The sequence below is a fragment of the Podarcis pityusensis genome (genome assembly GCF_964106645.2).
Source record: "Podarcis pityusensis genome assembly, chromosome: 1".
Lineage (NCBI taxonomy): Eukaryota > Metazoa > Chordata > Lepidosauria > Squamata > Lacertidae > Podarcis > Podarcis pityusensis.
Window position 1 is genome coordinate 21,437,221 of NC_138028.1, and position 128,785 is coordinate 21,566,005.

The following is a 128,785-nucleotide window of genomic DNA, read 5'->3' on the forward strand; positions in this document are numbered from 1 at the left end:
TATCTCCCTTATACCAATGTTAAATTCTCTTTCAAACTGACCTGTCAGTTCAGTTTGCATAACCTTATTTGAACTCGTGGTTCAGTTCATAAACCAAAGTGCACCAGGTGTTCTTGCCAACAACTGTTGCTGCTCTGTGTGTTTTGAGTCAAACATTCCGTTTTTCTTCAGTAACGTCACCAGTTGTTTGTACCCGTCTCTTTTTCGTAGGAATCTAATAGGAATCTCTTTACATATGATAATTGGTCTTCCATCAATTAATAACCTGTTATTATAACTCATTCTCAGAATTGCATTTCACATCTCTAGTGAATTAAAGATCATCAAACAATCTCCAGGTAGTTTTTTAGTTTTAGCTTTTACAGATCTCACCTTAATTCTAAACACATTCTCAATTGTGTACTCAATTTCTTCTTCCTTCATATCCATCCATCTTGCCAGTTCTTTAATCATTTTTGTTTTAATATCTTCATTTGGCTCTTCTACTACCCCTCTGAATTTTAGGTTTTTCTGTTTCTGCCTCATCTCCATCAGAGCCATATTGTCCCAGATCTGCTCTTGTATTTTGCTGACCTCAACCAAGTCCTCTTTTGTCTGACTCTTTTCTATTTTCCTTAACTTCCTTCTGAGTTCGTTTCGCTAGCTCTTCTGTTGTTTTAGATCTAACTGTTAAGGCCTTTATTTTACTTGACAATTCCCCCCACCACTCCCTCTATTTTTTTATCCAGGGTTTCTTGCACTTCCACCATTTTTTTCTCCATGTATTGTTCATTTTGTTTGAATTCTTCCTTTATTTTCAACCAAAGAATATCTAAATTTTTAATTTCATCCTGTTTTGACTGTCTTCGGTCACCTGGAGTTCCTCCAATCCCCCCCCCCCCATTTTTTCATGACATTTTTATACAAATAAATCAATATTAACTGCTTTCACCACTGGGGGGGTAGTTACACCAGAGAGCTGGAAATCGTGTTTGTCAGAAATTGTGATTTAGATAATGGCCTCTAGGGGTCTTTCTTTCCCTTTTCCTCACATTAACTTAAAATTCTTATCTTAACCAAACACTTTGAAATTCACCCCTTTGCACCTATATCAACTGTATGACAGCTATATATCAAATATTATTCTGAAGAGAGTGGGAGAGAGATAGGGAATAGTACACGTCAAAGATATATAAACATTGTATCACAGTTTAAAGGTTTAGTTCATCATAAAAAGCCCATCTAACAATAACTCAAATACTGTTCAGTTTGAGGGTCCTCTTCTGTCCTCTTCTGTCCTCTTCTTTTCTTCCACCTCTTATAAACTCAGTCCAACTTAAAAGTCCAAATAAAAGTCCAAGCAAGTCCATATAAGTCCATAAATCCAAATATAACTGTAATCAGCTCAGGGAGTTGGAACATAAACTTCTAGGCACTTGGAGGCTTAATCCTCAAAAAATATAGATATAAATATAGGATATTCCCCCAGTTAGTCTTCTTTCCTCCTTTCGTACTCCAGGGGGGATGAGGATATTCACAGTTTAATTTCAAGCCTGTTCTATATCCATTAAATCCAGGGGAAATAAGGAAAATAAGGAACAAAGATACTTCTAACTGCTCCACTTTCCCTTGTCAGTCCCTTACGCTGTTGCAGACCTCCCCCCTTAGCTTTATACAGGGGTCTATACAAAGTAACCAAGTCTCTGGTTTGAGGTTTGAACATGTTACTGTTTCTCCGACCCAGTCATCAAGTCTTCTCAGAGAAGAAGGAGATACAAAGTTCTTTTTAAGCTCTGTCCCTCTTCCAACGTTATAAAATGATACTTGCCTCAGCGCGTTACTTCTGAGGTCTTTCAGCTTACACTTACTCAGCAGGAAACTTTCACTTCCGTCTTGTTCTCATGTCTTTGTTCTCTGCTCCATCTTTGACACTGCAGCCGGGACGGACTCCCTTTTTACGTCCCTTAGCTAACCAAATTCCTTGAATTCCTTACAGTAGTCAGTTTTTAAACGTGTCGTATTTCTAGGAATTCAGTTTTCTCATGGAAGTTTAGCACTTTCCATCAGAAGCTTGAGACTGCACAGCACGGGGTCTGAGGTGCTTCCCCTTTCGCGCCCGTAGCTCTATCCTGTCCTCGGATTTTTATTTAAAACCCGAGAAACAGGAGAGCACACCTGGGCGCCGCTGTGTGCTCTGTCCCCCAAGGTATCCCCCTTGAGGTTTTGAGGCCCGTAGAGTCTTTACGGACCCCTAAAAAACCCCCACACTGCTCGGAATTACCGGAGCGGTCGTTCCTCTCTTCTCTTTGATGTCTGTGCTAGACCGGAAGTCCCTGTGTTTTGAGTCAATCTCCTGTCACTGCAGGTCACAGAAGTTCAGCCCATTCTAGCCACAGCTGGGACACTTTATGGCTGCTCTGCAGAGAGAGGCCAACTCAGTTCACCAGAGTTCAGACTGCATAAACAGTTTCTTTGCCAGAGCAACTGGTGAGGCGGTAAAGCCTCTGCCTTACAAGCACATGGTCCCAGGTTCAAGACCCGTTATCTCTCGGTAGGGGCCTGAAGAGCCATGTGACTCAGGATAAGCCAGCTTCATACATTCCTGTAAGGCACCATGATCTGATTATCATAAAGGCAGTACAGTGGTACCTCGGGTTAAGAACTTAATTCGTTCTGGAGGTCCGTTCTTAACCTGAAATTGTTCTTAACCTGAAGCACCACTTTAGCTAATGGGGCCTCCCACTGCTGTCGGAGCATGATTTCTGTTCTCATCCTGAAGCAAAGTGTGATGGCCTGGGATTCCGATTCGGAGGATGAAACAGAGGAATCCCGGCCTGCACAGGAGTCCCCGCCTCCAGGGCCGGCTGAACTGGGGCAAGGCCTAGATGCTGAAGAGCCTGCACCTGTGGCAGTGCATCAGGAGCTGGCCCCAGGTGAAGCCCTTCTGGCCCCAGAGGGGCTTGATGACTCAGTGGCCACAGGTGAGCCTCCTCCAGGGCCCAGTAACCCTTCGGCCTCTCCTGATCTGCAGAGGCTTAGGGCAGAGAGGCGAAGGGAACTGGTTGCCCCCAGGAGGAGTGCTCGCCTTAAGGCCAGAGGAGGCGGGGCTCCTGGGGACCGGGACCGCCCCTGGCCTTAGAAGAGGATAAAAGCCCAGTCAGCCCGGCCCCAGGTTGCGGGAGCAACGTCGTTGTTGGCTTCGGACCTTCCTGTGTTCCTGATCCCTGCTCGGCTTCCTGTTCCTGACTATCCGGTACTCCTGTTCCCTGCTCGGCTTCCTGTTCCTGACTATCCGGTACTCCTGTTCCCTGCACAGCCTCCTGTTCCAGCGTTCCTGTTCCCCGCCCGGCTCTCTGCCTCGGACCTTGCCCCTCTTCGTGTGGACTCTGCTACACCCAAGGTACCTTACCCCCGGGACCAGCACACAAAGTTCTTAACATGAGATACTATTTCTGGGTTACTGGAGTAACCTGGGTAACCTGAAGCGTATGTAACCTGAAGTGTATGTAACCCGAGGTACCACTGTATAACTACACCATGATGAGCCCACAGAGGAAGGAGACAGGACTCTCGTCCACAGAATGACTAGGAGGCTGCATTCTTGCTGATGCACTTGTGGGTAACCAGTGCTTAGTGTCCAAATGTGAGGTGCATGGGGATCCTCAGGGAGAAAGCATGCATTCTCCTTTATTACTATACAGTGGCACCTCAGGTTACAGATGCTTCAGGTTACAGACTCTGCTAATCCAGAAGTAGTACCTCAAGTTAAGAACTTTGCTTCAGGATGAGAACAGAAATTGCATGGCCGTGGCGAGACGCCCCATTAGCTAAAGTGGTACCTCAGGTTAAGATCAGTTTCAGGTTATGAACAGACCTCCAGAATGAATTAAGTTTTTAACCCAAGGTACCACTGTATATTGAATTCTTCCCTGCTTTGCACCATAATGTCCCATGGCAGGTTACAGCAATCTAAAATATCAATATTAAGTAGTATAGTGTAGGTGTACTCTCATTTTGACTCAAGAAAATCACCATTTTATAGTTCAAATCGGGAAAAATAAATGCAGTAAATGGACCAAAGGCTGCCATCAGGGGTAGCAACGGAACTGCCGCTTCACTACGCTGAGAAGAAATTAAATATTTTATTTTTTTTAGTTTCTTCTCCCGTTAGATTCACAAAATGTTTAGGGGTATGCGTACCCCTGCGTCCCTGCAGAAAAAAGCACTGTACAGTGGTACCTTGGGTTACAGACTCTTCAGGTTACAGACTCCGCTAACCCAGAAATATTTGTTGTTGTTTAGTAGTTTAGTCGTGTCCGACTCTTCGTGACCCCATGGACCATTGCACGCCAGGCACTCCTGTCTTCCACTGCCTCCCGCAGTTTGGTCAGACTCATGTTTGTAGCTTCGAGAACACTGTCCAACCATCTCGTCCTCTGTCGTCCCCTTCTTCATGTGCCCTCAATCTTTCCCAACATCAGGGTCTTTTCCAGGGAGTCTTCTCTTCTCATGAGGTGGCCAAAGTATTGGAGCCTCAGCTTCAGGATCTGTCCTTCCAGTAAGCACTCAAGGCTGATTTCCTTAAGAATGGGTACGTTTGATCTTCTTGCAGTCCATGGGACTCTCAAGAGTCTCCTCCAGCACCATAATTCAAAAGCATCAATTCTTCGGCGCCAGAAATATTACCTTGGGTTAAGAAGTTTGCTTCAGGATGAGAACAGAAATCGTGCTCCGGCGGCGCGGCAGCAACAGGAGACCCCATTAGCTAAAGTGATGCTTCAGGTTAAGAACAGTTTCAGGTTAAGAACGGACCTACAGAACGAATTAAGTATTTAACCTAAGGTACCACTGTACATTATTAATAATACTAATACTATGTTGTTGTTGCCACCCATTCTGCATCTGAGGAAGTATGCCATAGCAAATCTTACTCCCTTTACAAATAAATACAGTTAAGTCTTTAAATTGCCACAGACCTTCTCCTATTTCTATATACAACTTAGATAAAAAAGAAGCAATGGCAAACTGCTTAAAAGTGTGGGCATGGGAGAGGGTTTTCGTCAGCTAATATAAGCTTGTTCAGAGGGGCAGTTTGAGACAAAATACTACACTTTAATCCTGTGCAGACATGGTCTATAAATGTCTGTAAATTCTGGATTGCTTGCATTGTTACATCATAAGCAGCAGGTCACCCTTAGATTAGATGTGTCAGGGGAATCGGTAGTGAAAGTACAGGTTTGCCACTGATCATACAAACAAATATAAATGCTGTGGGATGGGGGGGGGATTAAGGGCAATTGGGGCTAGGGAGGAATACAGAGGTTTGGGGGCATGTGAGGAAGGGGGAGGATGCGTAGGGGAGGTGGGGAGACAGGGGGTTGTTTGATTTTGTTGTAAAAATTCAAAAATAAATAACTAAAAGTTGTTTGCATTGCTAATTAAAAGTAAAAGGTTGCGTTTCTGCTGTCTGGATGTTATTTGCTAAAACCAAACGTGTTTTAAAAATTGAACCTATACAGCAGAAATACGCACCACTGTGTACAATGGTGCTTACTCCCAGCCATGGACAGAACTGCAGTCATGTGCCATAAATTTAATCATGAGATTTTATTAGTAATTTGTTTTAAATGTCTGTGTTTTAAAGTTGGAGGGATTTTTTAAAGCAATGTGTTAGAAAAGCAAGATATTTAAATCCCGGTGGCCTGACTCTGGATTTTATTATGGAGCTGTCATTGATGCACTACACAGTTAGGAATAGCCCTCAAGTGTTGCTGGGAACTGCAAATGGGGAGGAGAGCACTGTAGCGCTCAGTTGCTCCTTGAGGGCTTCTCATAGGCATCTGGTTGGCCACAGGGAGAGCAGGATGCTGGACTAGATAGGCCTCTGACCTGCTCCAGCAGAGTTCTCTTTTGTTCTCTCTCCCAGGGCCAGGTGAGACTGCCAGAATCTTCTGAGAGCAGCCATTCAAACCACCCTAAAAAGCAACCTACTGCGCATGCTCCTGCAGCTATCTCTTGGAAGAGAAGGGGGAACAATAACTGCCACACCTTACTCTAGTAAATGAAGGTGTGCTGGATTGCTACTAATACAATGAATGGCAGTAGCTTGGGTTACATTAGAAACAAAGGCTAAGCTCCGAAGTGCATAAGCAATGCCTGGTAGAAACGAGAAGGAGCTTAGGATTTCAGGGGGTGAAGGTATCAGTGGCCTGCAAAGCAACTCTTTCCTCCTGAAGCCTTGCAGAGTCAGAATAAATTATGCAAAGCAAATGTAGTTTACTGCATTAGGAATCCTTTTTATTTTATTGTACACAGCTTCGGTAATGTTTGGTTGTGAAGCAGTTTATAAATCTGCAAATAAAATTGCTATACTTGCATAATCTTTACTAGTTACAGCATTCACTTTGTCATAGTATTATTTATTTAGCTCTGGGAGGGTGAAGGACATCTATAAAGCCATTCCATTTCACAAACAGGTAAAAAAATACATACATCTGGATGTGCTCTTATTCTCCAGAAGAAGTGGAGCAGTGGTTTTCTATGCTAGTGAAACCAGCACACTTCTCCAAACTTTGGTTTGGAGAAGACCTTCAGGAGTTTCAATGGGGACAGAGGACAAGCATTTCAAGCCCCGAATTCTTCTCCAGCTTGAATTAAAATCAGAGACAAGTTCCTTCCTCTTGCCCCTTCTATTCAGTGCAATGGAGAAACATTAGTTCACTACTTTGAATAGGAGCATAATTGAGAGGGTGCAGAAACCAAAAAGAAAAATTCTGAATACAGAAGAGGAAGACCATTCTTCCTTGGCTAACTTCATAGGTGGACTTTGTTAGGATATTTCCGTTCCACCTTAAAAGGGAGCAGGCTTTGTGAGTCAGAGTCTGCGTATTTCCTGTTCACAGGATGTTTATGTTTTCTGTTGCTTTCGTTCTCTCTCGGTGTCATAGACACTAAAGCAGGCAGTCATGTTTTTCTGTGTTCTGATCAACGCTGAATAAACTTGTAAATAATGCTCTCCTGAGTGCAACTTTTTGGCTGTGCATTATCTGCTGATAGAGCGTGCATGAGCTCTGGAATGTGGCAAGATATTTTCTAGAAACTCATGTCGCTGCGTGCCTACGGGAGGTCGATGGATCGTCCGGCAGCCGGCTTGGGGGCCATGATGGACTTTATCTCCCTGGCAGTATCCCAACAACTGGTTTCGGGCCCAGATTCACAGCACTTACAGGAGAGTAAGACTGCGACAGACTGCTGAAAGGTATGTGGAGGAAAAGCGAAAGTAAGGCTTTTCTGTTTGCCGTGGCAAGAGCTTTTGATGTCTGGCAGGGCTAATGGATCTGGGAGCCGCGCCAAAGGCCTCAAGATTTATGAGCTGCCGAGATAAGACGTCTCTGAAGTGAATAAGATTCACGGCTCAAGTAAAAAGCTGGAATGGAGTTTTTCCAAGCTTCTGAGGTTGCTGAGTGCCCAAAGTTAAATCGGCACAACTACCAGACCTGGGCAAAATGGTGTGAGAGTTTGCTGCGTCAGTTTGGAGTGTGGCATACTGTGTGTGAGGCCCCTCCAGTTCCTCTGACAGATAGATGGAAGGCCGAAAATTCGAAGGCGATAGACATAATAGTCTTGTCCGTCTCTCTAGAGGAAATTAAAACGCTTGCTGGCAACACCACTGCACGTAAGATGTGGCATGCTTTGAAGATAGCCCATCTGCCAGTCATCCCAGCCCAGAGTTTGACTGCATTGGAGGTCCTGGCTGTTTCCCAGAATGCGAGTGAATGCAGGGATGCCGAGGGCACCGGTTGCAAGCTGCAGGGGGAGCTGACTGTCACGTCATCCCAGGCAGCATTCCAGCCTCCAGGGGGAGCCAAGGAGTCGGCAGCTGAGAGCTCTGTTTCTCATGGGAACCAAGGTCATCGCCTTTGCAGAGGCCGGAAGGGCAAAGGTAAACAGAGGCAGACGCCTGCAGATGGTCAGTGTTAGGTAGATTTATTGCTTTATTCTTGGCGTCCGGCACGCTTCCCCTGCACTCCTCTGCAGGTCGTAAAGCAATTAGCAGAATTGCACAGCGTCCGTGTTGAAAGGGCAGTAAAACAAGTCCCACACGTTTCTTCTTTCCTAGTAGCACTTTATTTGCTCAAAAGTAGCATATTTACAAGCAAGAAATTCCATCTGATTCCAGCTGCATTTTTTTTTCTGCATCCTTCTCTCTCAGCAGCTGCGTAGCAAAGCTGCTTTCACTTTACACTCAGCTCACAGCATTCCAAGCTGCTTTCGTCAAGTCCTGGCTTACTTCCCTTGTAAGCGCCTCCTCTCAGCCTCGAGACACAGAAGGTTAACCCTTCAGTACACCCAACACCCCCTCTTGTCTCGCGCCTGAGGGGAGAATCGACCTTTGGTCGTCCCAAACCCAGACCTTCACAAAACTCCCCATGTCTTTGGAAGGTGAGTGGCTTCGTGAACCCATCAGCTAGGTTCTTGGCAGAGGGACAATACTTCAGCGCAACTAATCCCTCCTGAACACTCTGGCACACATTCCGAAAGCGAATGTCTAGGTGTTTAGTTCTGGCCTTGAACTGACCTGACTCTGCCAAACGCAGGCATGGTTGATTGTCCTCGAAAACACGTATCGGCAGACAATCCACTTCGCAGAGTTCCTGCACCAAGCAAGCATAGAACTCTACTTCTCTGCACGTCTCTGAAAGAGCACTAAACTCAGCCTCAGTGGATGAGAGCGCTATCAGACTTTGCTTCTTGGACCTCCATCCAACTACTGAGTTCCCAAACTTCACCACTAGGCCAGACACAGACTTGCGATCCTCAAGATTCGCCCAATCCGAGTCCACAAAACAAGTCAGTTTGACTTCTCCTTGTGCTGGCAACCTAAGACAAAAGTCTTTGGTCTCCTGCAAATATCTCAGAACTCTCTTGATGCCATTCCAGGCTTGCACACTAGGGTTTGATGCTTCCCGGCTGAGCAGATTGACAGCAAACACTATATCAGGTCTGCTCCATTGGGACAAGTACAACAAACTCCCTAGAGCTGACTGAAACACTTCAGTATTTTCGAACGCAGCGCGTTCTACTTGCTGGCTGTCCTTCACAAAACTAGTCTCCATAGGACTTCTCACTCCTGCACAATCACTCATCCTCATTTTCTGAAGCAATTGCTCAATTTTACCTCTCTGGCTAAGCAAAAAACTTCCATCCTGTGCACGCTCAACATTGACACCTAGATCTTTCATGGACTTCATCTCTTTGTCCATTGCTCTGTGCCACTTGCCTGCTTCTTCCTCAGGTAAACTCTGAATATCCTCGAAGGATTCAGGTTCACATCTTGCAGAACCTACCCAGACGCCTGAAGCGCCGTACCGATCAGGAGGCCTCCTTGTCCTCGCTGATCTCCTCAGTGTGACTCCTGGTGACCCTGCTGCTTCACTGGGTCCAGCTAAATCATCCTCAGTTTCTTCCCCCTCTGACCTGCTGCGCCTCTTGGGCCTTGCAGCTGGTCCAGCAGGTGAAGAAGGCTCACTCTTTGGCTCAAACTTGACACTTGCCTGAGGAGGTGTTCTAGGTTCCCCCCTCTGAAGGATCCTGAGCTGTCCCTGCCTTGGACTCTGTCGCTCTGGACCGTGGTCCCCAGCAACAAGTTCCTCTTCCTCCTCAACATCTGAGTCATAGAACTGCTGTGGAAGCACGTCTGGATTGGCGTGCAGACGCTTCCAACCAGCTTGCTCACAGAACTCAGCGCTATTGCTGATAACCAACCTAGACTGGTCTCCACTTGGATATGCAAACCGCCAGGCCTTTGAGCCAGGCTCATACCCTACAAAGATCATCCTTCTAGATCTTGGCTCACCTTTCTTGCGTAGAGCCTTTGGAATAAGCACCCAAGCCTCACAACCAAACACACGAAGGTAGTGCACCTTAGGCTTCTCTCCATGAAGTAAGAAATACGGTGTATTTCCTACACTAGAGTTGTACACTCTGTTCTCGGTATGGACCACATATCGCCAAGCCTCCGACCAATATTTCTGGGGTAGCCCTGCGTCCCACAGGATCGCAGACACAGCTTCCTGCACCGTCCTGTTCTTTCTCTCTGCGACCCCATTCTGTTGCGGAGAGTAAGGAGCAGTCAGTCTGTGGCTAATCCCCTTCTCCCTAAAGAAATCCTGTAAAGCAGAACCAGTGAATTCAGCACCTCTGTCACTTTGAAAACCACGAACTTTGGTGGAAAAGGTTACCTCAACTGCGGTGATCCAATCCCTGATCATTTTAGCCGCCTCCCCTTTCGTTTTCAGAGAGAAGGTCCAAGCAGACCTCGAAAAATCATCAATCAAAAGCAAAGAATACTTCGAACCTCCCAGTGACTCAACAGACATGGGTCCACACAAATCTGCATGAATTAATTCAAAGGGTTGCGTGGTCTGCCTCTCTGACTTTGGATATGAGCATGTCACAACTTTCGCCTGTTTACATGCATTGCAATCTAGAAATTTGTCACAAACATTAAATTTGCACCCTTGTGTCAGCTCTGGTGCTTTCTGGAGATATTTCCAATTCAAATGGGCGAAGCGTCTGTGCCAAATATGTGAACAACCATTGTGGGGTGCTACATTCACACATTGGCCCTTCGCATCTTCGGTGTCATCCTCTCCTGTGGAAAAAGGCACATTTACAGCAAACAAATTATCTTTAGACTGCACTGTGTACACGTGTTTCCCATCCTTGGAAAATTCACATTTGTCACCTGAAAAAGAAATTTGAAAACCATCGATCAATAGATCATGCACACTTAACAAACAGTTAGTTAAACCGGGCACTGCATAAGCTTTGACTTCATGCTTAAGAAAAGGACAGAAGAACAGTCCTGTTTCTGTTAATTTTTTCCTGCTTCCACCTGCAAACGTAACAAACGTCTCAGTTTTTACTGTCCTGCAATTCCTCAAAAGACCAGGAGATGGCACCAACGAATTTGAGGCACCAGAGTCTATTATTACAGTGAGAAAGTCTTGTTGTTGACATTCCTGGGTCGCCAGGGCAACAATCTCCTCACTACCCCCCTCCTTGGGGCTTCTGCAGATGTCCTCTCTGGTTGTCACGGCAACAGACTCCCCCCGGCAGGAAGACTTGCCGACGACCTTCACAGCTTCCGTAGATGCAACTCTCTCAGTTGCCATGGAGACTGGACTTGTCTCGGCGTTCCCACACAACTCTGAAGCTCTTATCTCTACTTGATGCAGGTGGCTGACCTTGAAGCCTCTAGCTCTTTTCAGCTTCCCAGGCTCCGACTCACAACGTAAACAACTCTTGGCAGCTTTTGGAGAAAGAGGCGTCTCTGAGCTTTCACTGCTCACTGCCTCCCCACTGCTCAAGGGGTCTTGAGGACGTTTTTCTGCACCCCATCTGATGGATAAAGGGCTCTCAACACTTGGCCTCTCTTCAGGCTCCTCACACAGACACGTTGCAGCATCCACACAGCTTCCAGGCTCAGCAAAAGCACAAGCAGCATTGCTAGCAACAACAACAGCAACAGCAACAGCAACAGTCCCTTCGCCCCCCTGTGGGGGCTTACAGCTCCTCCCAGCTGTGTATCGGCACTCAAGAATGTGGCCGGCGCCATCTTGCCTCTCCCTTTCGGATGCAGCCCCTTCTCGGCCCTTGCTTCCCACTCCAGCTCCACAAGCTTCTTGGAGTGCTAGCCAAGCGGCCTCTGGCCTTCTTGCACCCAGGACAACAGGCACCAGATGAGCATCCACACTTTCTGCCAAAAAAGCAAGCACACGCTTCTCAACTTCACTTTGCTCTGCAGCCCTATTAGCCTCTGCTTTCCCAGCTGCATTCTGTGTGGGGTGAATTACATTCCACAGCTGCTCCCCAACTAGCAAAAGCTCCACTTGAAAGCTGCACTGCAGCCAATTTTGGCTAGTCAGTCTCTGACATGGCAGTTTAAGCTCAAAGCCATGCTCACAGGGCTGAGCCATTGCCCCCCTTCTGTTGGCTTTTCCCAAGGGTACTCACTCAGCCAAACTGGGAACTCCGGACGTCATGGCTCTCAGCTCCCAGCCTCCTCCGATCTGCCCTTTGAAGTCTCCGGCAGTCGATCAAACTGACGATCAGCAAATAAAGCTTCAAAGCCCTTTCTCACACGCTTCACGTTGACCCATAACCATGTTAGGTAGATTTATTGCTTTATTCTTGGCGTCCGGCACGCTTCCCCTGCACTCCTCTGCAGGTCGTAAAGCAATTAGCAGAATTGCACAGCGTCCGTGTTGAAAGGGCAGTAAAACAAGTCCCACACGTTTCTTCTTTCCTAGTAGCACTTTATTTGCTCAAAAGTAGCATATTTACAAGCAAGAAATTCCATCTGATTCCAGCTGCATTTTTTTTTCTGCGTCCTTCTCTCTCAGCAGCTGCGTAGCAAAGCTGCTTTCACTTTACACTCAGCTCACAGCATTCCAAGCTGCTTTCGTCACGTCCTGGCTTACTTCCCTTGTAAGCGCCTCCTCTCAGCCTCGAGACACAGAAGGTTAACCCTTCACTACACCCAACAGTCAGAAGCAGAGGGAGGGTGAAGAGCCCACGCCAGAGGAAAACAAGGTTTTGTTTGCTGGCACAGCTTCACCAAAGGCTAAAGGCAAGTCTGATGGCCAGGAGCAGGGGGCCAAGCTGCAAAAGCCCACGCCAGTGGAAAACAAGGTTTTGTTTGCTGGCACAGTTTCACCAAAGGCTAAAGGCAAGTCTGATGGCCAGGAGCAGGGGGGCAAGCTGCAAAAGCCCACGCCGGTGGAAAACAAGGTTTTTCTTGCTGCAAAGGCTGCTCCAAAGGCCAAAGCCAGGTTTGTTGTTGATTCAGGCTGTACCCGCCATGTCTCAAAGGACCGCCACCTATTTATCTCCTTCAAACCTCAAGAAGGTGAGATCCACCTGGCTGATGGAAAGACGTTGCGGATCGCAGGAGAAGGGACTGTGAAACTGGCAAGTCTGCACACTACCATCAAAGATGTACTGTATGTTCCAGGCGCTGCAGACAATTTGCTCAGTGTCCCACAGTTGACTGGGCGTGGTTTTGAGATTTCCTTCAAGAGGAGCGTCTGTGTCATCAGAAAAGGCAAAGAGGACATTTTGCATGCAAAGTTTATGGATGGCTTGTTCTGTATAACTTATGATGACATTGGTGCTGTTGTGTCTAATGTTGATTCTTGTTGTGTTGCACAAACTAACAAAGTTCTTCATGCAGGATGCATTCACGATGCACACAGGAGGTTTTGTCACCTCTCTTGGAAGGCACTGGCCAAGATGCCAAAGATGGTTGAGGGTTTGAACATCAAACCCTGTAAGTTTCACATGAAATGTGTATCTTGTGCAGAGAACAAGGTGAAGGTTGCTCCAAAAGGCAAGGAGTCTAGCAGGCAGGCTTCCAAACCCTACCAGCTAGTGCACGCAGACCTGGTTGGTCCACTTGCGCCCTCTTTGGGTGGAGCAAGGTACTTCATGGTTTTAATTGACTCTTTTTCCAGGTACATTCATGTGTTTATGCTTGAGGAGAAATCGCAAGCGTTTCCTAAGTTCAAGGCATTCTGTGCTTGGTTGGAGAATGTTCACAGTAAACGCATTGGTTGGTTGTTTACTGATCGGGGCGGGGAGTTCACTTCTCAGTAGTTTGAAGCTTTTCTGACTGAGAAGGGAATCCAGCATGACTTGTCAACGCCTAGATCGCCATGGATGAATGGGCTTGCGGAGCGAGCAAATAAACGTTGCTGCAAGGAATGAAAACATTGTTGCATGATGCCAATCTCCATGATAAGTTTTGGGGGGAGGCTCTGTCGAATTTTGTTTACACTTTTAATCGCAGATTGTCATCAACTATTGGTTGTACTCCCTATGAGAAGATGTTTGGTAAGAAACCCAACATCAAACACATGAGAATCTTTGGTTCTGACATGTGGGTACACACCCCACAGAGCAACAAGCTTGGGAAGCGTGGGGCACATGGTTTGTTCATGGGGTACGAAAAAGGTGCATACAGGGTATGGATGACCAACTCTAAGTCCATTAAGTTCACAAAGAGTGTTGAGTACAATCCTAAGTGGGGGGGAAATGTGGGAATTTTCCAGAGTTACCCAGAGGAAGATGAAGGTGATGTCAAAGAAGCAGCTAAAGCTGAGGAAGCTGCTGAGGATGATGATGACGATGATGATCAGAGTTCGGATTCCAGTTCAGTGTGCGGCGCTGCTGCTGATGTCGGTGACAGTGATGACACAGCAGACTACAAGAGCGCAAAGGCCTCAGTCAGACCATCTGATGCGTCTGACAATGAACTGGAAGAACCACTGTTCACCATTGGTCACTTTTCTCCTAAGAAAGAGGAGATGAGTCCAGAAGACTTGCGTCTAGTACGCAGATCTGAGAGAGCCACAAAGGGCAGACCTCCAAAGAGATTTGCTGATGAGTTTGCTAAGATGGCAACTGCTGTTCTTAGTAGCTCAGAGAAGGTGTGGGAACCTTCAAGCTTCAAAGAGGTTCAGGAGTTAACCTCTAAAGATGCTGAGCCTTGGCTTAATGCCATGAAGGCTGAAGTTGATTCCTTGAATAGGAACCAAACTTGGGAACTGGTACCGGTAGTCCCAGGGATGAGACTGGTTGGCAGCAAATTGGTCTTCAAGGCCAAGACAGACCAGAATGGCAAGGTTGTCAGACACAAAGCCAGATTGGTTGCCAGAGGTTTTTCACAGGTACCAGGACAGGATTACCACGAGACCTACTCACTCACCGTCAAATATGAGAGCATTCGGCTGATGCTCAAGATAGCTACAGAGGAGAAACTGCATGTTTCCCATCATGACATTAATACAGCTTTTTTGTACGGGGTTTTGGGGGAGGAGCTGTTTATGCTTCCACCTGATGGGATGCAGATACAGAAGGGAATGGTCTGTAAACTGCGGAAATCCTTATATGGTCTCAAGCAGAGTGCCAGGTGTTGGAACACAAAACTCACTGAGACGTTGCTTTCTCTAGGTTTTCACCAGGGCAAAGCTGATCCATGTGTGTTTGTCAAGGAGGAGGGGCAAAACAAACTGTATTGTTTATGTTTTGTTGATGATCTTCTGATGTTTTGGAAGAATCAGGCTTTCTACCAAAGCACCCTAGCTCAGCTGAAGGAGCACTTTGACATGAAGGATCTTGGTGAGGTATCCAACTATCTTTCTCTGCAAGTGGAGAGGGACCAAGCAGGTAATTTTCTGGTACACCAAACACAGAAAATTGCTGATGTATTAACCAGGTTGAATTTGGTTGATGCAAACCCAGCAGACACACCGATGGTGACAGGTTACCAGGTAGACAGTACTGCTGAAGCGTTTTCTGACACTACGCTGTACAGATCCATTCTAGGCAAGTTGAATTTCATTGCTAGATGCTCAAGACCTGACATAGCTGTAAGCACTAACCTGCTTAGCAGACATGCTAACAATCCTACTGTTCAGGATTGGAAAGCTCTGAAGCGCATAGCCCGCTATTTGAAAGGGACTTTGCACTACAGGCTGAGGTTCACCAGTCAGAAGACTGGAGGTCTTGAAATCTTTGCAGATGCAAGTTTTGGAAGTGACACCACGGATGGTACAAGCACTTCTGGAGTATGCTACATGTACAACCACTGCCTGTTTGACTGGTTGTGCAAAAAGCAGACGACAGTGAGCCTAAGTTCCTGTGAAGCAGAACTCAATGCTCTGTCATTTTCACTCATGGATTGTGAATGGTTGATGCAACTGTTTAAGGACATCGGAGTTTCTGTGAAATGTCCTGTACAAGTGTATCAAGACAATAGATCCTGTTTGGCTTTGCTGAACTCAGAGAGTTGCAAGCAAAGAACCAAGTACTTGCAGATTAAGTTACATCGTGCAAGAGAGTGTATTCAGAAAGGACTCATTCGGGTGTCCTACATGCCAGGAAATGAAATTCCTGCTGATCTGTTGTCTAAGGTTGTTAACAGAGAACAACTTAAGGTTTACGTACAAAGGTTGCAATTGGGTTGAACCACAGGTACTACAGGTTACACGGAAAGGGGGAGGATGTTAGGATATTTCCGTTCCACCTTAAAAGGGAGCAGGCTTTGTGAGTCAGAGTCTGCATATTTCCTGTTCACAGGATGTTTATGTTTTCTGTTGCTTTCGTTCTCTCTCGGTGTCGTAGACACTAAAGCAGGCAGTCATGTTTTTCTGTGTTCTGATCAACGCTGAATAAACTTGTAAATAATGCTCTCCTGAGTGCAACTTTTTGGCTGTGCATTATCTGCTGATAGAGCGTGCATGAGCTCTGGAATGTGGCAAGATATTTTCTAGAAACTCATGTTGCTGCGTGCCTACGGGAGGTCGATGGATCGTCCAGCAGCCGGCTTGGGGGCCATGATGGACTTTATCTCCCTGGCAGTATCCCAACAGACTTCCCATCACCAATTTTGCCCATGCTGCCTCTGAATTTGTACTAGGGAAACATTTTTCTGTTACACTGAATGGGAGCAGGGTTGAAGGAAGGCTGAGAGGAAAGAACGCCCTACAGCTGAGGGGGAGGGAGCGGAGAGGCTCCAAGCATTGGAGAGGTTCGCCCCGCCCCCATGGGTGGCTCGACACACCCCTGGCTGCAGGACACGCCCCTGCCCCCTGCACTAGCTAGCTAGGGCAGCTAGCTACGTCACTGCACACATATGCATATGAATCCCCAAAGTAACAGTTCAACAAATAGTCAGGTAAGAAGATAGGGCTCCACACGTGAGGAGATATTGTGTTATGGGTTTTTTGAACAAAGATTTGCCAGGCTGCGACTTGTCCACATCTGCAGCCCTCCTGAGGCAGGCTTTTCAGCGAGGGACAATGCAAAGCTGATAGGGCCGAGGGCAGTTGCCTATGCTGCTCATCACTGGTGTGAGATCGATGTCCTTGGGGTCAATGATGGACTTCAGAGTGAAGTTCTGTAATATGGTGGTCAAGAACAAGAAGATCTCCATACGGGCCAGACCTTCCCCCACACATATCCGCTTCCCTGCAAAGGAAACTCAAAGTGTAAGATGCATAACAACCACTTTGGCTGTTACGGAGAAAATAACAATCATGCCAAAGGAGCAAAGGTGCTGCTCCAGAACAGCTCCTGGGAGAGTCACTCTTTCCACCATTTCTTTTGCTTCAGCTGGTCACAGGAAAGATACAAGGAGTTCTGATGGACCCAGAAGCCTCTGCCCCTCCCTCACAAACTGGCAGCCCTTGCAGTTTAGGCTGCAGGAGGAAGGAAGTTCCCCCTCGTTGCCCCGACACCAGCCGATTATGGAGACAGGAAAGACCTGAGCCAATTAGGGAGACGGGAAAGACCTACTGAGGAAGCAGATATCTTACCTGCTGAGAAAGGCATGAAATAGTCGCTCTTCCTGAAGGTGCCATCTTTGTGCAAGAAATGTTCTGGGTCAAATTCTTTGGGGTTTGGAAATTCTTTGCTGTCATGTAGCACAGACATCAGACTTGGATATATGGTAGTGCCCTGCAGAGAGTGCAAAGAAATGGTCTGGATGGCCATGACACCCAAAGGAATGGTGTGGGAAGGCACTAACAAAAAGGAAGGTACTTTGTTGATCCAGAAAAAGACTGGAGCAGCTTCAGAAGGCAATAGGGTGTTTAAAATGAAGTCCAGGCCTGAAGATGCCCAGCTACACTTTAGGAGTTGGGCTAAACTACTTCTCTTACTTGTACATAAGAAGAGAAGAAAAGCTCTGCTGGATCAGTCCAGTGGCCCCATTTGGTCCAGCATCCTGTTTTCATGGTGTCCAACCAAATGCCCATGGGAAGCCCTTCAACATAATCTAAGCAAGACAGCTCTCTCTATTCCTGTGGTTTCCACCCACTGGTATTCAGAAGCATGCTGCCTCTTGCCATGGAGGTAGAATATAGCCATCATGGCTACCAGCCTACTATTACTACATAGAGCCTTGAAATGAGCTGACCTTTGGAATGACATATTGTCTGAACGGTGTATCTTTGAGTACTGCATGAGGGACGCTCAGTGGGACAAGAGTGATGAACCTCTGGATCTCATGGATGACAGCATCTGTGTAAGGCATTTCCCCACGATCTGCTATGCAAGGACTTCGTGATCGGCCAATAACTCGGTCAATTTCTTCATGCACTTTCTCTGCAATGGGAAAAATGAGGTTTAATACCTGTGCAGGAAATATCATAGAAGCAATTGTAATTCCATGGGAGTGCCTGCCAGCCCCTGCACATTTTTGGAGCTTTCAATGTTTTCTGATGCCAACTTTCTGTTGACTCATCACATTAACTCAGACAAATTACTGTAGCTCACCTTCAGTAATCCATCTGTAAACAGGAAAACATAGTATAACTGCAATTATTTATATATTAATTCAATTTCTATCCAAAAGGAGCCCAGCGGGACAAAAGCTTTAGGGAAGTTTTAGGAGCAAGTGATGGTCCAGCTTAGAGGGATTCCTATTGGAGGCACTGTCCTGCAGTGATTCTGATCCTACCTGAGGGCCCTTTGGCCCCTGGCCCTTGTGGTTGTGCCTTTGTCTAAAGCAGTGGTGTCCAAACTTTTTTGAAAGAGGGCCACATTGAATGAAGTAAAGGCTCGTGAGGGCCAACCAAAGGGCCAACCAAAGTTGTTAACCTTTCTTTTAGGATTTTACCTCAGGAAATAAAATGCCGCTGGGGCAGCAGGCCTGATTAGGTCCCCAAAATGGACTTTGGACATGCCTGTTCTAAAGGATCTGCAGTGGCTGCCAGTACACTACTGAGCCAAATTCAAGTTGTTACTGTTTGCATATAAATCCTAGGGTTTGCAATATGGTCAGCTATAAGAGCTCATCCACACTTCTGTTTTTGCTAGGATTTCTAGGCATGGGTCAGAGCATTTTGTCCACCCCCCCACCCTTTGTTGTCTCCAGGAAAGCCTTCTGTCTACTGCTGATGTCAGTCAGCGATGATTAACATTCAGCGATGAACAGTGGGTTTTCCTGGGGAAAGTGGCAGAACAACAACCTCTTGGACCTGTGACACATAAATCTAGGAGAGAACTAGAATAATAAATACTAACATCACTTCCGTTTTACCTTGTATCTCTGGGTATTTGAGGAGGATCATGAACCCGTATCGCAGTGTGGTGCTGGTGCTCTCTGTTCCAGCCGAAAACAAGTCAATTGTGCTTATGGCCAGGTTTTCAATGGTGAAATGGGATACACTATTACCTTTTTCCTGCAGAAACACACAACACAGTCAGTGGAGTCAACTCAATTGTTCTGAGTACAACATAACAAGAATTTAATTGCGCCACTGGGACCAGCTCCCTTCCCAAGACACATCTTATCTCAAGTCTTTTTATAGCTCGTTCCTCTGGACATTCCTTATCCAGAGGGCTAATCATTAGAAAGAACTTCCCACTTACTGCAGGAACAAGTCAGCAATGGGAAATGAATCTACTCCAATGGGGTGTGGGCAGGAATCTCTTTCCTTGGCATTCCCCACAAGAAGCTGGATGGAAGTCTGCTGGTTGGGAAGCTTCAGGAGTGGCAGGAGAACCCACATGGAGAGTTCTGTGAGTTTTCATGATTACCTGATCCATTTTCATAAGGAAGCAGTCGATAAAATCCCGAGGTGAGCTGGGGTCCAGAGTGGCCTTGTGCTCTTCAACCTCCTCCAAAACAAACTCTCTGATTGCCAAGTTGTTTTTCAGCAGTTTACAGTGGGGCCCAGGGATGCATTTCATCAAAGAAGGAAAGAGGTTGTAGAGCTAGAAGAAACACCACAAGAGACCCATTGGCACCAACCTCAGTCAGGGTTTGTCCGCACTCGGGCTTCAGTATAACGTTGGCCACTGTTGCCTTGTGTGCATTTCAACTCTGTGGTCCACACACCAGCATTTTCACTGCCAATGCCTCGAATATCTCTGTAGATGTTCCCCATCTGCATTACTGGGTGGTGCTTCATTGATTGTACTGCATTGTATTATCTTCCCTTCCCCTCAATTAGTGCTTTCCCATCCTCTACCTAATGGTTGTAGAGGTCATATGCAGATTTTTTAAAAAAATTTCACCTATGTGTACCTTTACAAAAAACTGAGAATTCATGCAACAATCCTCCACCCCTACTGCCAAAACTGCTTAAGCTTTACTTCCTTTTCCACTGGGCTGCTGTTAAGTCAAACCTTGGTTACTAGACCCAGGTATTGGCATTGAATGCACCGACCTTGACTGGAACTCCAAATTAAAAACATAAGAACGTAAGAAGAGACTATTGAATCAGGCCAGTGGCCCATCCTGCTGTCACAGTGGCTAACCAGTTACCCATGGCAAACCTGCAACTAGGACATTAACAGAAATATTAAGAGGCAGAGGCAGTATGGGTCATGAGAAGCCTGGAAGAAAGAATTTAAACAGCAGGAAAATTTAGACTTTGTGGAAAAGGGCCTTTAAAAAGATGGCACCTACCTGTCCCCAAGAAGAGCTAAAAACCTGAAAGTTTTCATTTATTAAGCTCATCATGGATAGGAACTTCTTGTCATTATAATCGTATCGTTTCCCAAAGACAATTGCACAAATGACATTGGAGAGAGCGCAACTGAGCGAGTAGGTTGGATCCAAGGGCTTCTCTGGAAGAACAAGAAAAAAATAATTATACACATTACAGGTTTTAGGCAATAATCTAGTCTGGAATTTCTGAGCTGCCATTTCCTGGCTCCTGGCCTCAGTGGTCAGACAGGGAGCTGCCTTTCTCACAACAATTCTGGAGGCATGGGCATCTTCAGTGGCTATGAGTGGTTTCTTCCAAGGACTTTCCAAGGTGCTTTCCTCCAGCTTCAGCCAATATATCCTTAGATAGGAAAGAGTGACCTCAGTGGAGCAGGCCTTGGTGAAGTCTAGACTAAAACTAGGGAATCTAAAGCACTTCAGATGCTGCTAGACTCTAACTTCTGGACCACTGATGACTGTTGGGGCTAAAAGCAGCTGGAATTCAACAATATCTGCAGAGCACTCTTGCAGTTGATAGAGAAGCAGCAGCCAGGCTTTAGTTGGAACTGGTGTGTGTCAGCATATTACACCCCTGCTGAAAGTTATGCATTGCTTGCCAGTACATTGACAAGGTAAGTTCAGTGCATTAGTGGTGTGTATGAAGCCCTCAGTGACCTAGGACCAGGTGACTTAAGGACCACCTTATCCCATACACACTGGTCAGATCACTATGAGCATCAGGAGAAGCCTTCCAAATTGCCACACACTCATCACATGTTTGTTTCATATCAATGCAGATATCTGTTATATCTATTAAAACTTTGAGCACAATGGCACCTGTGCTTTGGAATGTGGTTCCTATTGAAACCAGCTACAATTTTGGCATTTCATCACCTGCGGGAAATGTTTGTATTTCACAAGTGTTTTTAGGCAATTTATTTGATTCAGTGTTGGTCACTATTTCAGTTTTTTACGATTTAAATTTTTTTAATAATTTGCTTGTACCCACCATGATATTTCTTTATGAGTTGGTGGTTAATAATCCGTTGTAATGTACCCCAGATTCTGTTGTGATGTTTAAGGGGGTCTGCTTGATAAGCCTATGTGGATGAGGGGCAGTGGCTACCCACCCTGAGTGTCCTGGAACTTTTGTAGCAGGAACTGTGCTTCCTCCTGGATCCTCTCCTCAATACTTTTCTTTCCCATGCCAAAGTTGCGCAGAGTGGTAAGGGCAAAACGTCGGAGCTGCTTCCACACCTCCCCATTGCTGAATACAATTCCTGGAAAGCAGAAGAGGAAATGGGCATGAAGGAGATGGATGGACTGAAAGAGAGAGCAGAAGAAGCAGGTTGGAAGAGCAGGAGGCTCTTATTCTTGGCTCCAGACCACCTGGAGACTTGGTACTTTGGTGCCTCTTTATTCCATAATCAGTAGCTGGCCAGTCTTCTGATACATGCCCTTACTGTAAAATATATGTGTTTAATGTGCATAAAATGCTATGTTTGTGTGTGTTGTGTATGAAACGTAGTGGAGGTTTGCATTTGCAGAATGTCCATTTTTGCAGCTAAAGCTTAAAAAGAGGTTTCAATGTTTTGATATTTATGTTAACTGATAATTTATCTTTTGGAGCCTGGGTCTCTCTCTGAAGCTGCCAGTATAATGAAGAAGCAATAGTTCTTGGATTATATTAACCAGAAAGAACTTAAAGAAAACTGGACTACATTGCTAGTTGTATAAGTGCAAAGTGTTGATTTGTATTTATTTATTTTTTTGGTAACAAATTTAACGATAGCTTGCAGTAACTTTGAAACTCTTTCTTGGTGTGGATAGTTTATTGATTCACAAAATCCAGGCCAGGGAATTTTGCTCACATAACTCTCACACTTACTGCCCACACCAGAATTACCCCAGACCATTATTTTTAAAGGCTAGAGACTCATTCAGTCCTGCTTTAATTTTTGATGCTTGCTCTAGACCAGAGGCGGAGCTAGCTGTAACCACCTTTCTCCGCTACTGCCCTAGATATTGCTTAAGTACTTTTATGAGATGGCTCATTTCTCTCTTAAATGGCAATGCCCAATATATAGCTCTGCCATTAAAAGGCTGCTAATTATCTACTGCTACTGTCCAGTGGGAACATTTATTACTACACCCAGGGGTAGTAAGAATGAAGGCCCTTGCCAGGAGTTATGTGTGGTGGCCAGGGATCGACAGAGAGATAGAGGCCTGGGTCAAACACTGCCAGGCCTGCCACGAATCCCACCCAGATCCCCCAAGGGCCCCAGTCCAGTCCTGGGAGTCCGCCCGAGCACCATGGTCACGCCTGCATGTGGACTTTGCTGGCCTCTTTCAGAGGAAAACATTCTTCATAGTGGTGGACTCCTACACCAAATGGCTGGAAGTCGCACTGGTACCATCCACTTCTACGTCCGCAGCCATCCGGGTACTACGCAGGCTGTTTGCAACCCACGGGCTCCCTGACACTCTCGTCTCAGACTGCATTTACGTCAGAAGAATTCCAAACCTTCGCAGCGCAGAACGCCATCTGCCACATCCGTTCAGCGCCATTCCACCCTGCCACCAATGGCCAAGCAGAACGCATGGTGCGGACCACCAAGGACACCCTTCGCCGCATGACACAAGGGGATTGGGAGTACCGCCTTGTCACATTCCTTCTAGCACAGCACAGCACCCCCAGCTCAACGACTGGCCGGAGCCCCGCTGAACTACTAATGGGTCGGCGCCTTGCAATCAGATTGGACCTCCTTCACCCCAATAGAGCTCAGGCTGAGGTAGTGGTGGGGGAAGGCAGAAACCCCCAGACCTTCGAGGCCCAGGACCCAGTGTACGCAAAGAATTTTGGGGCAGGCCCAGCATGGGTACCTGCCACAGTCACCAGGGTCACTGGCCCCATGTCGTACGAGGTGCTAACAGATGGGGGGCAATGCTGGCGCCGCCACTGCGACCAGATACGGTGACGATTCCCGGGATAAAACCAGGAGGAGGACAGGTCAGAGGAGTCCCAAGGGAACAGTGGGGCAGTGAGGCCCATAGAGCAGGAGGGGTCAGCAGGAGAGGCAGAATCAGTAAATACAGAGAGGACCCGCGAGGCCGAAAGGACACCGGAACCAGAACCACGACTGAGCGAGCCAGTTGCGCCAGACCAAACAGCCCCATCACAGCCAGCATCCTTGGAACACAAGCCAGAGCCTGAACCCCGGACCAGGGAACACCCCAGGCCGCAACGCACACGTAGGCCGCCGGCATACCTTGAGGACTATGAATGCGACCTCCGGGGCAGGACTGGAACTTAGAGGGGAGGGGTGTTATGTACTGAGTTGAATAGGATCCAAACTGCAGCAGTCTGATTGGTCCTAGAACAATGCAGCAGTATGATTGGTTGACAGGAACCACCCAATCATGCTCCAGATAGAAGTGAATCCACAACATGATTGGCTTACAGTAGAATTCCGGAATTAGCTAATCATGTGCAGCCCATTGTATAAATAATGTATATAAAGCAAATACTTTGAGGGGACATTCATTCATTCCTCCTCACCACTATGAGCTGAATAAAGAGCATGAAATCACTTTGCGACTCTGAGTATATTTCAGGAATGTATATCTCAAGATGCAATGACTTGTCTTTGCAACCTTTTTTTGCTTTATTTTCATGAATAGAGGGATTTTCCTGTGTCCCCCCCCCCCTCCACTGGTCAACCAGCATAGAATACCTAATCCCTTGTAGACATCATCAGCTATTGGCAGGCGTCCCCTGGCAGCAAATTCATCTCCACGGTCGATCAGTGCTTCTTTCACTGCATCATAGCCATGCAGCACCACAACACGTTCTGCTCCAAAATACATTGTGAACACAGAGCCATACTTCTCACTAAACTGGAAAAAAGATAGAGAAGGACACACATCTAGGTGGGTTTGCGGGTTAGGAGAGGTTCATATAGCTGATGTAGAGCCCCGCTGCCCCCAGACTCACTATGGGCATCTGAACCACATGACTCTTAATAATATACAGAAGTGTTCTGCAGCTAGATCAGGCCAAAGGCCAACTAGTCCATGACTGTTATTACAGTGGCCCACACAGTTCTTCTGGGAAGCTCAAAAACAAGACCCGAGTGCAATAGCATGCTCCCCTCCTGCAGGTCCCTGGAACTGGTGGAGGTTCAGCATCATGGCTAGCAGCTATGGGTAGCTTTATCGTCAATGAATTTTGTCTTAACAAAATTCCACAGTGAATTCCACAGTTTCAATATGCACTGTATGAAGAACTACTATCTTGAGTGTGTTGTAAATCTTCCAACATTCAGCTTTAACTGAAGGCTCCACGTTTTAGCTTTACAGACCCTTCATGTGTCCCTATTTTCCAGGGACATCTCTGATTTAGAGAAGCCATCCCAGTTTGATCACAGAATGTCCCCCCTTTTCCTTAGGATGTGCCTATTTTTACTGGAGAAATGTTGGAGGGTATAGAGTTATACAACCCCCTCTGAACGCAATCCTGAATAGGGAAGTGTTTTTTTGTTTAATTTATAATGTTTTATTATGTTTTTATATATGTTGGAAGCTGCCCAAAGTGGCTGGGGTAACCCAGTAAGTTGTGTGGGCTATAAATAGTAAAATTATCATTATGGAATGGGATGTCCCTATTTTCATTGGAGAAATGTTGGAGGGTATGGCATTATGAGAGGGGGGTAAAAGTGTTTTCCCATCCACTTTCTCTATATCGTGAATATAGTTATGTCCCCCTCACACTCATTTTTCTAAGGGAATTCTTAAAGTACCTTCCCACCGAGCACATTCTGGGGAAAATAAAGGAGCAGCTTTTCAAAATATAAGAAGACTATGAACTCCCCACTGTCCAGCAGAGGCTAAAAATGTTCAGAGGGCAAAAATGCGCAAACCATCCATGTGTGGAGGGAGAACTGGACCCGCCCCTGCCCCCTGTCTCTAAAATAGTATGAAAATTGCACTATTGCTTTTTAAAGTTCTTTACTCAGAAAGGGGCTTTATGGCTTTTATTTTAAGGATAAAATAATAAAATGACAATAAAACAACCCCCTTTGTGGAGTTGTGGGACCTGATCAAAGTCCACCTCTTTTCTGTGGAGCCTTTGCGACAAGTCCCTGCTCCCCATCCCTGCTGATGTAGCCAAGCGCAAGTCCGTGCCACTGAAATCACAGCGATTCTGCTATTCTTTTCCTCTGGTCTGGATGCCTCCCCTCCCTCTCTTGCCTCTCCTCTGTCAAAGTGCAGAGTCTGTTGCCTTAGACTCTTCAAATGTGCCCTGCAGCCAGATGGTACCATCTATAAATAAACAAACTGACAATGGATTGTCCCCTTCCAAAAGTGTCAGATGGAAAGAGGCTTGCAAACAGGTAACGGTCATAAACAGACAGCTGTTGAGGAAGGTGCTCATCTTTGGCTTACCTCCTGGAGAACCTGGGCCAGGTTGTTGGTCTTCACCTGCAGAGCGTTCCCTACGATGGGCAGTGGAGGTGGGCCAGGTGGCAGCTGCTTTGCATTCTCTGGCGTCCTGCTCCTGACTGCAAGGAAAATAAGGCAAGAGATACATATGATCATCAAAATGGTCACTGTCCCTAGAGGCTCCATGGCACCAGCTAACAGTGACTGAAAAGACTCTAGACAAATTAATTTGCTTTCCAATTTTATATACTCTGAGGAGGTCACATAGACATGGATTTTCACCAATAGGAATTCTAGGTTTCTCTGAGTAAATGAGATTAGCCATTAAGTAGATAAGGTTGTATAATCAAGAAATGAACTTCTCTGAACTTCTTTTTCTTCATTGATTATTAAGGCAATGATAACAGCATTACTGCGCACAAGGTCTGTGATGTAAGACAACCAGGGGTCAGGTTTTTTTCCTGCCAAACATTGTAATGTACCCTTGAGGCAAATGGTTCTGCTTCTAAGGTGCTTTCAGGACCAGGTGAGCTTCTTGGAGGTTTCTTCCACCTCAGATGCCCACAAATGTGAAATAAAATTGAAATAAACTTGAAGGCAGGTCCATAATGGAGCTCAGCCTCAGCAAAATACATCGCTTTTAGCAGACCTTGAAGCTTGGGTGAAGTAAACTGAGAAGTTTATGTACAGTTTCTGGATTTCTACAGCTTTATTCATGTAGGAACAGAATTACATATACTATACTGAACAGAAATCGCACGGCGGTGGCGAGAGGCCCCATTAGGTAAAGTGGTACCTCAGGTTAAGAACAGTTTCAGGTTAAGAACGGACCTCCAGAACGAATTAAGTTCTTAACCCGAGGTACCACTGTATATTGAATTCTTCCCTGCTTTGCACCATAAGGTCCCATGGCAGGTTACAGCAATCTAAAATATCAATATTAAGCAGTATAGTGTAGGTGTACTCTCATTTTGACTCAAGAAAATCACCATTTTATAGTTCAAATCGGGAAAAATAAATGCAGTAAATGGACCAAAGGCTGCCATCAGGGGTAGCAACGGAACTGCCGCTTCACTACGCTGTGAAGAAATTAAATATTTTAATTTTTTTAGTTTCTTCTCCCGTTAGATTCACAAAATGTTTAGGGGTATGTGTACCCCTGCGTCCCTCCAGAAAAAAGCACTGTACAGTGGTACTGTTAAGTTGTGGGCGAACATGTCAGACGACATAGCGATTTTTTAAACAGCTCTTCTTTATTCAGATGCCAGAACAGAACTAGGCTGAGGAGCTCAGTCAGCCTGCTTATATAGAGCTCCAGAACAATGCAACTGTTGCCATTTTCTAAAACTATCCAATCACTGAACGTCACTTTTCGATCCTTCATTTGCATACAAAACTATCCAATCACTGAACGTCACTTTTCGATCCTTCATTTGCATAACTATCTACAGTATCCCCCTGCTGGCCCAGGGTGAGAACTTCAGTACATAACACCCCTCCCCACCGAGATAAGGCAGTAGTTACAATCGTAATGGTTTCCTTATATACAGCACTACATGTAATGGTTCAATTAGGCACAAAAGCATATCGGTTACATTTCACATACTTAGACCAACAGTGATACATGTCCAACAACATAATCCTTTAAATAAGTTGGAAACTCTGTCAGACCGCTGGGGACTGGTAGCCAAATCCGGGGGGCCACACAATTCTTGCTGAGGCTGTGGTGCGACCCTAGGTGGCGTTGAAACCAAATCCCCTGGATCTGCTGCTGTGGGTGGAGCCTCCGCAAGTGGAGTGGTCTGAGCCTGTGGTAAGTCTGGCAGACCCTCTGAAGTGGCTTGGTTCGGCTCCACGCTGGCAGTTTGTGAGGGAGGTGTAGGTGGAGCCTCACCATCTGTAAGTGTCTCTTTGGGAGCCACGAGCGCAGTTGGGGGCACCACGGTAGTGTCCAAGTCCCCAACCCTGCGCCTAGGCTGGTCTATGTGCCGGCGCCACAAGCGTCCGTCTTCGAGTGCCACCTGGTACGAGCAAGGTCCAGTGACTCCCACTACTGTGGCTGGCACCCAAGGAATGTCCCCCACATAGTTCCGGGCAAAGACCTGGTTTCCTGGAACAAATGACCGTGGCTTGTTGGCACAGCCTGGGGGTTCGGCCACAGCACAGTCTGGGTGCAGCCGGTCGAGCGGTGACCTGAGGCGGCGGCCCATAAGCAGTTCAGCAGGACTCCGCCCTGTGGCCGCATGAGGGGTGATGTGTTGCACAAACAAGTATTCGGTGACCCGCTCGTGCCAGTCTCCCCGGTCCAGTGCCTCTTTTGCCGAGTGCACCATTCTCTCCGCTTGCCCGTTGCTGGATGGATGAAATGGTGCCGTTAGGGCATGGCGGATGTCCATCCCAAAAGATACTGCTCAAAAGCGTCTGACGTGAACTGCAGTCCGTTGTCAGAGACAAGGACATCAGGACACCCATGCGTCACAAAGAGGCCTCGCAGCACCCGGATGACGGCCTCTGTAGTGGTGGAGGGCATCAGGGCCACCTCCAGCCATTTGGAATAGGCGTCCACCACTACCATAAAGGTCCGGCTGTGAAAGGGGCTGGCCAGATCGATGTGCACCCTTGACCAGGGTGTCTTTGGCGTCTCCCAAAGTCCTGCCATAGAGGTATTCATAGAACCTCTTCACTCCAGCCACAAGTGCCAGTGCCTCCTTGTCGAGCTGGCTGTAATTCCGTTCAGTCAGAGATAGCGTCCTGGAAAAGTAGGCAAGCGGTGCTTCTCTTCCGTCTGGAAAACGGTGACTAAGGACAGCACCAATGCCAAAAGGTGAGGCGTCGCAGGCAAGGACCAGAGGCCTGGCTTCACTGTACTGTACCAGCACACTGTCCGATGAAAGGAGAGCCTTGACCGTGTTGAAGGCCGCCGTCTCCTGATGACCCCAGGACCAAGGCGTCTTTGTGCTGAGGAGTCAGTGAAGAGGCTCAGCCACCGTGGCTTTGTGGGGCAGGAACATGTTATAAAAGTTCAGCAGCCCCAGGAACGCCTGCAACTCTGTCTTGTTCTTTGGGATAGGGGTCTGCTGGATAGCGCGGATCTTGGATGTGGTCGGGTGAAGGCCGGAGGCGTCGATAAGATAGCCCAGGAACTCCACCTGTGGAACAGCGATCTGGCACTTCTCCCTCTTTACCTTGAGCCCGTCCTCTTGGAACCTGGCCAGCACGGCACGGAGGCGCTCGAACAGCTGCTGGTGTGAGTCTGCGGACACCAAGACGTCATCAAAATATGGTACCACACCCGGAAGCCCTTGCAGGAGACGCTCCATAAGGCTTTGGAAGATGCCAGGAGCCACACTCACCCCGAACTGCAACCGGCGGCAACGGAATGCCCCTCGGTGGGTGACGATCGTCTGGGCTTCAGCAGTGGCATCATCGATGGGCAGTTGTTGATAGGCTTGGGCAAGGTCCAGCTTAGCGAAGACCTTACCCTCACCCAGGGAATGCAGCAGGTGTTGGATAACAGGAACCGGATAAGCGTGCTGCTGAAGTGCCTGGTTGATCGTGCACTTGTAGTCAGCGCAGATTCTCACCGACCCATCTGGCTTGACAGGCGTGACAATGGGGGTTTCCCACTTGGCGTGGTCAACTGGCTCCAAAACTCCTTGGGCGATCAGCTTGTCCAGTTGTTCTTCCACCTTAGCCTTGAGAGCAAAGGGAATCCGGCGTGGCTTTAGCTTGATGGGGGCGACTTGTGGATCAAGGCTAAAGGAGATGGGCGTACCTGTATATTGCCCCAAAGTGCCGTCAAAAACCTCTGCAAAGTCTTCGACCAGACCCTCAGTCTCTGTGTTAGAGATGCAGTTGATGCCGGTGACTTCCAGGCTGAGGGCATCAAACCAGTCTAGGTCTAGGAGGCTTGGCCGCTGACCTTCGACCACCACTAGTCGGAGCAGGCCCGAAAAATTCTTGAAGGCGATCCGGAACCGGCCAACGCCTACCATGGGAATGTCGTTTCCCTGGTAGTCTCTCAGGTGTATGAGGTGAGAGTCGAGTTGCCTTTTGGACACTCTGGGTACCAGTCTTTTGATGGTGCTCCAAGACACGATGGACAGGGCAGACCTGGTATCGATCTCCATGTCACATGGAGCTCCTTCAATGAGCACTGTGACGTTCAGCTTGCGTCGCGTAGGTGAGTCGGTTTGGCCAATCGTGGTTCCAGACGGGCAGCGGCAGTTGGTGAGAGCGAAACAGCTTTCCTTGGCAGACTGGAGTGAAGACTTGGACTTGTGAGTCGGTGAAGGGGGGGGTGTCAGATGGAGCCGATCGGCAGACCTTAGCGATGTGGCCCCTTCTGGAACACGTCCGACAGATGGTGTCTCTGAATCGACACTCGGCACGGGAATGGTTGCCTCCACAGCCAGCGCATTCCGGTTGGCCCTTGGACTTCTGTTGGAACTTCCTGCGCTCCCGCCTTGTCTGGTGCACATCATCGTCTTCACTGGAGGATGCCTCATCACTGCTGGCCTCTTTGTGATGCACTGGAACTGGCTCCCTAACAAGACGCAGGCTGCTGGCCTTGAGGATCTCCTCAAGCAGCTTTTGAGGCCACAGCCTCCTCAATGGCTTACTGCAGCGTGAGGTCTGGCTTGGCGAGGAGACGCCGTTGCAGATGGATGTCCTGTACCCCGCAGACGATTTGATCCATCAGGGCATCATCTAAGTCTCGGAACTCGCAGTGCATTGCAGCCTGTCGCAGGGCGGTTGTGTAGTTGTTGATTGACTCCCCCTCTGCCTGGTTCCGGTGGTAAAACGCATGGCGGGCAGCAATCTTGGACTGCTTTGGTGCGTAGTGGTTGCAGAGCTTCTCTTGGATCGTGTCCCACGGTGTTGCCTGGACTGCTTCAGGCGCAACCAATGCTCGGGCCGTCTCAAACACCTCAGGCCCACAGAGGCTGAGGAATAGGCCCCGCTTCCGCTCCTTTGATACTTCTGTCAGCTCGTTGGCTTGGAGGTAGCAGTCCAACCGAGCGAGGTAGGAGTCCCATGATTCAGAGGCTGGCGCAAACGGCGGTAGAGGCACAAGTGAAGCCATGATTCCGATGCCGGCGAGAAGGGCGATGGATGGAACACCGTGCTCTAGCCAGAACAGTCAGCTCTGAATTGGTTCTGTTCAGTGATTTCGCTCAGTGATTCAGCTCAGTGATTCAGCTCTGCTCAGAGGGTGGCTGCATCTGGCTGTGCTCTGATGTCCATCGATCCCACCTTCGTCGCCAGTGTTAAGTTGTGGGCGAACATGTCAGACGACACAGCGATTCTTTAAACAGCTCTTCTTTATTCAGATGCCAGAACAGAACTAGGCTGAGGAGCTCAGTCAGCCTGCTTATATAGAGCTCCAGAACAATGCAACTGTTGCCATTTTCTAAAACTACCCAATCACTGAACGTCACTTTTAGATCCTTCATTTGCATACAAAACTATCCCATCACTGAACGTCACTTTTCGATCCTTCATTTGCATAACTATCTACAGTATCCCCCTGCGGGCCCAGGGTGAGAACTTCAGTACATAACAGGTACCTTGGGTTACAGACGCTTCAGGTTACAGACTCCGCTAACCCAGAAATATTACCTCGGGTTAAGAAGTTTGCTTCAGGATGAGAACAGAAATCGTGCTCCAGTGGTGCGGCAGCAACAGGAGGCCTCATTAGCTAAAGTGGTGCTTCAGGTTAAGAACAGTTTCAGGTTAAGAACAGACCTCCAGAACGAATTAAGTACTTAACATGAGGTACCACTGTACATTATTAATAATACTAATATTATGATGTTGTTGTTGCCACCCATTCTGCATCTGAGGAAGTATGCCCTAGCAAATCTTACTCCCTTTACAAATAAACACAGTTAAGTCTTTAAATTGCCACAGACCTTCTCCTATTTTTATATGCAACTTAGATAAAAAGAAGCAATGGCAAACTGCTTAAAAGTGTGGGCATGGGAGAGGGTTTTCATCAGCTAATATAAGCTTGTTCAGAGGGGCAGATTGAGACAAAATACTACACTTTAATCCTGTGTGGACGTGGTCTATAAATGTCTGTAAATTCTGGAGTGCTTGCATTGTTACATCATAAGCAGCAGGTCACCCTTAGATTAGATGTGTCATGGGAATCGGTAGTGAAAGTACAGGTTTGCCACTGATCATACAAACAAATACAAATGCTGTGGGATGGGGGGGGATTAAGGGCAATTGGGGCTAGGGAGGAATACAGAGGTTTGGGGGCATGTGAGGAAGGGGGAGGATGCATAGGGGAGGTGGGGAGACAGGGGGCTGTTTGATTTTGTTGTAAAATTCCAAAAATAAATAACAAAAAGTTGTTTGCATTGCTAATTAAAAGTAAAAGTTGTGTTTCTGCTGTCTGGATGTCATTTGCTAAAACCAAACGTGTTTTAAAAATTGAACCTATACAGCAGAAATACGCACCACTGTGTTCAATGGCTCTTACTCACAGCCATGCACAGAACTGCAGTCATGTGCCATAAATTTAATCATGAGATTTTATTAGTAATTTGTTTTAAATGTCTGTGTTTTTAAGGTGGAGGGATTTTTTAAAGCAATGTGTTAGAAAAGCAAGATATTTAAATCCTGGTGGCCTGACTCTGGATTTTATTATGGAGCTGTCATTGATGCACTACACAGTTAGGAATCGCCCTCAAATGTTGCTGGGAACTGCAAATGGGGAGGAGAGCACTGTAGCGCTCAGTTGCTCCTTGAGGGCTTCTCATAGGCATCTGGTTGGCCACTGGGAGAGCAGGATAATGGACTAGATAGGCCTTTGACCTGCTCCAGCAGAGTTCTCTTTTGTTCTCTCTCCTTCTGAGAGCAGCCATTCAAACCACCCTAAAAAGCAACCTACTGCGCATGCTCCTGCAGCTATCTCTTGGAAGAGAAGGGGGAACAATAACTGCCACACCTTACTCTAGTAAATGAAGGTGTGCTGGATTGCTCCTTATACAATGAATGGCAGTAGCTTGGGTTACATTAGAAACAAAGGCTAAGCTCCAAAGTACATAAGCAATGCCTGGTAGAAACGAGAAGGAGCTTAGGATTTCAGGGGGTGAAGGTATCAGTGGCCTGCAAAGCAACTCTTTCCTCCTGAAGCCTTGCAGAGTCAGAATAAAACCCCAACTTCTCTCACCACCAAAGGAACACAAGTGAACAACACAAGCAACTCTGACACCAAACTCTACATATATTAAACATAATAGAAACACCGCCACCCGACCCCGACCCCATCCATCTTCCCTCTCTCCACCCCCCCTTCTTTCTTTCTTTTTTTCTTCTCCCCCAATGCCTCAACAAATGAAACGGATTTCTAAAAATGTTACATGGGAAAAAAAAATATGAGGCATTACACTTCTGTAAAACAAGAAAATCCTTAATAAAATATTTTTAAAAAAGAATAAATTATGCAAACAAATGTAGTTTACTGCAGTAGGAATCCTCATTATTTTACTGTACACAGCTTCAGTAATGTTTGGCTGTGAAGCAGTTTATAAATCTGCAAATAAAATAATATTGCTATACTTGCATAATCTTTACAAGTGACAGCATTCAGTTTGTCAAAGTATTATTTATTTAGCTCTGGGAGGGTGAAGGACATTTATAAAGCTATTCCATTTCACAAACAGGTAAAAAAAATACATACATCTGGATTTGCTCTTATTCTCCAGAAGAAGTGGAGCAGTGGTTTTCTATGCTAGTGAAACCATCACACTTTGGAGAAGACCTTCAGGAGTTTCAATGGGGACAGAGGACAAGCCCCGAATTCTTCTCCAGCTTGAATTAAAATCAGAGACAAGTTCCTTCCTCTTGCCCCTTCCATTCAGTGCAATGGAGAAACATTACTTCACTACTTTGAATAGGAGCTAATTGAGAGGGTGCAGGAACCAAAAAGAAAAATTCTGAAGACAGAAGAGGAAGACCATTCTCCCTTGGTTAACTTCATAGGTGGACTTCCCCTCACCAATTTTGCCCAGGCTGCCTCTGAATTTGTACTAGGGAAACATTTTTCTGTTACACTGAATGGGAGCAGGGCTGAAGGAAGACTGAGAGAAAAGAAATTCTGACAATTCTTTGAAAGTTTTCCCTCTCCAAGTCCTCCTGGAGGTTTTCAGTCCTCCCTTGGGGAATATTCAGTGAAACGATCTTCCTTATTTTACCACCCACAAAGTAAGTGGAGAATTTGGGGGAGGGCCATTTTCACTCTGTTCTAGATTTTTAAAGACAATGAGAGCCTCGGTTGGGCTCAGGGGGATAAAAAAGAAGTTTTCTCATCCAAGTTCATCCAAGGTGGGCTTGGGAGATCTTGCCCATCTGTGCCTTTCTTGAAGAAATGCTTCCTAGGACTAGCAGATCACTGGATCCAACTTAGTTCATTTCCCATACTTACTGAGAAGTTCAGTTGCATCCAGCATTGCTATCTGTTCTTTAGAACATGATTACCCTTAAAGGGATTTTGGCAAACATTTGTAAATGTCAAGTCTCAAGGATGTTCTACTAGGTGAAAGGGGCAAAGATTTCAAAAGCTATTGATTTCTGCAGCACCCTCCAAAGACACAAAGAGTAACAGGACTTCTTCTCAGTGGCTAAAAAGCTTCCATCTTGGCAGATTTTGCCCATCACACTCATACACTGGTGGAAGAAGGGGGTGTAGGGATGCAGTCTGCCCCGGATGTCATCACTGGGTTGTGTGTGACAAAATCAGTTTTTAAAAAATTGGCCTCACGAATATTTTTTGGAGTGACATGGTGGTTTAGGCACCTGCAAGTTTCGCACTGCAGCGTGGGATTTCTGTCTGCCTCTCCCTCAGACGCCCTACAGCTGAGGGGGAGGTGGCGAAGAGGCTCCAAGCATAGGAGAGGCTTGCCCCACCCCCATGGGTCGCTCAACACAACCCTGGCTGCAGGACATGCCCCCGCACCAGTCACTCCAGCGGCTAGCTACGCCGCTGCACACATATGCATATGAAGGGGCAAGAAAGATAAGAATGGGATTTTTGTGTGTGTGACTAATTTCTAAATGCTGCTATTTGTCCATTGCAATAATGTCTTCAACGTGAAATAGTCTCTAGCATGATCCCCAAAGTAACAGTTCAACAAGTAGTCAGGTAAGAAGATAGGGCTCCACACGTGAGGAGATATTGTGTTATGGGTTTTTTGAACAAAGATTTGCCAGGCTGCGACTTGTCCACATCTGCAGCCCTCCTGAGGCAGGCTTTTCAGCGAGGGACAATGCAGAGCTGATAGGGCTGAGGGCAGTTGCCTATGCTGCTCAACACAGGTGTGGGATCGATGTCCTTGGGGTCAATGATGGACTTCAGAGTGAAGTTCTGTAATATGGTGGTCAAGAACAAGAAGATCTCCATACGGGCCAGACCTTCCCCCGCACATATCCGCTTCCCTGCAAAGGAAACCAAAAGTGTAAGACGCATAACAACCACTTTGGCTGTTACGGAGAAAATAACAATCATGCCAAAGGAGCAAAGGTGCTGCTCCAGAACAGCTCCTGGGAGAGTCACTCTTTCCACCATTTCTTTTGCTTCAGCTGGCCACAGGAAAGGTACAAGGAGTTCTGATGGACCAGAAGCCTCTGCCCCTCCCTCACAAACTGGCAGCCCTTGCAGTTTAGGCTGCAGGAGGAAGGAGGTTCCCCTCATTGCCCCGACATCAGCCGATTAGGGAGACGGGAAAGACCTGAGCTGGCCAAGACTGCAGCCAACTGAGGAAGCAGAGATCTTACCTGCTGAGAAAGGCATGAAATAGTCGCTCTTCCTGAAGGTGCCATCTTTGTGCAAGAAATGTTCTGGGTCAAATTCTTTGGGGTTTGGAAATTCTTTGCTGTCATGTAGCACAGACGTCAGAATAGGATATATGGTAGTGCCCTGCAGAGAGTGCAAAGAAATGGGCTGGATGGCCATGACACCCAACGAAAGCATAAAATTGACACTCACAAAGGAATGGTGTGGGAAGGCACTAACAGGAAGGAAGGTACTTTGTTGATACAGAGAAGAATGGAGCAGCTTCAGAAGGCAATAGGGTGTTTAAAACGAAGTCCAGGCTTCAAGATGCCCAGCTACACTTTAGGAGTTAGGCTAAACTACTTCCCTTGCTTGTACATAAGAAGAGAAGAAAAGCTCTGCTGGATCAGTCCAGTGGCCCCATCTGGTCCAGCATCCTGTTTTCATGGTGTCCACCCAAATGCCCATGGGAAGCCCATCAACATAATCTAAACAAGACAGCACTCTCAGTTCCTGTGGTTTCCACCCACTGGTATTCAGAAGCATGCTGCCTCTCGCCATGGAGGTAGAATATAGCCATCATGGCTAGCAGCCTACTATTACTACTTAGAGCCTTGAAAAGAGCTGACCTTTGGAATGACATATTGTCTGAACGGTGTGTCTTTGAGTACTGCATGAGGGACGCTCAGTGGGATGAGAGAGATGAACCTCTGGATCTCATGGATGACAGCATCTGTGTAAGGCATTGCCCCACGATCTGCCATGCAAGGACTTCGTGATCGGCCAATAACTCGGTCAATTTCTTCATGCACTTTCTCTGTAATGGCAAGAATGAGGTTTAACACCAGTGCAGGAAATATCATAGAAGAAATTGAAACTTCATGGGAGTGCCTGCCAGCCCCTGCACATTTTTGGAGCTTTCAATGTTTTCTGATGCCAACTTTCTATTGACTCATCATATTAACTCAGACAAATTATTGTAGCTCACCTTCAGTAATCCATCTGTAAACAGGGAAACATTGTATAACTGCAATTATTTATATATTAATTCAATTTCTATCCAAAAGGAGCCCAGAGGGACAAAAGCCTCCTCTTTAGGGAAGTTTTAGGAGCAAGTGATGGTCCAGCTTAGAGGGATTCCTATTGGAGGCACTGTCCTGCAGTGATTCTGATCCTACCTGAGGGCCCTTTGGCCCCTGGCCCTTGTGGTTGTTCCTTTGTGGGCTACCCTTCAGGCTGGCACAGAAAGTGCAGCTGGTGCAGGATGTGATGCCTTTGTCTAAAGGATCTGCACTGGCTGCCACTATACTACTGAGCCAAATTCAAGTTGTTACTGCTTGTATATAAAATCCTGGGGTTTGCAATATGGTCAGCTATAAGAGTTCATCCACACGTCTGTTTTTGCTGGGATTTCTAGGCATGGGTCTGAGCATTTTGTCCACACACACATCCCCACTGTGGTCTCCAGGAAAGCCTTCTGTTTACTGCTTATGTCAGTCAGCGATGGTTAACATTCAGCAATGAACAGTGTGTTTTCCTGGGGAAAGTGGCAGAACAACCACCTCTTGGACCTGTGACACATAAATCTGGGAAAGAACTAGAATAATAAGTACTAATAACGCATCTGTTTTACCTTGTATCTCTGGGTATTTGAGGAGGATCATGAACCCGTATCGCAATGTGGTGCTGGTGGTCTCTGTTCCAGCCGCAAACAAGTCAACTGTGCTTATGGCCAGGTTTTCAATGGTGAAATGGGATGCACTATTACCTTTTTCCTGCAGAAACACACAACACGGTCAGTGAAGTCAACTCAATTGTTCTGAGTACAGCATAACAAGAATTTAGCAGTGCCACTGGGACCAGCTCCCTTCCCAAGACACATCTTATCTCAAGTCTTTTTATAACTCATTCCTCTGGACATTCCTTGCCCAGAGGGCTAATCATTAGAAAGAACTTCCCACTTACTGCAGGAACAGGTCAGCAATGGGAAATGAATCTACTCCAATGGGGTGTGGGCAGGAATCTCTTTCCTTGGCATTCCCCACAAGAAGCTGGATGGAAGTCTGCTGGTTGGGAAGCTTCAGGAGTGGCAGGAGAACCCACATGGAGAGTTCTGTGAGTTTTCATGATTACCTGATCCATTTTCATAAGGAAGCAGTCGATAAAATCCCGAGGTGAGCTGGGGTCCAGAGTGGGCTTGTGCTCTTCAACCTCGTCCAAAACAAACTCTCTGAGTGCCAAGTTGTTTTTCAGCACTTTATGGTGGGGCCCAGGGATGCATTTCATCAAAGAAGGAAAGATGTTGTAGAGCTAGAAGAAACACCACAAGAGACCCATTGGCACCAACCTCAGTCAGGGTTTGTCCACACTTGGGCTTCAGTATAACGTTGGCCACTGTTGCCTTGTGTGCATTTCAACTCTGTGGTCCACACACCAGCATTTTCACTGCCAATGCCTCGAATATCTCTGTAGATGTTCCCCATCTGCATTACTGTGTGGTGCTTCATTGATTGAACTGCATTGAATTATCTTCCCTTCTCCTCAGTTAGTGCTTTCCCACCCTCTGCCTAATGGTTGTAGAGGTCATATGCAGATTTTTTGATGTTTTTATTTCTCCTATGTGTACCTTTACAAAAAACTGAGAAATCATGCAACAATCTCCCACCCCCACTGCCAAAACTGCTTAAGCTTTACTTCCTTTTCCACTGGGCTGCTGTTAAGTTAAACCTTGGTTACTAGACCCAGGTATTGGCATTGAATGCACCGACCTTGACTGGAACTCCAAATTAAAAACATAAGAACGTAAGAAGAGACTATTGAATCAGGCCAGTGGCCCATCCTGCTGTCACAGTGGCTAACCAGTTACCCATGGCAAACCTGCAACTAGGACATTAACAGAAATATCAAGAGGCAGAGGGAGTATGGGCCATGAGAAGCCTGGAAGAAAGAATTTAAACAGCAGGAAAATTTAGACTTTGTGGAAAAGGGCCTTTAAAAAGATGGCACCTACCTGTCCCCAAGAAGAGCTAAAAACCTGAAAGTTTTCATTCATTAAGCTCATCATGGATAGGAACTTCTTGTCATTATAATCGTATCGTTTCCCAAAGACAATTGCACAAATGACATTGGAGAGAGCGCAACTGAGCGAGTAGGTTGGATCCAAGGGCTTCTCTGGAAGGACAACAAACAAATAATTACACAACCCCTCTACAGGTTTTAGGCAATAATCTAGTCTGGAATTTCTGAGCTGCCATTTCCTGGCTCCTGGCCTCAGTGGTCAGACAGGGAGCTGCCTTTCTCACAACAATTCTGGAGGCATGGGCATCTTCAGTGGATATGAGTGGTTTCTTCCAAGGACTTTCCAAGGCGCTTTCCTCCAGCTTCAGCCAATATATCCTTAGATAGGAAAGAGTGACCACAGTGGTGCAGGCCTTGGTGAACTCTAGACTAAAACTAGGGAATCTAAAGCACTTCAGATGCTGCTAGACTCTAACTTCTGGACCACTGATGACTGTTGGGGATGAAAGCAGCTGGAACTCAACAATATCTGTGGAGCACTCTTGCAGTTGATAGAGAAGCAGCAGCCGGGCTTTAGTTGGAACTGGTCTGTGTCAGCATATTACACCCCTGCTGAAAGCTATGCATTGCTTGCCATTACATTGACAAGGTAAGTTCAGTGCATTACTGGTGTGTATGAAGCTCTGAGTGACCTAGGACCAGGTGACTTAAGAACCACCTTGTCCCATACACACTGCGCAGATCACTATGACCATCAGGAGAAGCCTTCCAAATTGCCACACACTCATCACATGTTTGTTTCATATCAATGCAGATATCTATTATATCTATTAAAACTTTGAGCACAATGGCACCTGTGCTTTGGAATGTGGTTCCTATTGAAACCAGCTAGAATTTTGGCATTTCATCACCTGATGAAAATGTTTGTATTTCACGTGTTTTTAGGCAATTTATTTGATTCAGTGTTGGTCACTAGTTCTGTGTTTTACGATTTTAATTTTTTTAATAATTTCCTTGTACCCACCATGATATTTCTTTATGAGTTGATGGTTAATAATCTGTTGTAATGTACCCCAGAATCTGTTGTGATGTTCAAGGGGGTCTGCTTGATAAGCCTATGTGGATGAGGGGCAGTGGCTACCCACCCTGCGTGTCCTGGAACTTTTCTAGCAGGAACTGTGCTTCCTCCTGGATCCTCTCCTCAATACTTTTCTTTCCCATGCCAAAGTTGCGCAGGGTGGTAAGGGCAAAACGTCGGAGCTGCTTCCACACCTCCCCATTGCTGAATACAATTCCTGGAAAGCAGAAGAGGAAATGGGCATGAAGGAGATGGATGGACTGAAAGAGAGAGCAGAAGAAGCAGGTTGGAAGAGCAGGAGGCTCTTATTCTTGGCTCCAGACCACCTGAAGACTTGGTACTTTGGTGCCTCCTTATTCCATAAGCAGTAGCTGGCCAGTCTTCTGATACATGCCCTTACTGTAAAATATCTGTGTTTAATGTGCATAAAATGCTATGTTTGTGTGTGTGTTGTGTATGAAATGTAGTGGAGGTTTGCATTTGCAGAATGTCCATTTTTGCAGCTAAAGCTTAAAAAGAGGTTTCAATGTTTTGATATTTATGTTAACTGATAATTTATCTCTTGGAGCCTGGGTCTCTCTCTGAAGCTGCCAGTATAATGAAGAAGCAATAGTTCTTGGACTATATTAACCAGAAAGAACTTAAAGAAAACTGGACTACATTGCTAGTTGTATAAGTGCAATGTGTTGATTTGTATTTATTTATTTATTTTTGGTAACAAATTTAACGATAGCTTGCAGTAACTTTGAAACTCTTTCTTGGTGTGGACTTCCGGGTTAGCACCTCTGGCAATGGCGGATTTCCTCTGATCGGGAGGAATCCGCTTCGTGAGAATTAGGGTTTGGACTGCCGCGGCGAGGCGAAGACCCATTAAAAACCACAGGCAGGAGAAGCCTGTGGATGTGGGATTCGGCTGGCACCTTTTGCGCCTCCCCTATTCACGGGGAAACCCGGTTTCGGGGATCCGGAGCGACGTGGGGTGAATGGCGCGGTGCTTCGAATCGACTGCTATTTTCATGGAGTGAAGCCACATTGCTGTTGCCGGAGAGCGCTGACTTTTTCCTGTGGACAATTGGATTTTAAACAACTGCTTGTGAGTAGAACGGAAAATTGGACTATGAAATTTCTTAATTTGGCACCGAAGCGGGAAGGTCTAAACAGGAAGTCTGCCTTCCGCTTTTGTAAATAGATTGAAGCAAAGACATTGCAAGCTAGAGTCTGGAAAGTCGTCTGTAAAGGATTAAATTTCCATCATTTAAAATTACTAAACCCCCTTGGAAGCAGGAGAAGAGGGGGGAATCTTTTTAGACTGTTTAAACCTGCAGAAGAGAGAGTAAAGAAAGATAAATTTCCACCGTCTTGAACCTAGGAGCGGGGTGTCAGGACGGACGCTTTGGGGAAGTTCATTGACTGTGGACAAACGTTTTTGACAGATAGTTAAAAAAGAGAAACATATTGATTCCAATGTTCCCTCTTGCATTTAAAAGAAACAAAATATCTGAAAAAGGAAAGGAACTTTGTTGCTAGATCTGCTTTTAAAAAGACGGATACAAATAGAAATTGTTTCCCCTAGAGGGAGCTTGTGAAACTGTTATTAGAGTCGATCTGGGGAGCTTTGCAGCTGTAGAGATTAAAGATCGTGGGACCAGACTTTGACCTTGAACAAGAATGTGCCTAGAACAAGCATTAGTGCTTGCTCTTTGCAAGACAAGTGCTTTACTGGAACAGCTACATGAGAAGATGGATTTGATGACTGTTGCAGTCGGAAATTTTGGACAAACAGCGAGTACCTATATAGAACCCACTCAGGAATTAATCCAGGAATGTGCTTTGACAGATCAAGTGGTGAAGAAGATAAAGGAGGAGGTTGTTCCTGAACCTCAAGTAGCAGAAATGGAGAGAGCTGTGGCCCTGCAGGAACATAAGTTGTTGGATCTGACGAATGAATCTGGAGAAAGCCAGATTTGGAGAGATGGAGTTCTGTTTGGCTTGGAGATGGGAAGCTGGATAGATCCCCCTATGCAGGGATGTTTTGACCTTTCGAATTTGGCTTTGGGCCCGGGGGAGTTGTGAGTTGTGGGGGCCCTTAACTTTGGAGGGACTTTGAAACATGCCTCTAAATATCATATGGATTTCAGTGTCGACTATGGAGAATGGGCTGACTTGTCGAGTAGGGACAAGGATATTGTCAAGTTGGAGTCTCCCCGAGAGAAAGGAAGGAAATTAAGAATAAGATCAGCAGAAGACAAAGTAAAGTACAGGTACAAACATGAAGAAGACCTGCGGAAGGGACATGGAAAAGACTTAAGAGCCTCGGATAGAATGTCACCAGGTTGATGGACTAGATGGATGGGATAGAAAGGACTGACAAAACCCAAGACCAGGAAGAAGAGACGATGGATGAAGATTGGAAGAAAGTTTTAAAAATTTATTTAGGAAATTATCGTAAAATTAATGAGTACTAGAAAAATGTTGGAATGAAATTATTTGGCTTTAGTAGAAATGTTAAAAAGAATTATGTAAGAATATTTTATGTTTAAAAGAATTAGGTATAAATAAGATTTAAGTTTTAAGTTTTAGGGTTTTTTATGGTAAGATAAGGTTAAAATAGATTAAGGTAATTTAATGACAGAATATTGTGAAAGATGGAAAGGATTTGCTGAGACAACTAGAATACAAAAAAGGGAGGTGTGAGGAGGTTGATGACATAAGTTAATGGAAAATAAGGATTTGGGAATATTGGATTTGTTTTTAATTTTTTTGTTTATTTTTGTTTTTTGATTTTGATGTATTGTGTGTTTTGTTTTGGTTTTTTTTCTTTGACTTTGGTTTTTTATTGACTTGTATTGTTCAATTGTTATTTTTGTCTACCGTCTTCTTTCTTTTTCTTTTTCTCTTGTTTTCTTTCTTTCTTTGTAATTTTAAATTCTCAATAAATATCATTAAAAAAAAAAAGAAACTCTTTCTTGGTGTGGAGAGCTTATTGATTCACAAGATCCAGGCCAGGGAATTCTGCTCACATAACTCTCACACTTACTGCCCACACCAGAATTACCTCAGACCATTATTTTTAAAGGCTAGAGACTCATTCAATCCTGCTTTAATTTTTGGTGCTTTCTCTAGACCAGAGGCGGAGCTAGCTGCTTCGGCACCTAGAGCGGCCTGCGTGGTCAGGGGTAAGCACCCGTGGGTGTAAGGCGGCGCGTGGCGGAGGGGAGCTTCCGGGGGGTGCTGGCGGCAACGCACATCCCAGGGGGGTGCCACCTGTGGCGATCTGAGGGGCGAACCCCTCAGGGATTTCACCCAGGGCGGCCAGCACCCACCACACCCACCACACCCACCTTTGTCCGCTACAGCCCTAGATATTGCTTAAGTACTGCTATGAGATGGCTCATTTCTCTCTTAAATGGCAATGCCCAATATATAGCTCTGCCATTAAAAGGCTGCTAATTATCTATTGCTACAGTCCAGTGGGAACATTAATTAGGAAAGTTTATCTCAAGATGCAATGACCTGTCTTTGCAACCTTTTTTTGCTTTATTTTCATGAATAGAGGGATTTTCCTGCGTCCCCCCCCCACTGGTCAAACCAGCATAAAATACCTAATCCCTTGTTGACATCATCAGCTAATGGCAGGCGTCCCCTGGCAGCAAATTCATCTCCACGGTCGATCAGTGCTTCTTTCACTGCATCATAGCCATGCAGCACCACAACCCGTTCTGCTCCAAAATACATTGTGAACACAGAGCCATACTTCTCACTAAACTGGAAAAAAAGATAGAGAAGGACACACATCTTGGTGGGTTTGCAGGTTAGGAGAGAGTCACATAGCTGATGTAGAGCCCCGCTGCCCCCAGACTCACTATGGGCATCTGAACCACATGACTCTTAATAACATACAGAAGTGTTCTGCAGCTAGATCAGGCCAAAGGCCAACTAGTCCACGACTGTTATCACAGTGGCCAACACAGTTCTTCTGGGAAGCTCAAAAAAAAAGACCTGAGTGCAATAGCACGCTCCCCTCCTGCAGGTCCCTGGAACTGGTGGAGGTTCAGCATCATCACTAGCAGCTATGGGTAGCATTATCTTCAATGAACTTTATCTGAACATTTCGTTTAAATCATCCAAGTTGGAGGCTATCATCACTACTTCTTTGGGAGTGAATTCCACAGTTTCAATATGCACTGTATGAAGAACTACTATCTTGCGTGTGTTGTAAATCTTCCAACATTCAGCTTTAACTGAAGGCTCCACGTTTTAGCTTTACAGACCCTTCATGTGTCCCTATTTTCCAGGGACATCTCTGATTTAGAGAAGCCATCCCAGTTTGATCACAGAATGTCCTTAGGGTGTCCCTATTTTCATTGGAGAAATGTTGGAGGGTATAGAGTTGTCCGACCCCCTCTGAAGGCAATCCTGAATAGGGAAGTGTTTTTTTGTTTAATTTTTAATGTTTTATTATGGTTTTATATATGTCGGAAGCTGCTCAAAGTGGCTGGGGCAACCCAGTAAGTTGTGTGGGCTATAAATAGTAAAATTATCATTATGGAATGGGATGTCCCTATTTTCATTGGAGAAATGTTGGAGGGTATGGCATTATGAGAGGGGGGTAAAAGTGCTTTCCCATCCACTTTCTCTATATTGTGAATATAGTTATGTCCCCCCCCACACTCATTTTTCTAAGGGAATTCTTACAGTACCTTCCCACCGAGCACATTCTGGGGAAAATAAAGGAGCAGCTTTTCAAAATATAAGAAGACTATGAACTCCACACTGTCCAGCAGTGGCTAAAAATGTTCAGAGGGCAAAAATGCCCAAATGATCTAAAATAGTATGAAAATTGCACTATTGCTTTTTAAAGTTCTTTACTCAGAAAGGGGCTTTATGGCTTTTATTTTAAGCATAAGAGAATAAAATGACAATAAAACAACCCCCTTTCTGGAGTTGTGGGACCTGCTCAAAGTCCACCTCTTTTCTGTGGAGCCTTTGCGACAAGTCCCTGCTCCCCATGCCTGCTGATGTAGCCAAGCGCAAGTCCGTGCCACTGACATCACAGCGATTCTGCTATTCTTTTCCTCTGGTCTGGATGCCTCCCCTCCCTCTCTTGCCTCTCCTCTGTCAAAGTGCAGAGTCTGTTGCCTTAGACTCTGCAAATGTGCCCTGCACCCAGATGGTACCATCTATAAATAAACAAACTGACAATGGACTGTCCCCTTCCAAAAGAGTCAAATGGAAAGAGGCTTGCAAACAGGTAACGGTCATAAACAGACAGCTGTTGAGGAAGGTGCTCATCTTTGGCTTACCTCCTGGAGAACCTGGGCCAAGTTGTTGGTCTTCAGCTGCAGAGCGTTCCCTACGATGGGCAGTGGAGGTGGGCCAGGTGGCAGCTGCTTTGCATTCTCTGGCGTCCTGCTCCTGACTGCAAGGAAAACAAGGCAAGAGATACATATGATCATCAAAATGGTCACTGTCCCTAGAGGCTCCATGGCACCAGCTAACAGTGACTGAAAAGACTCTAGACGAATTAATTTGCTTTCCAATTTTATATACTCTGAGGAGGTCACATAGACATGGACTTTCACCAATAGGAATTCTACGTTTCTCTGAGTAAATGAGATTAGCCATTAAGTAGATAAGGTTGTATAATCAAGAAATGAACTTCTCTGAACTTCAGTCTGTATTCTTTTTCTTCATTGATTAGTAAGGCAAAGATAACGGCATTACTGCGCACAAGGTCTGTGATGTAAGACAACCAGGGGTTCAGGGTTTTTTCTGCCATACATTGTAATGTAGCCTTGAGGCAAATGGTTCTGCTTCTAAGGTGCTTTCAGGACCAGGTTCCTGCATGAGAGCCTCTTGTATACTATGAGTGCTTGGTTGGAGGTTTCTTGCACCTCAGATGCCCACAAATGTGAAATAAAATTGAAATAAAATTGAAGGCACATCCATAATGGAACTCAGCCTTAGCACAAATACATCCCTGTCTTGGCAGGATGAGTAGCCTTGTGGCAAATGGTTCTGTTTTTAAGGTTCCTGCAGGAGAGCTTCTTCTACACTCTGAGTGCTTGGTTGGAAGCTTCTTGCACCTTAGATGCCCACAAATGTGACAAATTGTGTCAGAAGTATAGAGAAAACTTGCATAATTTTTTTTAAAGAAATCAAAGGTATGTATGCCAGACAGGTAAACAAAAAAACAAAAAACAAAAACAAAAAAAGACAATAGATTGCATGGCTTGGAGCAACACACATTTAAAATAAATTACTGCAATTTTGGGCAAGTCCGGACTATTGGAACACACATTTTTGAAATAAACTTGAAGGCAGGTCCATAATGGAGCTCAGCCTCAGCAAAATACATCCCTGTTAGCAGACCTTGCAGCTTGGGTGAAGTAAACTGAGAGGTTTATGTACAGTTTCTGGATTTCTACAGCTTTATTCATGCAGGAACAGAATTATCTTGGCAAGAACGATTTACAGGATGAGTAGAGATAAAAAGAGAGAGCAATAGCAGGCATCTTATCAGGAGAGAACAACAAAATGCTTTTACAGGTGGAGTTAACTTAGAAAAAGACTACGAGCAAATGCTGACTTGCTTGCTACACAAACAGTGCTCTTGTGTGGTTTAAAGTAATACATGCATTAGCTAGAGGTTCAGGAGAAGGAAGTTTATTTGTTTCCCCCAACAATCCCATCTAGCACTACCCACTAATGTGGACAGGACACACCAAGATAGATTTTGGAGACATAAACCTGGAAGTGCTTTTGTATTGATAAGACACACTAATGTGCTCATCAAAACAGTGACTCACATGTGCCCTAGTGGGGACAAAACCATGGTCACTAGTGGACATGGTGACACAGAGAATTAACTTCTTGTTTTCATTTATTCCAATTCTTCCATCCACCTCTGGAAATCATATTTAGTACAAGAGGGGAGCATGTAGATGATGGAAGCCTGCCAAGTTATTTATTTAAAATATTGAGAGGTCCCCTTTTAAGGGGTAGCTCCTAAAACAGGAGTGATCCTCAAGCATTTCAAAAAACGATGTCAAAAAGAAGAGAGTAAATATCCCGTTGTGTATATTAGCTGGCCTTTTTTACACTGATTCACAGCTTAAACATATCCTGGAACAGGTTATAGACATCCATAAAATTACTGTAATTAGCTGGGATAATATCTCCCTTATACCAATGTTAAATTCTCTTTCAAACTGACTTGTCAGTTCAGTTTGCATAAACATATTTGAACTCATGGTTCGGTTCATAAACCAAAGTGCACCAGGTGTTCTTGCCAACAACTGTTGTTGCTCTGTGTGTTTCGAGTCAATCTCCTGTCAGTGCAGATCGCAGAAGTTCAGCCCATTCTAGCCACAGCTGGGACACTTTATGGCTCCTCTGCAGAGAGAGGCCAACTCAGTTCACCAGAGTTCAGATTGCATAAACTGAGTTTCTTTGCCAGAGCAACTGGTGAGTTGGTAAAGCCTCTGCCTTACAAGCACATGGTCCCAGGTTCAAGACCCGTTATCTCTTGATAGGGGCCTGAAGAGCCCTGTGACTCAAGATAAGCCAGCTTCTTACATTCCTGTGTCAGTGCAAGGCACCATAATCTGACTATTATAAAGGCAGTATAACTACACCATGATGAGCCCACAGAGGAAGGAGACAGGGCTCTCGTCCACAGAATGAATAGGAGGCTGCATTCTTGCTGCTGCGCTTGTGGGTAACCAGTGCTTAGTGTCCAAATGTGAGGTGCATGGGGATCCTCAGGGAGAAAGCATGCATTCTCCTTTATTACTATACAGTGGCACCTCGGGTTTAAGGCACTTCAGGTTACAGACTCTGCTAATCCAGAAGAAGTACCTCAAGTTAAGAACTTTGCTTCAGGATGAGAACAGAAATCGTGCAGCGGCAGCAGTGGGAGGCCCCAATAGCTAAAGTGGTGCTTCAGGTTAAGAACAGTTTCAGGTTAAGAACGGACCTCCAGAACAAATTAAGTTCTTAACCCGAGGTACCACTGTATATTGAATTCTTCCCTGCTTTGCACCATAAGGTCCCATGGCAGGTTACAGCAATCTAAAATATCAATATTAAGCAGTATAGTGTAGGTGTACTCTCATTTTGACTCAAGAAAATCACCATTTTATAGTTCAAATCAGGAAAAATAAATGCAGTAAATGGACCAAAGACTGCCATCGGGGTTAGCAACGGAACTTCCGATTCACCGTGCTGAGAAGAAATTACATATTTTATTTTTTTTAGTTTCTTCTCCCATTAGATTCACAAAATGTTTAGGGATATGCATACCCCTGCCTCCCTCCAGAGAAAAGCGATGTACAGTGGCACCTCGGGTTTCAGGCACTTCAGGTTACAGACTCCGCTAACCCAGAAATATTACCTCGGGTTAAGAAGTTTGCTTCAGGATGAGAAGACAAATTGTACTCCGGCGGCATGGCAGTAGCAGGAGGCCCCATTAGCTAAAGTGATGCTTCAGGTTAAGAACAGTTTCAGGTTAAGAACGGACCTACAGAACGAATTAAGTACTTAACCTAAGGTACCACTGTACATTATTAATAATACTAATACGATATTTTTGTTGTTGCCACCCATTCTGCATCTGAGGAAGTATGCCCTAGCAAATCTTACTCCCTTTACAAATAAACACAGATCTCCTCTTTTTTTAATATACAACTTAGATAAAAAGAAGCAATGGCAAACTGCTTAAAAGTGTGGGCATGGGAGAGGGTTTTCGTCAGCTAATATAAGCTTGTTCAGTGGGGCAGTTTGAGACAAAATACTACACTTTAATCCTGTGTGGACGTGGTCTATAAATGTCTGTAAATTCTGGATTGCTTGCATTGTTACATCATAAGCAGCATGTCACCCTTAGATTAGATGTGTCAGGGGAATCGGTAGTGAAAGTACAGGTTTGCCACTGATCATACAAACAAATACAAATGCTGTGGGATGGGGGGGATTAAGGGCAATTGGGGCTAGGGAGGAATACAGAGGTTTGGGGGCATGTGAGGAAGGGGGAGGATGCATAGGGGAGGTGGGGAGACAGGGGGCTGTTTGATTTTGTTGTAAAATTCCAAAAATAAATAACAAAAAGTTGTTTGCATTGCTAATTAAAAGGAAAAGGTTGCGTTTCTGCTATCTCAATGTCATTTTCTAAAACCAAATGTGTTTTAAAAATTGAACCTATACAGCAGAAATACGCACCATTGTGTTCAATGGTGCTTACTCCCAACCATGCACAGAACTGCAGTCACGTGCCATAAATTTAATCGTGTGATTTTATTAGTAATTTGTTTTAAATGTCTGTGTTTTTAAGGTGGAGGGATTTTTTAAAGCAATGTGTTAGAAAAGCAAGATATTTAAATCCCGGTGGCCTGACTCTGGATTTTATTATGGAGCTGTCATTGATGCACTACACAGTTAGGAATCGCCCTCAAATGTTGCTGGGAACTGCAAATGGGGAGGAGAGCACTGTAGCGCTCAGTTGCTCCTTGAGGGCTTCTCATAGGCATCTGGTTGGCCACTGGGAGAGCAGGATAATGGACTAGATAGGCCTTTGACCTGCTCCAGCAGAGTTCTCTTTTGTTCTCTCTCCTTCTGAGAGCAGCCATTCAAACCACCCTAAAAAGCAACCTACTGTGCATGCTCCTGCAGCTATCTCTTGGAAGAGAAGGGGGAACAATAACTGCCACACCTTACTCTAGTAAATGAAGGTGTGCTGGATTGCTACTAATACAATGAATGGCAGTAGCTTGGGTTACATTAGAAACAAAGGCTAAGCTCCAAAGTGCATAAGCAATGCCTGGTAGAAACTAGAAGGAGCTTAGGATTTCAGGGGGTGAAGGTATCAGTGGCCTGCAAAGCAACTCTTTCCTCCTGAAGCCTTGCAGAGTCAGAATAAATTATGCAAAGCAAATGTAGTTTACTGCATTAGGAATCCTTTTTATTTCATTGTACACAGCTTCAGTAATGTTTGGTTGTGAAGCAGTTTATAAGTCTGCAAATAAAATAATATTGCTATACTTGCATAATCTTTACAAGTGACAGCATTCAGTTTGTCAAAGTATTATTTATTTAGCTCTGGGAGGGTGAAGGACATTTATAAAGCTATTCCATTTCACAAACAGGTAAAAAAATACATACATCTGGATGTGCTCTTATTCTCCAGAAGAAGTGGAGCAGTGGTTTTCTATGCTAGTGAAACCATCACACTTCTCCAAACTTTGGTTTGAAGAAGACCTTCAGGAGTTTCAATGGGGACAGAGGACAAGCCCCGAATTCTTCTCCAGCTTGAATTAAAATGCAAATCAGAGACAAGTTCCTTCCTCTTGCCCCTTCCATTCAGTGCAATGGAGAAACATTACTTCACTACTTTGAATAGGAGCATAATTGAGAGGGTGCAGGAACCAAAAAGAAAAAATCTGAATACAGAAGAGGAAGACCATTCTCCCTTGGTTAACTTCATAGGTGGACTTCCCCTCACCAATTTTGCCCAGGCTGCCTCTGAATTTGTACTAGGGAAACATATTTCTTTTACACTGAATGGGAGCAGGGCTGAAGGAAGACTGAGAGGAAAGAAATTCTGACAATTCTTTGAAAGTTTTCCCTCTCCAACTCCTCCTGGAGATTTTCAGACCTCCCTTGGGGAATATTCAGTGAAATGACCTTCCTTATTTTGCCACCCACAAAGTAAGTGGAGAATTTGGGGGAGGGCCATTTTCACTCTGTTCTAGATTTTTTTTTTTAAAATAAGATATTTATTAAGGTTTTCAAAATATTACAAAAGAAAAATAGAAAAAAGAAAAATACAAAATAAAAATAGTTAAAAACAACTCAATCTTTCCATTACTTATTTTTCATTAGCTTATTTCCCGGACCTCCTAGATTTTTAAAGACAATGAGAGCCTTGGTTGGGCTCAGGGGGATAAAAAAGAAGTTTTCTCATCAAAGTTCATCCAAGGTGGGCTTGGGAGATCTTGCCCATCTGTGCCTTTCTTGAAGAAATGCTTCCTAGGACTAGCAGATCACTGGATCCAACTTAGTTCATTTCCCATACTTACTGAGAAGTTCAGTTGCATCCAGCATTGCTATCTGTTCTTTAGAACATGTTTACCCTTAAAGGGATTTTGGCAAACATTTGTAAATGTCAAGTCTCAAGGTTGTTCTACTAGGTGAAAGGGGCAAAGATTTCAAAAGCTATTGATTTCTGCAGCACCCTCCAAAGACACAAAGAGTAACAGGACTTCTTCTCAGTGGCTAAAAAGCTTCCATCAGATTTTGCCCATCACACTAATACAGTGGTGGAAGAAGGGGATGTAGGGGTGCAGTCTGCCCCGGATGTCACCAATGAGGGGTGTGTGACAAAATGAGTTTTTTAAAAATTGGGCTCACAAAATTTTTTGGAATGACATGGTGGCTTAGGCACCTGCAAGTTTCATGCTGCAGCGTGGGATTTGTGTCTGCCTACTGCCTCTCCCTCAGACGCCCTACAGCTGAGGGGGAGGCAGCGGAGAGGCTCCAAGCATTGGAGAGGTTCGCCCCGCCCCCATGGGTGGCTCGACACACCCCTGGCTGCAGGACACGCCCCTGCCCCCTGCACTAGCTAGCTAGGGCAGCTAGCTACGTCACTGCACACATATGCATATGAATCCCCAAAGTAACAGTTCAACAAATAGTCAGGTAAGAAGATAGGGCTCCACACGTGAGGAGATATTGTGTTAAGGGTTTTTTGAACAAAGATTTGCCAGGCTGCGACTTTTCCACATGTGCAGCCCTCCTGAGGCAGGCTTTTCAGCGAGGGACAATGCAGAGCTGATAGGGCCGAGGGCAGTTGCCTATGCTGCTCAACACAGGTGTGAGATCGATGTCCTTGGGGTCAATGATGGACTTCAGAGTGAAGTTCTGTAATATGGTGGTCAAGAACAAGAAGATCTCCATACGGGCCAGACCTTCCCCCACACATATCCGCTTCCCTGCAAAGGAAACTCAAATGTAAGATGCATAACAACCACTTTGGCTGTTACGGAGAAAATAACAATCACGCCAAAGGAGCAAAGGTGCTGCTCCAGAACAGCTCCTGGGAGAGTCACTCTTTCCACCATTTCTTTTGCTTCAGCTGGCCACAGGAAAGGTACAAGGAGTTCTGATGGACCCAGAAGCCTCTGCCCCTCCCTCACAAACTTGGAGCCCTTCCAGTTTAGGCTGCAGGAGGAAGAAGGTTCTCCCTCATTGCCCCGACACCAGCCGATTAGGGGGACGGGAAAGACCTGAGCTGGCCAAGACTGCAGCCAACTGAGGAAGCAGAGATCTTACCTGCTGAGAAAGGCATGAAATAGTCGCTCTTCCTGAAGGTGCCATCTTTGTGCAAGAAATGTCCTGGGTCAAACCTAAAGTACGAGACTGGCTCCATTATTATCAAATAATGGAGGTCTACAAACAAGATAGGAAAATTGGCTTCCAGGTGGAGAAATCAAAATTAGAAACTGAATTGTTAGAACCCAATACCAAGAATTTATCAAGAATGTATAATTTGCTGCTGAAATGGAATACACAAGATGAAACAGTTAAATCGGCTATGATTAAGTGGGCACAGGACATTGGTCATAACATTATGTTTGCTGACTGGGAATGGTTGTGGAACACCGGTATAAAATTTACGGCATGTAATGCCTTAAAGGAAAATATTATGAAAATGATCTATAGGTGGTACATGACCCCAGTCAAGCTAGCAAAAATTTATCATTTGCCTGATAATAAGTGTTGAAAGTGTATAGAAACTGAAGGTACTTTTTATCACCTTTGGTGGACGTGCCCGAAGATTAAGGCTTTCTGGGAAATGATATATAATGAAATGAAAAAGATACTTAAATGTACTTTCCCGAAGAAACCAGAAGCCTTTCTCTTGGGCATTGTCGGCCAATTGGTGTCAAAGAAAGATAGAATCTTTTTTATGTATGCTACGACAGCAGCAAGAATACTCATCGCAAAGTATTGGAAGACACAAGACTTACCCACTCTGGAAGAATGGCAGATGAAAGTGATGGACTATATGACACTGGCTGAGATGACTGGCGGAATCCGCGACCAGGGGAAGGAGACGGCGGAAGAAGAATGGAAGAAATTTAAAATCTATCTTAAGGACTATTATAAACTTGATGAATGTTAGAATGTCGAGGTTTTGAGAAAGAAAGGGTTACAGCGATATAAGATTAGACTGAAGGAAAGATTAAGAAGACATATGTTTGACAGAACTATTTAGAAGTTGCTGGAAAACTTTGGACATTGGGATGCAGAAAGGGGAGGTATGGGGGAGTCCGAGAAAGAAGGTTTATGAAAAAAAGGTCATGAAACTATACGTGTTTGTATGTCTTTTTATATGTTTGTATTGTTTTAAAAAATTTTGTAAAACCAATAAAAATTTATATATATATATAAAAAAAAGAAATGTCCTGGGTCAAATTCTTTGGGGTTTGGAAATTCTTTGCTGTCATGTAGCACAGACATCAGACTTGGATATATGGTAGTGCCCTGCAGAGAGTGCAAAGAAATGGGCTGGATGGCCATGACACCCAACAAAAGCATAAAATTGACACTCACAAAGGAATGGTGTGGGAAGGCACTAACAAAAAGGAAGGTACTTTGTTGATACAGAAGAAGAATGGAGCAGCTTCAGAAGGCAATAGGGTGTTTAAAACGAAGTCCAGGCTTCAAGATGCCCAGCTACGCTTTAGGAGTTAGGCTAAACTACTTCCCTTGCTTGTACATAAGATAAGACGAAAAGCTCTGCTGGATCAGTCCAGTGGCTCCATCTGGTTAGCATCCTGTTTTCATGGTGTCCAACCAAATGCCCATGGGAAGCCCATCAACATAATCTAAACAAGACAGCACTCTCAATTCCTGTGGTTTCCACCCACTGGTATTCAGAAGCATGCTGCCTCTCACCATGGAGGTAGAATATAGCCATCATGGCTAGCAGCCTACTATTACTACATAGAGCCTTGAAAAGAGCTGACCTTTGGAATGACATATTGTCTGAACGGTGTATCTTTCAGTACTGCATGAGGGGCGCTCAGTGGGACAAGAGAGATGAACCTCTGGATCTCATGGATGACCGCATCTGTATAAGGCATTTCCCCACGATCTGCCATGCAAGGACTTCGTGATCAGCCAATAACTCGGTCAATTTCTTCATGCACTTTCTCTGCAATGGGAAGAATGACGTTTAATGCCAGTGCAGGAAACATCATAGAAGCAATTGAAATTCCATGGGAGTGCCTGCCAGCCCCTTCACATTTTGGAGCTTTCAATTGTTTTCTGATGCCATGTTTCTACTAACTCGTCACCACAGGCAAGTTATTGTAGCTCACCTTCAGCAATCCATCTGTAAACAGGGAAACATAGTATAACTGTGATTATTTATATATTAATTTAATTTCTATCCAAAAGGAGCCCAGTGGGACAAAAGCTTTAGGGATGTTATAGGAGCAAGTGATGGTCCAGCTTAGAGAGATTCCTATTGGAGGCACTGTCCTGCAGTGATTCTGATCCTACCTGAGGGCCCTTTGGCCCCTGGCCCTTGTGGTTGTGCCTTTCTCTAAAGCAGTGGTGTCCAAACTTTTTTCAAAGAGGGCCAGAATGGATGAAGTAAACCAAAGTTGTTGACCTTTTTTAAAGGATTTTACCCCAGGAAATAAACTGCCGCTGGGGCCTGATTAAACCAACCAGCAGGCTGCATTAGGTCCCCAAAATGGGCTTTGGACATGCCTGGTCTAAAGGATCTGCAGTGGCTGCCAGTACACTACTGAGCCAAATTCAAGTTGTTACTGTTTGCATATAAATCCTAGGGTTTGCAATATGGTCAGCTATAAGAGCTCATCCACACTTCTGTTTTTGCTGGGATTTCTAGGCATGGGTCTGAGCATTTTGTCCACACACACACACCCCCACTGTTGTCTCCACGAAAGCCTTCTGTTTACTGCTGATGTCAGTCAGCGATGATTAACATTCAGCAATGAACAGTGGGTTTTCCTGGGGAAAGTGGCAGAACAACCACCTCTTGGACCTGTGACACATACATCTGGGAAAGAACTAGAATAATAAGTACTAATAACGTATCTGTTTTACCTTGTATCTCTGGGTATTTGAGGAGGATCGTGAACCCGTATCGCAATGTGGTGCTGGTGGTCTCTGTTCCAGCCACAAACAAGTCAACTGTGCTTATGGCCAAGTTTTCAATGGTGAAATGGGATGCACTATTACCTTTTTCCTGCAGAAACACACAACACAGTCAGTGGAGTCGACTCAATTGTTCTGAGTACAACATAACAAGAATTTAATTGCGCCACTGGGACCAGCTCCCTTCCCAAGACACATCTTATCTCAAGTCTTTTTATAGCTCGTTCCTCTGGACATTCCTTGCCCAGAGGGCTAATCATTAGAAAGAACTTCCCACTTACTGCAGGAACAAGTCAGCAATGGGAAATGAATCTACTCCAATGGGGTGTGGGCAGGAATCTCTTTCCTTGGCATTCCCCACAAGAAGCTGGATGGAAGTCTGCTGGTTGGGAAGCTTCAGGAGTGGCAGGAGAACCCACATGGAGAGTTCTGTGAGTTTTCATGATTACCTGATCCATTTTCATAAGGAAGCAGTCGATAAAATCCCGAGGTGAGCTGGGGTCCAGAGTGGGCTTGTGCTCTTCAACCTCCTCCAAAACAAACTCTCTGAGTGCCAAGTTGTTTTTCAGCACTTTATGGTGGGGCCCAGGGATGCATTTCATCAAAGAAGGAAAGATGTTGTAGAGCTAGAAGAAACACAAGAGACCCATTGGCACCAACCTCAGTCAGGGTTTGTCCACACTTGGGCTTCAGTATAATGTTGGCCACTGTTGCCTTGTGTGCATTTCAACTCTGTGTCCACACACCATCATTTTCACTACCAATGCCTCCCAAATCTATGTAGATGTTCCCCATCTGCATTACTGGGTGGTGCTTCATTGATTGTACTGCATTGTATTATCTTCCCTTCCCCTCAATTAGTGCTTTCCCACCCTCTACCTAATGTTTGTAGAGGTCATATGCAGATTTATACCCACAGGTCTCAGGGCGGTTCACAGACTAAAATCAAAATATAAAACCACAAAATGCATAATCAAAATAAGAACAACAACCCAATTACCCCCCCCCCAAAAAAAACTCCACATGTTAAAAGGTATATACTGAATGAGACCATTGTTCTCTCAAGGTCAGTACTGCCTATGCAGCAGCTCTGCTGGGTATCATTCAGGAGTCCCATTCCTAACTAGGAATGCTACTAGGAATTGACTCTGGGACCCTATATAAATAAGCCAAATGGTGTAAAGCTGAGCTATGGGGTTACATACATATCTCTCAATTTAGTCCCATCTGCTCCTCCTGTTGAAACCAGGCTGTGTACACATCGCTGGCTTAAAATGCAACAAGGCAGGATAGATATGGATTGTGGCTAACGTCATGTATTCACACCTTCTCAAACCAGTGGTGGAAGCACACTGGATGCAGAGGCAATGGCAGTGTATATACATCCCAAGTGATTAGTTCCAGTTATTAACTTGAGCGTGTGGGTTTTAATGGTTAAGCTTTACTTCCTGCTCCACTGGGCTGCTGTTAAGTCAAACCTTGGTTACTAGACCCAGGTGCATTGTGTGCCTTGACTGGATCTCCAAATTAAAAACATAAGAACGTAAGAAGAGACTATTGAATCAGGCCAGTGGCACATCCTGCTGTCACAGTGGCTAACCAGTTACCCATGGCAAGGCTGCAACTAGGACATTAACAGAAATATTAAGAGGCAGAGGCAGTATGGGCCATGAGACGCCTGGAAGAAAGACATTTAAACAGCAGGAAAATGGCCACAGCCAGAGGCAGTATCTACATAAAATAAATATTCCACATGCAAGTAAACTTTAGACTTTGTGGAAAAGAATGCATTTAACCAGATGGCACCTACCTGTCCCCAAGGAGAGCTAAAAACCTGAAAGTTTTCATTCATTAAGCTCATCATGGATTGAAAATTCTTGTCATTATAATCGTATCGTTTCCCAAAGATAATTGCACAAATGACATTGGAGAGAGCGCAACTGAGCAAGTAGGTTGGATCCAAGGGCTTCTCTGGAAGAACAACAAAAAAAATAATTATACAACCCCACTACAGGTTTTAGGCAATAATCTAGTCTGGAATTTCTGAGCTGCCATTTCCTGGCTCCTGGCCTCAGTGGTCAGACAGGGAGCTGCCTTTCTCACAACAATGCTGGAGGCATGGGCATCTTCAGTGGCTATGAGTGGTTTCTTCCAAGGACTTTCCAAGGTGCTTTCCTCCAGCTTCAGCCAATATATCCTTAGATAGGAAAGGGTGACCACAGTGGTGCAGGCCTTGGTGAAGTCTAGACTAAAACTAGGGAATCTAAAGCACTTCAGATGCTGCTAGACTCTAACTTCTGGACCACTGATGACTGTTGGGGCTGAAAGCTGCTGGAATTCAACAATATCTGCGGAGCACTCTTGCAGTTGATAGAGAAGCAGCAGCCGGGCTTTAGTTGGAACTGGTCTGTGTCAGCATATTACACCCCTGCTGAAAGCTATGCATTGTTTGCCATTACATTGACAAGGTAAGTTCAGTGCATTACGGGTGTGTATGAAGCCCTCAGTTACCTAGGACCAGGTGACCTAAGGACCACCTTAGCCCATACACACTGGTCAGATCACTATGAGCATCTGGCGAAGCCTTCCAAATTGCCACACACTCATCACATGTTTGTTTCATATCAATGCAGATATCTATTATATCTATTAAAACTTTGAGCACAATGGCACCTGTGCTTTGGAATGTGGTTCCTATTGAAACCAGCTAGAATTCTGGCATTTCATCACCTGATGAAAATGTTTGTATTTCAGAAGTGTTTTTAGGTAATTTATTTGATTCAGTTTTGGTCACTAGTTCTGTGTTTTACGATTTTAATTTTTTTAATAATTTCCTTGTAACCACTATGATATTTCTTTATGAGTTGGTGGTTAATAATCCGTTGTAATGTACCCCAGAATGTGTTGTGATGTTTAAGGGGGTCTGCTTGATAAGCCTATGTGGATGAGGGGCAGTGGCTACCCACCCTGCGTGTCCTGGAACTTTTCTAGCAGGAACTGTGCTTCCTCCTGGATCCTCTCCTCAATACTTTTCTTTCCCATGCCAAAGTTGCGCAGGGTGGTAAGGGCAAAACGTCGGAGCTGCTTCCACACCTCCCCATTGCTGAATATAATTCCTGGAAAGCAGAAGAGGAAATGGGCATGAAGGAGATGGATGGACTGAAAGAGAGAGCAGAAGAAGCAGGTTGGAAGAGCAGGAGGCTCTTATTCTTGGCTCCAGACCACCTGAAGACTTGGTACTTTGGTGCTTCCTTATTCCATAAGCAGTAGCTGGCCAGTCTTCTGATACATGCCCTTACTGTAAAATATATGTGTTTAATGTGCATAACATGCTATGTTTGTGTGTGTGTTGTGTATGAAATGTAGTGGAGGTTTGCATTTGCAGAATGTCCATTTTTGCAGCTAAAGCTTAAAAAGAGGTTTCAATGTTTCGATAGTTATTATGTTAACTGATAATTCATCTCTTGGAGCCTTGGTCTCTCTCTGAAGCTGCCAGTATAATGAAGAAGCAATAGTTCTTGGACTATATTAACCAGAAAGAACTTAAAGAAAAGTACAACTACATTGCTAGTTGTATAAGTGCAATGTGTTGATTTGTATTTATTTATTTTTTTGGTAACAAATTTAACGATAGCTTGCAGTAACTTTGAAACTCTTTCTTGGTATGGAGAGCTTCTTGATTAACAAGATCCAGGCCAGGGAATTCTGCTCACATAACTCTCACACTTACTGCCCGCACCAGAATTACCCCAGACCATTATTTTTAAAGGCTAGAGACTCATTCAATCCTGCTTTAATTTTTGATGCTTGCTCTAGATGTTTTGATGCTAGCTGTAACCACCTTTCTCCGCTACTGCCCTAGATATTGCTTAAGTACTTTTATGAGGTGGCTCATTTCTCTCTTAAATGGCAATGGCCAATATATAGCTATGCCATTAAAAGGCTGCTAATTATCTATTGCTACTGTCCAGTGGGAACAAGATGCAATGACCTGTCTTTGCAACCTTTTTTGCTTTATTTTCATGAATAGAGGGATTTTCCTGTGTCCCCCCCCCCCCCCCGGTCAACCAGCATAGAATACCTAATCGCTTGTTGGCATCTTCAGCTAATGGCAGGCGTCCCCTGGCAGCAAATTCATCTCCACGGTCGATCAGTGCTTCTTTCACTGCATCATAGCCATGCAGCACCACAACCCGTTCTGCTCCAAAATACATTGTGAACACAGAGCCATACTTCTCACTAAACTGGAAAAAAGATAGAGAAGGACACACATCTAGGTGGGTTTGCAGGTTAGGAGAGGTTCATATAGCTGATGTAGAGCCCCGCTGCCCCCAGACTCACTATGGGCATCTGAACCACATGACTCTTAATAACATACAGAAGAGTTCTGGAGCTAGATCAGGCCAAAGGCCAACTAGTCCACGACTGTTATCACAGTGGCCAACACAGTTCTTCTGGGAAGCTCAAAAACAAGACCTGAGTGCAATAGCACGCAGCGGCGTAGCATGGGTTGTCAGCACCCGGGGCAAGGCAAGTAATTTGCGCCCCCTAACCCGGGGCAAGGCAAGTAATTTGTGCCCCCTAACCCGGGACAAGGCAAGTAATTTGCGCCCCCTAACCTGGGGCAAGGCAAGTAATTTGCGCCCCCTAAGCCCTAACCTGCCGCCGCTGCCAGCTTCTTCTTGCTGCTGCCTGGTCTGGTCTGGTCTGGTGTGGTTCTCTCCCGCGCTCAGCGCTGCGCTGGGCGGCCGCTGCACTGTCCCTCCCCCAGATAGTCCCTCGCTCTCTCTCCGCACTGCACGCCTGGCACCCACCCCCTCCACAGTGGGCGGCGACCCAGCGGCTCGGATCGGATTCGCACAGCCAGCACTGCAGTGAGAGAGAGTGAGTGAGCCAGGTAGGGGCAGAGAGCTGCGAGTGCGAGCGCCCCCCCCCAGATGTTGCGCCCGGTGCGGCCGGCCCCCCCTGCATCCCCACGCTACGCCACTGATAGCACGCTCCCCTCCTGCAGGTCCCTGGAACTGGTGGAGGTTCAGCATAATCGCTAGCAGCTATGGGTAGCTTTATCTTCAATGAATTTTGTCTTAACAAAATTCCACAGTGAATTCCACAGTTTCAATATGCACTGTATGAAGAACTACTATCTTGCATGTGTTGTAAATCTTCCAACACTCAGCTTTAATTGAAGACTCCAAGTTTTAGCATTACAGACCCTTCAAGTGTCCCTATTTTCCAGGGACATCACTGATTTAGAGAAGCCATCACAGGTTGATCACAGAATGTCCTTAGGCTGTCCCTATCTTCACTGGGGAAATGTTGGAGGGTATAGAGTTATCCGATCCCCTCTGAAGGCAATCCTGAATAGGGAAGTGTTTTTTTGTTTAATTTTTAATGTTTTAATTATGTTTTTATATATGTTGGAAGCTGTCCAGAGTGGCTGGGGCAACCCAGTAGGGTGTGTGGGCTATAAATAGTAAAATTATCATTATGGAATGGGATGTCCCTTTTTTCTTTGGAGAAATGTTGGAGGGTATGGCATTATGAGAGGGGGGTAAGAGTGTTTTCCTGTCCACTTTCTCTATACCATAAATATGATTATATGTTATATCTCACGTCACACTCATTTTTCTAAGGGAATTCTTAAAGTACCTTCCAACCACATTCTGGGGGAAATGAAGTAGCAGCTTTTCAAAATAGAAGAAGACTATGAACTCCCCACTGTCCAGCAGAGGCTAAAAATGTTCAGAGGGCAATAATGCCCAAACCATCCATGTGTGGAGGGAGAATTGGACCCGCCCTCGCCCCCTGTCTCTAATAAAGTATGAAAATTTTACTAATGCTTTTTAAAGTTCTTTACTCAGAAGGGGGCTTTATGCCTTTTATTTTAAGGATAAAACAATAAAATGACAATAAAACAACCCCCTTTCTGGAGTTGTGGGACCTGCTCAAAGTCCACCTCTTTTCTGTGGAGCCTTTGCGACAAGTCCCTGCTCCCCATCCCTGCTGATGTAGCCAAGCGCAAGTCCGTGCCACTGAAATCACAGCGATTCTGCTATTCTTTTCCTCTGGTCTGGATGCCTCCCCTCCCTCTCTTGCCTCTCCTCTGTCAAAGTGCAGAGTCTGTTGCCTTAGACTCTGCAAATGTGCCCTGCACACAGATGGTACCATCTATAAATAAACAAACTGACAATGGACTGTCCCCTTCCAAAAGAGTCAGATGGAAAGAGGATTGCAAACAGGTAACGGTAATCAACAGACAACTGTTGAGGAAGGTGCTCATCTTTGGCTTACCTCCTGGAGAACCTGGGCCAGGTTGTTGGTCTTCAGCTGCAGAGCGTTCCCTACGATGGGCAGTGGAGGTGGGCCAGGTGGCAGCTGCTTTGCATTCTCTGGCGTCCTGCTCCTGACTGCAAGGAAAACAAGGCAAGAGATACATATGATCATCAAAATGGTCACTGTCCCTAGAGGCTCCATGGCACCAGCTAAAAGTGACTGAAATGACTCTAGATGAATTAATTTGCTTTCCAATTTTATATACTCTGAGGAGGTCACATAGACATGGATTTTCACCAATAGGAATTCTAGGCTTCTCTGACTAAATGAGATTAGCCATTAAGTAGATCAGGTTGTCCCCTTCATGGATCACTGCCTTGCCGTGGCGAAGGGGCTTGAATAACTCAGAGAAGCTATGAACTATGCTGAGCAGGGCACCCAAGATGAACAGGTCATAGTGGAGAGTTTTGACCAAACGTGATCCACCTGCAGGAGGAACCGGCAAGCCACTCCAGTATCCCTGCCAAGAAAACTCCATGGACAAAGACAACAGGCATATAAAAGTTATGACGCTGGAAGATGAGCCCCTCAGGTCGGAAGGCGTCCAACATGCTACTGAGGAAGAGTTGAGGACAAGTACAAGTAGATTCAGAACTGATGAGATATTTATTAAGGGTTTTTTTAAAATATTACAATAGAAATGGGAAAAAAAAGAAAAATACAAAATAAAAACAGTTAAAAACACACATATTTTCAGTTACTTATTTTCCTTTAGCTTGTTTCCCGGACCTCCTCATACCTCCCTTTTTTGTATTCCACTTCGATTTATTGGTTCAGCAAATCCTTTCCATTAGATTTTAACCCATTTATAACCCTTTTTTTTTTTCATATTCTCTTAAAGCATTACAGCTAGAAACCGCTTAATTACTATCCAACATCCTTCTAAGATTCATTAATTTTACAGTATTTCTGTAAATAGTCTTTAAATTTCTTCCAGTCCTCTTTCACTGACTCTTCTCCCTGGTCTCGGATTCTGCCAGTCATTTCTGGCAAGTTTGGCCTTGGAGATCAAAACGAAGCAGGGCAAAGGCTAATAGAGTTCTGTCAAGAGAACAAGCTGGTCATCACAAACACGCTTTTCCAACAACTCAAGAGACGACTCTACACATGGACATCACCAGATGGGCAGCATCGAAATCAGATTGATTATATTCTCTGCAGCCAAAGATGGAGAAGCTCTATACAGTCAGCAAAAACAAGATCTGGAGCTGACTGTGGCTCAGATCATCAGCTTCTTATAGCAAAATTCAAGCTTAAACAGAAGAAAGTAGGAAAAACCACTGGGCCGGTAAGATACAATCTAAATCAAATCCCTTATGAATACACAGTGGAAGTGAGGAACAGGTTTAAGGACTTAGATTTGCTGGACAGAGTGCCTGAAGAACTATGGATGGAGGCTCGCAACATTATACAGGAGGCAGCAACGAAAACCATCCCAATGAAAAGGAAATGCAAGAAAGCAAAGTGGCTGTCCAACGAGGCCTTACAAATAGCGGGAGAGAGAAGGCAAGCAAAATGCGAGGGAGATAGTGAAAGATACAGGGAAAGGAATGCAGATTTCCAAAAAATAGCAAGGAGAGACAAGAACGAGCAAAGCAAAGAAATAGAGGAAAACAACAGAATGGGAAGAACCAGAGATCTGTTCAAGAAAACTGGAGATATGAAAGAAACATTTCGTACAAAGATTACCATAATAAAGGACAAAAGTGGTAAGGACCTAACAGAAGCAGAAGACATCAAGAAGAGGTGGCAAGAATACACAGAAGAATTATACCAGAAAGATATGGATGGCTCGTACACCCCAGGTAGTGTGGTTGCTGACCTTGAGCCAGACATCCTGGAGAGTGAAGTCAAATGGGCCTTAGAAAGCACTGCAAATAACAAGGCCAGTGGAAGTGATGGTATTCCAGCTGAACTATTTAAAATTTTAAAAGATGATGCTGTTAAGGTGCTACACTCAATATGCCAGCAAGTTTGGAAAACTCAGCAGTAGCCAGAGGATTGGAGAAGATCAGTCTACATCCCAATCCCAAAGAAGGGCAGTGCCAAAGAATGCTCCAACTACTGCACAATTGCACTCATTTCAAACGCTAGCAAGGTTATGCTTAAAATTCTACAGGGAAGGCTCAAGCAGTATGTGGACCGAGAACTCCCAGAAGTGTAAGCTGGATTTAGAAGAGGCAGAGGAACCAGAGACCAAATTGCAAACATGCACTGGATTATGGAGAAAGCTAGAGAGTTCCAGAAAGACATCTACTTCTGCTTCATTGACTATGCAAAAGCCTTTGACTATGTCGACCACAGCAAATTATGGCAAGTTCTTAAAGAAATGGGAGTGCCTGATCACCTTATCTGTCTCCTGAGAAATCTCTATGTGGGACAAGAAGCTACAGTTAGAACTGGATATGGAACAACTGATTGGTTCAAAATTGGGAAAGGAGTACGACAAGGCTGCATATTGTCTCCCTGCTTATTTAACTTATATGCAGAATTCATCATGCAAAAGGCTGGGCTGGATGAATCCCTAGCCGGAATTAAGATTGCTGGAAGAAATATCAACAACCTCAGATATGCAGATGACATAACCTTGATGGCAGAAAGTGAGGAGGAATTAAAGCATGTAACCCGAGGTACCACTGTATAACTACACCATGATGAGCCCTCAGAGGAAGGAGACAGGGCTCTCGTCCACAGAATGAATAGGAGGCTGCATTCTTGCTGCTGCACTTGTGGGTAACCAGTGCTTAGTGTCCAAATGTGAGGTGCATGGGGATCCTCAGGGAGAAAGCATGCATTCTCCTTTATTACTATACAGTGGCACCTCGGGTTACAGATGCTTCAGGTTACAGACACTTCAGGTTACAGACTCCGCTAACCCAGAAGTAGTACCTCGGGTTAAGAACTTTGCTTCAGGATGAGAACAGAAATCATGCTCCGGAGGCGCGGCGGCAGCAGGAGGCCCCATTAGCTAAAGTGATGCTTCAGGTTAAGAACAGTTTCAGGTTAAGAACAGACCTCCGGAACGAATTAAGTACTTAACCCAAGATACCGCTGTACATTATTATTAATACTAATACTATGTTGTTGTTGTTGCCACCCATTCTGCATCTGAGGAAGTATGCCCTAGCAAATCTTACTCCCTTTACAAATAAACACAGTTAAGTCTTTAAATTGCCACAGACCTTCTCCTATTTTTATATGCAACTTAGATAAAAAGAAGCAATGGCAAACTGCTTAAAAGTGTGGGCATGGGAGAGGGTTTTCATCAGCTAATATAAGCTTGTTCAGAGGGGCAGATTGAGACAAAATACTACACTTTAATCCTGTGTGGACGTGGTCTATAAATGTCTGTAAATTCTGGAGTGCTTGCATTGTTACATCATAAGCAGCAGGTCATCCTTAGATTAGATGTGTCAGGGGAATCGGTAGTGAAAGTACAGGTTTGCCACTGATCATACAAACAAATACAAATGCTGTGGGATGGGGGGGATTAAGGGCAATTGGGGCTAGGGAGGAATACAGAGGTTTGGGGGCATGTGAGGAAGGGGGAGGATGCGTAGGGCAGGTGGGGAGACAGGGGGCTGTTTGATTTTGTTGTAAAATTCCAAAAATAAATAACAAAAAGTTGTTTGCATTGCTAATTAAAAGGAAAAGGTTGCGTTTCTGCTATCTCAATGTCATTTTCTAAAACCAAATGTGTTTTAAAAATTGAACCTATACAGCAGAAATACGCACCACTGTGTTCAATGGTGCTTACTCCCAACCATGCACAGAACTGCAGTCATGTGCCATAAATTTAATCGTGTGATTTTATTAGTAATTTGTTTTAAATGTCTGTGTTTTTAAGGTGGAGGGATTTTTTAAAGCAATGTGTTACAAAAGGAAGATATTTAAATCCCAGTGGCCTGACTCTGGATTTTATTATGGAGCTGTCATTGATGCACTACACAGTTAGGAATAGCCCTCAAATGTTGCTGGGAACTGCAAATGGGGAGGAGAGCACTGTAGCGCTCAGTTGCTCCTTGAGGGCTTCTCATAGGCATCTGGTTGGCCACAGGGAGAGCAGGATAATGGACTAGATAGGCCTTTGACCTGCTCCAGCAGAGTTCTCTTTTGTTCTCTCTCCTTCTGAGAGCAGCCATTCAAACCACCCTAAAAAGCAACCTACTGTGCATGCTCCTGCAGCTATCTCTTGGAAGAGAAGGGGGAACAATAACTGCCACATCTTACTCTAGTAAATGAAGGTGTGCTGGATTGCTACTAATACAATGAATGGCAGTAGCTTGGGTTACATTAGAAACAAAGGCTAAGCTCCGAAGTGCATAAGCAATGCCTGGTAGAAACTAGAAGGAGCTTAGGATTTCAGGGGGTGAAGGTATCAGTGGCCTGCAAAGCAACTCATTCCTCCTGAAGCCTTGCAGAGTCAGAATAAATTATGCAAAGCAAATGTAGTTTACTGCATTAGGAATCCTTTTTATTTTACTGAATACAGCAGTAATATTTGGTTGTAAAGCAGTTTATAAATCTGCAAATAAAATTGCTATACTTGCAATATCTTTACAAGTGACAGCATTCAGTTTGTCAAAGTATTATTTATTTAGCTCTGGGAGGGTGAAGTACATCTATAAAGTCATTCCATTTCACAAACAGGTAAAAAAACACATACATCTGGATGTGTTCTTATTCTCCAGAAGAAGTGGAGCAGTCGTTTTCTATGCAAGTGAAACCAGCACACTTCTCCAAACTTTGGCTTGGAGAAGACCTTCAGGAGTTTCAATGGGGACAGAGGACAAGCATTTCAAGCCCCGAATTCTTCTCCAGCTTGAATTAAAATCAGAGACAAGTTCCTTCCTCTTGCCCCTTCCATTCAGTGCAATGGAGAAACATTACTTCACTACTTTGAATAGGAGCTAATTGAGAGGGTGCAGGAACCAAAAAGAAAAATTCTGAAGACAGAAGAGGAAGACCATTCTTCCTTGGTTAACTTCATAGGTGGACTTCCCCTCACCAATTTTGCCCAGGCTGCCTCTGAATTTGTACTAGGGAAACATTTTTCTGTTACACTGAATGGGAGCAGGGCTGAAGGAAGACTGAGAGGAAAGAAATTCTGACAATTCTCTGAAAGTTTTCCCTCACCAACTCCTCCTGGAGATTTTCAGTCCTCCCTCGGAGAATATTCAGTGAAATGACTGTGGCAATCACACTGGGTTCCCGGACGTTTGACGATCTATTGATCCCTGCACCACCACTGTGCTTGCTTCCCTGCTGCCACCAACCCATTACTCTCGGGTACACACTGAGTCCAGACAGTTGTTAAAATTAAATCAAATAAACAAGTTTATTTTGTAAGCATTAACAAATATGGTTTCTCAGTTAATTTTCTTGTCAGTTTCTTAATCTTAGTTTCTTTACCGGCCTATACCTTTCTAATACCTTCTAACTGATTATCCCAACTGTTTAACTGACTCCTCTTAACTGATTCTCTCACGTTCTCACATCAAACTAGCCCAAACCACAGACTTATCCTCCCTCTCCCTTCTCTAACTCTCAACTGACTTCTTAACAACTCTAACACTAACTTCTCCCCTTGGGTTCCTATAGGTTAGTCATTTTACAATTAGTTAACCCTTTCCTTATGAACCCAGTATGATGTCACACACCTAGGAGGGCAAACGCCACAATGACCTTCCTTATTTTGCCACCCACAAAGTAAGTGGAGAATTTGAGGGAGAGCTATTTTCTCAGTTCTAGATTTTTAAAGACAGTGAGAGCCTCAGTTGGGCTCAGGAGGAAAAAAATAGTTTTCTTATCCTGGAAGATCTTGGATGATTTCCAAGTTCATCCAAGGTAGGCTTGGGAGATCTTGCCCATCTATGCTCTGTGCCTATCTTGAAGATATGCTTCCTAGGACTAGTAGATTTCTGGATCCAACTTAGTTCATTTCCCATACAGTGGTACCTCGCAAGATGAAAAACTCGCAAGACGAAAAACTCGCAAGACGAAAGAGTTTTTTGTTTTTTTGAGTTGCTTCGCAAGACGAATTTCCCTATGGGCTTGCTTTGCAAGACGAAAAACGAAAACGTCTTGCAAGTTTGTTTTGATTGCAATGATTTTCAATGCATTCCTATGGGAAATCGTGCTTCGCAAGACGAAAAATTCGCAAGACGAAAAAACTCACAGAACGAATTAATTTCGTCTTGCGAGGCACCACTGTACTTACTCAGACGTTCAGTTGCATCCAGTATTGCTATCTGTTCTTTAGAACATGGTTACCCTTAAAGGAATTATTGGCAAACATTTGTAAATGTCAAGTCTCAAGGATGTTCTACTAGTTGAAAGGGGTAAAGATTTTAAAAGCTATTGATTTCTGCAGCACCCTCCAAAGACTTTCCTTCTTAGCTCAGGCTGAAAGTGAAAGACGTTTTGTTCTAGGACCGGGAAACTCCAAACTGAGTTTATTGGAATATCTTTCCAAATAAAATTGTCTGCCTGTGCTTTATTATTAGCATTGACATACCTGCCAATCTCAGTGTACAGATCTATAGAAGGGTTACCAAAAAAGCTTATGTTGTCACTCAGTTAAACAACTTTGCTGTATCTCAGGTACGACATGCGAGGGAATGAAAAGGTCATCTCAGACAGGGGTCTCAACCCACCCAGCTTCTACAGCCTGCAGCACTTCAACCCACCAAGTCAAGGTTGGAGATTTTGTTGCTGGACTGCAGCTCCCATTATCTCCAGCCACCTATCCAATGAAATGGGATTATGGGAGTTGTCCCAACTGAGCCCTCATGGCAAGAATGGGGAACCTGCAGCCCTTCAGATATTCCTGGACTCCAGCCCCCATCTGCCCCAGCCAACATCAGGGGTGATGGGCGCAAGACTCCAACCACCATTGAGGGTCACCAGTTCCTCAGTGGTTGACTCAGTTCCTTCCACTCTGATTGGCTTCATTTAGCCCAAAGAGTAACAAGACTCGGTGGCTAAAAAGCTTACATCTTGGCAGATTTTGCCCATCACACATATACAGTGGCGGAGGAAGGGGGTGGGGGGGTACAGTCTGCCCCGGATGTCATCATTGAGGGGTGTGTGACAAAATGAGTTTTTAAAAAATTGGGCTCATGAAATTTTTTGGAGTGACATGGTGGTTTAGGCACCTGCAAGTTTCGCACTGCAGCGTGGGATTTCTGTCTGCCTCTCCCTCAGACGCCCTACAGCTGAGGGGGAGGCAGCGAAGAGGCTCCAAGCATCGGAGAGGCTTGCCCCACCCCCATGGGTCGCTCAACACAACCCTGGCTGCAGGACATGCCCCCGCACCAGTCACTCCAGCGGCTAGCTACGCCGCTGCACACATATGCATATGAAGGGGCAAGAAAGATAAGAATGGGATTTTTGTGTGTGACTAATTTCTAAATGCTGCTATTTGTCCATTGCAATAATGTCTTCAATGTGAAATAGTCTCTAGCATGATCCCCAAAGTAACATTTCAACAACTAGTCAGGTAAGAAGATAGGGCTCCACACGTGAGGAGATATTGTGTTAAGGGTTTTTTGAACAAAGATTTGCCGGGCTGCGACTTTTCCACATGTGCAGCCCTCCTGAGGCAGGCTTTTCAGCGAGGGACAATGCAGAGCTGATAGGGCCGAGGGCAGTTGCCTATGCTGCTCAACACAGGTGTGAGATCGATGTCCTTGGGGTCAATGATGGACTTCAGAGTGAAGTTCTGTAATATGGTGGTCAAGAACAAGAAGATCTCCATACGGGCCAGACCTTCCCCCACACATATCCGCTTCCCTGCAAAGGAAACCCAAAGTGTAAGATGCATAACAACCACTTTGGCTGTTACGGAGAAAATAACAATCATGCCAAAGGAGCGAAGGTGCTGCTCCAGAACAGCTCCTGGGAGAGTCACTCTTTCCACCATTTCTTTTGCTTCAGCTGGTCACAGGAAAGGTACAAGGAGTTCTGATGGACCCAGAAGCCTCTGCCCCTCTCTCACAATCTGGGAGCCCTTCCAGTTTAGGCTACAGGAGGAAGGAGGTTCCCCCTCATTGCCCCGACACCAGCCGATTAGTGAGACGGGAAAGACCTGAGCTGGCCAAGACCGCAGCCAACTGAGGAAGCAGAGATCTTACCTGCTGAGAAAGGCATGAAATAGTCGCTCTTCCTGAAGGTGCCATCTTTGTGCAAGAAATGTCCTGGGTCAAATTCTTTGGGGTTTGGAAATTCTTTGCTGTCATGCAGCACAGACGTCAGAATAGGATATATGGTAGTACCCTGCAGAGAGTGCAAAGAAATGGGCTGGATGGCCATGACACCCAACGAAAGCATAAAATTGACTCTCACAAAGGAATGGTGTGGGAAGGCACTAACAGGAAGGAAGGTACTTTGTTGATACAGAGAAGAATGGGGCAGCGTCAGAAGACAATAGGGTGTTTAAAATGAAGTGCAGGCCTGAAGATGCCCAGCTACACTTTAGGAGTTGGGCTAAACTACTTCCCTTGCCTTGATGTATGGAAGTGAGAGCTGGACCATAAAGAAGGCTGATCGCCAAAGAATTGATGCTTTTGAATTATGGTGCTGGAGGAGACTCTTGAGAGTCCCATGGACTGCAAGAAGATCAAACGCATCCATTCTTAAGGAAATCAGCCCTGAGTGGTCACTGGAAGGACAGATCGTGAAGCTAAGGCTCCAATACTTTGGCCACCTCATGAGAAGAGAAGACTCCCTGGAAAAGACCCTGATGTTGAGAAAGATGGAGGGCACAAGGAGAAGGGGACGACAGAGGACGAGATGGTTGGATGGTGTTCTCGAAGCCACAAACATGAGTCTGACCAAACTGCGGGAGGCAGCGGAAGACAGGAGTGCCTGGCGTGCTGTGGTCCATGGGGTCACGAAGAGTCGGACACGACTAAACGACTAAACAACAACACTTCCCTTGCTTGTAGATAAGAAGAGAAGAAAAGCTCTGCTGGATCAGTCCAGTGGCCCCATCTGGTCCAGCATCCTGTTTTCATGGTGTCCAACCAAATGCCCATGGGAAGCCCTTCAACATAATCTAAACAAGACAGCACTCTCAATTCCTGTGGTTTCCACCCACTGGTATTCAGAAGTATGCTGCCTCTCGCCATGGAGGTAGAATATAGCCATCATGGCTAGCAGCCTACTATTACTACTCAGAGCCTTGAAAAGAGCTGACCTTTGGAATGACATATTGTCTGAACGGTGTGTCTTTGAGTACTGCATGAGGGACGCTCAGTGGGATGAGAGAGATGAACCTCTGGATCTCATGGATGACAGCATCTGTGTAAGGCATTGCCCCACGATCTGCCATGCAAGGACTTCGTGATCGGCCAATAACTCGGTCAATTTCTTCATGCACTTTGTCTGTAATGGGAAGAATGAGGTTTAACACCAGTGCAGGAAACATCATAGAAGCAACTGAAATTCCATGGGAGTGCCTGCCAGCCCCTGCACATTTTGGAGCTTTCAATTGTTTTCTGATACCAACTTTCTGTTGACTCATCACATTAACTCAGACAAATTATTGTAGCTCACCTTCAGTAATCCATCTGTAAACAGGGAAACATAGTATAACTGCAATTATTTATATATTAATTCAATTTCTATCCAAAAGGAGCCCAGAGGGACAAAGGCCTCCTCTTTAGGGAAGTTTTAGGAGCAAGTGATGGTCCAGCTTAGAGGGATTCCTATTGGAGGCACTGTCCTGCAGTGATTCTGATCCTACCTGAGGGCCTTTTGACCCCTGGCCCTTGTGGTTGTGCCTTTGTGGGCTACCCTTCAGGCTGGCACAGAAAGTGCAGCTGGTGCAGGATGTGATGCCTTAGTCTAAAGGATCTGCACTGGCTGCCACTATACTACTGGGCCAAGTTCAAGTTGTTACTGTTTGTATATAAAATCCTAGGGTTTACAATATGGTCAGCTATAAGAGCTCATCCACACGTCTGTTTTTGCTGGGATTTCTAGGCATGGGTATGAGCATTTGGTCCCGTCCCCCGTCCCCCCCGTTTTCTCCAGGAAAGCCTTCTGTTTACTGCTGATGTCAGTCAGCGATGGTTAACATTCAGGAATGAACAGTGGGTTTTCCTGGGGAAAGTGGCAGAACAACAACCTCTTGGACCTGTGACACATAAATTGAGGAGAGAACTAGAATAATAAATACTAACATCGCATCCATTTTACCTTGTATCTTTGGGTATTTGAGGAGGATCATGAACCCGTATCGCAGTGTGGTGCTGGTGGTCTCTGTTCCAGCCACAAACAAATCAACTGTGCTTATGGCCAAGTTTTCAATGGTGAAATGGGATGCACTATTACCTTTTTCCTGCAGAAACACACAACACAGTCAGTGGAGTCAACTCAATTGTTCTGAGTACAACATAACAAGAATTTAACTGTGCCACTGGGAACAGCTCCCGTCCCAAGATACAACATCTTATCTCAAGTCCTTTTACAGCTCATTCCTCTTGACATTCCTTGCCCAGAGGGCTAATCATTAGAAAGAACTTCCCATTTACTGCAAGAACAGGTCAGCAATGGGAAATGAATCTACTCCAATGGGGTGTGGGCAGGAATCTCTTTCCTTGGCATTCCCCACAAGAAGCTGGATGGAAGTCTGCTGGTTGGGAAGCTTCAGGAGTGGCAGGAGAACCCACATGGAGAGGTCTGTGAGTTTTCATGATTACCTGATCCATTTTCATAAGGAAGCAGTCGAGAAAATCCCGAGGTGAGCTGGGGTCCAGAGTGGCCTTGTGCTCTTCAACCTCCTCCAAAACAAACTGTCTGGCTGCCAAGTTGTTTTTCAGCACTTTATGGTGGGGCCCAGGGATGCATTTCATCAAAGAAGGAAAGAGGTTGTAGAGCTAGAAGAAACACAAGAGACCCATTGGCACCAACCTCAGTCAGGGTTTGTCCAAACTCGGGCTTCAGTATAATGTTGGCCACTGTTGCCTTGTGTTCATGTCAACTCTGTTGTCCACACACCAGCATTTTCACTACCAATGCTTCCCAAATCTATGTAGATGTTCCCCTTCAGTTGTCTTATATCATTATTTTTTTATTATTGTTTATTGAATTTATACCCACAGGTCCTAGGGTGGTTCGCAGACTAAAATAAAAATATAGAACCACAAAATGCATAATCAAAATAAAAACAACCCAATTACCCACCCCCCCAATCCACATGTTAAAAGGTATATACTGAATGAGACCATTGGTCTCTCAAGGTCAGTAGTGCCTATGCTAGCAGCTCTGCTGGGTTTCATTCAGGAGTCCCATCCCTAACCAGGGATGCTACTAGGAATTGACTCTGGAACCCTATATAAACAAGCCAAATGCTCTAAAACTGAGCTATGGGATTACATACATATCTCTAAATGTAGTCCCATCTGTTTCTCCTACTGAAACCAGTCCGTGTACACATCCCTGGCTTAAAATTCAGCAAGGCGCAACTTTTCATAAGAAATGGCAGGTTAGATATCGATTGTGACTAACATCATGTATTCACACTTTCTCAAACCATTAGTGGAAGCACATTGGATGCAGAGGCAATGGCAGTGTATATACATCCCAAGTGATTAGTTCCAGTTACAGTATTGAGCCTGTGGGTTTTACTCGTTAAGCTTTACTTCCTATTCCACCGGGCTGCTGTTGAGTTAAGTCAAGCCTTGGTTATTAGACCCAGGTATTGGTATTGGCTCTCCAAATTAAAAACATAAGAAGAGCCTATTGAATCAGGCCAGTGGCCCATTGTGCTGTCACAGTGGCTAACCAGTTGCTCATGGCAAACCTGCAACTAGGACATTAACAGAAATATTAAGAGGCAGAGGCAGTATGGGCCATGAGAAGCCTGGAAGAAAGACATTTAAACAGCAGGAAAATTTAGACTTTGTGGGAAAGGGCCTTTAAAAAGATGGCACCTACCTGTCCCCAAGAAGAGCTTAAAACCTGAAAGTTTTCATTCATTAAGCTCATCATGGATAGGAACTTCTTGTCATTATAATCGTATCGTTTCCCAAAGACAATTGCACAAATGACATTGGAGAGAGCGCAACTGAGCAAGTAGGTTGGATCCAAGGGCTTCTCTGGAAGGACAACAAAAAAATAATTATACAACCCCACTACAGGTTTTAGGCAATAATCTAGTCTGGAATTTCTGAGCTGCCATTTCCTGGCTCCAGGCCTCAGTGGTCAGACAGGAAGCTGCCTTTCTCACAACAATTCTGAAGGCATGGGCATCTTCAGTGGCTATGAGTGATTTCTTCCAAGGACTTTCCAAAGTGCTTTCTTCCAGCTTCAGCTAATATATCCTTAGATAGGAAAGGGTGACCACAGTGGAGCAGGCCTGGGTGAACTCTAGACTAAAACTAAGGAATCCAAAGCACTTCAGATGCTGCTATACTGTAACTTCTGGACCACTGATGACTGTTGGGGCTGAAAGCAGCTGGAAATCAACAATATCTGCAGAGCACTCTGCTTCAGGTTAAGAACTTTGCTTCAGGATAAGAACAGAAATTCTGCTCTGGCAGTGCGGTGGCAGCGGGAGGCCCCTTAGCTAAAGTGGTGCTTAAGAAAAGTTTCAGGTTAAGTACGGACCTCCGGAACGAATTAAGTACTTAACCTGAGGTACCACTGTATTTCACAAGTGTTTTTAGGCAATTTATTTCATTCAGTGTTGGTCACTAGTTCTGTGTTTTACGATTTTAATTTTTTAATGATTTCCTTGTACCTACCATGCTATTTCTTTATGAGTTGGTGGTTAATAATCTGTTGTAATGTACCCCAGCATCTGTTGTGATGTTCAAGGGGGTCTGCTTGATAAGCCTATGTGGATGAGGGGCAGTGGCTACCCACCCTGAGTGTCCTGGAGCTTTTCTAGCAGGAACTGTGCTTCCTCCTGGATCCTCTCCTCAATACTTTTCTTTCCCATGCCAAAGTTGCGCAGGGTGGTAAGGGCAAAACGTCGGAGCTGCTTCCACACCTCCCCATTGCTGAATATAATTCCTGGAAAGCAGAAGAGGAAATGGGCATGAAGGAGATGGATGGACTGAAAGGGAGAGCAGAAGAAGCAGGTTGGAAGAGCAGGAGCCTCAATGTTTCGATATTTATGTTAACTGATAATTTATCTCTTGGAGCCTGGGTCTCTCTCTGAAGCTGCCAGTATAATGAAGAAGCAATAGTTCATGGACTATATTAACCAAAAAGAACTTTAAAAAAACTGGTTACAGATAGGTAGCCGTGTTGGTCTGCCATAGTCAAAATAAAAAAATCCTTCCAGTAGCACCTTTAAGACCAACTGGACTACATTGCTAATTGTTTAAGTGCAATGTGTTGATTTGTATTTATTTATTTTCTTGGTAACAAATTTTAAGATAGCTTAGAGTAACTTTGAAACTCTTTCTTGGTGTGGAGAGTTTATTGATTCACAAGATCCAGGCCAGGGAATTCTGCTCACATAACTCTCACACTTACTGCCCACACCAGAATTACCTCAGACCATTATTTTTAAAGGCTAGAGACTCATTCAATCCTGCTTTAATTTTTGGTGCTTTCTCTAGACCAGAGGCGGAGCTAGCTGCTTCGGCACCTAGAGCGGCCTGCGTGGTCAGGGGTAAGCACCCGTGGGTGTAAGGCAGCGTGCGGCGGCGGCGGGAGCGTCCCGGGGGGTGCGGGCGGCAACACACATCCCAGGGGGGCGCCACCTGTTGCTTTATTTTCATGAATAGAGGGATTTTCCTGTCCGTCCCCCCCGGTCAACCAGCAAAGAATACCTAATCCCTTGTTGACATCATCAGCTAATGGCAGGTGTCCCCTGGCAGCAAATTCATCTCCACGGTCGATCAGTGCTTCTTTCACTGCATCATAGCCATGCAGCACCACAACCCGTTCTGCTCCAAAATACATTGTGAACACAGAGCCATACTTCTCACCAAACTGGAAAAAAGATAGAGAAGGACACACATCTAGGTGGGTTTGCGGGTTAGGAGAGGTTCATATAGCTGATGTAGAGCCCCGCTGCCCCCAGACTCACTATGGGCATCTGAACCACATGACTCTTAATAACATACAGAAGTGTTCTGCAGCTAGATCAGGCTGAAGGCCAACTAGTCCACGACTGTTATCACAGTGGCCCACACAGTTCTTCTGGGAAGCTCAAAAACAAGACCTGAGTGCAATAGCACGCTCCCCTCCTGCAGGTCCCTGGAACTGGTGGAGGTTCAGCATCATCACTAGCAGCTATGGGTAGCTTTATCTTCAATGAATTTTGTCTGAACATTTCTTTTAAATCATCCAAGTTGGAGGCTATCATCGCTACTTCTTTGGGAGTAAATTCCACAGTTTCAATATGCACTGTATGAAGAACTACTATCCTGCGTGTGTTGTAAATCTTCCAACATTCAGCTTTAACTGAAGGCTCCAAGTTTTAGCATTACAGACCCTTCATGTGTCCCTATTTTCCAGGGACATCCCTGATTTAGAGAAGCCATCCCAGTTTGATCACAGAATGTCCTTAGGCTGTCCCTATTTTCATTGGAGAAATGTTGGAGGGTATGGCATTATGAGAGGGGGGTAAAAGTGTTTTCCCATCCACTTTCTCTATATCGTGAATATGATTATACTGCTCTGTTATGTCCCCCTCACACTCATTTTTCTAAGGGAATTCTTACAGTACCTTCCCACTGAGCACATTCTGGGGAAAATAAAGGAGCAGCTTTTCAAAATACAAGAAGACTATGAACTCCCCACTGTCCAGCAGAGGCTAAAAATGTTCAGAGGGCAATAATGCCCAAACCATCCATGTGTGGAGGAAGAACTGGACCCGCCCCCGCCCCCTGTCTCTAATATAGTATGAAAACTGCACTATTGCTTTTTAAAGTTCGTTACTCAGAAGGGGGTTTTATGGCTTTTATTTTAAGCATGACAATAAAATGACAATAAAACAACCCCCTTTCTGGAGTTGTGGGACCTGCTCAAAGTCCACCTCTTTTCTGTGGAGCCTTTGCGACAAGTCCCTGCTCCCCATGCCTGCTGATGTAGCCAAGCGCAAGTCCGTGCCACTGACATCACAGCGATTCTGCTATTCTTTTCCTCTGGTCTGGATGCCTCCCCTCCCTCTCTTGCCTCTCCTCTGTCAAAGTGCAGAGTCTGTTGCCTTAGACTCTGCAAATGTGCCCTGCACACAGATGGTACCATCTATAAATAAACAAACTGACAATGGACTGTCCCCTTCCAAAAGAGTCAAATGGAAAGAGGCTTGCAAACAGGTAACGGTCATAAACAGACAGCTGTTGAGGAAGGTGCTCATCTTTGGCTTACCTCCTGGAGAACCTGGGCCAGGTTGTTGGTCTTCAGCTGCAGAGCGTTCCCTACGATGGGCAGTGGAGGTGGGCCAGGTGGCAGCTGCTTTGCATTCTCTGGCGTCCTGCTCCTGACTGCAAGGAAAACAAGGCAAGAGATACATATGATCATCAAAATGGTCACTGTCCCTAGAGGCTCCATGGCACCAGCTAACAGTGACTGAAATGACTCTAGATGAATTAATTTGCTTTCCAATTTTATATACTCTGAGGAGGTCACATATACATGGACTTTCACCAATAGGAATTCTAGGTATCTCTGAGTAAATGAGATCAGCCATTAAGTAGATAAGGTTGTATAATCAAGAAATGAACTTTTCTGAACTTAAGTCTGTATCCTTTTTTTTCATTGATTAGTAAGGCAATGATATCGGCATTACAGCGCACAAGGTCTGTGATGTAAGACAACCAGGGGTTCAGGGTTTTTTCTGCCAAACATTGTAATGTAGCCTTGAGGCAAATGGTTCTGCTTCTAAGGTGCTTTCAGGACCAGGTTCCTGCAGGAGAGCTTCTTGTATACTCTGAGTGCTTGGCTGGAGGTTTCTTGCACCTCAGATGCCCACAAATGTTAAATAAAATTGAAATAAACTTGAAGGCAGGTCCATAATGGAGCTCAGCCGTAGCACAAATACATCCCTGTTAGGAGACCTTGCAGTTTGGGTGAATTAGACTGAGAAGTTTACACACAGTTTCTGGATTTCTACTGCTTTATTCATGCAGGAACAAAATTATCTTGGCAAGAACTATTTACAGGATGAGTAGAGATAAAAAGAGAGAGCTATAGCAGGCATCTTATCAGGAGAGAACAACAAAATGGTTCAGCTTTTACAGGTGGAGTTAACTTAGAAAAAGACTACGAGCAAATGCTGGCTTGCTTGCTGCACAAACAGTGCTCTTGTGTGGTTTAAAGTAATACATGCATTAGCTAGAGGTTCAGGAGAAGGAAGTTTATTTGTTTCCCCCAACAATCCCATCTAGCACTACCCACTAATGTGGGCAGGACACACCAAGATAGATTTTGGAGACATAAACCTGGAAGTGCTTATGTACTGACAAGACACACCATCATCGAAACAATGTGCCCTAGTGAGGACAAAACCATGGTCACTAGTGCACATGCTGAAACAGAACATTAACTTATACCAATGTTAAATTGTCTTTCAAACTGACTTGTCAGTTCAGTTTGCATAAACTTATTTGAACTCGTGGTTCAGTTCATAAACCAAAGTGCACCAGATGTTTTTGCCAACAACTGTTGCTGCTCTGTGTGTTTTGAGTCAATCTCCTGTCAGTGCAGTTCACAGAAGTTCCGCCCGTTCTAGCCACAGCTGGGACACTTTATGGCTGCTCTGTAGAGAGAGGCCAACTCAGTTCACCAGAGTTCAGATTGCATAAACTGAGTTTCTTTGCCAGAGCAACTGGTGAGGTGGTACAGGGTCTGCCTGACAAGCACATGATCCCAGGTTCAAGACCCATTATCTCTCGGTAGGGTCCTGAAGAGCCCTGTGACTCGGGATAAGCCAGCTTCTTACATTCCTGTGTCAGTGCAAGGCACCATGATCTGATTAATATAAAGGCAGTACAGTGGTACCTCGAGTTAAGTACTTAATGCGTTCCGGAGATCCGTTCTTAACCTGAAACCGTTCTTAACCTGAAGCACCACTTTAGCTAATGGGGCCTCCTGTTGCTGCTGGAGCCCAATTTCTGTTCTCATCCTGAAGCAAAGTTCTTAAACCGAGGTAATATTTCTGGGTTAGCACCATAAGGTCCCATGGCAGGTTACGCAATCAAAAATTTCAATATTAAGCAGTATAATGTTGTACCCAATTTACACCGCTTGATTCTATTTGTTGTCCTCACATGTGCAGGAGCCACACCACGGGATAGCCAGGCATCAAGTAGCCTCTGTGTGGTCATGGCTTGTCCTGTTGCAGAAGGAGAAGCCCATAGATTGGCCTATTCTCTAGCACCCATTCATCTGCACCTATCTAGCGTCAGTCAGCATGAGGTTCCAATTATTTTTATTCAATCAATTCCATTGATGAACTACTTCCTAAAACACCTCAAAGCAATTTAACAACAACAAACAATCAACAAGAATATATATATATATATATATATATATATATATATATATATGCATATATTTTATATGGGAAAACAATTCATATTAAGTAGGCTCCTGGCTTTCGTCTGCTATTCTTAAACTTTAAAAAAGAGGATGTCTTTGCCTTTGGAGAGCTGAGGGTTGAGGCTCCAGATATAGTGCTCTGATGATTGAAGGAGGATTGTACCACTCTGCCTTTCTGTTTTCTTTTTGTTTTGTCTTCCTAGATCCTCTTCTTCTGTTGTCTTCCCTTCTTCTGGCTGTCTACCACAGACACCAATCACTAATCAACGTGGACTGAAGCAGATTGACTGGCACCCAGCCATAAATTCACTCCTGCTCCCCACCACCCAGTAGTCTTAACTCCATCCAACCACATTATCCAAATTATTCTAAACCTGCACTCACCAATTGAATATGTGCCTATTATCCTTACTTTGCATACTGAGAATTGTAACTCATAGCTGTCAAAGTTCCACAATACAGTTAAGCTAATTTTCACCAGACCAGATGGGAAACTTCCCTGTTCCATTATGGTACAAAGGTCAAAACGCAATACTGATTAAAACACATTACACTGGCTAGGCGTTGTTAATATGTGATAAGAAATTAAGGTTTTTAACTTATAAAACACGACAATGCAAAAAAGCCCAAGGGAATGTCTCCAAATCTTAAACCCTACAAGAGAGGAAGAAATTCTTCAACTCCTAAATAAACCCAAGAAGAACAGGAGGGTATAGGCTTCAGCCTCCATAACTATTCCATTTATTTTCTTAACAAGATCTGTTTGCAACTTTCCCAGAGCCCCAAACCTCAAATCTGTTACAGAATGATTTTGTTCCAGGAAGTGAATGGGTTTCTTGTACCACAGATTCCATCCTATTGTTGCACACCATCCCATCCCTTCCACCAGACAACTCCTCACCCAGCATGCTGACGTTTCAACTTCAGCTATCAATGATTGAAACCTAACTGTTGAGAAGCTGTACTGGGGAAGGGGGTGGGGAGAACAGAAACCAAGGCAGAGCAGAGAAGCCCAGCAAAAATGGGCTTATTCACAGTAAAGGAGAACAGATGCCCCCAAAACCAACTAGGGAAAGAGTGGTCTGCAGTACCCAGTGGCCTCCCAGCTCCTGTTCTTTGGAGTCTGGGACTGTTCCCTTCATATTATATAGTTCCCTCCCCCCCTTTTTAAATCCCACCTTCTTACAGTGAGCTGAAGGTGAGGCATATGGTCTCCCCATTATATCCTCACAAGGCTGAGATACTGTCACTAGGTGCAAGGTCAACTTGTGAATTATGTGGTTGAGGGGGGATCTGAGCTCTGCTCCCCCAGGTCCTACATCCACCGCACCAATCTGGTATATGTATTAAATGCATTCCTGTACAGTAAATGGTTAAAAAATATTGAGGTTGAGTGAAGTCCAGCACCAACAAAAACAGAAATAAACTTACTAAATACTAATCTTATTGTTCCATATGTACTCTATCACCAAAAGTACATCCTAAAATATCATTTTACTCTAAAAAAATCAAGTAAATCTTTACCTAATACTTTCTTAATTACATCAATGTAAATAAATAAATAGCAGTACTGTAAATAAATTATAGCATTTTGTATCAAAATTGTACTTATCTTGGTTGGCTTTTCCATATTTCAGTTCTTTGTCAGCGACTTGACAGCTATGATTCAAAATGTGGCATAAAAAGAACATTATCCTACTTACCTTGCATACATACATGCATGCATGTATGTACCAGTATTTATTAGATTCCTTATTCACCCATTACCACAAGCTCCCGGGTCAGGTTACAACAATCAAATATATAATGCTAAAACAAATAAAGCATTTACAATCCAGGAGGTTTGCAGACAAGCAATATTTCCCTGCAATATTTGGGAAATGAAAAAAAGTGCATTTAATTTACATTACTTATGCTCCTTATGATAGAATAAAAACAAGATGGGTTTTAAAAAACTCTGCAATACTGTGTGTCTTAGTTTTCCCCAAGTGAAATGGGTGTATGGGACAATTGTTCGTGGAGCTTACCTTCATCCACTTTGCCACATTCAGCACCCCTTCATAATCCCATTCTTCTTACAAATTGTTTTTTTTTTTAAAGAATTTTTATTAAAGTTTTAAACAACAAAACAAGAAAAACAACTCACACACAAAAAAATACAAAACTTAACAATAAAAACACAAAAAACAACAATTAAAAACAAACTCTCTTTTTCATTTCCAATTTTAAATTACTTATTTTCTAGACTTCCTCATACCTCCCTCTTTTGTATTCCAGTCCACATTATTTGTCCAGCAGTTTCTTTTCCACTTTTTTAATCCCAATCTTTAATTTAATAAAATGTTAAAATATATAACATCAACTTTTTTTTTAAACCTAATCCTTAATCTTAATATCTTAATATCATATAACTTTAAAGTTTTCCCTTTTAATATCAAATTTCCATTTCTTTAAACATCTTTAATCTTGATCTTTAATCTTAATCTATCCTTAACTTTAACCTGTGCAGCTGGAAACCACTTGTTTTCAGTCCAACATCACTCTAACATTCCTTAATTTTGCAGTGTTTCTGAAGATAGTCTTTGAATTTCTTCCAGTCTTCCTCCATCGACTCTTCTCCCTGGTCACGGATTCTACCAGTCATTTCAGCCAGTTCCATATAGTCCATCAGTTTCATCTGCCATTCCTCCAGCGTGGGAAGTTCTTGTGTCTTCCAATACTTTGCGATGAGTATTCTTGCTGCTGTTGTTGCATACATAAATAAAGTTCTATCCTTTTTTAACACCATTTGGCCGACTCCATTCTTCTTACAAATTGGAAGTGCTGCATGTATCTGTATGGCTGCCTTGGGATTATATCTGGGTGGAAAAATGACCTCACTACACTGCACACCAAGTATAAACTATAAAAGATCAATCTCATGAGCTTGCTCCAAGGCTTAAAACAATAAATGTTGCAATTTCTTTTTTTTAAAGTAATTCCAAAATTGATTACTTTATATTACTACAGCTGTTCATTAGGTTTGTCATTTATCCACCACTTCCTGCGATATAAATGAGTGAATTTATTAAGTGTGCCACCTTGGGGCATGTCAGAGGCCATTTTATATAAGCACAGAGTAATCAGCTCCCTGGCTGTGATTTTTCTCTGTGACATTTGGGCCATTGACCCTGAGAATCTTGCAGGAGCCTGCTTTCATTTCCAGTGCTGAGAAATAGTATTGATGCTTCCATTAGCAAAGCTGTTCTGTTAGTTTTCAGGCAGTATTGATTAAAAGCAGACATTATTTTTAATCTGATGCATTAGGGCCAAGCACAAGAGTTATTAGTATTCTAAATGGTATTGGATCATTATTTAATTTCATGTACAGGCTGACATTTATGTTACATTTTCAAGGTAGTTGCCCTTTCCAAGGTAGTTGCCCTTTCTCTGTAACAAGAACCCGGTAACATTACTTACCGTCTCACATTGTCTTGTTCCAGATAGTTCTAGGTAGAGATGCTTGAGAAACTTTCTTTTTCTTTTTTAAATTAGATTTTATTAAGGCTTTTCATAATACATTCCAATAAAAGACAAACTAATGTAAACCAAAAGAAAAAGAAAAAAGAAAAATGCAAAGTCCTCTCTCACTGGTAACTCTTAACTCTTGTCTCACACAGAAATGGGTGGACCTTCCGAGCTCTCACCAGAGGCGAAGCCTCAGAGCGGGGGCTACCGGAGCAATTGCCCAAGGCACAATTTTTTTAGGGGCTCACCACTGCAGCTGCCACCTTGACCAGAGGGGTGTGACAGAAAAATGTGTTTACTGAGCAGGTTGAGTCACCAAGTGTTTTTCTCCCTGCCAGCAAATAGTAAACTAGCAACAGCTCCTGATCGGCCAGGGTTCTAAGGGAGGCAGTTGGAGTGGAGTGAGAGAAGGTGCGCAAGATTCTGTTGCGCAGCAGTAAATTAATCAACACAGAATCTTCTTCATAAACAGAATAAAACTTTTACTTGAGAAAATAAAGTTGTTCATAAACAGCACAACAACTACAATTTATTTATACCCCGCCCATCTGGCTGGGCTTCCCCAGCCACTCTGGGTGGCTTCCAACAAAATATTAAAATACAATAGTCTATTAAACATTAAAAGCTTCCCTAAACAGGGCTGCCTTCAGATATCTTCTAAAGGTCTGGTATCATAGAATCATAGAATCATAGAGTTGGAAGAGACACAAGGGCCATCGAGTCCAACCCCCTGCCAAGCAGGAAACACCATCAGAGCACTCCTGACATATGGTTGTCAAGCCTCTGCTTAAAGACCTCCAAAGAAGGAGACTCCACCACACTCCTTGGCAGCAAATTCCACTGTCGAACAGCTCTTACTGTCAGGAAGTTCTTCCTAATGTTTAGGTGGAATCTTCTTTCTTGTAGTTTGGATCCATTGCTCCGTGTCCGCTTCTCTGGAGCAGCAGAAAACAACCTTTCTCCCTCCTCTATGTGACATCCTTTTATATATTTGAACATGGCTATCATATCACCCCTTAACCTCCTCTTCTCCAGGCTAAACATGCCCAGCTCCCTTAGCCGTTCCTCATAAGGCATCGTTTCCAGGCCTTTGACCATTTTGGTTGCCCTCCTCAGTTGTTGTTCTCTTTGACATCTGGTGGGAGGGTGTTCCACAGGGCGGGTGCCACTACCAAGAAGGCCCTAGTTCCCTGTAACTTGGCTTTTTGCAGCGAGGGAACCGCCAGAAGGCCCTCGGCACTGGACCTCAGTGTCCTGGCAAAATGATGGGGGTGGAGATGCTCCTTCAGATATACTGGACCGAGGCTGTTTAGGGCTTTAAAGGTCAGCACCAACACTTTGAATTGTGCTCGGAAATGCATAAAGAGCATACACAGAGTGCTCATAGCAGCTATCTGACTCTTGACAGAGGCACAGTCTTAGTTACTGATTTACAGTGGTACCTTGGGTTACAGATGCTTTGGGTTACAGACACTTCAGGTTAAAAACTCCGCTAAACAGGAAGTGGTCACTCCAGGTTAAGATCTTTGCCCCAGGATAAGAACGGAAATCGCGTGCGCTCTGCGGCAACACGGAAGTAACAGAGCGTGTTACTTCCAGGTTTCGCCGCTCACGCATGTGCAGACGCTCAAAATGACGTCACGCGCATGCATGGAAGCGGCAAAATGAGACCTGTGCATGCGCAGACGCGCCGTCGCGTCTTACGTTCCATTCAGGATGCAAACGGGGCTCCGGAACGGATCCCGTTCGCATCCTGGGGTACCACTGTACTAGAGTCCTGGCACAATTTTTGTTGGCACAACACAACACACACACTGGCTGAGATATACACTCACATAGACACGCACAGAGACTGGCTACTTTTATAGGGAGAATGAGTCATCACTCAAGATGAGTCACGAATCACAGTGACTTAGCAGTTTGCTGTTAATAGTTAGCAGTTAGCAGGCTTGAATGATTGTGTAGGCCTTGTAGGCCTTACTGCTTCTGCTCTCAAGAACCTTTGTCTCATGACAGATTCATGGGGTCTGGGAGTCGGACTCTGTCAGGAGAGTTCGTTCTGACAGTGGTAGAGCTGAGGAGAGCCGAGAACTCTCAGTATATGCTTAAAGTTGTCAGGAGTACGTGCCGGAGCCAGGCCCTGTGACCGGTAGAGCTTCGCAGGACTGGGGCTTTCCTAAGTTTGTTCTCAAGAGGCGAGCCGGGAAGGGATATAAGGTCAGCAATTCTCTTTGGCTCTTTGCCACAGCAACACGCTTCCTGCCTTGCTGTGTTTGGCTTCTTGACTCCTTGCTTCCTGATCCTCGGACCCTTGGCTTCCTGACTCTCATTCCTGCTCCCACACCGCCGTCTTGTCCCCGGTCCCGACGTCCTCTGCTAGGACTTCAACCGCCCGTAAACCAGACTGTGACAAAGGTTCTGAATTGCAGAACACGGGTAAAATAGAAAAGACACAGTCCTGCATGGTGTTTACAGGAAAAAGGGTCCTCTGAGGGAATACTCTGACAGGAAAGGGCAGTAGTGATTCTGAGGCCAAGGAGGATTTGGGGGGTCTATAAGGGAAACAGTGCAGGTAAAATCCTAACTTCCTGAAGTGTGAGTGGAGAAGTCTGATCTATGGAAGATGTGTAAAAGAAAGTAACCTGAAGCCTGAACAGCATACAGCCTATAACTTGGAACAGTATACGTTTTAATAAAAAGCAACAGCACTGTTGGTTACATTTCTGTGGAAGAAGAAGAACCAAAACTCCTTGTTTACATCTGATATAATAAAGATTGTTTGCAACCTGTTTTCCCAAAAGAAAAACCCACCATCGCTCGTGATTCATTCTCCATTGGGGATTTCACCTGAGGGAAAGGGAAACAGAGGCCTGGCGCAGCGGTGCAAGAGAGAGAGAGTGCCATTGCGCCTTTTCAAGGGGCTCCCTGTTCCGGCCCGCCTCATGTTGAACAGGAGCTAGGAGAGGATGGGCCCTTGCATCCCTTGGCCAGGTGGCATCCCCGCTGGCAGAGGAGGCAGATGGACGGCAAGACTCACAGTGGTGGCTGCGCCCCAGCCTGAGGAGGCATGCACACGTTCCAGCACTGCTCTGCAGTTCCGTCGGACAGCAGCAGCAGCAACTCATGGAGCCGTTGATTAGGGAGTGCCAAACTTTCCTTTATAGCGGGAAGGTAAACGGCGTTTCCGTGTGCTGCGCTGGTGCTGGCTCGCCAGAGCAGCTTCGTCACGCTGGCCATGTGACCCAGAAGTGTCTCCGGATAGCGCTGGCTCCCGGCCTCTTAAGTGAGATGAGCGCACAACCCTAGAGTCGGACACGACTGGCCCGTACGGGCAGGGGTACCTTTACCTTTACCTTTAAACTTTCCTTGCCTTGGGTCCTGGCAACCCATGCTACACCACTGGCTCACCTGGAAGCTTCCCTTTCTTCTCCCAGTCTCCCACCCTGGGAGGTCTTCGCTTCCCTGCTTCTCACACAGGGTCCTTCACCTACCATCCATGTGAATTCCAATCTGAACAGACTTGATCTGCATCTCTGATACAAATATATGGTGGGGGGACAACTCATAGCTGGGGAGCAGAGAGTTAATCCTCCCCCCATGCCCATAACCCTTCCTTCCTCAGATGCAACCCCACTGTCTAAAATGTCTGCTACTCCTTTAATGAGACATACAATGCTTATTTCAAGCCTAACCACAATAGAAGAGAAGGAATTTCAGGATGGTCACAACTGGGGAGGGAAGGATTACCCCTTCCTCCCCCTTCAGCTCTGACTTTTCAGACCATGATTAAGCTTCACAACCAATCATATGTAGTTGTGGTATCTGTGTGGTTGCAGTGGATGTGCAGTTTCTCCAATTTGCAAATATGCTCTTGGGACCAAAATGGTTTGTGACCCCACAATGGAATGTTCTTCATATTGACTCCTCAGAAGCAGAGGGAGAGAGATGCCTACTCGATCCCTCTGATCTGATAATGTTTCTTCTGCACTTGTATGGAATCAGTATTTTCAGCATGGCAGCACCTACACTTTGACATTAGGCAGGCATCTTTGCTGTACTGTTTTTGGCACCTGCTAAAACATTTTTTTTTTCCTTAGGCAAAAGCTGACATGTATTTTAATATGTAAAGCTGACATGTATTTTAATATATAATTTTACATTTTAATGCATAGCTTTTAACTGCTGGGTTTTTTTATATCTTGGGAAGAAATTAGGCTAACTTGTTTTTTACTTCTGGTTTTTATCAATCATTTTAATGTATATTTAAAAAAATGTAAATGGCTTAGATGTTTTTACAATTAAGTGGTATACAAATTCTGATACTTTGAAAAGATTTTTTTATTTTTTTATTACACTAATATTGTCTCCAGGTAAAGTATCTGGACACTGAGGGCATCAAACCTGCAAAATTAAACTGGCTTTAATAGTCATTCCCTCTCCACAGTTGACCCTGGGAAATTCATTAAAAAAATACCAGCACCTTCACCATACCCAAGATTCTTTTGGAGAAGCCACACTGGAATAAAACCAATATATGTATTTGTAGGATATATTAAAATTGGGTTCTTTGGGTGTCTTACCAGACAAAAATGAACAATCAGCTTTCTTAATATAATTGATAAGACAACATGGAAGCAACCTGTACTGTTGTTAGTAACCATATTGAAATAAATAAATAAAATTCACTGTTGGCCAAAATATACAAAATCGCCAAGACAATATTTGGAGAATGAGTCAAATGCACTCTCACAGCCTCCCAAAGTACAACTGCTGTTTAGATATTATGTGTATTGTGCAACAAAGGAATTGAGAATTGCATCATTTATTTTATAACGGCGAGAAACATAATTGGAATATACAAACAGAGTTTATATAACAAATCCACTTAAACTTAATTTCACAACCACAGTTGGAAAACAAACATATCAGCCTAACTGTTCAAATGAGACTCAGTTAGAAAACAAACAGTCTATTGGGCACTGATTCAAAATAATTTAATGGTTAGAAGACTCTTCTGCTCCCCATAGTTTTGTAAAACCCAAAGGGATATATTGATAATTCTCTTGAACTGAATATAAATATATACCTGTCAGGGGTTCAGGAGCAGAGGCACAGGAAAGGGAGGAAATAGAGAGCGAGGGGGAGGAGTCCGAAGGAAATGTTAGCGATGACAGCGGTCCGAGGTCTCTGAGTCTTTCCAGCGAATCGGAAGATTCACAGAAAGGGGCTCCCATGGTCAGAGCAAGGGGGGTGCCGAGGGGGACACCCCAGGAAGAAGGGGCCAGAGGGGACTCAGAGAGCAGCAGTTGGAAATCAGGACCAGCGTCCACACCAGAGTGCAGTAGGGGGGAGGAGTCCCAGGCATCGGGATCAGACGGCGCACTGCCAGTGGGAGGACATGAGTCAGGATTGGTCACGCCTCCATCGGGGAGCGAGGAAACGGTCGAGAGGAAGGTTGAAGGCTGGGCGCGCGCGCCAAGTTCAAATGTACAGGAGGGCGGCGCAGTTGGCAGCCCGGATAGGGAGCCAGGTCCCAAAGCCCGCCGAAAAGAGGGGGAGGAGTCAGGGGGGTCAACGTCAGCGTCAGAAGAATCCAGGAAGGAAGGGACCCCGGGGGGTAGCAGGACCCAGAGGAGAAAGGAGAGACGTAAGAGGTGGAGTAAGGCTAGAATCTTAAACTGGTGTACAGGGGGCGGAGACTCAGATGGAGCTTCGCCGATCTAACCCCTAGACGTAGAGCTGGGGCGCTGCGGCTTGAAAATGGAAACTGTACTTCAATAAAGACTTTTGTACATTACTGCCGGCTAGCGTTGGTCCTCTGTGAGCTGGGACCTGGAGCCAGCTCTGACAGTAAGCTCCATCCCAAAAAGTTTTGCACCAAAAACCTCGTAACGTGAGTGGACGCAGCGAGGGAAGAAGATTGGTGCTTCGCGAGCTCACAAAAGTCAGGCAAGATGACTACAGAACAGCAACTAGCAGCCCTGCAAGATGCAGTGACACAACTCAACGCGGAGGTACTCGCATCCAGGAAAAGGGAAGAGGAAGCGGCTGCCGCCTGCAGGGATCTCCAAGCCAGGTTGGAAGTGCTTGCTAAGCAGGGGCAACCGGGACCCAAATCAGAGGGGATTGGGCTGGGAAAAAGAGGAGGCAGCCTGGTATCTCATTTCGATGGGAATTTGCAGCAGTACCCTAACTTCCGAGCAGACGTGCTGTTTGCGCTGGAACTGCTGGATAAAGACTTTAGAGATGAGCAAGAGAAGGTGGGGTTTATCTTGTCCCATTTGCATGGGGAAGCTAAAGCGTGGCTGCGCAATCTGTGGAGAGATAAGGATCCGGCGCTCCAAAATGCGGATGCATTCATTAAAGCGATGGATTCGTGTTTTTTATCAAATATAGACATTGATATCGCCAGAAAAGACATACATGGGCTCAAACAAGGCAGAGCCAGTGTAAGGCAGTACCATTCCCGCTTTTTTGCGTTAGTCCATGCGCTGGGATGGGAGAAGGATTCTGCCCCAGCCAGAGACCTTTTTTGGGAAGGCTTGAATGCAAATGTGAAAGATGAGATTGCAAGGGGGGAGAGACCAAAGAGCACTCAGGAGGTTGTCCGGTGGGCGCTGCAAATTGGGGTGCGTCTGGAAGAACGTCCATGGAACAGAGAAGAAGGACGTTGGGGACGTACGCCAGTGAGAGCACCTCCCCTCTTTCCCAAGGATGCAGCGCGTGCGCAATCCACACCTCCGCAGGGAGGGGGAGAGGAACCGATGGAGATTGGAAGCGCCAGGGCTCAGTCAGCAACCAGAGCCCTAACACCGGGAGCAGTCAAAGCGAAGCCTCCTAGAGGGAACAGGAAATGCTACATCTGCGACAGTGCTCAGCACATGGCGAAAGAGTGTCCCCAGAGGCTCCACAAGCACACTGCAGCCTCAGCAACAGTAACAGACGCAACTCAGCAGAGAGAACCACAGCAGGGAAACGACAGAGTCTGGTTGGAGGAAGAGGCACTGGGGCCCAGCCAGACAAGTCAATGAAGCCGTCCCCAGAGATTTTGCAGCCCACAGACCCCCTCCCGCCCAAACCAGTGGTGCAGCTCACAGCATCGCTCCAACTACCCAATGGACTCACTATGGAAGTGCCGATTACCATTGACTCTGGTAGTAACGCAGACTTCATAGGACTGGATTTCATTCAAGAGCACAACATAGCACTCCTGCCAGCCACGCTGCCTCTGAAGGTTGTCACGGTGGATGGCAGGGAATTGCTGGGGGGGCAGGTGGTGCAGCAAACGCCTCCGATGGTGATGCAAATTGGGAATCACCGAGAAGTCATCAGCTTCAATGTCACCCAACTGTCGGACACGCCTATAGTATTAGGCATGAGTTGGCTGCACAGGCACAGCCCAGCATTGGCGTGGTACCAGCGACAACTGACCTTCGGCTCCTCATACTGTGCGGAACATTGCATTCTGCCTAACCCGGAAGGGGAAGAGGATGACCCGCAGCTACAATTAGGCACGCTGCAAGCAGTGCCACTCAAGTACGCAGCGTTTTTGGAGGTTTTCTGCGAGAAGGAAGTGGACAAGCTGCCTCCCCACAGGTCCTATGACTGCAAGATTGACCTCCTGCCAGGGGCGACGCTGCCAACCGGGAAACTGTATTCCATGTCTGAAGACGAGCTGCAGGAACTCAGGGAGTTCATAGACCTCAACTTGAAGCGCGGTTTCATCCAGGAGTCGAAGGCAGTGGGGGGCAGTCCTGTATTCTTTGTGAAGAAGAAGGACACGCCCCAAAAAAGGCTTGTGGTGGACTATAGAATTTTGAACTCGAAAACCAAGCCCACAGCCTTTCCCATGCCCAAGATAGATGACCTGCTCGCAACGGTGAGGAAAGGACGCGTTTTCACAAAGTTGGATCTGCGAGGGGCGTACAACCTGATTCGCATACGGGAGGGCGACGAATGGAAGACTGCCATGTTCACGCCCCTGGGCACCTATGAATACAGAGTTATGCCCTTTGGATTACAAAATGGCTCCCACTGTTTTCAAGCCTTCATGCATCACGTATTGGCGGGTCTCCTCTACAAGAAATGCGTCTGCTTCCTGGACGACATCCTGATATTTTCAGAATCAGAGGAGACCCACGAGGGAGACGTCAAGGAAGTTCTGCAGAGACTGCAGGAGCACAGGCTGTACGCCAAGCTGGAGAAGTGCCAGTTCGACATGAAGGAGGTAGATTTCCTGGGCTACAAGTTGTCGGACAAGGGGCTCGCCATGGACAGCGCCAAGGTTCGCTCAGTGTTGGACTGGAAGAGCCCGCGCAATCGGAAGGAGGTCCAGCGGTTTGTCGGTTTCGCCAACTTTTACCGCAAGTTCATCAAGGGGTTCGCGATGCAGACGGCGGCCATTACCGACACGCTCAGCTCCAAGAAGAAGAAGTTCATCTGGACGGAGCAAGCGGAGCAGTCCTTTCAGAAACTCAAGCGTCTCTTCTCGTCCGAAGAGCAGCTACTGCATGTGAATCCCAGCAGACCGATGAGGGTTGAAACGGACGCCTCAGACAGAGCCGTGGGGGCAGTACTGTTGCAGCAAGACCCGCATGGGGACTGGAGACCGTGTGCCTTCTACTCCAGGAAGCTCAGCAAGTCAGAGCAGAACTACGCCATCTGGGACAGGGAGTTGCTGGCCATTCATGCAGCATTCAAGGCGTGGCGGCACTTCCTCATTGGAGCCAAACACACAGTGCAGGTCCACACGGACCATAAAAACCTGGAGTACTGGCGCACGGCAAGGTTCCTGAACCAGAGGCACATACGATGGGCGGAGTTCTTTGCGGATTTCGACTTCAGGATAGAGTACATCCCAGGCGACAACAACATCATGGCGGATGCACTGTCCAGAAAGCCGCAATACCTCGAGGAGGCGGCACCAGCAGCGGCCAAGCACATTTTCGCACCGAAAGCGTGGGCGTGCGCTTCAGCAACCGTGGACCTGGATGCTGTACGTCGAGCACTGCAGAAGGACCCCTTCGCACAAGCCAAGATGGAGGAGGTGCAAAGGGGCACGGCGGAGGACGACGAGTTCCAGATACGCGACGGATTGCTCATCCGCAGAGGGGCCCTCTACGTACCGGGAGACGACCTCCGCGCGAAAGTACTGCAGCAGTTGCACGACGCACCCACCGCCGGGCACTTTGGCAAAGAGAAGACGGTAGAATTAGTAGCCAGAGATTTTTGGTGGCCCAAGATGCGGGGGGAAGTCGCGGATTACGTCTCGAGGTGCGACACCTGCCAAAGGGCCAAGTCAGTGCACAAACCGCCGGCGGGACTGCTCGAACCGCTGCAGACACCGCTCGAACCGTGGGAGAGGGTGGCCCTGGACTTTGTCACGGATCTACCCAGCTCAAGGGGCAAGACGGCAGTGCTAGTGGTGGTGGACATGTTCACCAAAATGGCCCACTTCATTCCGTGCGCGAAGGTGGCCACGGCGGAACAGACCGCCAAACTGTTCATAGACCACGTGTTCAGGGTTCACGGTCTGCCACGGTCTATCCTGTCCGACCGGGGGCGACAGTTCATCTCGAACTTCTGGCAGAAGCTGATGGGTTTCCTGAACGTCAAGATCAACCTAGCGTCGGCGAGACACCCGCAGACGAACGGACAAGCGGAGCGAGTCAACGCCATCATGCAGCAGTACCTGCGATGCTACGCAAATCAGCAGCCGGCAACATGGGTGGACTACCTGCCGCTCGCTGAGTTCGCCTACAACAACACGAAGCACGTGTCCACGGGGGTGACACCGTTCTTCGCCAACAACGGGAGGCATCCCAGAACCTTCCCGGGATTAGCGAGAGCGGGGGAGGGGGAGCCACAGGCAGCGGAAGCCTTAGCATCAGAGTTGCAGGAGGTTCACGAACAGCTTCGGAGGCAGTTAGAACTAGCAAAGCACGCATACAAACTGCAGGCTGACAAGCACAGAAGGGTTGGGGAAGACATACAGGTGGGAGACTGGGTTTGGTTAGCAGCCCAGGCAGTGCCGGCCAGATCGTTAGCGAAGAAGAAGCTAGGGCATAAGCAGCTAGGACCCTACCAAGTCGAGGCACAGGTCAATCCAGTGGCCTTCCGGTTGACACTGCCGGAGGGATCCAGAATGCACCCAGTTTTCCATAGATCAGTGCTCACGCCCTACAAAGCACCTCATAGATTTCAGGAGCCAGGCACGGCACCAGACCCGTTCAGGGAAACGCCCACAAGGGGGGGGTCGCCAAGGCGGGAACCCGTCAACGAAGTCACAGAGATTTTAGACTCGAGATGGGGGGAAGAGGGAGTAGAATATCTTCTCGCCAGAGAAGGTACCCCGGCCAGCGCCAACAGTTGGGTGCCAGACTATGCCTTGGACGAACCTCTTCTCAAGGACGAGTTTCATGCCCTTTTCCCACACAGGCCCATGCCAGCCGAGTATTTCGACGACTGGCTTTTCACACCCACATTTTCAGCTAGCACATTCCAGGGGTTCACCTCGGACGAGGAACCGGCACTAGAAACACGTTCCCCGGAGGGATCACCCTCGGGGTCTGCCTCAGACCGTTCCTATTGGTGGGACAATCGACCAGAGGAGCAGTGGCGCAGGAAGTGGCTGGGGGGTCCTTGGCAGGCAACGTCCCCGGAGGAGACCGGGGGAGAGACGGACATGGACGTGTTGGGGGAGGACCTTGGGTTCGAGCACGGCGGCAAAGAGATGGAAGCAGAGGAAATTGAGGTCGGCGAGAGCACGGAGGACGAGCCGGACTTATCCGGCTGGATGCACGCCACGGGGGACGAACTGTATCCGGCACTCACCCCCACAACGACGGAGCACCCAGTACCCACACCTGAAGGAGGGGAGGGGGGAAGGGGGGGCTTCGAGGGGGGGATGGATGTCAGGGGTTCAGGAGCAGAGGCACAGGAAAGGGAGGAAATAGAGAGCGAGGGGGAGGAGTCCGAAGGAAATGTTAGCGATGACAGCGGTCCGAGGTCTCTGAGTCTTTCCAGCGAATCGGAAGATTCACAGAAAGGGGCTCCCATGGTCAGAGCAAGGGGGGTGCCGAGGGGGACACCCCAGGAAGAAGGGGCCAGAGGGGACTCAGAGAGCAGCAGTTGGAAATCAGGACCAGCGTCCACACCAGAGTGCAGTAGGGGGGAGGAGTCCCAGGCATCGGGATCAGACGGCGCACTGCCAGTGGGAGGACATGAGTCAGGATTGGTCACGCCTCCATCGGGGAGCGAGGAAACGGTCGAGAGGAAGGTTGAAGGCTGGGCGCGCGCGCCAAGTTCAAATGTACAGGAGGGCGGCGCAGTTGGCAGCCCGGATAGGGAGCCAGGTCCCAAAGCCCGCCGAAAAGAGGGGGAGGAGTCAGGGGGGGTCAACGTCAGCGTCAGAAGAATCCAGGAAGGAAGGGACCCCGGGGGGTAGCAGGACCCAGAGGAGAAAGGAGAGACGTAAGAGGTGGAGTAAGGCTAGAATCTTAAACTGGTGTACAGGGGGCGGAGACTCAGATGGAGCTTCGCCGATCTAACCCCTAGACGTAGAGCTGGGGCGCTGCGGCTTGAAAATGGAAACTGTACTTCAATAAAGACTTTTGTACATTACTGCCGGCTAGCGTTGGTCCTCTGTGAGCTGGGACCTGGAGCCAGCTCTGACAATACCCAATACTAAAGTTGATAGAGCACAAGACTATTAATCTTAGGGCTGTGGGTTCGAGCCCCATGTTGGGCAAAACCTTCTTGCCTTGCAGGGGGTTGGACTAGGTGGTCCTTGTGGTCCCTTACAACTCTATGATTCGATAATTTTGTAGAAGCCTAACAGTCTACCAATGGCTACTCAGAAACACACACACACACCACCTTCCAAGGATCTCAAGATGGTGTGCATGGTTCTTCTTGTCCCCATTTCATCCTCACAACAACCCTGTGAGGTAGGTTAGGCTAAGAGATGGTGGCTAGCCCAAAGTCACCCAGAGAGCTTCATGGCTGAGTGGGGATTTGAACCCTGCTCTCCCAGATCCTAGTCCAACACTCTAACTCAGGGGTCAGCAAACCTTTTCAGTAGCACTGTCCCTCAGAGCTTGGGGGGGGGGGGCGGACTATATTTTGAAAAAAAAACCTGAACGAATTCCCATGCCCCACAAATAACCCAGAGATGCATTTTAAATAAAAGCACACATTCTACTCATGTAAAAACACGCTGATTCCCGGACCATCCATGGGCTGGATTTAGAAGGGGACTGGGGCGGATTTGGCTCCTGGGCCTTAGTTTGCCTATCCATGCAACCATTGCATCACTTAGCAGGCTGTGCCTTTAACTGCATTTCATCCAAAGCAGGGGTCAGCAAGGTTTATCTTGTTTGGGCAGGCCCAGATCAGTCCCACGGAGATCCCTCCATGGGCCGGACTGTGCATAAGTGTGAGCGCCCGCAATTGTCTGTGTCTGTGCAGATGCGATTTCCAGCACTGCACTGGTTTAGTGCAGCACGCAAGTGGGCAGCTCGTTTCGGGGGTGGTTCATGGGCCAGTCAAGCGTCCTCCGCAGGCCGCCTCTGGCCCATGGGCCTTAGGTTGCTGACCCCTGATCCAAAGTGTATCAATGCAGAATCTAAACTACATATTAATCTAACAAACGTGTGCATCACTGTTTGAATGCTCTGAAAACAAGCTTGCAGATTGTACTCCTGTTTCTGTTCCTTTAAAATATGTGCTGGGATTAAGGGCTAAGTACAGGTTACATTATCCACTTAAAAAATAAAAAAGTGTGCTTAACTGGCATGGGGGGGCGGGCAGGTGGAGCTGTTATGTAGCCCTGATCAAGAGTAAAGAACACTATAGGCAAGACAAAAAAATTCCTTCCAGTAGCACCTTAAAGACCAACTAAGTTAGTTCTTGGTATGAGCTTTCGTGTGCAAGCACACTTCTTCAGATATCTGAAGAAGTATCTTAGTTGGTCTTTAAGGTGCTACTGGAAGGAATTTTTTTGTTTTGACTATGGCAGACCAACACGGCTACCTATCTGTAACTGGAACTATAGGCAAGATTAGTTTTCCCTAAAACTAGCCATGGTCAGTTTGCCAGCTAATCAAAGCCATTGCCTGCCTGTTTAGGACAATGGATGGCTGCAGGAGCACCTCCAAATTGTGCATTGGTTCTTTCAGAGATTGGCTTCCACTCCTCCAGCAAGTCTGTAAACACCAAAATACATAGAATTAGCAGGCAGAAAGAATCAAGATCACTCAACCCATACTTGCAAAAAATGAGCATGAAAGACCCTTTCACCCACAAATCAAAGCATTTATGGTAATGCATTGACATCCATCTGTGTTGATTTGTGTGCAGAAGCTACTATAAATATTCCACTTGTCCCTGCAGTGTCTCCCATTCTGTATATGGGATTTTAAAAGAGATTTGTCTCCTTATGCTTTTCCTCCTTTGTCTTCCAGCTTGTCCTTACTGGCAAAGCTTATTTGCTTTTTAAGTTGTTCCCCAGAAAGAGTAGAAGATGACTTTTCCCTCAAAAGCTGAGAGGATGACCTTGTAAGTTCTTCAGACTGCAGTGCTTTTGTTTCCTCTACGATCTGTTTTTTCCTCAAAATGGACTCCTGAATAAAAAGAGAGAAAGGTTCTTAATAAAGCTTAGTTTCTAAAAGGAGAGTGGCTTAAGCTGAAGTATTGAGAAAGCGTCTTACAAATTCACATGGAAAATTAATCTTGAACAACACATTGGGATGGTTCACACATAGCTCTAAAACAGCTATCCAGATCCTGGTGCTCTCCAGATGTTTCAGTTTACAACTTCCATCATCCTTGCTCTGTGCTGGTTGGGGCTGATGCAAGATGCAGTCTGAAACATCTGCAAGACACCAGGCTGGAGGAGGCTGCAGTAAACCATGGTTAAATACTATGTGCCTGAGCTGCTACACGCAACATGCTTGAGCAAAGCCTCAGGTTCTTGAGCTTCTCCTTCCCTTCTTATCTTGCTGCATGGCTAAAAAGGCTGGATTATCAGTGGTGCAATCGCCCCAGCACCCTGCCTGCAAGGGGACCCAGACTCTGAGCTTTCATAAAAAAAGAAAGTCAATCAGACACCTATTTAAAAAGTTTGGAAGTGAAATATACAGACAAATGGGCAAGCCTGACTTCTCCTGCTTTTCAGTGTTTTTTCAGTAAACAAATGAAGTCAGCGCTATGATCAGTGAGTTGTTTCAACACCAGGAGATAGGGACTCCTTGGTTCTAAAGTGTGGACTTTCCCCCCTACCCTTTAGAGCACTTTCCGTCTTATTTTCTAGTGCAGGCATGTCCAGCTCCCAAAAGACTGCAATCTACTCACAGTACGGTATTAAAATACTGGCTGTGATTTACCCATTGTCATTGCCTGGCAAAATTGTTGAGCTTTTCTTTCGAGGAGGCAGAGTGGTTGAGCTTTTTTGGGGGGGGAGGGGGAGGTGAGTTTTTGTTCCTTTTGGAGGACAAACGCTAAGGGTCATGCGATTGACCGCGATCTGCCATTAGCGTCCTGCGGTCGATAGGTAGACCACGATCGACCTGTTGGACATGCCTGTTGTAGTGCATGCAGTCTGTAGTCTGTCCAGGCCCAGCGGCAGCAGTCAGTCAAGTCAAGAGTATAGGAATGATCGTTGGGTGCGAAGCACACTCCCCACCTGCAGGCAGCCTCAGCTGCCTGCACACATGACCTTCGGGTGCGGGGCACACTCCCCCTCACAGATAAAGCCACAACTGTCTGAACATATTGCCCTCTGTCTAACCTTTTGCGGTCTCAGTAGTCTGTGGTGTCCTGTCTGTGACCTTTGTCTCTGAGACATTTGTCTCCTTTGTCATACACTATGCAAGGGGAAAATGACGCGGTGGAAACAGGTGCCAAAATAACTTTGTACCACCCCATGATCTCAGGATTGGAAGATGTGTAAAGGTCACAGCCCAAAATTTGGGTTTGCATATTGTGTCAATAAAAGGAGCCTCCACAGAGCTGGCCGGCAGCTTGCTTGCAGCTCACCTGTGCGCAGCTCACCTGCACTACCAACTCCTGCCTCATGTCCTTCACTTCAAAAAGGAAGAGTGGGGCTGAAGAGCGGAGTAAAAATGCTTTATGTATTATTGCTCCACTCCCTGATCTAAATGCCTGCTTTATCCCCTTAGATTATTGCTGTTCATAACAGTCATGGATAAAATGTTACACTCAGTCTTGGGTTGGTTTCACTTACCTGGATCATGTCTAGCTTGGACCACAATGTCATGTCGTCCAAAGGGCCATAATGAGGCATGTAGCATAACTCTGCCATGTTGTTGATTGCTAACATCATCCTGCTTAGATCTTGCCTCTACATGAGCATAAAGAGATGGATGAACTTTGTCCTTCTCACTACTATACATCCACATATACTTGGAGAGTAGTGAAAGAAGACAACACTTATCAAGTGTGAGGTTAGCACTTTTTTTAAAAAAAGAAGATGGAGCTGGTTCATCATCTTCATTATCAATATAAATCCAGTTTCATCCCAGCTTTGCAATTCTCATTTCAAATGGGACACAGCAGCAAATTAAATCCCAGTTCACTCGTCAGTCCTGCCCCTCCACTATCCTCAAAGCAGGCTTTTTGCAAATTAAGGCAGGCATGGGGAACTTTTAGCCCTCCCGGGGCAGATTTACACTTGTGGTTTATAATGCTAAAAATCCATTGCTAAAATGTGACACCAGAGGGCCCTGTAGAGCAGAGGGCAAAGGGAAACTGTAACAAATGTTATAGACCATTATATTTAATAATGTATCAAAGATCAATGTAGATCCAGCCCAGATATTGTTGAACTTCCATGCTGGCTGGGGCTAATGGGAGCTGTATTTTACTTTATTTACTTAAAAGCAAAAGTATTTATAAACCCTGTAATATATACCGTATTTTTCGTCCTATAGGGCGCACCGGCCCATAGGACGCACCTCGTTTTTTTGGGGGGGGGGGGAATGAATTTTTAAAAAATTATTTTTCCCCCCAGCCGCAGCTGCCGCCCCAAGCCTTGTGCACACCTGCCCGAAGCACGGGGCGCCCTCCGGAGGGCTCCCCGTGCTTCGGGCTGCAGGCTGCTGCCCCAAGCCTCGCGCGCCGGGCAGGACCTCCCGCCGGGCGTGCAAGGCTTGCGGACACCCGCCCAAAGCACGGGGCACCCTCCGGAGGGCTCCCCATGCTTCAGGCTGCAGGCTGCTGCCCACAAGCCTTGTGAGCCCACGGGAACTCCCTCCGGGCTTGCAAGGCTTGCGGATAGCTTCCTGAAGCCTGGAGAGCGAGAGGGGTCGGTGCACACCGATGCCTCTCGCTCTCCAGGCTTCAGCGAAAGCCTGCATTCGCCCCATAGGACGCACACACATTTCCCCTTCATTTTTGGAGGGGGAAAAGTGCGTCCTATGGGGCGAAAAATACGGTACATTTTTAATCTCTAAGTTGTATACAACATCCAATCAATAAACAGGAGCTTTGGGGTGGGGTGGGGACTCAGAGAAGCTTACCTTTTGATCGATGAGACATTCCTCATTGTTAATGTGGTGACACAAGTGTTTCTTTTTTTCTTGTAGTGCACTTTTCTTTGACTGAAGTTCAGAAATTTTGCCGAGCAGCACCTAGGCAAAGCCATAAAATGGGAATTTAGGGATGCGCTGTTCGTACATTTATTTTACGGCATTTGTAATCTGCCTTTCACCCAAGGATCTCAGGGCAGCATACAGTAAACATTAATGTAATACAGTGGTACCTCTGGATACGAACGGGATCCGTTCCGGAGCCCTGTTTGCATCTAGAAGCAAACGTAACTAGCGACGGCACGTCTGGGCACGTGCCCGTTGCTTTTCGCTGCTTCTGCGCATGCGTGATGTCATTTTGAGCGTCTGCGCATGCGCAAGCGGCGAAATCCTGAAGTAACGCACTCCATCACTTCTGGGTTGCCATGGAGCGCAACTCGAACGCGCTCAATCCGAAGCGCATTCAACCCAATGTATGACTGTAATTAACAATAAAAATATTAACCAAGCTTGCAAGAGGAAATAGAGGCTTTGCAAGTGATTTCACCCACCTACACATGCAAATATATGCAGAAACACTTCACAGCCGCATTAGACTATTTGGAACTGCATGGCAGCTGAATGAAAGAGAAATTGTATCTGGAGAGGTTTTGACTCTTTTGAGATTTCCTGATGGGCACATAGGAGCCCTGCTGGAGCATGCCAAGAACCCATTTAGTCCAGCACTCTGAACATGAGCACAATAGCACTCACCCCTTCTGCAGTGTCTCGCAATGGGTATTCAGAGGCAAACTTCCTTCAATAGCGGAAGTAGAACATATCCATCATAGGTACTAGCCAGGGAAAGTCAGGGTAGGGTATTTCAAGGCTCCCAGGCTTCCCTGAGAAAAAGTGAGCGGCGCTGCCTAGAAAACAGCAGCGGTTCCTAGTGGTACAAAAGGGTCTGGTGCTGTAGCAATGGTTTTTTTCCTCCACCACAGCAGCACTTAGGCTTATGGGGAAGAGCCATAGCTCAGTGATGCAGTACATGCTTTGATTGCAGAATGTCCCAGGTTCAATCCCAGGAGCATCTCCACTTAACAGAACAGGTAGCAGGCCATAGGAAAGATCTTCTACCTGAGATTCTGGAAAGCCACTGCCAGTCAGAGAAGACAATACCTGCCAGTATTGTAACACCATTCGATACCAATAGTATTAATACTAATATTATTAATAGTAATATTATTAATACTAATATTATTAATAGTGCCCAGTGAGAAGGGAGATGTACACTAGTAGTACACAATGAGAGGGAAGATGCAAACTAATAGAACACAATGAAACAATAGCAGCAGCAGCAATACACTAGCAGCACACAATGGGGCAAGAGGGGAAGCCATAATCATATTTTTCAAAAAGCCTTTCAAAAAGATCATTCACCCACTTCCTGCAGAAAAAGAAAACAACAGCAGCAGCAGCAACAAATCCTCTCTGAGGCTTTGTAGTGTGACCAGTTATAGTACCAATTGGACCCTGTTCCAAAGGAATCTACAAGTTGAGAATCCTAATTAATTACACAGCATGGGTTTCCTATGTGCTGCAAATACTTCTCAAAGCTTTGTTGGTTTCAGAAGACAGAATTGACCTTCTCTAAGGTTTCAGAAAAGAACCAGCACACTCGGTGCTTAGTACAATCGGACCTGTGGAATGAATGGATTGGGCGTCATAAAAACTACATGCTCAGTGAACATTACAAATGTCGTGGTATTGTATTCCTCTCGCAAAATCCCTAATTCTTTTTGCGTTTCCTCAATGTGACACTGCTGGATGGACAAATTCTTCATCAAGCTCTGGTTTTCCTCAAACAGTGTCTTGTGCCTTTTGATGAGGGCTTCAACCATGGAGTCTTCCGGATATCCAAGAAATCCTGCAATGGAAAACAGGGTGGATTATGCTATACATGGAAAACACATATCAGGGTCATGTTTTTATTGTTTTGGTATTTTTGTGCTACTCTTTATTTTTGATGGCTCTTCAAAAGTGGTTTATGAAAGATGTCTTGTGGATCCTTTTATGAGTCAAAAGGCAAGAAATCTAAATACATATTTGTCAAGTACAGAGTCCCCCCCAAGTAAAGTGTAACTGTTTAATGATTATACTCACCTGGTGTGAATGTGGCGGTAACTTTCTTCAGGAAATCTTCGAAGCTTTTGTATTTTGCCATCTTCTTCTGTAGTTCCTTTTTTCTGAAGAAATATATATTAGGGGCGCTTGGAATGCCTCAGACGTTAAAAATCGTCTTATCAACAAATGACTAGAATTCCTGGAAAGGGATCATAGCTGTAACTCAGTTACGAAATGTGAGGGACAATCCTCCCCCATCTCAACCTTGACTGCCATGGGCAGCCAAACATCTGCAGAGATGGCCCATGTTTAGTTGCACCACCAGTTCCTGCCAGCTGTGCGTTCGAGTGACAGACCAGCTTAGCCCAGTGTTGGCTGGCTGGTGCCCATTGGGACTGGTAGGCAGGAGGGCAGAGAAGTCAACGAGCCAATGATGAGCAGAGCCAACTAACTCTAGTTATGTTCTCATCCTCCTCCCTAAGGAGTTCTGCCGAGGCAACACTGAGACTGAGTGTCTGCCTGTGGAGTAGATGTAACTAAAAAGGCAGGCAGGTAGGGGCTGGCTGGGGGCACAGTGAAGTTGGTGGAATACTGCCCCTTTTGCTCTAATGGAGCAGCCTTCACTGGCTCAAGTTGGTGATGATGATCACTGCATATATATTTATTTATATGCCGCCTTTTCCCCCTGACAGGGACTCAATGTGGCTTACAGATAAAAATGTGGTCAGCACCATCAAGATGTTGTCCTGAGGACCGAAAAGGGTCTTGGCTTTTGTTTCATTCATTTATCAAAATATTTGTGACCAGTTCTACATCAAAATGTACTCAGAGCAAGGTACACGGATATATTTGGAACCACCCTTTTGTTAGGTAAGCAAGCAGATAAAAATGAACGAATGAATCACAACCATCTTAAAACACAGAGTGGCTGATCCCCTTATTATTAGAAAGCAGAGTTAACAATTAATAAACCCCCAAGAAAGCAGTTGGGGTCTTCTTAACCTAGGGCCAAAGTTGAAAGTGAGGTAGGCACCAGCAGAACTCAGAGGGAAATATATTCCACAGCTGGGGCGCCATTGTGTTTTTAAAGGAGGGAAAAGGAAAGAGTACTGAGTACTGTAAAGGTAAAGGTAAAGGGACCCCTGAACATTAGGTCCAGTCGTGGCTGACTCTGGGGTTGCGGCGCTCATCTCACTTTATTGGCTGAGGAAGCCGGCGTACAGCTTCCAGGTCATGTGGCCAGCATGACTAAGCCGCTTCTGGCAAACCAGAGCAGCGCACGGAAACGCTGTTTACCTTCCCGCCGGAGTGGTACTTATTTATCTCTTTGCACTTTGATGTGCTTTCGAACTGCTAGGTTGGCAGGAAGAAGAAGAAGAAGAAGAGTTTGGATTTGATATCCCGCCTTTCACTCCCCTTCAGAAGTCTCAAAGCGGCTAACATTCTCCTTTCCCTTCCTCCCCCACAACAAACACTCTGTGAGGTGAGTGGGGCTGAAAGACTTCAGAGAAGTGTGACTGGCCCAAGGTCACCCAGCAGCTGCATGTGGAGGAGCGGAGACGCGAACCCGGTTCCCCAGATTACGAGACTACCGCTCTTAACCACTACACCACACTGGCACTGGAGCAGGGACCAAACAACAGGAGCTCACCCCATCACAGGGATTCAAACTGCCGACCTTCTGATCAGCAAGCCCTAGGCTCTGTGGTTTAACCCACAGCGCCACCCACGTCCCTCTGGCTGAGTACTGTACTCTTAGATAATTCAACATTTGCTCTATGTAAATATGTAAAAGATTAAATTTAGGAACACAGAAAGCTGCCTTATATTGAGTCGACCATTGGCCCAGGTAGCTCAATAATGTCTACACTGACTGGCAGCCCTACCTAGAGATGCCAGGGATTGAACCAGCGACCTTCTGCATGCAAGGCAGATGCTCTCCCACTGAAATACAGCCTTCCCCATTTAAGCTATGGCCCTCTTAGCAAGCCCCCATTCTTAAGAAATATAATTTTGATGATGATTCTATTCTGCCAGGGCACAGGACCTTCAGATCAGGAAAGCCAGTCATGCTGGCTGGCTGGAGAATAATGTGCAGTGGTGTTATCAGGAGAAGACTTTGGGACTGAAGTCCAGGGCCCCACTCAGAGGAATGTCCCAGCAGGAGAGTCCCCAAATACAGCAAAGCTGGCTTACGACATTTTGAAGTAAGTGGAGTAATACACACTGGCATCTAACAATGGGGCCTCCAGAAGTCCAGTGTCTAAGATTGCCTCACTGCACCCCTGCCCAGATACCCATGGCTCAGTCTCAAATCTGTCTTAAAAGCATCAGTCACATACCTAACTTGGAGTTTCTTAAGCTCTTTTTTCAGTTTGAATACCTCACGCTTCTTGAGGGCTTTCAGCGCGTGTTCCTGGTGGTACAGCTGAATGACACGCTCCTTCTTCTGATGACACTCTTTAATATATGCGTCAAATTCAAGAATTCGGTTCTTCCTCTGAACCAAGAAGGAGAAAGAAGGCTTAATCAGTTTTGCATAGTTTTGCTCAGTATTCAAAGGTGGGAGCCCATGAAGGGGAAGTCATTTGTTTCAGAGAAAATGCGAATGAATTCATCCTGGACACTAACAAAAAATGGAGGGAAGAGTGATTAAGCTGCAGTCATTTACACACTTACCTGGGACTAAGTTCACAGCAACTTAGGGTTCCTTCACACTTCCACTTTTCCCATGCCTAGGAAGCATGGGCCCAAGTGGTTTTCCTCTTGTTCCACACTTTTTAGGTATGGGTCCAAGCACTTTACGATTGAGTATGAGTGAATGTCATTTCCAGTTTCTTTCACTTTCTCATTTTTCCAATTGTCTGGAGGGGGCTGAGCACTGAGCCATGCTTAGATCCGCACTCGACCTCCTCTGCCCCCTCAACATTGAGGGGGCCTGGTCCCCTTCCAACAAATACAGAGGGAGTTGAAGACATCTCGGCCCCCTATACAGTGGTACCTCGGGTTAAGTACTTAATTTGTTCTGGAGATCTGTTCTTAACCTGAAACTGTTCTTAACCTGAAGCACCACTTTAGCTAATGGGGCCTCCTGCTGCTGCCGTGCCGCTGGAGCACGGTTTCTGTTCTCATTCTGAAGCAAAGTTCTTAACCTGAAGCACTATTTCTGGGTTAGCGGAGTCTGTAACTTGAAGCGTATGTAACCCGAGGTACCACTGTCCCTAGCACACCTGACTGGCCCCCATTTCCGGCTTTGCATCATTACAACTGTGTGAGAATGGCAGTGCCTGATATGTGGTGGAGTTGCACCCCGATTAAGTACTTCTGGGGAGAAATACACGAGGAGTTGAAAAAAATGCTTAAAATCCCATTAACAAAAAAACCAGAGGCTTACCTACTGGTCCTTTTAGAAAAAGAGGGAAAAAGAATTTTCTTATATGTGACCACCACAGCTAGGATAGTAATAGCATCTAAATGGAAAGCTAAAGAACTACCTACCAAGGAGGAATGGATTCTCAAATTAAATGAATATTTAAAATTAGCTAAATTAACAGCATCCATACGACAGCAGTCAAATCAAAAACTAAACAATGAATGGCAATGCTTTGATGATTATATGACAAAATATTGCTCTAAAAAAGACATGCTAATATCCTTAGGTTAAGAATGTAAATGCATCAACAATAAATTATCAGTGACGTATGTATGTATATAGAGAAAATAAAAACAATCGGAATGCAATGATAAGGGTAAAATTGATTCTAGAGAAGACGAGTAGTGGTGGAGGGAAGTTAAACAGGGTAGTGGGTTTATTTCATTTTGTTTATGCTTTTTCTTTTTTCCCCTTTTGGATATTGGATAATTATTTAATGTATATTGATTTAATGTTTCTTTTCTGTTAATAACGTTTAACAGATCAATGCAGATCCAGCCTAGACCCCAACTCGAAGTGCCCTCCTTATAGATGCAGAGTGATGCTTACATCCTGATCTTTTTGTTCAAGTGCCTCTCTTCGTTGGGCCAGCACTTCCATCCTCTCTTTGAACTCTTGTTTCTTTGCAGTCAGTTCTGCAGAAGCTTGCTCATTTTCAATTTCTTTCTTCCGAAGCCGGAATGTTTGCAGTGCTTTTCTGCGATGCTGCAAAATTTCACTGGTGCTCTAGAAAACAAAACTGGTTTTTACAAATATACAGAGAGAGAGAGATGGAAGGAGAGAACCGTAGGGTTGGAAGGGTCCCCAAAGGTTATCTAGTCCGTGTGTGTGTGTGTGTGTGTGTGTGTGTGTGTACACAAACACACACACACCCCACACACTACTTTTTTTCTTTAAAAATGTTTAGGGGTACTCTTGCAATGAGGGAACTACCAGAATGCCCTCAGAGCTGTACCTCAGTGTCCAGGCTGAACAATGGGGGTGTAGACGCTCCTTCAGGTCTACAGGGTCAGGGAATGATGGGAGTTGTAGTTCAGTGCCATCTGGAGGGCCAAGGCTCCCCATATGCAGGGAGCCTCAGCCTGCATGAGTCAAGCAAGCTCTCCGCTGCACATGCTGACAAGAGGACAGAGCTTACATGTTCATTCCTGCTCTCCCCTTTTGCGTGTTGAATTAGCACAGAAGGCAAACTCCCAAGTAGGGCTTTAACAGTTAGAAGAATATTATCTTCCCTGGATACCAGTTCAATCCCCCTGGCACGGTTATTATCGGAGAATTGCTCGACTTCTGCCAAAGCTCTGCTTTTGGCACAACCTAACAAAGAAACAGAAGCCCTGTCCTATATTTAACCCGGCCCTCTTGTCTGAGAAAGAGAATGACAAAGGCAGCTGACCTCTCGCATGACAGGAATCTGAGGCACATCTTCATCCTCTTCTTCCCTATATATATATAAAAAGGTAAATTGTTGTCATAGACCCTTATTACCTAGAAATTATTCTCCATGTATGAAAGGCAGCTCTCAATGTTCTGTCACACTTTGGGTGAGCTTATGTAGATGAAGATGAAAACAGGCACCATCTTGATTCTCAAGGTCTGGTGATCAATGACATATTACAGGCAGTGGCATAGCATGGGTGCTTGGGGTGGCATGGCACATTTTTTTGGAGGGGCCCCCACCACAGGTCCCCTAATTGGAGCTGTGAAAGAGCTGTGCAGACAGCATTTTTGCATGGGGGACCAACACTGCCAACTGCAGCTCCACTCCTGGGGCAGAGAGAGGAGAGTTGGCAGCAACATTGCCGCCCCTCTCCTTGGCTGCATTGTGGCACCCAATGTTGCTGCTGAGGCAGCTTTCTTGTGCCTGGGCCCAGTTACAGCTCCACTCCTGGGTCAAGCCTGATCCTGGACGCAGCAGGCTCCCTCCATGCCCTGTGCCCCTATGATATGAAGGTCTACTTAGAAGTAACCCCCACTAGGTTTTGTGGGGTTGCTCTGAAATAAGTATACAGTGGTACCTCGGGTTACATACGCTTCAGGTTACATACGCTTCAGATTACAGACCCTGCTAACCCAGAAATAGTGCTTTGTTAAGAACTTTGCTTCAGGATGAGAACAGAAATCGCGCGGCGGCAGCAGCAGGAGGCCCTATTAGCTAAAGTGGTGCTTCAGGTTAAGAACAGTTTCAGGTTAAGAACAGACCTCCGGAATGAATTAAGTACTTAACTCGAGGTACCACTGTACAGAGGATTTCTTTTCTTTTCTTTTTATGTAAAGCAGACCAAACAACTACCATTTTAGAAAGCAAGTAAATGTAATTCCTCTCTAAATTTTGTGTGCTGCACATTCAGACATGCGTACACATACTTCCATGATGGAAGCATAACAATTTTATTATTATCTACCATGAGATATAACCCAAGTAGGGAGGGCAAGGACTATGTACAAATTCTCCTCAGTCTATACAAAATCAAAATGGAGAGACATAATGATATATAAAACATTCACAAATCCTTCAGAAAGCCATATTTCACGCATAGGCAAAGCCATACAGTCCCAGAGGCTATTTGCAGCACTGTAAGAAATGAAATCCCACCACATGGCCTGGCAACCTTCTGGAGCTTCCAACATTTAAATTATGCCCTACCCCTCCCCCCCATCACAATGTTCCACACATGGGGAAATTTGCAATTCTTGCAATGTTTTCCATTTTTGTACAACAGATGTCCTAGCTTCTGCCAACAAACATGTAATGAGTTCTTTTGTATGCCCTTCTTGAGCCTGATTGCCCCATAGATTTCAACATAGAAGCTGTGGAGTCCTTTGAACAGGAGTCTTACAAACAGCAGGATTTTTTTCTCAAATGGGGGGTAGATTTTTTTAAAAAAATGAAATCCCGCCTTCTCCAATTATTGAGAAACTATATAGAAAGATGGAGGGAGGCAAAGCCAGCGACAATAGTGATAAAATAAATGGAATGTAGGATCCCTGCAGAAAGAAATGGATGGTGGCAGGTTTTTGGGGTTGCATAAAATGGCAATGGGGCCACATGAAGCCCCCAGGCTACAAGTCACTCACCTGTCCATTCTCCTTAAAACTCCAGGATATAAATCTATGCTGAACTTTTGGAGCCTGAGAGCAGTGACAACAGCAGTATCTAGGAGTTAGGGGAGATAGCCGGAAGCATCACAATGGCACCTCTATGGCATCTTGCTTCATCCTTGAGCACCTACCCTTTACACCTACCCTACACAGGGTAAATCCCATAACATACTAAGTTTACAGGAGATGTCTCCCCTTTCAACACAAGGAAGCAACACTTAACGGGAGTAGTTTGGCAGCGGCTCCTTCCTAAATAGTAACGCTAGCGACATAAGGTTGAAAGGTCACAACTCAAGAGATCCAGGTGGGACCTTTACATTACCCCATTCAGGAGGAGACAAAACAGCCGTAGTGCCACCTGCTGGGTTCGTTCCATGGTCCTATCACTCAACTGCTATCATTAGAGCAGTCTTTGCCAACCTGGTGCCATCCAGATGTATTGAACTGCAGTTCCCGTCCACTGATGGGAGTTGTAGTCCATGAAATCTGGGTTGGCACATACTGCAGTGAGAGGTGTTCAACACAGCTGAAGGGGAACCAGGACTGATGACAGGTCAAAGGGAGGAAATTAGGGTTTGATCACATATTACTAGATTTGTCATCCAATGAAAACTCAGGCTGTGTTCACACATGTGGTTTTCTAAGAGTCAGCCTCATTGGGCTTATTTATGAGTAGCCATTGGGATTGGGCTGTTAGCTGATTTAATATATGTTTTAATTGACCAATTAATGAATTTATCAATATACATTAATTTACATAGTTCTAAAGGGGGGAAACCTGCTTTGGGTTGTATCCAAATAAGGACCACATCTTCATTATAGTTTAAAGTAGGTGCCGCTGTGGGTTAAACCACAGAGCCTAGGGCTTGCTGATCAGAAGGTCAGCGGTTCGAATCCCCACGATGGGGTGAGCTCCCGTTGTTCAGTCCCTGCTCCTGCCAACCTAGCAGTTCGAAAGCACGCCAAAGTGCAAGTAGATAAATAGGTAGTGCTCTGGCGGGAAGGTAAACGGCGTTTCCGTGCGCTGCTCTGGTTTGCCAGAAGCAGCTTAGTCATGCTGGCCACATGACCCAGAAGCTGTCTGAGGACAAATGCCGGCTCCCTTGGCCTATAGAGCGAGATGAGCGAGTCAGTCACAACTGGACCTAATGGTCAGGGGTCCCTTTACCTTTAATACTACAGCCATGGTCTCCCAAAGTAACCTGAGAACTGCAGTTTGTTAAGAGTGCTGAGGTTTGTTAGGAGACACCTGTTCCTTTAAGAGAGCTACAATTCCCAGAGGGATTGAGAAGAGGGATTAACTGTTAAACCACACAGTGGTATGATGTTGCTTTAAATGTATATTGTGGAGTTGGGGCCTAAGACCACATCCACATCATAAATTTAAAGCAATATTATAAAACTCATGGCTTCCCCCAAAGAATCCTGAGAACTGTAGTTTGTTAAGTGTGCATGCGGTTGTTAGGAGATCCCTATTCCCTCATTCTTGATCACTGGCCATGCTGGCTGGGGCTGATGGGCGTTGGAGTTGGGAAAGCCTTTTCTACATAGAGTTCTCCTGACCATCTTTGCAGGCAATTGCTGCAAGCATACCTGAATGAATTGGATTAAATGGCTAGAAAAGAAGCCCATGGCAAATCAAAGTCCTAGTGTGAGCAACCAAATGTGGAATGCAAATCCAAGTTGCAATTGCACATACTCTAATCCTGCAGCTGTGCTTTGCAAAGGATCATTTTCTAGACCAACAAGTCGGGTTGCCACCTGATCAGGAAAAACCAGATGCTTGCCTGCTCTTGTGCTGGAGCAGAAAGTGCAAAAAATCAGCCAGGGCAGCTCTTCAGCACAAGTTGTTAATCCTCAGTCTGCATCAGAAGATGTGATACCTTCAATAATTCTCCTACATATTGTGGGGAGTAAGAAGAACCCTGTTCCCTGCTCAACCACCCAGCAGTAATATGAGGCAGTAACTTTTTCCAATGCTTTATTTTCCCACCGGAAATTTTCCAGTTCAGAATGGCACCAGGAGTCTACTGATACTCAGGGCTCATAGTTGTTTCTGCTTGACCCACGCTTATTCTAGGCATGTATCTGAGAGGTTTCCCCATTGTTTTCCAAGAGAAAACCCATTCTTTAGCGATAGATCGGAACAAATGGCAATCTGGGTGAAACCTGAATCACTCTTTGCTCCAACTGAGCACTAAAGAGTGGTGGAAAGCAGCAGGGAGTATGAATGAGCCCTCAGTCAAAAAACCCTCATGACCTTCCCCATATTGTGTTGGGGACTGAGTGGGGAGCGGGCATGATGACACTGGGGGCGAGGCTAGCCTGAATGCCCTGCCCCACCCCACACTCTTACCATTCACATGTTCAGGTAACACTTACAGCTGAAGTCCTGGAGAAAGAATCTCCAGGGCTGTCAAGTTTACTGTAAAGCATTATCTGGCAGACCAATGACATATTGCAGACAGCTAAAGAGACGCCCACATGTAGAAGCTGCAAATAATTCTCCAAATCCACCCAGGCCTTTTCAAAGCTGTCTCTGCCAGCTGAGCATCTAAGTTTATGAGGATGCATGGGGGTTAGTCAGACCTCCCTACGATCGCCACAAATTCAGGGCCCACGTGTTTTGCTGCTCTCTGCAAAGTTCTCGCTTTGTTTTCTCACGAGTAAATGTGGGGAGATCTTAAATGATGTCAACAGCTTAAACAAATTCCATGGTGTGTTTCTACAGCATGAAATCTTCTTTGCCCCATGCAGCGCAAACACCAAATGCAGGGTTGACTGTGGGAACTGTTTTATATGCCATGTTACTGTTGGTCTGGCATTTTAACGCTGCGGAAAGAGGCAGCAGTGACATCATCCCTGGCGCCAGCCGTGCAGTTTGATGAGATCCACTTGAGCCGTACCACCAAGTGATTTGATCGGAATAAGAATGGGTTTGTTAGGTTTTTCTGTATCCTGTTGGAAGCCTTTGGTGTGTAACCTGGAAACGATAATTTCCTTGAGCGAGCAGTCCCAATGATGGCAGACAGTGAGTGTGGAGTAGTGGCTAGGGTCTTGGGAGACCAGGGTTCAAATCCTCACTCAGCCTTGAGGCCTACTGCGTGGCTTTGAGCCAGTCTTTGTCTCTCAAGCCTGACCTACCTCACAGGGTTGTTGTGAGGAATAAATCGAGAGGGAGATAGGTGTTTGCTTCACCTTGAGCTCCTTGGAGGAAAGGGATGGGCATAAATGTGCTAATTAAATAATAAGAATGAAAATGCGACCAGCCTGCCAGAAAATAGGTATGCCCATCTAACATGTATACAAATCAGTAGCATGCCTGTAGGTACATCTATCTTTTCCATGGCTAGAATGTAACCCACTCTACAAGGGGGTTAGAGCAGCATCCCCTGACCCCACTCAGCTTGGCATGTGGCCCCCAGATGGTTTCCCAGCTGACAGTGCGGCCCTCAAACTGAATAAAAGTTCCCCCACACCCGTTTTAAGGAATGCATCACACACATCAAGGGCCACCTTACCTGTGTTCTCCTAGCTGGGTCACGAAAACATTTCCTGGCCCGTTTTCCACCTGCAGAAAGTATTTGGGATCATGGTCCCTTGTCATCATCAGAAAAGTCATGTTTCTTTAGGAAGGAAGGGAGGGGGGTTGTGGAAATGCTTCCCCCTCCACTTTTCTGCAGGAATCCTGTGTACTGTCATGCACAGCAGTTTCACCCCCTGGGAAATTGGTCAAGAGGAGAAAGAAGTGTCCAGTTTGACTCTGTTTGTCTAAAGCTTATCTCGGCACGACCAAATGAGCCCGACGGTGCTGCTTTCGCTGCATCGACAGAGACAGACGTGTGTGAGCAGCAAACCCAGATCTTATTGCAAAGCTGGAAGCGCAGGGCTCAGCGTGGCAGGTGAGCTTTCTGGGTTGCTACTTCAGTTACCTTTCCGCCTGCTGCTGCTTCCAGTGTCCCCCTGGCAACCCCAGCACACAGTGCGGATCAAGGCCTCGAGTGCCCAGGGAGAACTGTCCTTGTGTTTCCCTGGGGAGTGATCTCTCTCTCTCTCTCTCTCTCTCTCTCTCCCTCTCCCTCTCCCCCCCTCTCCCCCTCTCTCCCCAGCACAGCTGTAAACAGAACAGCGCAAACACTGCATGAAATATACTCGGAGTCGAGAATGGATTTCATGCTCTTTATTCGGCTCATAGTGGTGAGGAGGAATGAATGTTCCCCCCGAATATCTGCTTTATATACATTACAGTGGTACGCTTCAGGTTACATACGCTTCAGGTTACAGACTCCGCTAACCCAGAAATATTACCTCGGGTTAAGAACTTTGCTTCAGGATGAGAACAGAAATCGTGCTCCGGCGGTGCAGCGGGAGGCCCCATTGGCTAAAGTGGTGCTTCAGGTTAAGAACAGTTTCAGGTTAAGAACAGACCTCCGGAACGAATTAAGTACTTAACCTGAGGTACCACTGCATTTGCACAATGGGCTGCACGTGATTGGCTAATTCTAGGATTCTCCTGTAGGCCAATCAGGTTGCGGATTCACTTCCACCTGGAGCTGGATTGTGTGGCTCCTGCGGACCAATCATACTGCTGCATTGTTCTAGGACCAATCAGACTGCTGCATTCTGAATCCTATTGTTCTAGGACCAATCAGACTGCTGCATTTTGGATCCTATTGTTCTAGGACCAATCAGACTGCTGCATTTTGGATCATAACACTGCAGCAGCCTCTTTGCTAAATCGCTTTGGTTGAAGATAGTTTTTGTCTGCCTGCTCACAAGTATAGCATGAAACAAGGCATAGTATTTGTTTGTTCATTTAGAACAGTGTTTTCCAATATTTGTGTCACCATTTGTTTTTGGACATCAGTTCCCATCATCCCTGACCATTCGTCTTGCTAGTTAGGGATGATGATAGTCCTCTGGGTATAGGGCAGTATATAAATTCAATTAGATAGATGATAGATAGATAGATAGATAGATAGATAGATGATAGCAGCACATGTGAAAAGGATCTAGGGGTCTTGGTGGACCAGAAGCTTAACATGAGTCCACAGTGTGATGCAGCAACGAAAAAAGCTAATGCTCTTCTAGGCTGCATCAACAAAAGTATAGTGTCCAAGGACTCAGCTACATTAGTAAAAAAGAAAAAGAAGCATAAATGCATAAATAACATTGTGACACAAGATGGCACTGTAGAGTTCGATCTTTGGCAATGTGATTTTGCATTACTGTACAGTGAAACCTCAGTTGTCGAACATAATCTGTTCCTGTTGTAAACAAAAGCCCATTCGGCTTCCGAAATGTTCGACAACTGAGGTACAGCTTCCTATTGGTTGCAGGAATTTCCTGCACGCAAGCGGAAGCCGTGTTGGACATCCAGCTTCCGAAAAACATTCAGAAACCGGAGCATTTACTTCCGGGTTTTCGGCGTTTGGGAGCTGAAACATTCCAAAACAGAGGCGTTCGGGAACTGAGTCTTGACTGTATGAGATTTACAAAGCGTTTTCCTAAAACATTTTTTTTATGTGTCTAGATCCAGCCCAGATCAAGGGAAGTAATAGTACCACTCTATACTGCCTCAGTCAGACCACACCTTGAGTACCGTGTCCGCTTCTGGGCACCACAATTTAAGAAGGATGTTGACAAACTGGAACATGTGCAGAGGAGGGCAACCAAGATGACCAAGGGACTGGAAACCAAGCTTTATGAGTAACAGTTGAAGGAACTGGGTCTGTTTAGCTTGGGAAAGAGGAGTCTAAGAGGAGCTATGATAACTATCTTCAAATATCTGAAGGGCTGTCACATGGAAGATGGAGCAAGCTTGTTTTCTGCTGCTCTGGAGGGTAGGACTCGAACCAATGGATTCAAGTTACAAGAAAGGAGAGTTTGGCTAAACATCAGGAGGATCTTTCTGACATAACTGGCCAAACAATCTGAATAGTTGTGCAATGGGTCACCTACACCTGGAGAAATTGTGCAGTTGTTCTATTGTGTTAAGGGGGGGGGGGGGACAACATTTTCTGAGTTCAGATGGGGATGGGAGTGGAATTTGAACAGAGAAAATATGGGAGCAGGATGTTATGTTCATGATATCACGCAGATGCCCTGTAAAAAAGTGAGTGAGCAAACTGTGGTTATTCTACAGTAAATGTGCAGTGTGGAAGCAGCTCCTGTTTCAGAGTACTGTTTTCAGGATATGGTTACCAACTGGTCTGGAGCAAATTTAGAACAGATCCCGTGTCATTCTCCATTGAATCACAGGCTTAAAATAGAAAGCTCAGGCAAGGGTCCCAGGGAGGGTATTCTGAAGTTAGGGTGCCACCATGGAAAAGGCCTTGCCCCAAGGTTAGGAGGAAGCAAAGAAACTTATTTTGAGTATTGGTTGGCTTTCATTTCATGATCTGAAATAGATAATAGATACTTTTGCATATATATTTTTTCAATCACTGATTTTAGGACTTCTGCAGTTCAAAAATTTGGCTGTTGTCTGCTGCTTGGAAAAATACTGAAATGTTTATGTGTGTGTACATATATAATGGCCATATAATAGTTTATTTATCAGTCATCATCATCATTTTATTTGTATGTCACCTTTCCATAATCAAAAGCATGCTCAAGGTGGCTTACAACATGTAAAAAATTACATAATACCCCCACCTCCTTCAAAATTTTGTGTAGGCTTTATTTTATTTGTTAACGGCAGGTGCTTTTTTGTCCTTTAGTTAAAATTGCTTAAAATGATCTGTACTAGTTGCTAGAAATAGAGAGAGATCATCCAAAACAGATCAAGCATAAGATAACTTGTTCTACTCGTTTGCTGGATTGTCTCTGTTCAGTCTTCCCCGCATACCTTTGACCTCTATTATTGCAGTAAAGTTTGTTTATGACACTATTTGATATAATACAGGAGCCTGCCACATTTGTCAAGTATATGACTATTTTTAACCGAGTTAAATGCTACACGCTCTTATGGTATGTTGTGCAACAGATATCCTCTCGTGTCATCTGACATTTTGCCCAGACACTTGTGCTAAATTTAGCTTCTCAGGAGGGATGCAAGACAAATGAATAAATGTCAGTTTTTCGAAACAAGATTGTGGCATGGGAGGGTTTGATTTCTTGAAGAGAAACGTCAAAGAACTAATAGCTGTTTCAATCATTGCATGCTGCATTTTTAATACTGCATTGGATTGGATTTTGCTTTTGTGCTCTGTAAAGGCAACCAGAGAATATTTGTTGATGTATGTTTAATAAATAATAAATTAATAATATGGATGTTTCATGGGGAACCTAACCTTTTGAATGGGGTCCTCATTCACCTTTGAGGTTGAAGTGGGAAAGCGTTTGTAGCCCTGCTCACAAACATCCATAAAAGCAAATAAATTATACAAGAATATATACCAAAGATCGCTGGCAACACATTGAGAATCTTTATACCACTGCCTAGCATTCCAAGCAACAGCAGCCGCTGTCAGTTGCACAAAGAATCTCCAGATGAGTAAACTGCTTGATACGGTCAGTTGACTTCCATGTGCTTTTGCAATGGGGAAACTGGCCCTAAATGACATGTGTTCCAGGAAAGTCAGCAAGGTAAGCCATGTTTTGGTAATTTACAGGAGCGTCACAAAATTATTTGGAGCGCTGCCTACACACCCTTATGAACCTCCCAAAGAATCATGGTGTCAGGCTTCAGGGAATCGCCTTCCTCCCCCTGTGGCAGTAGATAAGCAGAACAAATGAAAAGGAATCATCTTACCCGTTAGAAACTTCAATAATCACAGCGAGAGAACAAAGAACCCATCTCCTAGGAATGGTGGTGCTCCCAGTTAAGAATCCCACCCCCTGACATCCCCATTAATCCACGTCACTCCTATGTCTTGTAATCTTGAGCTGGTACCCTCTGTGCTTTGTGTGCTTTCTGTACCGCCACTTTCTCAGCTCTTCTTGACCTTCGGGAGAGCGGGTGAATGCTTTCCAGAGACAGTGAATCTGTTAACCCTCTCTCTCTCCGTGTTTCTTCTCCTAGCTGCTCCCCATCCAGTATTTCCCAGCTTCTGCCTTCTAAACAATGTCCCTCCTCAAACCACCGTTCCAAATCTATACTGTCCTCCTGCTCCTGGGAAGATTCAGGATTCGGATCAGGAGCAAGGGGAGGGGAAGGGGGAGGCTCCCACCATTCCTCCTCAGTGAAGCCCTCCTCACGGGGCTGTGAGTTGTTAGGAGACTGCTATTCCCCTCACTGAGCTAAAATGCCCAGTATGGTGCCAATTCGTAGTGGCCCAGCTGTTTTGGCTCCCTCACAATTTTTTTGCCCCCATGCCCCCATGTTGAAAAAAATGCCTCCATGTTGAAAAAAATAGGGGCGGAGGAGGCCGAGTGTGGAATGGCTTCAGTGGTCGGCTCCTTCTTCTCCTCCTCCTGCCATGGAGGGGAAGGAGGGGAAAGTACCCCCCCCACCCACCCAGTGGCGGTGGCAAGAGGAGGCCGAATGTGGAACTGGGCATAGCACAGCATGGCTCCATTGACCAGCAGCTCCTCTTCCAGCTGTGTGAGGGAAAGATGGGGGAAACAACCCACAGCCAGCAGCAGGTGGAGAAGGCGGCCGAGTGACAGAGAGGAAGAGCTGCCAGCCACTGAAGCAGCGCTACTGCCGCATTTATCTCTGCCCCCGGGTCATCCCGACGTCCTAATGTCACACCTCCCCAGTCTCACTCGCAAGCTGGCACCTTTGTTTTACAACCAGTCCCTCTTCCCAGGGAACTACAGCTCTATGTGGGGAATAGGGGTCTTAAACCACAGAGCCTAGGGCTTGCTGATCAGAAGGTCGGTGGTTCGAATCCCCGTGACGGGGTGAGCTCCCATTGCTCGGTCCCTGCTCCTGCCAACCTAGCAGTTCGAAAGCACGTCAAAGTGCAAGTAGATAAATAGGTACTGCTCCGTCAGGAAGGTAAACGGCATTTCCGTGCACTGCTCTGGTTCGCCAGAAGTGGCTTAGTCATGCTGGCCACATGACCCGGAAGCTGTACGCCGACTCCCTCGGCCAATAAAGCGAGATGAGCGCCACAAGCCCAGAGTCGGCCACGACTGAACCTAATGGTCAGGGGTCCCTTTACCTTTACCTTTACTGTCCCCTTAACCAACTATAATATAGTTCCTGGGATTCTCCGGAGGAAGCCATGACTCTTAAAGTGGTACCACAGTGCTTTGCATGTATACTGGGGATGTGGCCAAGGTTGTGTGGGGTAGGTTTGTGGCTATTCAGTGTCACTTTGCACATGCTTAAAAGATTCTAGGCTGAATCCTAGGGCTGAAAACTAGAGTCCTTTTGAACCCTAATTCAAGTTAGTTCTTTTCTACACAGTAGGAAAGCGCTTGCCATTCTATTGTCATGTTTATCTCCCCCCCCACACACACACACTTTTCCTTTGTTTTTGCTAATTAGAGGACCGGACCTTTCCCCACATTTCCTAAAATTCAGGAACGCTTTAATTAAAAATTCCCGTTAATCCTCATGGTGAAATATCAGTGATATTTGCCAAGCAAACAACGGCTAAACAGTGGTGTTTACTCACCAAGGCAGTGTGTGCTTGTTTAGATTCACCTTCGTTTTGCTTAAGTTCCTGTTGCATTTGCAGTTTTACGCACTACCCCTCCATTGGTTGATCCCCCTCCATTTCAAATCTGTGTACATGACCTTCTGGTGATATTTACACAGAGAGAGCCTGAGACTCATAACAGTGAGTTCCCCTAAGGTTTAACTTGTCAGCCTGAGTCAGCAATCAGCTAAAATGGTGTTGAGGAGCTCGGATAACAATATTGCTTCCCTCGGGGTATGGTTCCCTGTCAATCGTAAAGAAAGGGCTCTTCACACAAGAGTCTGTTTTCCTACAAAGATCTCCCCCCCCCCCCCCGTGTTTGGGCTTTGGGGGAAGTACAAAAAGGTGGGCACTGTCACTTACGAAGAAGGTGCATCCCTCCTTTTCTTCACATGTACATCCCCAGGAAGCAGGAAACCGTGGAGCAGCAGCAAAGGAATGGAAAAATACTCAAGTGAAGAACCAGCGTTTGCCTCTGCACAGCTGGACTGAGCAAAGTCAACCGGAGTTCAGCCACTGAGCTAAATTTGCATGACCCATTTACATGACCTGATTTCCCCAGCTGTAAAGGAGTAACAGTATTTTGTGTTTTTTCCATATTGGCCATATAATAAGTAGCCATCTGTCTGTCTGTCTGTCTGTCTGTCTGTCTGTCTCTCTCTTCCTTCAGTGCACATTGACTAAATTTGCATTAATATAATGCAAACATTAATGTCTGAGTGTATACATGAAAGGTACAAAGAAAACATTTTATCCTTGTAGAGAAATGGCAAGTACTTCTTTTCACTGGAGGGGCAAATAATAGCCTGGGGAAGGATTTTAACAGAAAATTTGTGGGAGGGGGATCACACCCACACACCCCATAATCATCATCCAAACTGAGGACCTAGGTGGCTGTTCCTAACTCTTAAAAAGTGAACAAACCAATAGGTCTTCTGCACGGATCTCTCACGTGATGTCTAATCTGGCCTCCAGATTAAATACCGTATTTTTCGGACCATAGGACGCACTTTTTCCCCTCCAAAAATGAAGGGGAAATGTGTGTGCGTCCTATGGAGCGAATGCAGACTCCTCGGCTTCAGCGATAGCAATGCGAAGCCTCCGAAGCCTGCGCTCCGGAGGCTTCGCGTTGCTTCCGCTGAAGCCAGGAGAGTCTGCTCTTTGAGGCTGGCGGTGGGGAAAGCAGCGCTTCCCCCATCGCCAGCCCCAGAGGATGGGGGGCAGCGGGAAGGCGCGCGACGCCTTGCCGCTACCCTCCAACCCGGCTTCGAGGCTGGCGGTGGGGAAAGCAGCGCTTCCCCCATCGCCAGCCCCAGAGGATGGGGGGCAGCGAGAAGGCGCGCGACGCCTTGCCGCTACCCTCCAACCCGGCTTCGAGGCTGGCGGTGGGGAAAGCAGCGCTTCCCCCATCGCCAGCCCCAGAGGATGGGGGGCAGCGGGAAGGCGCGCGACGCCTTGCCGCTACCCTCCAACCCGGCTTCGAGGCTGGCGGTGGGGAAAGCAGCGCTTCCCCCATCGCCAGCCCCAGAGGATGGGGGGCAGCGGGAAGGCGCGCGACGCCCTCCCGCTACTCTCCAACCCTCCTTTGGGCTTTTGCGGGAGATGGGGGAATTCCCCCACCTCCCGCAAAAGCAGGCAAAAGCCGCGCGCTCTTTAAAGGGGCTCCGCGGCTTTTCTAGGAGGTGGGGGAATTCCCCCACCTCCTAGAAAAGCCCGCAGGAGCCGCACACCCTTTAAAGAGCAAGCGGCTCTTGGGGGCTTTTCCCCAAGGAGGGAGAAGGGACTGACTGGCCGAGTCAGTCCCTTCTCCCTCCTTTGGGCTTTTGCGGGAGATGGGGGAATTCCCCCACCTCCCGCAAAAGCAGGCAAAAGCCGCGCGCTCTTTAAAGGGGCTCCGCGGCTTTTCTAGGAGGTGGGGGAATTCCCCCACCTCCTAGAAAAGCCCGCAGGAGCCGCACACCCTTTAAAGAGCAAGCGGCTCTTGGGGGCTTTTCCCCAAGGAGGGAGAAGGGACTGACTGGCCGAGTCAGTCCCTTCTCCCTCCTTTGGGCTTTTGCGGGAGATGGGGGAATTCCCCCACCTCCCGCAAAAGCAGGCAAAAGCCGCGCGCTCTTTAAAGGGGCTCCGCGGCTTTTCTAGGAGGTGGGGGAATTCCCCCACCTCCTAGAAAAGCCCGCAGGAGCCGCACACCCTTTAAAGAGCAAGCGGCTCTTGGGGGCTTTTCCCCAAGGAGGGAGAAGGGACTGACTGGCCGAGTCAGTCCCTTCTCCCTCCTTTGGGCTTTTGCGGGAGATGGGGGAATTCCCCCACCTCCCGCAAAAGCAGGCAAAAGCCGCGCGCTCTTTAAAGGGGCTCCGCGGCTTTTCTAGGAGGTGGGGGAATTCCCCCACCTCCTAGAAAAGCCCGCAGGAGCCGCACACCCTTTAAAGAGCAAGCGGCTCTTGGGGGCTTTTCCCCAAGGAGGGAGAAGGGACTGACTGGCCGAGTCAGTCCCTTCTCCCTCCTTTGGGCTTTTGCGGGAGATGGGGGAATTCCCCCACCTCCCGCAAAAGCCCGCAAAAGCCTCGTGCTCTTTAAAGGGGCTCCGCGGCTTCTGCTGGCTTTTCTACGAGGGGGGGAATTCCCCCACCTCCTAGAAAAGCCTGCAGGAGCCGCACACCCTTTAAAGAGCGCGCCGCTCTTGGGGGCTTTTCCCCGAGGAGGGAGAAGGGACTGACTGGCCGTTTCAGTCCCTTCTCCCTCCTGGTCGAAAACCCGCAGGAGTCGCGCGGGGCTCCTGTGGGCTTTTGCGGGAGGTGGGGGAATTCCGCCACCTCCCGCAAAAGCAGGGAGAAGGTCTTGGAGTAGCGGACAGGCTGCGTGCAGCCTGTCCGCTGCTCCCAGAGCTGCGGGGGGGGAAATAATATTTTTTTTCCCTTGATTTCCCCCCCTGAAAACAAGGTGCGTCCTATGGGCCGGTGCGTCCTATAGTCCGAAAAATACGGTAATGCAAAACAAGCATATTGGCAAGCATGTGGTCAATGCGTAATTTTTCTGTTTCAGCTAGGCATGGTGGGAAGGGTCAAGGAAGACCTGAGTTATGGGTTCTCCGAATTACAAACCAGTCTTTCCCATTTCCCACTAGAAATTATTACGGCACACCAGCCACCATTACAAAGATAGTCTCTGCCAGGAATGGATGAATCTGTTGATTTGGTTTCACTCAAAATCTAATTTCACAATCTTCAGTTCATTTCACCCACCTTGCCATGTCAGTTTGCGAACTGTGTTTCCCCAAAAAAGTGTTTATGAAGCCTCATCAGCATTTTTGTGTAAATTTCTCTTAAAATAGACACGTTTATATGCCATTTTTGCATAGCCATTTCCCATAATATAATGCGTATTGCTATTTCTCTCCCCACCCCATGGCTAGAGAGCAGCACTGGAGTAGTCAGAGAAGTGCAAATTTCAAAGGCAGGTGCATTGGAAAAGTGCAAATTGGGTAAATTTGCCTTTAAAAGTGAACTAAATCAATTTTTTCCCCTGCACTACTCTCTAATAAGAAATCACATTTGTTGTATCCAAACCAAGGCACAACTGAGCCATCAAAGGAGTTCATAAACCAACCTGTTATGAGTTAGTCTAGAGTTGAAGGAGAGGTTAGCAAGACTTGTTTTAGCAGTCACTGCTGGCTCTTTTGGGCCAGAAAGCAGAAACAAGTTTTCAGAACTTGCACTTCTCATTTCACACCGCTAGTTTCACATCCTCTGTTGTCTTCTGCTTTTGCCAGTCTTGCAGTGACAAGAGCTCATGGATTTAATTTTGCAGGCGTCAAGTTATAATCTTTTACAAATGCTTTGAGACTGACTGCTAAATTAAGAATTCCTAGAGGAACGTATTATTGCAGCCTTTACACTAATAAAGCCTAATTACTGTTTTGAGACATTCCCAATTTGTTCAGTTGAAACTTTGAGCTTCTTTTCCATTGTCTGTTAAATTCAAACATGCAAAAAACAGGGTGACTTGAGGGCTTTGCCCTCAAAATAAACATAAGAGAATGAAAGTACTAGCACTGTATCCCCTGAAAGATTCAGCAAAATCATCCAGTCCAAAATAATCCACCTTCACTATAAAGCAAGGGTGTCAAATGTTTGGAGAATTTTTAGCTGATTAATCCTCTGTCTTGCAACTGATCAATCAATTATTTAACACTCCATATTACCAAAATCTCATTGTAAGTGGCTTTTAGGGATACGGCGAGGGGAATTGTACAAAAATGGAGAGCCAAAACAAAATAATGCTACCAGTATTGCTATAAAGACTTCTTTACATTTTTCTTTCTCACAATCTGGGTTTCTTTGCATTAGTGCATGGGTGGGCAAACCCACCCAATTGCCTTCTAGATCCGGCCTGCGGACGGTCAGGGAATCACTGCGTGGATCGCCAGCACGTGGATCTCCAGCACACACGTTCTTTCCCTCTCCCTCCTTCCTCATCACATGGCGGCGCTTTTCTCTTCAGGGATGGAGCAATCTTGTCCCATGCCAGGCGCTGTCGACGGCAGGAGTCGGCTCACCCACCTGCCCACCTCAGCAGGGCGGTGCTGTGAAGGGGGCATGTGACGCCGGCTGCTGTTGTGTTTTCCTCCTGCTCCTCCTCCCTCTCCCTCAGTTTGTTCTTCCTTCTCTGTGCCCCTTTTCTGTGCCGCTTCCTCGCATGCTTTCTTCGTCGCCGCCTGCCTGACTGCCTCCCTCCTTCATTCCTCCCATGGCGTTCAGGCGGGTCATTGCGGTGGCTGCGACCGCCACTTGCAGGTTGGTGGGCAGCTCTGTCTTCTTCTTTTTGGCGGCTCTGTCTTCTTCTCTGTCGTGCAGGTGGTGGGTAAAATCTCCGGCGATGCCTCAGTTCCCCTACCTCCATCCGCGGCTCCTCCGCCAGGGCTGCTGTTTCTGTCTTCGCCAGCCAACACAGCCTCCTACCCCACAATAGCGCCTGGCTGGCTGGAGAAGCCCAACTGTGGCTATTGGGACGACAACTGGGACACGTAAAGCGAAGCATCTTTAGGCCTCTTTGCGGGTGGGCAAAAATCATTCATTCCACCCCCCAAAAATATAGTCTGGGCCCCCACAAGGTCTCAGCGATAGTGGAGTGGCCCCCTGCTGAAAAAGTTTGCTGATCCCTGCATTAGTGTGATGGAGCTGTGAACACAAGATGGAGAGGTTCAAAGCTAATGGTTGGTTGGGCACAGCATTCCAAATTATAGAAAGTTAGCGTAATTTACAGTTAGGCTGGTATAACTTACCCCTATTCCAAACTCCATTCAGGAGTAAGGCTGACTGCTCTCTGAGCCAGCCCAAGTCTGGCCGAGGCAAAAATAAGCCTTTGAAATAGAGTTTGACTTGAACCATCTTTGCCGGTGCATATGCCTCTGGGTTGCTAGGTTTGTTTGTTTTTAAATGATATTTATTGAAAATTTTTAGAATTACAAAAGAGAACAAAGCAGAAAAAGAGAAAGAAAAAACAACAACAAAAAACAACAACAAATCACATCAAACAATACAAATTCAAAAAAAAAAAAATACACCACAAACACTCAAAAACAAATCCATCATTCTCAAATCCTCAACTGTCATTACCTTCTTTCTTTGACCGCCTCCTCCTCCCTTTTTTTGTATCCTAGTTGTTAATTGTCGCAGCAAATCCTTTCCATATTTCATAATATTCTGTCATTACATTACCTTAATCTATTTTAATCTTATCTTACTATAAAGAACCTTAAAGCTTCAAACTTAAATATTATTTTTACCAACTTCTCATAACCATAATATTCTTACATAATTCTTTAAACATTTTTGCTAAAGCCAAGTAATTTCGTTCCAACATTTTTCTAACATTCATCAATTTTATAAAGCAATCCTAGTAGTAAAAAAAAGAAATAAAAACAATCCAATCTTCATCCAGCGTCCCTTCCTCCTGGTCCCGGGTTTTGTCAGTTCTTATTATCCCATCGATCTAGCGCATTAACCTGGTAACCTTGTATCCGAGGCCCTTAAGTCTCTTCCTTGTCCCTTCCGCAGCTCTTCTTCATATTTATAACTGTATTTTCCTTTGTCTCCTGCTCCTTTCACTCATGGGAACTCCAGCTTAACAATGTTTTTGACCCTTCTCGACAAATCAGCCCCTTTTCCATAGTCCACACTAAACTCCATGTGGTATTTAAGAACATGTTTCAAAATCCCTCCAAAATTAAGAGCCCCCACAACCCCAAACATCTCACGGCCCATTGCCAGACTTGAAAAGTCCAAACATCCCTGCATAGGGGGGTCTATCCAACCCCCCATTTCCAAACCAAACCATACTTTATCTTTCCAAATCTGGCTTTTTCCAAGTTCATTTGTCAAGTCCAAAAGCTCGTGTTCCTGCTGGGCCACAGCAACCTCCATCTCTGGTGCCCAAGATTCAGCAACATCCTCTTCCCTCATCTGTTCTGTCAGGGCACACTCCTGATTTAATTCCTGGGTGGGCTCCATATAATTTCCCACTGCCTGTTCAAAATTTCTGATCGCATCAGTCATCAAGTCCAGTAGGGCATTTGTTTTACAGAAAGCACGCAACAGAGCTTCTGAATACATTGACCTGCAAGGTCAGAAGTCTATTCTCACGATTGTAATCTGTAACAGCTGCAAGCTCCCCGGAGTTGGTTACAGTTTCACAGTCTCCCTCTAGGGGGAAAACTTCTATTTGTTCTTTCTTTTAAAGACAAGTCTAACAACAAAGTTTCCTTTTTCAGATATTTTGTCAATATTTGTTCCTTTAAAATGCGAAGGGGAACAATGGAATCAATGTTTCTCTTCTTATAGCTATCTGTCAAAAACGTTTGTCTCTGGTCAATGAGCTTCAAAAAACGTCAGTCCTGACACCCCGCTCCAGGATCAGGACGGTGGAAAGTTACTTTACTTTACACTCACTTCTGCAGGTTTAAACAGTCCGAAAAAATCCCCCCTCTTCTCCTGCTTCCGAAGGGGGGTTCAACAATTTTAAATGATGAAAGTTAATCTTTTACAAGCGATTTTCTGAGCTCTAGTTTGCCATGTCTTTGCTTTAATCTATCTACAAGAAACGGAAGGCTGACTTCCTGTTTAGACGTTGCCATTTCAGTGCCAAATTGAGGTAAACTTTTAAGTCCAATTTTCCTTTCTGCTCGCAAGTCCTTATTTAAAGTCCAATTGTCCGAAATTTAAGTACTCACGGGTGATTATTTTAGAAGCCAAATTGTCCCAGGAAAAAGGCAGCGCTCTCCGGCAACGGCTGTGCGGCTTCGCTCCATGGAAGAAGCAGTTGACTCTCTCTCTTTTTTATATATATATATAAATTTTTATTAGTTTTACAAAATTTTTAAAACAATACAAACATATAAAAAGACATACAAACACGTATAGTTTCATGACCTTTTTTTCATAAACCTTCTTTCTCGGACTCCCCCATACCTCCCCTTTCTGCATCCCAATGTCTAAAATTTTCCAGCAACTTCTAAATAGTTCTGTCAAACATATGTCTTCTTAATCTTCCCTTCAGTCTAATCTTATATCGCTGTAACCCTTTCTTTCTCAAAACCTCGACATTCTAACATTCATCAAGTTTATAATAGTCCTTAAGATAGATTTTAAATTTCTTCCATTCTTCTTCCGCCGTCTCCTTCCCCTGGTCGCGGATTCTGCCAGTCATCTCAGCCAGTGTCATATAGTCCATCACTTTCATCTGCCATTCTTCCAGAGTGGGTAAGTCTTGTGTCTTCCAATACTTTGCGATGAATATTCTTGCTGCTGTCGTAGCATACATAAAAAAGATTCTATCTTTCTTTGACACCAATTGGCCGACCATGCCCAAGAGAAAGGCTTCTGGTTTCTTCGGGAAAGTACATTTAAGTGCCTTTTTCATTTCATTATATATCATTTCCCAGAAAGCCTTAATCTTCGGGCACGTCCACCAAAGGTGATAGAAAGTACCTTCAGTTTCTTTACACTTCCAACACTTATTATCAGGCAAATGATAAATTTTTGCTAGCTTGACTGGGGTCATGTACCACCTGTAGATCATTTTCATAATATTTTCCTTTAATGCATTACATGCCGTAAATTTTATACCGGTGTTCCACAACCATTCCCAGTCAGCAAACATAATGTTATGACCAATGTCCTGTGCCCACTTAATCATAGCCGATTTAACTGTTTCATCTTGTGTATTCCATTTCAGCAGCAAATTATACATTCTTGATAAATTCTTGGTATTGGGTTCTAACAATTCAGTTTCTAATTTTGATTTCTCCACCTGGAAGCCAATTTTCCTATCTTGTTTGTAGACCTCCATTATTTGATAATAATGGAGCCAGTCTCGTACTTTAGGTTTCAATTTCTCATGACTCTGTAATTTCAATTTGTCTCCATCTTGTTCCAAGATTTCCCAATACTTTGGCCATTCGGCCTCCATATTGAGTTTCTTCAATGCCTTAGCCTCCAAGGGTGACAACCATCTAGGGGTTTTGTTTTCCAACAAATCTTTATATCTTATCCAAACATTAAATAACGCTTTTCTGACAATGTGATTTTTAAAGGCCCTATGCACTTTGATTTTATCATACCATAGATATGCATGCCAGCCACATGTATTATTGAAACCTTCTAAGTCCAAGATATCTGTGTTCTCGAGGAGCATCCACTCTTTCAGCCAGCAAAACGCTGCTGCTTCATAATACAGTTTTAAGTCCGGCAGGGCAAATCCCCCTCTTTCTTTTGCATCTGTAAGTACTTTAAATTTTATTCTGGGCTTTTTGCCCTGCCAGACAAATTTCGCAATGTCTTTCTGCCACCTCTTGAAACAGTCCATCTTGTCAAGAATCTGCAAAGTTTGAAACAAAAATAACATTCTAGGCAATACATTCATCTTAATAACTGCAATTCGGCCTAACATTGACAATTTCAAATTTGACCATATTTCTAGATCTTTTTTAATTTCTGACCAACACTTTTCATAATTATCTTTATACAAATTCAAATTTTTAGATGTCAAGTGAACCCCTAGGTATTTCACCTTCTTAACCACTGTCAAACCTGTCTCTTCTTGAAATTTCTCCTTCTCCGTGACTGTTAGATTTTTTTCTAAGACTTTAGTCTTCTGTTTGTTCAGTTTAAATCCGGCTACCTGGCCGAATTGTTGAATTATCTCCAACACCCTTTTCGTACTAGTGTCTGGCTCTTGTAAGGTCAAGACTAAGTCATCTGCAAAGGCCCTTAACTTGTAATGTTTGGCTCCGACCTGTACACCTTTAACCTGCTGGTCATTTCTAATCATATTTAGCAACACCTCCAGAACAGAAATGAAAAGCAATGGGGAAATTGGGCACCCCTGTCGTGTTCTTTTTCTATCTTAAGTTCCTCAGTTATCACATTATTTACAATCAACTTAGCTTTTTGTTCAGAATATATCGCACCCATACCGTTCTCAAAGCCTTGACCTACCCCCATCCCATGAAGATTCTTTTTCATAAAACTCCAAGAAATATTGTCAAAGGCTTTCTCCGCGTCCACAAAGATCAACACTGCTTTGGTGTTTAAGTTCACCTCTAGTAGTTCCAAAATGTCTATTATATTCCTTACATTGTCTGATAAATGCCTTTTTGGGAGAAAGCCTGCTTGGTCCTTGTGAATCTTCTCCATCAACACTCTTTTAAATCTTTTTGCCAAAATGTCTGCAAAAATTTTATAATCCACATTGAGTAATGATATTGGGCGGTAGTTCTTAAGTTGAGTCTTTTCAGTCTCTGTCTTTGGTATGAGTGTAATATAAGCTTCTTTCCACGACTCTGGTGCCTTTTTCCCCTCTAAAATCTCGTTACAGACTTCCTTTAACGGTTAAACCAACCACTCCTTCAAGGCTTTGTAATATCTGGAAGTCAGTCCATCTGGTCCTGGAGATTTGCCCAATTGCATGTCCTGAATGGCACCCTCTATCTCTTGTTCTGTTATTCTCTGGTTTAAATCCACCTTACTTTGATGAGAGATTTTTTGTAATCCATATTTATTAAGGAATTCATCTATGTCCTTTTCATTTTGTGGCCCTTGAGAGTATAGTTTTTTAAAATAGCTCAAAAAACAGTTTCTAATCTCGTTAGGTTTAGATATATTCTTTCCATCCACTTCTAGGCTTGTAACTGTATTTAATTTCTGCCTTTTCTTCAATTGCCAAGCCAGAAGTTTGCCACATTTATCTGCCGATTCAAATGTCTTTTGTTTCATTTGTTTTATCTTCCATTCAATCTCTTGATTCATCAGTTCCATATATTGTGTTTGATATAACTTAATCTCTCTCAAAATCTCCTGGGACTTTGGTTTTGATCTTAATTTTTTCTCTCCTTCTTTTATCTTTTCCAAAATCTTTTCCTTCTTCTCATTCTGCTTTCTCTTTTTTATTGAATTTTGTTGAATCAGAAATCCTCGCATCACAGCTTTGCTTGCGTCCCAGATCACTCTTTTTTCCACATCGGCCTTTAGATTTATTTCAAAGTAGTCCTTTAAAGTTTTTTGGGCCTTCATGTGGATCTCCTCATCTCGAAACAGGGTGTCATTCATCCTCCATCTAAATTGACCAGTTGTTGTAAGTTTCATTTCCATCTTCACGGCGTTATGGTCGGAGCAGGTTTTTGGGCAGATTTCTACCTTCTTAATCTTTGGAGCCATCCCACTAGTAATCCAAATTTGATCAATTCTGGTCCAGGTCATCATTGCTTGAGAGAAAAAAGTTCCCTCTCTCTCAAGAGGGTTCCTCGTTCTCCATATGTCTATTAAGTCCATATTTTCAGTCATTTCAAAGAAGGTCTTCGGAAGTCTCCCTTCCTTGGAGATTGTCAGTCTTTGTGCCTTGTCCATATTTGTAGAGACCACACCATTCATATCTCCCATAATTATTACATTGTAATCCAAATAATCCATCAGAGTTTCATGAAGCTTCTTAAAAAATTCCGCCTTGCCTTCATTTGGTGCATAAACTCCAACTATTAAAAATTTTTCTCCTTGTACTTGTATTTCAACTGCCAGGTATCTTCCTTGTTCATCTTTAAACATCATTTTTGGGGTCCATTTCTCTTTTACATAAATCATAACTCCTCTTTTCTTGACTTTGTCCGATGAGATAAATTCTTGTCCTAATCTTTTATTTATAAGTAGTTTCCTGTGTACCCTGGTTACATGAGTTTCTTGTAAACAAATCAAATCCAATTGTTCTTTTTTCAAAATATGAAACACCTGTCGTCTCTTCAAAGGCATGTTTAGCCCATTGCAATTCCAACTAAGGAATTGCAGGGCCATCTTATTGTTTCTCCGTTACTCCTCCTACCGCTCCAAGTTGTTGCTCTTCCTCTGATGGCGGTGGTTTAAGTCCAAACGATAGGTTCAAAATATCTAACGCTCTCCTTTGTTCTAGAATTGGATCCACCGTTCCCTTCTGTAAGTCCTCGTTATTTCTCTCCAGGAACTTCTCTTTGTCTTGGATTGTCTTTATTTTCACCTTCTTTCCCTTGTGGTTAAAGGACAGTCCTTGTGGGAACTCCCACCTAAAGAGGATGTTGTTCTTCTTCAGCAGGTAGACCAAATCCTTATAGAAGGTTCTCACCTCCAAGATATATTTAGGGATGT

At 45.5% G+C, this 128,785-nt stretch overlaps 4 protein-coding genes, 3 long non-coding RNA genes and 1 pseudogene across 14 annotated transcripts; 1 reads left to right on the forward strand and 7 right to left on the reverse strand.

Annotated features, from left to right (window-relative positions):
* Positions 1 to 586: 586 nt before the first annotated feature.
* LOC308470706 lies at positions 587 to 5,210 on the reverse strand. The gene is made up of 2 exons (XR_013982579.1): positions 4,956 to 5,210; positions 587 to 2,396 (listed from the first exon to the last, which is right to left on the reverse strand). It is a non-coding gene; the product is annotated as an uncharacterized lncRNA (long non-coding RNA).
* Positions 5,211 to 6,254: 1,044 nt separating this feature from the next.
* LOC308469529 (cytochrome P450 2C19-like) lies at positions 6,255 to 45,335 on the reverse strand. The gene is made up of 10 exons (XM_080992122.1): positions 45,108 to 45,335; positions 43,407 to 43,569; positions 39,872 to 40,021; positions 38,719 to 38,879; positions 37,842 to 38,018; positions 37,342 to 37,483; positions 36,338 to 36,525; positions 35,711 to 35,852; positions 33,699 to 35,371; positions 6,255 to 6,567 (listed from the first exon to the last, which is right to left on the reverse strand). Exons 1-9 carry the CDS (start codon positions 45,288 to 45,290, stop codon positions 35,190 to 35,192), a joined length of 1,488 nt encoding a protein of 495 aa, XP_080848248.1. The 5' UTR covers positions 45,291 to 45,335; the 3' UTR covers positions 6,255 to 6,567; positions 33,699 to 35,189.
* LOC308464620 (cytochrome P450 2C19-like) lies at positions 16,752 to 26,128 on the reverse strand. Its single transcript, XM_080984067.1, has 9 exons — positions 25,928 to 26,128; positions 24,217 to 24,379; positions 21,613 to 21,762; positions 20,462 to 20,622; positions 19,588 to 19,764; positions 19,088 to 19,229; positions 17,963 to 18,150; positions 17,361 to 17,502; positions 16,752 to 17,013 (listed from the first exon to the last, which is right to left on the reverse strand). The coding sequence occupies exons 1-9, from the start codon at positions 26,108 to 26,110 to the stop codon at positions 16,832 to 16,834; spliced, it is 1,488 nt and encodes a 495-aa protein (XP_080840193.1). The 5' UTR covers positions 26,111 to 26,128; the 3' UTR covers positions 16,752 to 16,831.
* On the forward strand, positions 34,143 to 67,367 carry LOC308470315. The gene is made up of 2 exons (XR_013982363.1): positions 34,143 to 34,261; positions 67,174 to 67,367. It is a non-coding gene; the product is annotated as an uncharacterized lncRNA (long non-coding RNA).
* LOC308470258 (cytochrome P450 2C19-like) lies at positions 49,869 to 61,521 on the reverse strand (annotated as a pseudogene). Its single transcript, XR_013991457.1, has 10 exons — positions 61,285 to 61,521; positions 59,075 to 59,237; positions 57,960 to 58,109; positions 56,804 to 56,964; positions 55,443 to 55,619; positions 54,943 to 55,084; positions 53,832 to 54,019; positions 53,268 to 53,346; positions 52,132 to 52,194; positions 49,869 to 51,791 (listed from the first exon to the last, which is right to left on the reverse strand). The product of XR_013991457.1 is annotated as a cytochrome P450 2C19-like (transcript).
* LOC308464693 (cytochrome P450 2C19-like) lies at positions 66,637 to 76,942 on the reverse strand. 2 transcript variants are annotated; one of them, XM_080984181.1, is made up of 9 exons: positions 76,663 to 76,905; positions 75,117 to 75,279; positions 74,200 to 74,349; positions 73,270 to 73,430; positions 72,033 to 72,209; positions 71,530 to 71,671; positions 70,526 to 70,713; positions 69,462 to 69,603; positions 66,637 to 69,120 (listed from the first exon to the last, which is right to left on the reverse strand). In XM_080984181.1, the coding sequence occupies exons 1-9, from the start codon at positions 76,843 to 76,845 to the stop codon at positions 68,939 to 68,941; spliced, it is 1,488 nt and encodes a 495-aa protein (XP_080840307.1). In that variant the 5' UTR covers positions 76,846 to 76,905; the 3' UTR covers positions 66,637 to 68,938. The 2 variants fall into 2 exon arrangements, with proteins under 2 accessions (XP_080840307.1, XP_080840308.1); XM_080984182.1 differs by lacking the exon at positions 66,637 to 69,120 and having other exon boundaries at positions 69,463 to 70,384; positions 76,663 to 76,942.
* Positions 76,943 to 86,661: 9,719 nt separating this feature from the next.
* Positions 86,662 to 94,154, reverse strand: LOC308470386. The gene is made up of 2 exons (XR_013982402.1): positions 94,021 to 94,154; positions 86,662 to 87,427 (listed from the first exon to the last, which is right to left on the reverse strand). It is a non-coding gene; the product is annotated as an uncharacterized lncRNA (long non-coding RNA).
* A 1,480-nt stretch (positions 94,155 to 95,634) lies between these two features.
* Positions 95,635 to 111,286, reverse strand: CCDC197 (coiled-coil domain containing 197). Of its 6 annotated transcripts, XM_080991607.1 has the most exons (10): positions 107,944 to 108,019; positions 107,500 to 107,578; positions 105,818 to 105,863; positions 104,974 to 105,150; positions 103,334 to 103,491; positions 101,031 to 101,113; positions 100,622 to 100,794; positions 98,880 to 98,990; positions 97,586 to 97,702; positions 95,635 to 95,963 (listed from the first exon to the last, which is right to left on the reverse strand). In XM_080991607.1, the coding sequence occupies exons 1-10, from the start codon at positions 108,002 to 108,004 to the stop codon at positions 95,778 to 95,780; spliced, it is 1,191 nt and encodes a 396-aa protein (XP_080847733.1). In that variant the 5' UTR covers positions 108,005 to 108,019; the 3' UTR covers positions 95,635 to 95,777. The 6 variants fall into 6 exon arrangements, with proteins under 6 accessions (XP_080847733.1, XP_080847734.1, XP_080847736.1 ...); XM_080991608.1 differs by lacking the exons at positions 107,500 to 107,578; positions 107,944 to 108,019 and adding an exon at positions 111,045 to 111,286; XM_080991610.1 differs by lacking the exon at positions 107,500 to 107,578 and having other exon boundaries at positions 107,846 to 108,077.
* Between the last annotated feature and the right edge of the window lie 17,499 nt (positions 111,287 to 128,785).

Coding starts and splice junctions, on each gene's coding strand:
- LOC308464693 (XM_080984181.1), bottom strand. CDS start 76,845: ATGGAGCCTCTAGGGACAGTGACCATTTTGATGATCATATGTATCTCT. Junction 73,431..74,199: donor AAAGCTCCAGGACACTCAGG/GTGGGTAGCCAC, acceptor TTGTCCTTCCAG/AGAAGCCCTTGGATCCAACC. Junction 70,714..71,529: donor CAAATACCCAAAGATACAAG/GTAAAATGGATG, acceptor TTCCCATTACAG/ACAAAGTGCATGAAGAAATT.
- CCDC197 (XM_080991607.1), bottom strand. CDS start 108,004: ATGGACTACAACTCCCATCAGTGGACGGGAACTGCAGTTCAATACATC. Junction 107,579..107,943: donor ATACATCTGGATGGCACCAG/GTTGGCAAAGAC, acceptor CCTAACTCCTAG/ATACTGCTGTTGTCACTGCT. Junction 101,114..103,333: donor CTTAAGAAACTCCAAGTTAG/GTATGTGACTGA, acceptor ATATTTCTTCAG/AAAAAAGGAACTACAGAAGA.
- LOC308464620 (XM_080984067.1), bottom strand. CDS start 26,110: ATGGAGCCTCTAGGGACAGTGACCATTTTGATGATCATATGTATCTCT. Junction 24,380..25,927: donor TGGCCCAGGTTCTCCAGGAG/GTAAGCCAAAGA, acceptor TCTTTTTTCCAG/TTTAGTGAGAAGTATGGCTC. Junction 19,230..19,587: donor TCCTTATGAAAATGGATCAG/GTAATCATGAAA, acceptor GTGTTTCTGCAG/GAAAAAGGTAATAGTGTATC.
- LOC308469529 (XM_080992122.1), bottom strand. CDS start 45,290: ATGGAGCCTCTAGGGACAGTGACCATTTTGATGATCATATGTATCTCT. Junction 38,880..39,871: donor AAAGTTCCAGGACACGCAGG/GTGGGTAGCCAC, acceptor TTGTCCTTCCAG/AGAAGCCCTTGGATCCAACC. Junction 35,372..35,710: donor TTTCATGCCTTTCTCAGCAG/GTAAGATCTCTG, acceptor TTTCCTTTGCAG/GGAAGCGGATATGTGCGGGG.